We start from the raw sequence: 121,896 nt of genomic DNA, 5'->3' as shown, positions 1-121,896 counted from the left end.
AATATTAGTTATTATGTCTGGTAATGGAACCTTATATAAAAATTATTCTCTCTTTTATTGATAAAAGTTATTTTATCTCTACTCAACTGGCATGTACTCTTACGGTATGTATATACAATTTTAAATGAAAGCGAAATAATTGAGGCGAAATGTCAAAATTAATCTAAATTGCCGCTTATATAAAATCACTGTCAAAATAATTTTCTTCACAATTGCTTTGCAGACGTTTTTCAGTGAGGTTATAAATTTAAATTGTAATTTTCTATAAGAAAAGAAATTTTCTATTGATTTTCAATCCGCCATTTTGATATTTGTAAAAGTTCAATTTTTGTAATATTTTCAACAAAAAAACGACTGTAACTTCTTAAAACGTAAGTAAAAATACAATATTTGCATATTAGATTTGTTTTTATAATAATTTGTGTAGGAAAATCATAAAATAAGAAATGTACATTTTAATTTTCATGGCGGCGGATATGCATTAAGAAAATTATGGGAAGCGTGGTTTAATTAATTTCGGTATTTGGCTTATATTGTATAATAATATTGTTTAAATATAAAATATAAAGTTTTTCTGGGATTATTTAAAGCTAATTAACATTAATGTTTTGTATTTTAATGTATTTCATGTGCAATTTTAAAATAGTTTTGAATGTAAATTTGAAATAGCATTGACTGCATTGATTTTTTAAATTAAGATATGTATATAAGTATGTACTAACTAAATACATGCAAACATACATTTTATAACATTTTTAATTCAAAATTTTAAAAATAAAAGTCGTGTTGTTCGGATATTTAGATAATTGGGTTTACCAACGCCCTAGATTTTTTTTTTTACACGAGGGTGACGGAAAATCTAAGACGCGCCATTTTGTTAAATTCCGAGAAGATAACCAATATGACGATTGACGCTTTTTCTTTTTTTGTTTTGTTTTTGTGCTTTTTATTTTATGTAGAACGGCTGTGTTTGTAAAGACAAAGGTTGTTTGTATGTACATATACCTGTATGTATATATAAAGGCAAGTATCACGCAATATACATACATACACATATATATATATATTGCGAAAAAGAGAAAGGAAATGCCGGGATTTTTTTTTCTTTATTTTTTTTTTGTCTCTATACTTACATTTTTTTTCGTCCTTAATGTTGATGACCTTAAAACTTTCATACGCTTAGAGGCCTATGATTGATATAATGTTTAATGATGTTTGATTGTATCTCAACAATACAACTTGCCTACTGATATTGTATCTGTGTAAATCTTTAAAAAACAAAAATCATTTTCAAGAATAACTTTCTCTTTGCCGGCCAACACTTCTTGTAGGCATCTACGTTCCTAATCATATTTTAAGATATTGTAAGACACATAAATCTTTTGTTAATACTTAATAACTATGTATGTATATATATAGTTTATAGTGATACACAGAAGAAAATTTTTGTAATTATCCAGCGAACTATACATTTCTTGAGGGGTGCAAGCGAATATTAAGTTTTTGAATTTAAAATAGAGAATAACAGAAATTGTCTTCTGTATATCACTGTAAACTATATATGTATATACATAGCTTGTATGTACATATATTAACACAAAATGTTTAAAACGTAAATATGTATGCATATGTCTGTATTGATATAAAATATGCTGCTTATATTAAAGTATGTACCTACTTATGTAATTATGTTATACTTTCACGATGTCAGATTTTTTCAATTTTGGTTAAATTAATTTTTAATGTAACTAACAAAATATTGAGTAGGTATCTATAAATAACTGTTACGTAAGTAGGTAGGTATCTACCTACCTATGTAAATTCTAAAAAAAATATTTATGTATGTTTCCATACCCAACGCTAGTTCGATGTTAAAAAAAAACCAACTAAATAGAAAAAAATAAATAATAATGCCAATCTAGGAGTCACTAAAAAAAACTAATTAATATCAAATTAATCAACACTCAAGTATGCTTGACTGCAAAATTGCAATAATGAGGTATTTACAACAGAATTGGTGTATCTACCTTACTGCAATTTTGAAGTGAAGCAATTTTAGCCAATTAGTTCTATTGAATATAGATACCTACTCCAAAAATTAAAATATGAATCGAAACTTTTAAAAATCTGTAGCTGTGGATATTGCTGCCTAATCGTTTCCCAATATTATTTATGTATTTTTTTACACATAGTATAACATATGTATGTTTCGTAATCAATATTAAATCTTACATTAGCATTAAGTTTTTGATTATGATTTCATTAAAAGGAAGTAGACGTGTTGTACATACCTTCAAAAATGCCTTCTACATATATAAATTGTTTATATTTAGACATAACTTTATAGTTACAATTAAATATAAAATTTTTGTTAATACTTTTGGGATCTTAGACCTATTAAAATTTTTTTTAATTTTCTATTTTTTTTTATTATTATTTTATTTTTGGTTCTTAATATTTTTTAATTACATTTTCAGGACACAATTAATTAATTAATTTATTAAATATTTGGTTTAAATTCCAAAAAAAAAAAAAAAAAAGAAAAGTCTCAAAATTTTTTTAAATAAGAAAAATAAAAAAATTTCAATAAACTCATTCCATTACTTTCTATAAAACGATGGTCCAAGACACAAGGTAAAAATTAACAAAAAAAAAAAAACATGCTATTCTCATTTTAAAAAAATCAAGTAGGATTTGTATTTATATTTTTTTTTTTTTTGTTTTATTGTTAAAATCAATAATTATAATAAAATAACAAATAAGATATTTTCAAAATGAACTTAAATTGTCAAATTTAATAAAACTTATTTTAATTTTTCAGTACAAATATGGCATTCCGTAGTGGTGGAAATAACCGCCGAAGTGGTGGTAATTTTGGTGGCGGTTTCGGTGGCCGCAATATGAATCCTTGGGATCAAGGAGGTTTTGGTGGTGGTATGCGTCAAGGAGGTGGTCCAATGAATGCTGATGCATTAAGCTTAGCAAATAATTTGCTTAATAATTTATTAAGAAATCAAAATCCACCATCCCTTTTAGATTTACCACGTGGTGGTGGTTCTATGAGTGGAAATAGAAATCGTGGACAGGTATGTACAAATTTCATTTGTTTTAAATATTTTTTATAAGATAATACCTAAAGCAAAAATAATAGTATTATTATTGAAATTAAAAACAAACGAAAAGAAGAAAAAAACTGAATATTAACTACATATACTGTATATGAAATAAATTCTAAAATTTTCTCTGTTGTCAACTTTCAAAGCTAAAAAAAATTTCAGTAAATGTTAAAACTGCATTGTAATTTTATGTATTTTATATAAAACTAAACATTTGCTGTAAAATTTTTTATCTTTATAAAGTTGAAAAATTTAATTTAGATTAATATAGTATTATAAATATGCATAAGAAGAATTCTATTTTATATTTTATATATTAGCGATAAATTCTAAAGTATATAGGTAGTACAATTTTAAATCTATATGACAATTTTTAATGAGCCTTATGGAATTCTAAATTGAAAAAAGAACCCCAATTATTCAATTTAAATAGAAAAATCAAAAAATATAGTATTGTATTATTATATATTATATAATATTATTAATTAAATAAAAAATTTGTTGCAAATACATATTTATTTTACATGCAAAGCCTTATTCTTTATAGATAATGTCTTAAAATCGGCCGACAACAATTGAATCTGACGGTCACCAACCTGCAATCAGCAATTTATATTAAAAAAATAAACTTTCATATCAACTTTTCCATTGATTTGAATGTTTTTAAACGAAATTTCATTAATTTTTTTTTTTGCACTATCAATTGCAAGTAAGTTGCAATATCGATTAAGATGTAAAAGAATTAAATGCAGATTTTACAATATCGATAACACCTAAATTTTCAATATCACTTGAGAATTTTAGAGATCGTTTTTTTTTATTATATTGTTATCAATATACAAAAATTATGTTAAAACAATTCATTTTGTAGGTTTATTTTTATTTTTACGCTCATTGGGGAAAATGTGCTTCTCATGTTTTTTAAGAAAGTTTCAATTTTCCAATCAGTTTCAATATAAAAAAGTATTAATTTCTAGTTTTGAAATTACTATAAAAGTTCTATCAAATTTTTCTTGAAATGAATTTCGCTAATATGTAAAATTTAAAATCATTAAGATTGAATTAGAAAATAAATAGGAGAAAATTCTTTATCTTATTTTAGTTTCTTCTCATGAATTAGTATGCTTTTTTTTTGTTTCAATTCTTCATTTCATTATAATAAGAGACTCTTAATAAATTTTTTTATTCTTATTTTATAAAACTTTCGGTTTTTTTTCTGTTCCCTAAAAAACACATCGTTTTTTTTTTTTTTTAATTTTTTTTATTACTATTAACATTAGTTTCAAACATTTTTGTATCTTAAATTAAGATTAGGTGTGTAATATTATTATAATTATTTTATATTATTATTATTAATATAATACCTTAGTAAATAGAATAAATAAAATGGCTTTTTGGCGCGTTGATGAGATTTCACATTCACAACAACAAAAAAATTCAAAAAGAGCGGTTCGATAAAAATCCTATTTAGTTTCATAGTGGAATTAACACAACTCCACAAATGTTTTTTTTTATAAAAACAATAAAATTATATTTTTTATATTTAAAAAAAAAAAATAAAAAATACTTAAATGAACATGAAAAGGATTTATCGTCTGCCATTTGAAATCAAAAATTCCACAATGCACAAAAGAAAAGCCAAAAATGCTTTTAGTTATAATTTTTATTAATTAAAAAATTATAAGAAAAATATTAATTTAAACATAAAAAACCTACATTTTTATAATTTTTTTTAATTAATTCTTACTATTTTTATTAATTTGAAAATATTTTTTCTTAACTTTTTTTCTCGATGTTGTGTTAAACCAAAAATCATAAACAATTGAAAATGTTTCTTGTTCAAAAAAAAAAACATTTTTTTAAAACAAAAACAAAATTTCTGCAAACTATCAAATAAAACAAATGTGTTTGAAAATTTGATTTCAAAAATATAAAAACAAAATGAAAAAAACAAACAAACAACAAATATTGCATATATGAAAATAACAATTGAAATTTCTTCTGCCTGTTCCTGTCCAATGTGTTGCTTCGACATAATTTATAAATGTATATATATTTTAAAATACAATACAAAAATGTGTATAAAATTTTTCGACCAACGTTCACCAAATCACACACCAAATATATATGATTTGCATATATAAATATATATATAAATACATATATATATAAAACCTGTGTTTAATATATATATATAAAATATTATAAATGATTCTGATTTAAAATAAAAAAAAACTTGACTTACGCCACATTACATTCATTTAACACCACAAAAATAAAATACTTGTCAAATTATTTTGTAATTTTACCACAAAATTTTCATGATGAATTTTTATGTTCACGATTTGCCACCTGGATTTGCCCATACGAAAAAAAAAAACTTAAACGAAAAATAAAAAAATATTTGAATTAAAATAAAAAAAATTTATTCTTCATCTTTTATTTATCAAATTTTTTTATACAATATAATTGTTGAAATTAAATCACAAACATTTTTAAAATGTTTGTTAAATTCTGAAAATTGTTAAATACTACAAAAAAATATTGTTTTTTTTTTTTTTTAAATTAAAATTAATTTAAATTGTTCAATTAATTTTGAATATTTTTGTGCATTTGAAAAATAAATATAATTATAAAAATTTCTTTTTTGTGTGAAATATTTTTTTTATGATAAAAAAAAATTAAAAAATATTAAAATGAATTTAAAAAAAAATAAATAAATATAATTGAAAAATGCTGTGCCCAATATTCGAAAATATTATTCAAATATTGAATTATTATATTATAAAAATGTCATATCGACACATAATATACAAATATATATATTGTATATATATAAAATACATAATTGTATTAAATTATATATATATACATACAATTGAACATTACAAATATTCTGGAAATATAAAAATTTCTATCATCATATTTGAAATTGAAATAAAATGAAATTCTTGCCATCGTCAACAAAATTTTGGATTAAATTACATTAAAAACAAAAAAAAAAAAACTATTCAACGAAACGATATATAAACAAAAATGTAAATTTAAATATATATGTAAAATATTGCATATATAAAACGGATATGTGTAAATCAACTAAAATAAAAACAAAAAAACAAACCAAACAAAATACAAAAACTGTTGGAAATTTTTTTTTTTATAAAAATGTATTCATTTTGCAAAATAACAAAAACTTAAAAATAAAAACAAAATGTTAGATGGGCAATCGTGCCGGTGGCAATCGTAGTGGTAATCGTCGTCAAGGAAGTGGTTTCGGTGGTGGTGGTGGTGGTGGTAATCGTGGCAATCAAAAGTCTGGCGGTAATAATAAAGGCGGTATCCGTAAACAAAATGCCTTCGATCGTGCCAAGAAACTTCTGGCTAAAAATTCTAATAAAAAGAAGGATTCAGCAGACAAATCCGAAAACAAGTCTTTGAGGTAAGAGAAGAATTAAGTCTTATTTTGGGTACAAATAATTGATTTTTGTTTTACAACAATTTTGTTGGGGCAAAAATTTCCAAAATAAGCAAAAAAAAAACTAATAAAAAGATAATAATTTTTTTTTTTTAATAAAAAAAAAAATATTTTATATACAAAAATTATTTTTCAAAATACAAATATTCTTCCTTTTTATATATATATATATATACTTCTTTTATTATATAATAATAATGAAATATACTTACATAAAAATATAAAAATACTTATAATCTCATATATTACATTTTTTTTAGTAACGAAAAAAATAAAATTCAAATGAAATTAAAAATATTTTTCTCATATATTTCAATATATTTAATATACCTATAAAAAATAATAACAAAATAGTATTTTATTTAATTTAGTTTTTGAATTCTATTTATATATTTTTATCAACAATATAAAATAGCTCGATTATGTTTTTTTTTTTTTTACAAATATTGCAGTTGATGAAGAATCAATCATAATAATATACATAAATAATATAGAATATACATATTTAAATATATTTTAATTAAAAAACTTTTTATCTTATTTGAATACCAATTATTTTTTTTTTATTATTTTTAGTTTTCTTGAATTTTTCTTGTCTGATAATGATATGTAAAATGAGTAAAAATACAGCAAAAGATGTTTAGTCCAATATTTCTATTAAAATTTTCTTAAAATTATTTTAATTATTGCTAAAAATTATTAGAATAATGGTGATATTTATGTTTAATTAAAAAATTTTCGTTACCGTCCCATTCCAAGTTTAATCTTTTCAATGTCTTAATTTAGTCAATTCTTTAAACGTCAAGAGATATTTCTAATACATACTAGTGTTATAAAGCCGTTTATTTTTTATGTTAAATTTACTGTTATTCATAATTAGTTCTCATATTTTGTGAGCAATTTTTCTACATGCAAATCTGATCTATCAAATTTCAATAAAATATGATGTCAATAAAAATTTTATATTATTAAAATAGAAATCTTGCTGCCCCCTCTTATAAGTAATTTTGCAACTTAGTAAAATGTTTTACTCCAAATTAAATAAAATGTCAATTTTCGATTGAAGTGTTCTACAAAAGCAAAAATGAACAGTGTACCTCCTCTTACTTAAAAGGGTAACTATTTTGGCTTAATTTAATGAGCAATAACAATATTCATGCCAACATAAAAATATAAACTTTTTAAAAAATTTTATACTGAGATTTCTCAAAAATTTAGGCCAAATTATATGACAATAGAGAAAAATATTTTAATAAACAGTTTTCATTAGTCAGACTTAAAGCTATACATACATACTTTACAAGTACATGCTCTACATATAAGTTGTCAATAGAGAAATGTGCCTTTTTATAAAACATTTATTTACTGTATTAAAAAAATAGTCACCCTTTCAACAAAAAAAAAATCATTTGGCGATAATTACACACAGAACCTTTTAATCCTAATGATGAAATGGCAATACAGGAAAAATAATTCTTAAAATTGTGCCAACCTTAATTTGTGTGTATATAAAGGTTTAATTAATGTGATTAATGTGACTAAATTTAAGATTCTTAACTGTTAAAATTTAATGAAATGAAACGAAACCCTAATAAAAATTGAGTTCGAATTCAATTTTGACTTCAACAAATGTTCAATTGAAATTTTCAAAGTCTCATTCTTTCAAAATAATTTCAAAAATTTTTATTGAAAAAATATACCTTAATTGGATTTGGACATTTGGTTCTATGGCTCACAAATATATAGAAAATTTTAATAGAAATAGATGATAACACTTTCAAGAAATGCCAAAATTTTAAAATTTATTAAAACTCTGTATACTTCACATTAAAATTTTTAACATGATCATTTCTTTCATTCCCAACAATTCATTAATAAAAAAAAACAGAAGATATTTATTAAAATAAAATCTATTTTCTAAAATCAAAAACTTAAATTTTTATTTAAAAAGAAAATAGTTTCCAAAATTCATAACTATTTATAAAAAAATTCATTTTTTTATGCATGAGACAAATATTTAATAACATAATGTTGCTTTATGTACATTTCAAATAATTTTGATTGTTTTCAGTATTCCAAAAATGTTAATTTAGACAAATTTAAAGTCTAATATTCTCGGCATTTTTTGAAAGTGTATAAATTAAATATTTAAACGGATTTGAAAATTCTTAATCATCACGAAATTTTAAGATTTTTACTCTCCAATTTTTTCTTTTATATTTTTTTGTTTTCATTTTAAATATAATAAATTAAGATAACTAATTTTTATTTTTCCTTTTTTTCATTTTCTATCTTTTTGTTTTCTAATTCTGGAATTTAATGAATATCAATGATGGAATACAGCAAGGAATCTATATATGCTGATGTACCCAATGATATGTTTTACTGTCATTTATGCAAGAAGCATATGTGGGATTCAAATTCATTTGAAAATCATATTAAGGGACGAACACATTTAATGATGCGTGAAGGTATTGAAGAAAGTTATCGTCTTAAAGCAAATATGATACGCCAGGAAGCTAAAATTGCCGAACAATTAAAAGCTATTGAATTGGATCGTTTAAAACGTATTGGTAAATCAGGTAAAGCAATGGCACGAGATTATTGTACAATGTGCGACTTGAACTTCCACGGTCATATGACATCTCATCGTAAAACTGAGGGACATTTGGCATTGAAGAAATTCTTGCACCCTAAATGTATTGAATGTAATAAAGAATTTTCTACGCGTATTGAATTCGATACACATTTATTAACACCGGACCATTTGAAAAAAGCAGCTGAAAAGAATACTAAAGTTGGTGAACGTAAAAAAGCCAACTTAATAATTTTGACTGAGGAAGAAGAAAGTAAAGATGTTCGTCCACCAGCTAAGAAGAAGAAGAAGTCTGAAACAAAAAAAGCTGAAGGTGAAAAAACTGATGAGGAAAAGAAAGAAAATGGTGAAGAGAATGCTGAAGGTGGTGAAGGTGATGAAGAAAAAAAAGAGCATGTAGAAGGTGAAGAAAATAAAGACGCTGATATGAATGAGACAAAGGAAGAAGAGGAAGAGGAAGAAGTTACATTAGCTGAAGATCCAGCTGACTGTATATTAGATTATCATGATGGAGATGAAGTACCAGTTGAAATTGAAGCCAGATTACCAAAGTATAATTGGTTGCGCCCAGTTGGTACAAGCTTAATACATAAATTGGAATGTTTTGAATGTCAATTGTGTGCCAAATTCTTTGACACCGAAAAAACTGCTGAAATTCATACTAGAACTGTGTCACATCATAGACAATTTACAAAATTCTTGAATGAAAAATCAAGTGACACAAAAATTGCACAAAAACGTGCCGCAGCCGCTATCGAAGAAAGCGAACGTAAAAAGCGTCGTATTGAAGAAGCTGCAGCTGCAGCTCAAAAAGAAGATGAAAATGGTGAAAAAGAAGAAGATGAAAATGCCGAAGGTGGTGATGGCGATTTATATGATCCATCTGAGGCAACTGGTGATGAAGATGTTGATATGAATAATGACGCAAATGGTGATGCATCTGAAGGTAAAAATGAGCAAAATGGTCAAATCGAAGAAGATAAACAAGAAGAAATGGAAACAGAAGAACCAGAAGTTAAGGAACCCGAACCAGAACCAGAGCCAGAACAACAGGAACCAGAACCAGAAATTGCTGAACCAGAAAAAACTAAATCACCAGCTAAAGGTGCTGCTGCAAAAACACCAGCAGCAAAAACACCTGCCAAATCAACTCCACGTGGTAAACAACGTGGACGTGGTCGTTACAATTATTAAATTCACCATTTAACAAATATACACATAAATGCATAAATATGATAAACAAAACACAATATTCACCATTAAGAAAAAAAAAAAACCATTTTTAAAATATTGTATTTAAAAACAAAAAAAAAAACATAAACAAAAGCAAAAAAAACCTAACAAATATAATTAAAGTTAGGAAAAATCAATTTTTTGTATTAGTAAATGTTTTTTCAAATTTTTATATTTTTATTTAAATTAAATCCTATATATATATACATATATTTATGCATATGTGTTGATATAGATATATATATTATATATAATTATAGTTCGCATATAATTTAAGATAAATTTTCATAATTATGGAAAAAAAAATTCTTCCTGCAACTTAATTAATAGGACCCTTAGTTTGTAATCAACATTATAAAATTAAAATGATAATTGTATGATTTATTTTATTTTTTTTTTTTTTATTTTGATTTTTTAGTTATTGAAGTTTCAATAACTGTGTGTATAATTAATTTTAGAACAAAAAATTAATAACTTAGTAATTATTATGATCGTAGAAAAAACAAAACAAATAAACATGCATTATTCAGACAAGACAAATGTTGTCACTTGTAAAACTAAAAAATTTAAATAATAATTAAGAAATAAATTCAATATCTTTAATATATTATTAAATTATGTCATGAAACATCCGCGTATAACAAGATCGAAACAAAGTATAAGATTAAAATCCTTTAATAAAATATTAAGTACACATTGGATTGTACGACCAAAACCAAAATAATTTGTTTTTTATTTTAATTTTCATTTGTTTCTATTAAAGGAAATCCTCTTGAACTCTGTGTTATTGTTATATATAAAAAAAATTTTAAAGTGGTGTATAGCGTTAAAAAAATATTTAGAAATGATGTCTCCATTGCATATGTGTACAGTATCCATTACATGGTGTAAGTATATGTAACCATTTTGTTTTTAAAAGATGATAGGATCAGTTGATAATTTGAGAAAAATTTCAGTAAATCTATTTGAAATAATGAGTAATCTTATGGGAAAATTGAAATATGCATTAGCAAAAAGAAGAATTTACATTGGAAAGTGAATAATACAATTTTACATTATGAGCTATAATTACTAGATATGTAAGTATGTATGTATAGTACTTTAACATCAATTTTGAAGGCAAAGATTTATTCTGGAAATTTTGAAAGGCACGTAGGAAAGTGATTGCGTTTGCTTGAACATATTCACACCTATACATTGATATTATATTCGTGGATTTTATATAAATTGTAAATACATATGTATGTGAAAAATATTTTTATGTAGATTGCATAAATTATTAATTCAATTGCATATATGTAATTTATTAATTATCTGGCCTTTTGAAATTAGAAATAATTGAATTATAACTTTATGTTTATGATCTTGAATTATTTCTTTATGTTTATGGAACGTATTAACAACGAACATCCGAATTACAGAAATCCTTGATTTATTTGTGTTGTATGATATCAAAACATTAAAATCTTTTATTAAGATATTTAATTTTCATGTATGTATGCAATAAATATTATGTTTTTGCACATATGATTAAGAATCGATTGACTGACCAAAATAAAAACTGATCAAAAAAAAAATGTGCAATATTATATAAATTGTATAACAAAATTGGGGGGTGCCGTTCCAATTTGTAATTTTTTTTTTTTTTAAATAAATTCAGCATTTTTATGAAAACATTCAAAAGTTCAATATATTTATATGTATATACATGTATACATATATTTTTTCTTTATCCCTGGAAATTTCTAAATATATACATAATATTACATTAAAAATATCAAAAAAAAAAAATTTAATTTTACGAGACAAAGTACATGAGTCAATATGGCACTTAATTAACTATATAATAATTAATAGAATATCCCAAAAATAAGAAAAATATTAAGTTGGAAGAATGCTAATTAAAAATTAAGGTTAATAATCTTATAGCAAAACAAAATTATATATATATATTATATATATATAATTATCATCATCATGTAATAAAGCCCAGCTATTTAATTTACTTATTTTTAATATACAAAATAGTACAATTTTTATTTTACAATTATTTTTTATATATCGCTTGTTTGCTAAACAAAAGTGGCATAACTCAATTTGTAGATTTTTAGAAAAATTAATTTTAAAATTATTTTAGAGTTAATATGTAGATATATTTTTTTCTCGTTATAACATTGTATATATTTTATATTTTAATGAAAGCAACAATTTTTAAGCTGAAAAAAAAATGGTGTTTTTAAATAAAAAAGAGAAAATCTCTGTTAAGTACAAATAATTCAGAGATTGTATTTTTTGGAGTTATATCATTATTGCAGTAAATGAACAATAATTGTTTGTATGTATATATTGAAAAATTTTTGAATTTTTCATATTATACGGAGAATACGTTGACTTTTCAAAATTTTTATGTTTATTGTAGGCGTTCAACAAAATCTACACCACCATGATCACCTACTCATTTATATATAAATGTACATATTATATTATGTTATATACATATATGCACGTATGTATGTACGCTAATGTATTTTAATAACGTGAACAGAAAAAATCAACAATAAAATTTATTTTCTTTTAACAACGGATGAAATCTTCTTGTTGTTACTATTGCTGTTGTTGTTTTTATAACCGCTATTATTAAAATTAGACGTGATTTTCGAAATACAAAAAAAAAAAAAATAAAACATTTTTATTTTTTTGTTTTTTGTTAATTTTCTTTTTCACTCTTAAATTTTAAAGTAAATCTATATCAATAGCTACTTATACTCATTCACTCACTCATCACAAGCTATCTAGAAAAGTTCAATGAAAATTGAAAATTCTTGAAATAAATACAACGAAAATCAAAAAAAAAAAAAATAAAATGAAAATGATTAAATGAAATCAGCAACAATAACAACAAAATCAACAACAATAATAAAAATTTAAAAAAAAAGAGGTCGTTTCTTTTTCTTTTGGCAACTGCAACTTTTGATTGCGATTCGTGTAAAAACAACAAATTTTTCTTTTGCAAATCACAGTCTCTTTTAGAATTTCAATGGAATCGCAATTAAAAATTAAAAATCATATAATAAAATTTTATTAAATTAATTTAGAACAAAAAAAAAAACAAAATAAAAGAAATTTAGAAATTTGTGCGTAAAAAACAAAAAAATATTGAAATTTATTGAATTATTGAAAAAAAAATAAATAAATTTATTTTGTAAATTAAAAACAATTTTTGTGCTATTTAATTAATTAATTAAAATAATTTAAAAAAGAATTATTTAATTATTTTTTTTTATATTGTTGCATTTAAATTTTATATTATTCTTATATCATTCTCTGTGATCATTTTACAATTTTATAATTTTAAACGAAAATGTTTCAATTTTTTGATTTTTATTATTTAATTATTTTAATTAACAATTTGCGTTAAGTTTTGTTAATATTATGTGTTGTACATGCATTATCATTGTGACGTAATCTTTACGTATACAATTTGGTTGCAATTAAATGTTACTTTTGTTAAAAATTAAAAAAAAAAATAATTTAAAAAAAAATTAAACTTATTGTGGCATAATTTAAAAATTAAATTTTATTTATGAATGTAAAGTGATTGTAATATAACACTTTCTGTATTTAATTAATTAATTTATGTTTATACAATGTTATTAAATTAAAATATATGTGCGTTTAAATAAAATTTTTTAATAATTTTGTTTTATGAAAAAATAATATTGTTTTTATTTTTTTTAAATATTATTATAAAAATAATGAATAAAATAAATTATTATTGTTATTGTGATTATATTTTTAAAATGATTATATTTTTAAATTTAAATAAAATATTTAAAAAAATTTTGTATTATTAATATTACATTTTTTTTTCTTACATATTAATAATAAATAAAAATTAAAATTATTATTGAAAAAATTGACTAAAATAAAATAAAAACCAATAAATATAAAAATTTTGAAAGCTATAATAATAAAAAATTGAAATAAAGCCGAAAAAAAAAATTTAAATTAAATTTTAAAGTATAGAAAAAAAAAAATTTTCTTCAATATTCTAATTGTTGAAGAGAAAAATAAAATTCAAATCGATTACAAATAAAATTTATTTAAAATAAAATAAAAAAAAAAAATACAAAACAATACAAAATATACGAAAATTACCTTTGTCAGGTTCAAGGTACCGGGTGTCGTTCCGACCTTATTATATTTTTTTTTTTTGAATTTTTCGTTTCGGGAATATAAATTTGCGCGTATATTAAATATTTTTTGTTTTTGTTATGCTATAAAATATAATATATATATATAACTGTATATCATATTTATATTACACAAATACATACATACATATATATGTATATAAAGTGAGATAAAAACAAGAATAATAAAAAGAGAGTATAAAATTAAACAATAAAAACAACAACAACTTAATATCAAAAATATTTACAGTTAAAAAGAAAATATTCATCATATTATTTTTATTTTTCCGGCCAACAATTAATAATAATACTCGTATTATTTGAAAAAACAGCAAACAAACAACAACAACAACAAACAAAAAAAATGGAGAATATTGAGAGCGGAGAACTATTTTCAGATACGAAAATTATTGAAAATAGTCGTAAAGAAGAGAATGAATATAGAAAAATTGGAAAGGTAAGTAAAAAAAAAGTTTTGTTTTTTTTATGAATGAATGAAAAAAAAAAAGAAATTTAAAGTAAAAACAAAAAACATTTACAATAAAATAACATGTGACGTCACACTCTACTCATAAATAGTACAAAATAAACTCACATTTAACATGCATACAAACATGTACAAACAAAAATAATATAAAAAAAAAAGAAAAAAAATAAATTAATATTTTTTTTTGTAAAATTAAGAATAAAAAAAAAATTATTATTGTAATTATTTTGTTTTTTTTTTTTTATTATTATTATTAATTAAATGTGTAAACAAAAAAATTATTTACATATTTATTTACTTATTTTACTTGTTTAATAGATATAAAGGCTATTTAAAATATTTTAATAATTAATTATTTTAAAAATTAAATTAAACAAAGAAAATTAAATTTAATCGAGAACTTTGAATTTAATAATTATTATTTTTTTTAAATTTATTTTACGTTTTATTTAGTTTAAGAAAATAAAATTCCTTATGGCACAAGATTACGTACATATTATATTAGAAGGACTGTTTGTTTACATGGAATTTTAGGTGAAATTTTACAAACGGAGATAATACGAAGTTTGATTTGAAGGAAATTTCTAATACCGAATATATTACATAAAGAGCCCCCTAGGCTAAATTGAAATTAATTTCCGAAGTATTTTAAAGTAGTAAAATTTATATAGAAACAATCCCAATGTATTCCAGCTGAAAGTTAGTTTTTTATTGTTCAATTTTTGAGAATTCTAAATATATTAAAGGGGTGATTTTTATTTCAAAAGTAAGTGGCCTAAGTCCATTTAAATTAAAATTAAAATAATGTTCCATTTGAATTGAAAGTACCTAGAAAATTCGGCAAATTGGTTAATTGCTTTATATTTTTTAATCCTACTTTGCTCCTGGGAACATAGTAGAGCTGGTGCATGATATTATAAAAAATAAATGAACCAGTTTCTTGTGTCATTGAGTTTTACTCATACCATATAGGTGACCAGTCTACCGTAATTTTCTCATTATATTAAATTACGATTATATTTATTGTTCTGTTTTGCAGATATTGGATATTATCGAAATTTTGCAATTAGTTAATATTAATTTTTTAGTTTATATATGTATATTATGCTTTATAATATTGAATATAATTTTATAATGCTTTATAATATTGAATATAATTTTTATAGTGACCTGACCAGTTTTTGAACCTGAGACCACTGTATCATTGGTTATATTTGCTTTATATAAAATATTAATTTTTCTGTTATCTTATCGAAAACATTAGTTTCTTATCGAAAACATTAGTTACCGATTCCGTATCTATTGAAATTATTATTGGTTTGGAAATAAAAGAGTTTTAAAATTGTAAATAGACTTAAGTGGTTCACTTTCAAAATAAACCATTCAAATAACTTTGGCATTTGAAATTTCCAAACAGAAAAACAAAATCGAAAATATGTGGGAGTGGTTTTTTCAAAATTTTTCGAAATAAAATTTATATTTTGTGAAAATTTATTTAGAAAACTTTATGGTTTTTATTATTATTGTTTTGTTTTTTTTTTGCTGAAATTGGAATAATTTTTCAAACATTTCTTTAAAAATTGTGTAAATGACAAATAAATTTTTTTAAAATTTATGTCACTTTTTGTAATGTCACAAATACGAGTAGCTTTCTCGTATATCCTTTCAAATGCAAACTGAAATGAATTTCGTTCGTAGTTTCGGAAATTCGGAAAATTACGAATATCTTATTGTCAATTATGAATTACTAAAATTTTGCTTCGAATATTCGTAATAGAGTAACCATAAATTACGTTCGTAGTAAAAATTACCCACAAATTTCTACGAAAGAAATAATTTAAAGAGAATAGTCGTATTAAATTTTCGAATTTTGAATTTTTTAGTTTGAGTTACTTTAGCACAGCTAAAGATGATACTGCCATTGGTGGTTCATAATCTCTACGAAAGGAATTTGTGATCATTCAAAAGCGTACATCGTAGTTATGTTCGTAATTCGTAGGATTTCTACGAGTGGAATTCATGATAGACCTGTAGTTTTTCTTCTCTTATTCTCTTGAATTTGAACAAAATAGGTAATTGTTAAAATTTCATATTTCAAATTTTTATAATATAATTGAAAATACTTAATTAATAATTTCTTTATCCCGAAAATAAAAAACCAAAAAAAAAATATATATATGCCATATTCCTCCCACATAATAATTAATTTTTTTTTTTTTTTTTTAGAAAATAATGCAATAATAAAAGATCTACGTATACGAATATAAAGAAAAGTGGAGTGAACTCATTATTCTAGCTATCCTTATAATATAAAAATCAAAATATTTTTTATTTGCAATTTTTGCAATGATTAATTTTGAAAAAATATTTAAATTTAATTTAAATTTCTTTTATTTATGAATAATAATAAATTTAAAATTTTCTTTTATTTTTAGTTTTGTGATTTTACGTTGAAATTGAAAAGTACTGGCGCTTCTATAAAAGTTCATAAAGGTAAGATCATTGTACGTATAAGATTTTTGAGTATATAAAATAGAGATGTAATCATTATTAATGAGACGCACACACAATTTAATATATAATATATGTATTTTGCTCAAAATTAAATTCTATAGTGAGTAATATTTAATTTTAACAATTCTTTGTCATTCTATAATTCTAAAAACTCATACAATAATTTATTTGGTAAATAAATAAATCTCATATATATATCATTTATAATTTATATAAAATCTATTATATATATAGATGATATATATATCATCTAATAAATTATCACAATATTATTAGAGCTGAGATCTTCCTCAAAGTCTATAGCAAACAAAATTTAAAAATTAAAGTGTGAAAATGAGTAATTATTGAATGTAAATAATAGTTATTTATAAAATATACAAATGATGAATAAAATTTTCTTAAAATCGAGACAAGTTCAATATTCTATATAACTGTTCAAATATTTTTTAATTTTCACACAATTTTTAAGTAGAAAATTTTATGTTGATAAAATTGTCACATTTTAATTTTTCATTTTTATTGAGTCTACATACTATACGGTAATTTTGTATTACAATACAATTTGGCAACACCTTATATATAGCACTTATAAGCTGAACTTAGTAGTAATACAGAATTACTGCACTTAAGATGTCATTGCTAGTGTATTAGAGTATTTTAATAATTAAATTGTATATGCATAGAATACGAAAATGTATATTTGCATATATACATGTTTTTTCGCAACGTCGAATTCTAAATCGATTTAACCATGTCTGTTCCTAAGTCAGTTCCTTTAAGCGATAACTGAAAAAATTATTGAACTAAGTATAATTAGTTTTCACACATAATTTATAATAATAAATTCCAGAGGCCTATTTAAACTATTTTATTTTAAATTAACGTTATCAAAGCCGTTGTTCGAGTATAGCTGCCATACAACTTAAAAATTTATTTAGAAAAAAATTTAAAACTATTGAAGTCACAGTATTGAAATTAAAGCACGTAAAAAAATAGTTAAATGTACTTATTGCAACTGTTATGCAACTTCAAAAGTTTTAAACTACTATTTGGGCTGATGTATTAAAATTGAGCTAGAAATACATGTACGTATAAATAATAGAGCTATTATATAAATAAACAAAAGGTTGCAGTATGCATTAGGCGGACAAATATTAAATAGTTTAGGCTGACAAACATTATATATGACACACTTATATGAATTTTTCGTACGGTTATCAGTTTTTTTTTTTCAAATTAATGACATTGTTTTTTTCTTTAAGCAGTAAATTAAGCAGAGGTCCCTGATATTTTAATAGCTTCTAAAAATATTAATAATTGCGGTTCATATTGTTAAAATAAATTGTCAAAACTTTCATTTTCAATAACTTATTTCTTTCTTAAAACTTTAAACCATTCCAAATTTCTATATAATTAGTAAAAGCAAATAATTTACCGTAATTGTTTTCTAGTCAAAAAATATTAACTAGAATTCGAATGCGAAACTCGACCATTATGTAAACGGTTTCCTTTAATTTTCATCATCATCACGGCTAACAGAAATACAGGCCTGGACCCTAAGAGAGAGTAATAGTTCACAGCTGACGAATTTACACGTATTCTTGTGGGATTTATAGAGGGCCCTTTTTAACATCATAAATCTCCCACAAGATCAACTTTTTTCAAATTTTGGATTAGAAAATGTTAAAATTCAATTGATTTAAAAAAAAACCTTCGATGTTCTGTCAATTTCTTAAAAATGACGTTTTATGACATTAGGAGATATTACATTTTACAAAAAATACTTTCAAAGCAAGTAGAGTTTAATTATTGAATTGCTACTTTATACAAAACCCAATTACGATTCCATCCGAATTTATTTAAAAATTTCATGTTTATCCGATTTTTTTTTCTAATTTCAGTTGTATTAGCGTCATCTTGCCCATATTTTAGAGCGATGTTTGATTGTAAGTGCAAATACCTAAATTATATTAATTATAAAAAATGCATTAATTAAATTTAAAAATTTTTTAGCTGAAATGATTGAATGTGTTAAAGGATATTTAGAATTCAAGGATTTTATATCAGAAGCGCAATTAGAAAATATTATTGAATATTTATATACTGGAAGAATAAATATACCATTTTCAGCAGCAAAAATATATTATGAGCATGCAATATATTTTCGTTTAAAATGTTTAGCTAATTTTTGTACAATACTATTAATTAAAAATATTCAAACGGAAACTTGTTTAGATCTATGGAGGTTTGGAGGTAAGAATATTTTTGAAGGTAAGAGAGCTGACATTATAAAAAACAATAATTAAAAATTTTACAAATTATGCTTAAAGCTTATAATATATTATAGTATATCGAAATTTTTTAACAAAACGTGTATAGCAAATAGTGTTATTTACAAGAATTACAGGAATTAACGAATTAAGTAGTAGGCTAATTTGAGTAATTATTATCTATAATTTAAAATAGTGAATATAGACGACGATTTAAATGGATGACACCTATAGAATCAATCCATGCCATTAATAAAATATTTTTCTTAAAATTTATTTAGAAAACTAGATTATTGCTCAGCTAATAATAAATTATTTTTTGAATTTCATTTACAAATTTTTTCAATTTAATTGTAAAAAATTTCTTTAATGTAAACCATTTTTTTTTATTTGTTTTATTTTCTGTAGTAAAATTTTGTAATGAACATTTGAAAAACAATGCTTTAGATTATATTTTACTGAATGCTGACAAATTATTCGATCATTCAGATTTCTTAGATTTAACAGCCGAGGAAGTAAGTATATAATGCCGAATGCGATTCATTTTAATCTTAAATTAAGACAATTTCATTTATACCATTACATTATTTTAAATTAGTATAAAAATCGAAAATCTCTTAAAATAATTCATAGAATCATGGATGCAAATATAGAGCTGAACTTGACTTATTCAGCAATAAAATTTTCATTGCTGAATAAAGTTGATTTCAAATTATAGTATGCATTTAGAAAAAATAATTTTACTAATGATGGTTGTTATAGTTTTTATGAATTTTCAATAACATTGTAACTAAAGTGAACAATTCAGCTTAAAAGCTCTAATTGCTGAATTGTGTTAAAATTCTGTATGGTTGCAAATTTGAAATAATGATTACTCTAGACTAGAATTATAACATTAAAATTAATATTTGTCGTATTTTGTTGATAATTATGGCTATGAATATTTTATTTTCATTTCATATACCTTAAGCTTCTAATACATTAGTAGCTTATATTATTAATTTTATTTAATATTATTATTTTTTCTTTTATTGCAGATAAAAACTTTAATATCCGATGATAAAATGTCTTGTTCTGAAGAGAAAATCTATTCATTTGTAATGAAATGGTTAAATCATGATTTTGAAAATCGAACATATTTTATAAATAATTTAATTGAAGAAATACGTTTTCCCTTAATGAGTGATAGATTTATGACATCGGAAGTTTTAACAAATGATTTTCTATTAGAGAATAAAGACTTTTTAATAATTGCAACAAAAATTTTAAAATCAAAATTAGATACATCAGAAATATCATGTTTGAAATTTAATAAAATCAATTCACCACGTGTTGGATTTAGACAAAAAAATTTAGTTGCAGTTTTAGATAAAACAATTTATCATTTTGGACCAGAAGAAGATGATGTATTACCGATGACATCATTAACTGGTGGAACACATATTGGTGCTAGAATAACAACATTTGCTAAAAATTATTTATTATTAACTGGTGGAGAAAATTCAAAAAATTGTGAATATTATTGTCCAGTAACATATAATGTTAAACCATTTCCAGCTATGAGTAAGGGTCGTTTTAGACATGGTGTTGCAACATTACAAGATAAAATATATTGTTGTGGTGGTGTTAATAATCATGGTTCAGTTGAAGTTTTTGATATTGGAGCTGGAATTTGGAGTGAAGGAACTAGTTTAAGTTGTGAACTTTATGATTTTGGTATTACAACTTGGGGTAAGAATAATTTTTTTTTTTTTGATAATTATATGTTACATGTAATATTTTTCATTGCTTTTTATGATCTTAGATAATTGTATATACGTAATGGGAGGTTCCAATGAAAGTATTGCCGAAAGATATGATCCTAGAGAAGATAAATGGTCTTTATTACCACCAATGCCAGCTAATTTAAATGCATCATTTACAAGATCATTTGCTTTCAATAATTCTGTATACGCTTTTTCATTATCAACTGGTTTTATATTTGATGTTAGAGCTGAAAAATGGATTGAAGATAATGTCTGTTCACCACCTTATAATTGGTAAGAGGATTGTTAATTAATATGTTTTTGAATAAACTGTTTTTAAAATGTTAAAATTTTTTTATTCAAGGAACTTTTTTGATTTAACCGAAATTGATGGAAAAGTTTATGCAATGGGTGAATATTATAGCTGTTATAAGTATTATTATTGTTATACATATGATATTATTACGAATACATGGTTGGATATGGCACAAAAATTACCATCACATGAAGATGTATCGGTTATTACAATGCTAACATAAAATTGCATTTAATATATAATTGTAATACATTTTCTTTCGACATCGTTTAGCAAATTATAATTCATATAACGTATTATTGTGTAATATAGTAACCCTTATTTATTTATACATATATATATATTTTTTTTTTTTTGTTAAAATAAAAATTAATATTTTATTTTTATCAAATTATTTTTGAAAATTTGCATTATGTTCTTGGAATTGTAAATATTAAACTTTTAGATTTTAAGCAGTATAACAATAATAGCATAAGTAAGTATTTTATACATGTTCAAGTTTTTCTAAATGGATATACCTAAAATTTTGTTATATTGAATATGATAAGACATTATAATATGACGACACTTTGCTGAATTTCTACCCTTCTGCCAACTCATGATATTCACGTGATCTCGGAATTAAATCAATCGAGTTACAATTATGTTTTAGCAAACTCACTAAAATTTTAATCACAATTAAAATAAAAATTAATTTTGAATTTATTCAATCAATTGAATTTATTAAAAGCCTTTCAAAATGTTTTGCAATTTCATTATTCATTCTCTAATGAAACATCCATTTTGATTGTCCAAGCATATTTTAAACCATATTTATCCATAAAATTTTTTGGTGGTAATTTAAATAACACTGATGAATCCAGAACGTCCCACTACAATTAAAACGAATAATTACATACATACATGTATAAGATTAATTATATGATTTTATAAAATAAAACTTTTTAAATAACCTTTATTGGAATATTTTCTGGTAAACCCAAAATTGTTACTTCACTTTTTATATCCATATATTTATATACAGATTCTAAATCAATTGTATTTGTATCATATGGATAATTTAAAATCATTGCATATAATATAATTCTATTTTTAATATCTGGATGTGGTTTCATTGTGTACCAGACACCTTCAGTTTTGGTATCATTCTGATATATCCAATATTTTGTAGAATAAATAGCTTCACCATTAATTTTTAACCAAGAACCCATATCACGTAAACGTTCTTCAAAAATTGGTTGAATTGTACCAGATTTTGTTGGACCAACATTAACAAGAACATTTCCATTACAACTAACTGTTGTTACAATTTCTATTACAATTTAAAATAAATTTATAAAGTTAAATATTGATTAAATTTACATAACAAAGTTTTAACCACAAAATGATCACCTTTTATTAATTGTTCAGATGTCATATAATCACTTAATTTTGTATCAAATCTCTGTCCCCAACTAGTTTTATCTAAGGTGAATGCATTTTCCCATTTATGTTCCTTTAAAATTCCTATATACATATGTATTATAAGTAAATAAAAATTTTCAATTAAAGATGTTAAAAATTTTATATCAAAAAAATATATAAATATTACCAGGATTATAACGATCTTGACATGTAAAGAAATCTCCATGTTTACAAAGTACTCCACTACCCCATCTATCATTAGTTACAACTGTATTCCTTACTGGACTTTCATTATATAACCTAAAATTTGGTGACCAGGTAAAATATATATACATGTTTAACAAACTTATGTAGCAATATAAAATTTGAAATGATACCAAGCTAAAAATTCTAATGATTTCCAATAATCAGGTGTTGTTTCCCAATCACCATCCGACCATAAAACATCTGGATGATAACGTTCAATAATTTCTTTCATTTCAGGCCATACTTTATCTTCAACATAAACATTACTTTTAAAACCATTATCCCTATCCATTAAATACATTCTATTAAACCATTCAAAAAGAGAATAATATAATCCAAATGTTAAATTTGTATTTTGTCTTATACTTGATGATAATTCACCTTAAACAAAATAAATTCAATTAATTTTGAAATTTAATAAATCGAAATAATGGACGAACCTATAATATCACGTTTTGGTCCAATATCAATTGAATTCCAACTAAATGATTTTGTTGAAGGCCATAAAGCAAAACCATCATGATGTTTACTTGTTAACACCACATATCTTAAATTTATGGAATGAAAAAATTTTTACTTTTAAAATTGAATTTTCGTTTTACAAAATTTACTTAGCTCCACTATCTTGAAATAATAATGACCATTGTGTTGCATTAAATAATTCAGCAGTAAAATCTTTAGCAAAATCTTGATAAGTAAAATTTGGTTTATAATTTTTTTTCATAAAATCAATGTAGGTTGATACATTTTGTCCTAAAAACAAAAAATGAAATATGAAAATTATTTTGAAATCTAATTTTTGAAAATTAATACCTTTCCAATTTATCCAGAACCATTCGGTACCAAAACTCGGTACCGAATAAACACCCCAATGAATAAAAATGCCTACTTTTGCATTATCATACCAATCTGGTAATGGTCTACTATCTAAACTTTCCCACGTTGGATTATATTTCTTAACTGCATTACAAACATCACATTTTAAAACTATAGATTTCAAATTAAATAGATAATTGAAATATTATTAATAATTAATAAAATTTTAAAAAATAAATTCATTTAAATTAAAATTAAATAATTTTATTCTAAATGTATTTTATATTTCGGAAATTATTGTGTACACAAATTCCAATGTCAAGCAGCTCAATTTTTCATACAAAATAATTGGAACAAAAAAAAAAATTCAATAATTCCCAGTGGGTCTTTTAGTGCAAATTTTGTATATTTAAAGTATGTAGTATATTTACTACAAAACATGTACACAAAATATTTACAAATATACTGCATACAATTAAATAAAAAGAAAATAATAAAAAAATATTTTTACATACTCGTTAATAAAAGAACTATCGCCGTTAATAATTTAAACATTGTGTATTCTAAGGCAATAAGTAAACGACTGAATTTGAATTTAGAAATGAATTTTTAATTAAATGAAAGAAGAGCAACAAGCACTTAGAACAGGAATCATTCAAGTAGTTTTTCACTTCTGATATTTTTAATTTTTAATTTTTATCTTCCTTTTTTTTTCATTCCTTGCTAAATTAATCAAAACATTTACAATTTGTGAACCTCTATATTTATATGTATATATTCAATGGATATGCCAATCTAGTGTACAGGGTGTCCTATATTTGGTGGTGCAAATTTATATCTAGCATTGTCTCTAGTTCTTTTGTCTGGTGTAAAATACCAATTTTCTAAAATTTTATATTCAATTCTATCATTTGTTAGAGATTCATTTCAAATCAGATTTTCTGAATCTTTTGTAAATTTTGGATACCTGCCATATTACATCACCGAAAAAGTACTGTTATTGCTGGAATTCGTTTTTTAAATGGTTTCATGGTATCTGTACTAAAAGTACTACAAATTCTGTTGTGTGGTCATTAAATACCCTACTGTGCCATTTTTTTTAACGCATGTCTAAAAGTACCGTTATACCTAATACAGTAAAAGTTATATACAGAGAGCTTATCTGTTAGACTGGTTGTGATACATGCCTATTGTGGAACAATTGTTACAAAAGAAGATCTACACGGTGGTTCATGTTAATGCACCACTATAGTGTCAACACCCTGTACATGTTTAATTTTACTCTTATATATATGAATATATGCACAATATTATTGTATTTATAATAAAAAATAATGTAATTAATACCATATGATTCTTAATATTGGCAAGCGTATCATGCCGTGTTTAAAAGGCAAATATACATTAATACATACAATATGCGGTTTATCTATAGGTATATACATACATTCAAATTAAAAATGACCAAACGACGTCTTATCTCTTACGTTATCTAAAATTTTAAATTGTTTCTTGTTTATATTATTATATCATATAAACCTCAATATAAATATATATAAATTTATATGTATATATGTATATCATGTTATTAAGTAAAATAACTTTAAACAAAATTCGTAAACACGTAAAAATTGAATTGTTTTTAGAATATTAATACTTGGGGCGTTCTATATTCTCACATTAAAAAATAAAGTTTGTATATTTTTACATTTTCTTTTCACTATATATAGGATCAAGTACAGTTATACTTTTCTGGTTTAAAGATAAATAAACAAAATGCATATCGCCGGTTAAGAAGCAGAAAGCATTAAGTCAGGAAACTGTGTTTTGAGTAAATTCAATTTGAAAAAATCGTAAAATTGGAAAACTAATCAATTAGTGCAATGGGCTTGGGCTCTTTAATTTCTGGATTTATAAACTATATTCTGGATTTGCATGATTTTTTGCCACAACAAAGATTATATTATTCTGATTTAATTCATTTATGAAATCCGAATTTTCAAAAAATGCACTTAGTGCTTTCTGCCTTTTAACCGACGATATAATAAATCTTATATTATATAATTATGCTATTATTAAGCGTAGTATGCCATTTACATTCAAACAATCTTCATTAATTATTATTGACCAGCATAATTTTTGAAATACATACATATGGAGAGTTTGTAAAATTGTAAGAATAATAGTATTAAATAAAGGGGAATTTGAGTATGAGCAATAATATTATGACGAATTTAAAATTACATGCCTACTGCAGTAAATTATGTTAGTACATTACATTTTTCTATACTGGCAGAAAATATAAATTTCATAACATTTATTTTTATATATGTACCCTATTGGTATTACTGCATTATCAACATAATTCAGCAGTCATTAACAACTCATAAACTGAATTGTGTACAAATTTTAAAATTGAGATATTTTAAAAATATTATTCACAATTATTTTTATATATAAAAAATCTTAGCAAACGACTCCAGCATATTTAATATTCATAATATTATATAAATTATTTAATTTTTTGTTTAAAACCAAATTTATAATTTAGCATTATTTAAAACTTCATTAAATGAAATGAAAGGTTCGGTATATGAATGGGCATATCTCAAGTTATTCACTCCTAGGAGGAGCATAGGGCTAATGCATGATATCATGACATAGTTTCATTGCGTCATAGAATTAACTAGGTAGGTGACAAGCCTGCCGTAATTTTTGGTAGTTGAGTATTATAATATTTTAGTTCTGCAACATTTTATATCTTAAATATCAAACTTCTATAATTATAATTAGACTATATCTAAATTTTAAAGATATTAATGTGTAAGAAACACATTAATATATTCAAGTAAACATAAAAATAATTTTAAGTTCAATGAACATTGAATTCTTTTCTATTATTTCGTTAATTATTATATATAAAAATTCTATAGTCAAAATTTTATTTTAAAAAATTTTTAAATTAATAATGGCAATATATATATTTTAAAGTGATATTAATTGAGGTTATTTTATAAAATTAGAATGAAGTCTTTTAGAGTAGTTTGTTTACACTGATAAAAATTTTTTGCAAAATTTGATTATAAGTACCATACTAATAAAAATTTCAATGTATAGAATTTTAAATACAAGTGGTTAAGCATACAAGAATTCAAATTCAAGTGGTATAAGTTCTAAGACAAATTATCTATCTCAATGATTAGGTGGTAAAGAGTAAATTAATCAATATTTTTATACAGTCTTTGAATATATAAGATTTATCCTAATCATTTAATATTCATAGATTATTTTAATTTTCTTAATTTTTGTTCTTAAATTATTCTAATTTAAAATTCTCACTATTTACGTACATAAGAGCAAACATTTGAATAAAAATCTGATTTCAATTTTATTTATTCAGCAATTTCATTTATGTTGCTGAATATGTCATGTTGACTTTAAATTTCAAATAAGGTACATTCATGCATTTTACTGATAAAAATTATGCTTAATTCTTAATATTGAATTTAATATTTGTTATAGTGTAATTAAACCTATAATCAAGATGTGAAATTTGTGGGTGGTATTTAATTAAGAGTACTCGTATTTTATATATCATAATATTGCTTTTGAATTTATTCCTATTTATTTATTTATGAATAGAATTATAGGAAAGAAATTTAATATCTTTAATAAATAGTGACTTTAGCTATTTTTAGCACTTTTCCAAAAATTTTTTGAAAAAAAGTGCTTATTAGTTTCACTCTGTCCGTCCGTCCGTCCGTCCGTCCGTCCGTCCGTCCGTCCGTCCGTCCGTCCGTCCGTCCGTCCGTCTGTCCGTGTGTCTGTTTACAAAACTTCTACATTCTTAAAGATAGAAAGCTGAAATTTAATACGTACATAGATCTTTACTAGAAACTTATTTTCGTAGAACAAAATTTTTACCTATCTCCCCCCCTCTAGAAGTTATACCCCCCCAAAGCACTAAAAATGGCCTATTTTAACTATTTGTTGCAATGAAACCATAAGCATTTTTGAAATTTTGCAAACGCAGAAGGGCAGTGACTTGCTTCCCCTACCGCGGTATACTATAGTTAAACTTTAGAAAAACAAAATGGCCGTTCAAATTTACCGTTATCTAAAGTCCTTTTTTTCCAAATTTTTCATGTCGTTTTTCTTCTAGACCCCAGCCTGTAGAAGCTTGAAATTTTAGGAGCTTTTAGACATTAACAAGTAGTTCATTTCGTTAGAAGAAAATTTTTTTCCATCTCCACCCCCTCTCATGTTATGGCCTCTTGAAATTTGTGAAATATGCATTTTTGACACCTTATATTTCTGAAACCGCAAGTTTTTTCAAATTTCTATAAACGCAAAAAGTTAACAGTAAATTCCATGAAATTAAAAAATATAATTATTTTTCTTAACTCACACAATTAACCCTTAAAATCGAGCATTATGTTAACCCCTGTTTATATTAAATTTTGCTTTATTTCAAAGACTGCATAAATGGTTCATCCTAAATATATGCAATCCTAGAAATAGTTTCGTTTATAAATGAAAATAATTTTAATAGTGTGGTGGATATACATAGACTGTTTTTAAAAGCAATATTTTCACTTGTTTAAGGGAAAAGTGCTACAATACAAACCATTGGTTTGACCCAACTTTATTTAAATAATAATTTCACTATATCCTTTCAGTTAAATTAATAAATTAATCTTTATATTAAAAAAGCAGATTATGTTATACGTATTTAATATATAACCGTTAATATACGAGTATATATATATATATATATAAGTAATATACAGTTGAGGACTCCTTTTTTTTTTGGAAATATTTTTTGTGGGCATATATCAGTATGGCGCAATAATTTATTTCCTATATTTGCAAAATTAAATTTTTAGATCAGCTTCGTAAAACTTCGTATTATAAAATTAAATATTACTCTATGTTTTCTATATCTTGAGCCTGATACCTCATCAGATTTTATCTTTTATCATTCATGATTGTCAAAAAAATTCTGTATTTATAAGTGAAAATCTTCCCATGTAGATAAATATAAATTTGTGTTTTTTTTTGTATAAAGCAGTGATAAGGCTCACAAAAATAAATATTTCGGGTTAAATACATGTTGCACTTAAGCATTATAGACGTTAGGGAGGACAGGAGAAATTACATATGGGTAAAAACTGCTATGAATATAAAAGAGTTTTGTTTAAACATGCGTGTTACAATTAAACGTGTTCGACTGTATGTACGTGAATTATAAATTCAAGTATGACGGTAATTAATTACGATTTTCTAAAAAAAAAAAATGTCTTATTTTAATTTAATTACATTTATCTTTAATTATAGATATACATATGTATGTCAGTACATATCCAAATATATAACTAATATATTTTACATATTCGCAGAATTATATTCTAAAAGTATACAAACTACAGAGCATATATAATACGTTACTCGTGAGCATGAATTCTCTAATATGGTTTAGTCTTAAAGCGAGCGCCGTTTATTAAATATGTCATTAAATAGCGTTTCAATTTTAATTTTATTTTTTATTTATATTAATGTAATATTTAGAAAAAATGTTAATTGTATTAAGGACAACGAAATTCATATAAAATATCAACCAAAATGGGAAAGTTTAGATAAACGTCCATTACCACATTGGTATAGTGATGCAAAAATTGGTATAATTATACATTGGGGAATATATTCGGTACCAAGTCTTGGCGGAGAATGGTTTTGGATTTATTTAAGTAAGTTTAAAAAAACAAAAATTTCTTTAACTTTATTAGAATTTTTTGCATTCACATACACAAATAGAAAAGCGGAATCTGTTAGAAAAGAAAAATTAAAATTTAATTAAATATTTTAAAACTTGAAAAGAAATTTTTCCATTTTTAGAAGAAAATCGAACAGATCATATTGAATTCATGGAAAAAAATTATAAACCAAATTTTAGTTATCAAGATTTTGCTAAAGATTTTACTGCTGAATCATTTAATGCTACCGAATGGTCTTTACTTTTTCAACAAAGTGGTGCTAAGTATTATTATTATTTGAATTTAATTATTATTATATTAATTCTTTTTATTAATTAATATCTTAATTTTATTCAAGATATGTTGTTTTAACAAGTAAACATCATGATGGTTATACTTTGTGGCCGTCTAGCAGGGCTTTTAATTGGAATTCAGTTGATATTGGTCCAAATTTGGATATAATAGGTAAATTAAAATATTATTTTAATGATATTTAGTTAGTATTATTAAATTTAAGGTGAACTTTCTGCGGCAATAAGAAAAAATACAAAATTAAAATTTGGTGTTTATTATTCACTTTTTGAATGGTTTAATCGTATGTACATTAATGATAAAATTCTTTTATTTGGACAAAAAAATTATGTTAAAACAAAAGTTCTACCAGAATTACATGAATTAATAGATCATTATAAACCAGAAATTTTATGGTCAGATGGTGACTGGGAGGCATTCCCAGATTACTGGAATTCAGAAGAATTTTTAGCATGGTGAAAATTGTATCCAAAATAAAATTTTAATTTACCTTAATTTTTTACTACGTTATAGGCTCTATAATGATAGTCCTGTAAAAGATACTGTTGTAACAAATGATAGATGGGGAATAGGTACTCATTGTAAACATGGTGATTTTTATACTTGTGAAGATCGTTATAATCCAGGTTATAAACTTTTAGAAATTTTATGTAAACTTAAAACAAAAAAAAAAAAAATATTTTTGATCATGTACATATAGGTATACTTCAAACACATAAATGGGAAAATGCATTTACATTAGATAAAAATAGTTGGGGTGAAAGAACTGTATCAAATCTAGATGATTATATGACTTCTGAAGAAATTATTAAAGGTAATGAAATTTTTCTATTTAAACTTTATTAAATTAAATTATATGATTTTATTATTAATTTGAAGAAATTGTTACTACTATAAGTTGCAATGGAAATGTTCTTATTAATGTTGGTCCTACAAAATATGGAACAATTAAACCAATTTTTCAAGAGAGATTACGTGATATGGGTTCATGGCTTAAAATAAATGGTGAAGCTATTTATTCTAGTAAATTTTGGATATATCAAAATGACACATTATCTTCAAATGTTTGGTATACAATGAAACAATATCCAAAATCAGATAACAGAACAATTATTTATGCAATGATATTAAATTATCCTTTTGATACAAATTCAATAGAATTAGGTGCATTGCATAATAAAATAGATGATAATACAATGATTAAAGTTCTTGGATTACCTGATGATTTTGAGTTAGAGGTATTTTATTTTATATACGTAATTGAAATTGCTGTACATAACTCGATATTAATATACAATACAAGTCATAAATTGTTTTAGTTATTAAAACTCATGAACTTAATTGTGTATTAATGAAGAATTACAGCAATTTTGGAATTATACATTTACTGAAATAAGATAGTATTAACATTGATTTTAAAAAAATTCTTTGCAGTGGGAAATTCTGGAAAAATCTTTACTGGTAAAATTTCCTCCAAAATCATTTTTAGATAAAAATCAATTAAAATATGCTTATACATTAAAAATTGATATTCCTAAATATTAAGATGGCACTTTTAATAAAATTGAATTTGAATTTAAAAAAGCAAATAAATACATACATAATATGTAAATTTAGTAGATTTCAAAATTATAGTTCCATAGTTCCAATAGATTTTTTTCTACAATAAATGGTTTATTATTATAAATCATCTAAGTAATATTAAATATAAATAGTTATAATGTTAAATAAATAATTAAGATTAATCATTTAAATATATGCACATATAAAATTAAAAAATATATAAACTTCAAAATTTACATAGAAAAACAAGTTAGTGTTTAAAAATTTTTCATATATTTCCTTGAAATAATAATTTATAATATTATGTACTATAATTTAAAAAAATTTTATATAAACTTAAAAATTAAATTGTATTTTTTCTCGAATTCATTTAATTTAACTTTTTTCTTAATATATTAAATACATAACTAAAATTTTATGGTATATTAATAATTTATATTACGAAAAAAAAAAAAAAAATTAATTAATGAAAATTCTGTTGTTTTACAAAATATTTGGTAATATAAAATGGCTTATTTTCAACTTATATTATATTAATAAAATATGGCTGTAGCATAATTATTTATTTTAAAAATTTACTAAAATATAAAATGTTTATTTTTTCTCTAATAATTATAACATTATTATGGCCGGATTTAATATATTGGGTTTAAATGTTAAAATATAATGTATGTATTATGATTTAATAGGATTCAGAGCTATTGAGTTATGAGTAGTTGTGTCCAGTCTATTGCTTTTTATTAGTTTATATGAGTAATTTTACTATTTCCTTAGGCAAAATGTATGTCTGTATTGTATAGTATCAGAGTTAGGTATAGCAGCTTATTAATATATATATAAAAAAAAGATATCATTAAAATTATGTAAAGAGAGCATTCAAAATCTAATAATTATTCAATATTATTATGTTTTTAAATTATTTTCATATATGAATGATCTTCATCTGCTGTTCGAAATTGTTGTAAATAATCTGATATTCTTAATTTCATATTTTCAGTTTTCGATAAAATTAAATTACGATATTTAATTGGAATGTACTCTACGACTTTTTCAACAATTTCAAGATTTTTTGCTGTTATTACATATATGGCAAATATATTCAATGCCAATAAAAAGAAAAATACGAAAATTGTTTTTAAAGCTGTATTCGAATTTCTTTTCGACTTATTGTAATGCTTCTCATGTACATAATTGTTTTTGGTATTCTTCTTTGTATTATTTGAATTATCCTTTAATAATTCATTATCAGATAATTTTGATTTTTTTGATTTACCCTTTTTCTTTTTTTTCTTCGATAATTCACTTTTACTTTTTTGATCTTCAATTGATTCTATTTTAGCCTCATTTTCTTGTTGTAATTTTTGTTTAGCATTTTCAAATTCAATTTGCATACGTTTCAAGAATTTAACCTAGAAATAGAAAATTTAGGTTCAAATATATATAACAGTACAAAACTAATGTTGTATATTAAAATTTACAGTGTTTTTGGCAGCTTCATTACAGTCTTTGGTTGTTAAGCATGGTCCAACAATTTTCCCCAAAGCGGGATTTAAAGGATTAGCTTTTAAGTCCAAGTATCTAAAAAAACAAATTAATTCATTAATCAAAATATTTAATATAACTATATTTTATTTGAACCTTAAATTATTTAAATTTCCGAAACTAAGAGGTAAATGCTCTAAACGGTTATTGTACAAGTCTAAATGCCGAAGATTTCTAAAACTGCCAAAATCATCAGGTAAAAATTTTATTAAATTTTTACTCAAATCCAGTTTAACAATATGCGAAAGTAATCCAATGTTTTTCTAAAATATAAATCTTATTTATAAATTAATTAAACTTATTTCAAAAAATTCTTTATTACCCCAAGGGACACTATTTTATTATTCGATAGATCTACATTTGTAACCCTTTTAAATGACGCCTGAAATAATGAAATCAATTATCCGGAAATTCTATTATTTTTATATATATGTAAAAATATTGAAATAAAAGTTAAAAATCAAAAATTGTGGTTAATTCTTTGTAATTTAAAATTTAGTTTTGCTAAATAAAATAAAATCAGATCAAACAATCTTTTGAAGTATTTCTTTCTTCTTCACAATTCACTTACAATATCTTTAGCTGGTACTTCCGTCAGTTCTGATAAACTTAAATCAATGGTGTTATCTTCAACCCGATCTTTTATATTTATTTTGTGCTTCGGCATTTTTTTATAATTAATATTAAAATTAAATAAAATTTACTAATAATTACATTGTTTTAGTAAATAAGTTCTTTTATCTTATTTTGCGGCCTTTTTTGAAGGATAGTGGCGTCAAGTTTAAGGTCAAGGCCGGGAATTTATTATTGCCATATATAAGAAAAATATTTTAGCTGAATTAAATTATTTGATATTAACAATAAAATTCTTATAGAACATATTGAATTTTTAATTATATTGATAAGAAAAGAATTATATATATTGGGAAAATATTTAAATAAAGGAAATTGGTAATAAAAAGTTGTCAAGTAATTAAAAATTCAGTTATTATCTAAAATAAAAAAGCCAAATTAAAATTTACTAATTTTAAATTAAAAAGGTATGTTGGCAATACTATAGTGTTTGACAAAAATCAAATTCGCTTTCATTTGAACTAATAGGCCAGTTTACATATTTGACATCATCCCTTTTTTATTTGAACATATGGTATTGTTTACTAGAAATTCACAATAGTCAATTAAGAAACATGAAAAATATTTTCTCTTTTAAAGCAATTTTCAAATAATTATTTAATTTAAGTATTTATTAAGTAACGTTATCAAACTAGTCTAAAAATATATATCAATATACATAGATGAATACCACATATTACGTGAATTTTATTATTATTTTTATCTTATGCACGTATTTTTATGCCATATGTTCTTTATGAGGCTATGATTTAAATTGTATATGTAGCTTCATAATTTTTCACCTTATTTCTATGTTCTTTATAAGTTGCTTAATTATTGTTGGTAAAGCAAGTAAGTCAAGGAATTAGAAACAGTAACTTTTTACAAGATCATAGGATACAAGCCCCAATAAATGTATGTACATTAGAGTAATAATAATAAAAATATACATACATATTTTTTCTCGTACTCAATATAAATTATTTGAAATGATAGTTTTAATTAATTTGTGTGTTTACAGGACAATTCTCAATCATTAGAATGAAACAATGAATTTTCATACGAACTTTCAAATATTTCAAAAACAGATTTATTTGGAGTTATTGCATTAGAGTTCTTCATTTACATTTACAAGAAAAAAAGTAAAACAAGAATAAAAAATGGAAGAGCATGTTATTTTGCTGTCAAAATAAAAAAAACTTAACCTAATTTCATTATTTACATGTTTTGAAAGTTTACTTCATGGAATAAAAAATTGTTCGCAATTGAAATTCTAAAATTTAAAGAAATTAATTTTTTGATTTAAATTAAAAAATAAAATATGGCTTTGAAAAGACTAAAAGGTAAAATCAAGATTATTTTAAACTATTATAGTTGATGAAACAAAAATTTTGTTTTTAGGTAAAGCTTCTAAACGAATGACATGTCGACAAAAATATAAAATTTTAAAAAAGATTAGAGAACATAAAAGAAAAGTAAGACGAGAAGAAAAAAAACATCCGAAAAAAAGCAAGAAGCAAAAATTAGTGCAAATACCTAACGAATGTCCATTTAAAGAGTCTATTTTAAAAGAAGTGGAAGCTATTAAAGAAAGGGAAAGAGAAGTTCGTATTCAACAAAAGATAATGAGGACGAAAGCAAATGCTGCATCAAAAGAAACAAATGAACCAATTGAAGTTGATCAAAATGTAGAAGAAATCGAAGACTTTTTTGAGAGTAATCAAGAAAGTTCTACCGTAAGTTTTTATACAGTATTTTGATTTAATTTATAAAGTAAAATGTGCAAGTTCTTCTGAAGATGTAAAAACAAAATATCTTTATTCCATTCTGCTAAACGCAGTATGCAATAAAATAACTGAAGCGGATTACGAATATTTTTGTATCAGATATAAAGATTTATCGCAAAATATTTAGAGAAAATTAAATTGCAAATATTTTTTTTAGGCGAAGAAGACGCAGAATCAAAAAGGTAAAAAGTTCAAAAAGAAAAAGCCTAAAAACACTGAAATCGAAAAGGCCGGTAGCAGAACTAAAAAGAATAAAGTAACATCTGAATCTGTTAGTTCATTATTAAAAGCTTTATGAGAATTATAGTTTTAATTTTGACTTGTGTTTCATATAAAATTTAAAAATAAGGTAAACCTCTAATATGTTTATTTTAACAAAAATATAAGAGATATGTGAAATTATTCAATTAATGAATTCTTTACTTCATAACTAATAAATATGGAATTGTTTTCAATAAATATAGTATGTACCTAACTAATTACTTATTTACTTTATTAATTTAAACAAATCAAACAAAACCCTAGATCTAGTCAAATATTTTAAAATTCCTGTATTTAAGACCTGAATAAAAAATTAATCAGACCTGAATTAGAGATTGTAAAAGTCTAAATCCTTACTATATTATTTTGGTACGAGAGGTGATTAATCTTTTATTATTTGTATACGTTAGCCTCTTATTCAAAACAAAATTATTACATATTTATATACAAAAGGAGGCAATTGCAATAGCAATTTCTAAACTAAGAAATATTTTAAGAGAAAACAATATGTACATATTTCCTACAATAGTGTTTTCAAAAAACACATAAATTGTTTCAGCAAATTACAATCTGTTGTTTTATGAAGAATGAAATATCTTTTTAAAGCAGATTTAATCCAGATGCGGGACCAGCGAGCTATTACATGCAGAGACCACAAATAAAAATCACAATTTCAACAAAGTTAAGTACCTGTTTACTTAACATGAAATTAAAACTTTTTAATCTTACACAAAATGTCCTGCCTTGATTTGATGCAACATCTGAGCCAGAATTAGAAGTTTCCATCTTTAATATTAAGCAACAAAATTAGAATAGAAAACTACCAAAAGAGCTATTTTCAAGTAACAGAAATATGAGCTCTGGGGTCTGGAGTCATACAAAAACTTGTTTTTTTTTAATGGGAAATTCTAAAAACTTAATGCGTGTAATGTTTCTTTATTTTTAAAAGAAAACTGGAAATAACTTTGTTCATCTGTTCAAAATTTGGAATGTATAATTGTCCAAAAATATGTTTGCTGTTTATAGAGAAATTTAAATGAAATTTAAATCTGTTTCATCTCATTCACACATTTTTGAATTACATACGTCAATAGGCAATGTCAAATTCAATATAGGAAGTGAAAAGCTAGCCTAATGACAATAATGACATCAACATCATATTTGTTTAGATTTACATGTGTATATTTTGTTTATAAACAGTAAACACATTTTCTAAAAAAATATAAATAATTATGGCGAAAACACAAAATCGAACACAAAATAATAATAAAAAAAGTTTTAAAGATAAAAAATGGACAACAAAAAAAAACAGTTTTAAATCTGATAATAAAAAGCAAAACCAGGTGGTAGTTTGATAAAAGAAAATAATAGAATTGCCTTTATTAGCCAAAAACTTTTCTATTACAGAAAAACAAAGAGAAGATTAATTATCAAGAAAAAAGGAAATTTGAGTTGGAAGAAATTAAAAAAGCTAAAGAAGAAAGAATTAAACTTCAAAAAGCAAAGAAATTAGAAAGAAATAAAATGATTAGCAAAAAAACTAAAAGAGGACAACCTGTAATGAAAGACCGAATTGAATATTTACTGAAAAAAATTGAAGCATCTAGATCCTAATAAAAAATTTGCTAATGCTAAAGTTAATTATTAAGTATTAATAAGAAATATAGAAAATTTGTTAATAAAATTGGAAGCTTTTAAGATACGTAAATATTTCAACGATTAAAATCAGTTGTTAACCGTAAAGTTAAGGTCAGTTATTGGACAAAAGTGAGTAGAATTAACAAGTGCTTTTTTGGTTAGGTCAATGTATTTTTAGGAGTTTTATGTATTTATTAAACGATAACCAATAGAAAACTTAAACTAAAGAAAAATCCAAAAAAAAATGTTTGTGCTTACAAAGTGGAAAAACTGAAAAATTTACATTTTTGTATAAAAGTTTTAGTAATAGAGAACAGTTTGGGATATTCATAACTGAGTAATTTTTTAAAAGTTGAGCATAAAACATGATTAATTGAACAGATTCCACAATAGAATTTTTTTGATAGATTACAATATCCTAATATTTTTCAGGACTTATGACAAGAGAAACTAAATTTTGAAAATTAATAATTAAGCATTTAAATATCTTATTATATTTAAATTAGATTCCATCCATGAACTCTGAACTTTTACCAATATTGTTTATAACAAGTCACACATACATTTTTATAAAAACTTTATAGAAATTGAGTTTAATTATGCTTGAATATATGACCACGAATTGGCGAATTACACAAGCGTTACACTAAATGTGCCTTAAGTTGAAAAGAGAACAAGAACGATACTCCAAGGCGACATGTCAAAATTCATATAAAATATTATATACATAATCAAAAGGACTGCAAAAATTAAGGGAATTTAACCGACGGCGGTAAAATAGCCTAAACTCTTATACTACCGTAAGCAAGTTTTTTTTGACATCGATTTCATCTACGTATGACTTTTACATATAAAATATTGTATAGTTGATTTTACCGTTCCACTGTTGGAAAATGGAATTCATTTTCCGTTGCCGTTCACCGTTTTGATCCTGTTTTTACACTTAATATGAAACTTTTGACAGTATTGTTTTAAATATTTTAAAACAACAACTTTGATGATAATCAGATAGATTCCTATTTTTCCCATCAGATACAATACGATGTCAGATTCCAATTGCACATTAAATTTTGAATTAAAAATTTCAAATTTAAACTGATATATAAAATATTTTCATAGATTATTTCGTGTGTACAGTACACTTTTTTGTTTTGCAGATTTGTTGTTTTGAACTGAATAAATTTAATCTTGAATTTAAGAGGGTAATTTGTGATATCTAAGGCTGATAAACAGGAAAATCGTTGTGAATTTTGGTATTGGCAATCAAGTCACTCCATATAATAATTCTTTTTCAAGTACATGGTAGGTACCCAGTTGCTGTGCTATTAAATTGCCACTCGAGTTTGGTAGCAAGTGTTGATTTACATTTGTTGCAATTGATTTCGTAATTTTGCTCCTGCGATTACTGCCAAAACAGACAACATAGTTGCCTGAACTTTTGGGGGAATTGATTTGGGGTAAAAATTTAATAATAAATTGCTATAATTAATTATTTGAAGTGATTTGCGAAAATCGTGCCAATATAAACATTGCAGAATTCAAACTGTCATTTTGGGTTGACAAGAGTAGTGGTCGAAAGTTAGTTACCTATCTGTTTGATACTTTTTGATACATAATAGAGTTAGCAATTTCATATTTAATATTGTAGTGCTACCGGTAAAATAAGTAGATGTATCATGAGTAACAAAATTGATATTGAAGATATAGCTAAATTATTCAAGAGCGAATTCAATACTTTTAAACAAGAACTAAAGATTTAATTAAACAAATCTATTGAAGAACGCTTGCAAAAAAATAAGGAAGAAATTGTAAAGGAGGTTAGCAAAAGTCTTGAGCAAGCCAACAATAAAATAGAAGAATTGAAGCTGGAAGTTGCCACTTTGAAAGCAAACCTGGAAGAAACAGTAAAAGAGAAAGAAACGGAGAAAGAACTAAACGAGATCAAATCACGCAGAAACAATATAATCATTGGGAATATAAAGGAGCAAGTAGGAGAAAACGTGCCGGAGGTAGTAATTTCATTTTTTAAAGACACGCTTAAAGTTCCTACAACGGTTGCTGACTTGAATTACGCCAAACGTTTAGGACGTCAAAGCAATAGTGCTGAGAAAAGCAGACCTATTCTCGCCAGTTTCGTATCATTGTTGCAAAAACAGAAAATACTTGACAACAAGAAACTGATAGAAGGAAGTCTGTATTACATCAAAGGCGATTAACACATACAAACAAAGAACCAAACGTGCTGAACTGATAAAAGTTAAAAAGAACTTAGAGCAAGAAGGTAAAAAGGTGGATTTGAGACAAGGCAAACTCATTGTAGAAGCATTATCTGGAGCTGGTTCTAGAACAACACAAAACGTAGATATACAAAAGAGAAACAGGTCTTCTAACGATTCTGAATTCCCGGAAGCTGAGCTTAAAAAACAAAAAAACAAAAAAGACAAATTATTAAGGTCGAATAAAACAGATAAAGTAATAAATCTAAGCGAAGTTTTTAAGGATACATAGTTGATTGTATATATTATATTATTACCGTACCGCAAATAACTCGGCCTGACCTTGGATTTTGATTTTGATTAAATAATAATAGGAGATGAGGAAGGCAACGGGAAACCACCTCATCAGTTCTTTCCCTAGTATAATATCATCGAAAAATAGTAACAACATCGAGCAACACGCAAACGCCGTTAATTTGAATAACAACACAAACAGCAAGTCATTGAACAATGAAGCAGCAATCTACAAAAATAATGAAATTAGAATAGCTACCTGGAATGTTAGGGGTTTGTTACAAGCTGGAAAAGTTGAAAACCTTGAACAAGAGAAGAAGAGAATGGAGATAGACGTCCTTGGAATAAGTGAAACTCACTGGATTGATTGTAGTGAATTTAACACCTCAGAAAATTTTGTTATATATTCTGGTTCTACACATAGTAACAATCACAGAAATGGAGTAGGTTTTTTTGTCTCATCAAAACTGAAAGCAATGATAACTACATCGATTCAAACATCAGACAGAATTATGCTCATTCAACTTAAGGCCAAAAATAACATGTTGAATCTTATTCAGGTTTACGCACCAACTTCTGATAGCACCATCGATGAGTGTAATGAATTTTATAACGAGTTAGAAGCTACGCTTAGTATTTTGAAAAAAGAAGATACAACAATCATTATGGGGGACTTTAATGCAAAAGTTGGAAGCGGTGAAGTTGAAAATACTGTTGGAAAATTTGGTCTTGGTAAGAGAAACGAACGTGGCGACAAGTTGGTAGAATTCAGTATTGATAATGATTTTGTAATAACCAATACCTGGTTCAAATTACCACCCAGAAGATTATACACATGGACATCACCTAAAAGTTCTTCAAAGTCAATAATAAAAAACCAAATAGACTATATTTTGGTCAACAGACGATTTAGAAACGCCATCAAAAATGCTAAAACCTACCCTGGAGCAGATGTTAATTCGGATCACAATCCAGTGGTTGCCAATCTGAAAATAGTATTCAAAAAATGTCCCAAAAAAAGTGACAATGTCAAGCTGAATCTCCATCGTCTAAATAATCCGGATGTGAGAAAAACCTATGCCGAAAAGCTCAACAGTGACTTGTATTCAAATAGGTTTACTATCAATAGCCAAGTGAATGTGGATGATCAGTGGAGCCAATTCAAAAGACCTTTTAATAGTGTATTATCCGATTTATCAAAAAGAGAAACATATAAAGCCAGGAAAGCTTGGATGTCTGAAGAAATTCTCCGGTTAATGGAGAAAAGAAGAAAATATAAGGCAATTGATGAGTATAAATTTAAATTAATAAATAAAGATATAAAGTATAAAATAAGATTAGCGAAACAAAAATATTGGGAGATGCAATGTACTGAGATAGAAAACTTAGACAAGCAGCACAACCTCTTGCAACTTCACAAAAAAATAAAACAGGTCACACGGATTAGTAAGAAGAATAATTGTGGAAATCTAAAAGATAAAAATGGATCTATAATATTTGACCCCGAAGACAGGCTCAAAAGATGGGAAGAGTATGTGGAGGATCTATTTGATGACGTTAGAGTTTGTACACCAGATCCATTGGAAGCAAGTGGTCCAGTTATAATTAAGTCTGAAGTCCAGGCAGCAATCAACCAGTCAAAAAATAGATTAGCAAATGGCCCAGACAACATTCCAAACGAACTGTATAAGCTGTTAGATGATAATAGAATAGAACAAATGACTGCACTATTCAACAGAATATACAATGAAGGAAAAATTCCTCAAGAATGGTTGAACTCTATTTTTACTACATTGCCGAAGAAAAGTAGAGCTTCAAAATGCAGTGACTATCGCACTATCAGCCTTATGAACCACTCAATCAAGCTATTCCTTAAAATCATTCTCAAAAGGATATTCAGCAAACTGGAAATAGACATTAAGGAAACTCAGTTTGGTTTTAGAAACGGGCTTGGCACCAGAGATGCTCTTTTTGTGGTGAATACACTGATCCAGAGATGCAGAGACTCTAATGTGGAGGTACATGCATGTTTCATTGACTTTGAAAAAGCTTTCGATAAGGTAAAGCATGACAAACTCTTCGAAATTCTAGAAAGTAAAAACATAGATAGCAAAGACATCAGAATAATTAAAAATCTGTATTGGAATCAAACTGCACAAATAAGAACAAATGATGGGATCTCACAAAAAGTTGAGATAAAAAGAGGAGTACGTCAGGGATGTATCTTGTCACCTTTGCTATTTAATGCATACCCTGAGGCAATATTTGATGAGGCGTTGGAAGAAATGGAATTTGGAATAAAAGTCAATGGCGAAATAATCAATAACGTGAGATACGCAGATGATGCTATTATTGTTGCAGACAACGCAGAGGACTTGCAGCTTATGATGATGTCGTTGAGTGATTGCGCAGAAAAATATGGGTTAAAAATGAATTTAGACAAAACCAAATACATGGTGCTGGGTAAAAATCCGTCAGCAAGGCATAGTCTTAGGATTCACGGTCGAGTGATCGAAAGGATAAATAGAACCAAGTACCTGGGATCGACCATAGTAGCTGATGTCACCAATTTCGCAGAAATTTCGAGCAGAATTGAAATTGCAAGGGCAACTTTCAACAAAATGAGAAATCTTTTCTGTAGGGGTGAAATTGGTCTTGACATAAGAAAGAGGATGTTGAAATGCTACGTGTGGCCAGTCCTACTATATGGAGCCGAAACGTGGACAATCAATAAGGCAATCCAGAAAAAAATCGACGCATTCGAGATGTGGACCTACAGGCGTATGCTGCGAATCAAATGGACAGACCGGATCAGTAACGTTGAAGTTCTGAGACGTATGAAGGTGAAGAAACAGTTACTTAACACCATTAAAATTAAGAAATTGAGTTACTTGGGACATATCATGCGCAACAACAAATACAGACTTCTCCAACTTGTACTGCAGGGCAAAATAATCGGCACAAAGACCAGAGGGAGAAAACGAAAATCATGGTTAAAAAATCTTGAAGAGTGGTTTGACTGTTCCAGCACTACATTGTTTAGAGATGTTTGTTCAAGATCTACCGTCAAAACGATGATAGCCAACCTCCATAATGGCGAGGCACTCTAAGAAGAAGAATATAAAATATACCTAATAGGCATCTCAATAAAATCAGGCTGACTCATTTTACCAATCTAGCTTGACATAATAAAAAAACGTCAAAATAACATTTAAATCGCTACTTACATCAAATATTTTTTAATTTTGAAAGTATAGTTTATGGTAACACTCTCAATAAAAATGTCAAAATACAATTGAGTTCAATTCAATTTCAATTGCTTTCAATTAATTTTGTATGTATGTGATAATGTAATATGATTTTTTGCTAGACATTTTGACAACAAAATACAAAATACGAGTATGATACATATTTAATTTCAATTTCAATATTCATTCAAATTGAAATGCTAATATGCTGCGCTGGTACTCGTTTTCTTGCTAGTTGCTTTAGATTGCTTTAGTATATTTTCAATTCTCTGTTTCATTTTACAATTAGTTGAGTCGAGAAAAGGAAAGGTATTTGTTACGGTCGGAGATATAAAGCGATTTTTTTTTTTTTTTATAAAAAAAATATTTTGAAATTAAATATTGCAAAATATCTACTTATAGTTATGCACATATAAAAAATTATTTTCGCTATATAAACAAAGAAATATATTGCGTATTTTGTTTATGTATAAAATATAAAAAAGGAAAATTAAAGTTTCAATCAATAATATTGTTATGAGAATAATGGAAAAAGCCTAATGATTACTGCAAACATACACACAATTATATACATACATACATACATATATGAAGTGTTTATCCAAAAATAAAAAGTGATTTTTTATCTAAAATAGCTCTTATTTATATTGAATTCAAATAATTAATTTATTAAAATATTAAAATAAATTATGAAGAGTGTTTAAAAATATTTAAAAAGATTGTGTAACGCAATTGTGAATGAACAAAGAGTTATTAGTGATTACATTTAATTTTATTATTTAGTGGGAAAGAAATAAAAAATTTGATTTTAAAATCAGAAAAATTTCCAAACATAATTGTATAGTGATTTTTTTTTTCAAGAAGCAAGCAGAATTACTATTAATTTATTTGCTCATAATTAATAATATATATGTACATATATTAAAATTAAAAAATAATATTTATAATCTCCAAAAATAAATAAATTGTGAAATTTAATAACAGTTTGGATAAAAAAATATTCATAATATTCTTAACGCAAAATGTAAGTAAATTTTAAAGAATTTCAATACTTATTTCTTTGAAAAAGCTATACTTTATAATTTTATTATTTATATGAATCTATGTGTATATATATTCTACATCTCCCTCTCATTCACATTATATGAATTTGTGGTACACATATACATATATATAAAAAAATATAGATATGTTTGTATAATTAATAAATAAAATATAAATTTATGTAGGTACATCTGATCTTATGTCAGGTGTAGGAAACCTGCAACTTCATTGTTATATAAATATTGTTATATATAGAGAAATGTTAAAAAATTAATGAAAATTACAAAAGAAAAATACTTGAAGCAAGATAAGAAGAAACTTAATAAAATTTTTTTTTTTTTTCTAAATTATCCTTAAATTTGGATTCTCGTATTGATATAATGTTACAACAATTTTGATGTTATAACAGTATGTACACTGTATTGCATGTACTTGTTTAGGTATATACATGTAAGTATATAGTAAACTAACTAATGTAAGTAAAATAATTTTTATGAGTAATTTCAATTTAGATAGGATATTAATGTTGATACGATCCACGATAAGATTTATAAAAAAAAAAAATGGAGCTATTTCCTTTCCTAATAAGTATTTAGGTAAGTGTAACGTAGGTATCTATACCTACTTTGTTCGTTTGAAAGAAGTTATAATCCTACCGCGTCGCTAGTTAAAATCCGCATTTTTATAATATTCTTATGATTAGTTAGAATACTTAACTAGCATAACTTAGTTAGCATTCTTACTGTCCACTTATAATAAGCGACAAGCTTGCATTGTACGTAAGTACGAGTACCACTATAACGAAAGTTATTGACAAGCAAATTAAGTAACAATTATGTAGGAAGGGTGGGTCTCGAGGGTGGTGTTGTAGTGTTTCGTCCAACACCTGGTTGGGGGGCACAATAGATCTAAATTTTGTAGTCGTGGTGCCCTGTTACCCTTCTTTGCAATCTGCAAAGAATATCGTCCTCATATTTTGAGGGCAAGTATAATACCCTTTTATTTTAATTTCTACGGTATAATTGGTTTTACAGTAATATTAGTATAGCAATTTGGATTTCAAGTGTTCGACAATGATTTTTTAAAGCTACAAGTATTCATTTTATATTTTCATGCATGAGATAAGTAAATCAAAGTATGTACTTCTCGTTTTTCAAATATTTAACTAATTCAAAAAAATTGCTCATCTGTAAGTAAATTTTTGTTTTTGGTCTAGTGCTAGCGGATTGTCATGACCTGAATATTTATTTTGTAAGTTATTTTAAAAATATTTTTCTCAAATACCGGTTCTATTGTCTTATATAGAAAACATTTAAGTAAAATGTTAAATTTCATTAGAATGGTTTGTAAGAAAAATTTGCAAATATTTTTATTTTTATATTTATTATCTATATATAATTATTTATTATTTTAACAATATTAATATTTATTTGTATAAAGTGTCTATCGTAAAAATACGTATTTAATATACTTACATTTAAGATAGATGTAAAATTGCTTATTTAAGTGTATATAAGTAAGTATACCGTATTGAACAAAAATTCAAGGTGTAAATGATTGAATATTCAATTAAGGTGTGAATATATTTATAAGGGTAAGAATATATATAAAATTCATAGGTAGGTATGTAAATATGTAGATGATTGAGTAAATATTAATTTTTATGTTATTTATGTATACGTCTACGATTTTTATTTAATAGATACCTGTTGATAAAAAATAAGTAATAAATAATAATTTTTGGGTGTAAAACGTATACGTCTGCATTTGTATATTGAATTCGTCTGGGTATCTACTTCAAAAAAGTATTGTATATTAGAATGAAGTTAATTTAATTTGGTATACATATATGTGAATGGATATTAAACTACATAAGTAGTATGCCCTAATTGTAAATATACATACATACATTGGCATATCTTCTTTTTATTGAATATTTTAAAAACATATGAGGTGTAGAATTTTTTCAATAATTTGTTCTTATATCTGGAGACTATTATTTTGTTGATTTAAAAAATTTATCGCAAATATTAACACATTAATCCAGATTCTGGTATTCGTATCGCATATAAATATCACATGAAGCGATACCATCGCGTCTAAATCTAATTCTACTGGTCATAAACTTGATAGTTGAAATGTCATAAGTTTTGATCGCAAATGTCAAATTCACCATTCATTTCTATAAAACTTTTCATGCGACGTAATGATAATTTTTTATCACCTTTAAGGTCTTTTAGTTTTAATGTATAAAGAAAATGAAAAATTCGGCAAAGTTAGTAGGTTTCTTAAGTAAAATTTTGAAATCGTTTTCTTGAAATCCTGGAATAGATTGTAAATATATATAGTGTTATGCATTTAAATATTAAAGTTATATAACACATTAAGTAATTAATCAGCAATGCAAGTATACTAAATCATCAAATTATTAAATACTTAATTCTCGTTTTATAACACAAATAATACATAATTTCGCTCAATTTATATATATAAGTAGGTAGTATCTAAATAAATAAGTAATTCAAGAAATTTTTTTAAATTTAATAAGTATTTAAATTCTGTTTTGGCACGCAAAATACTCTCCATTTTAAAATAGAACCCAAAAAAGTGAATTATTTAGTAAGACTCAAATTTATATTTATTGAGATTTATAATAGAATCCCACATATTTGAACAATATTTTCGCTAAATTAGTAAGTACTTAAGAATAAATTTAAGTATTCTAGAGTTTTTATATGTTATTAAGAAAATACTCAATGCCGTCGGGAATACTCAAAATTCTGATCGAATCCCGTTTTTTTTTTCGATGTTAAATAGAAATATTATAGTCTATGCAATTAATATTATACTCATTTTTTCAATTAAAATAAAAATAGTTTAATAGAATTTAAGAGTGTTACTCTCTTAAAATTTAATAATTACTCTTACTTTAACTATACTTATTTAAAATGGTGATTTATTATACTTACTTACCATATTCTTTACTTCCACTCAAAGACAATTTTATAAAATCTCATTTACTTACTTGTATTTCTATTATTTTTTTTTTTTAGATTACAGATTTGTCATGTAATTGTAACTGTAACTGTTTCCTATTTAACCATTATTCTCCATACTTGTGTATAGTTTTTTTCACTTACATAATGTAAGTCTGTTATTTTGTATTGTTTTCTAAGTTGTCAAAGTTGTTTTTATCAATTGAATATTCAGAGTTGAATTCAACTTTTACTCAACTCTTATGGTACTCGTAAATATATATTACATGTGTGTATAACTGCTAAAAGGGTTTAAATATAATTTTAAAAAGAGTTCTTATCATTCAAATCCCCCTTACCTGTCCTTATTTTATAATCTTTATTTCTCTTTTTTTTTTTTTGAAATATGGAAATTTCATTATACTGCAACTCTCTTACCATTTTTCTTGTTTTTCTTTTTGGAATTATATAATTTGCTGTTTTAGCTATTTGACCTACTAAGAATGCTTAAGGAATTATTATTTAAAGGATAAGTATATAAGAAATAAAAAATGCTAAAAGGTAAAAATAATAAAATAATATAAAAAAAAATTGTATTTCCTAAGCGCCATCATATGTGAAAGTAAAAAAATTTGTTGTAGCTATTTTTGCTGTTTTTTTTTTTTTATTTTTTATGAAGTTAAGCATAATATGCAATTATTTAAGATTTTGTTTAACAACTTTATATAACTAACATATTATACTTATTTAATCTAAAAAAAAAAAAAAGTTGAGAAAGGTGTCAAAAAATTAGGTTAATGACATCGTGTATACCATTAGTGAATATGTATAACAAAAATTATATTTAGTATACGTACAGTACATTTATGTTACTCATGATCACATATGAAGATTTTTTTCTATACATCTACTTACTTATTTTAAATAAAAATTTTAATAATTTATATATTATTTGCATGTAAGTATATATAATGTTGGTGTTTGTAGTCAGTCACTCGAAATTAGTACAATATGTACATTTGTCTTAAATATTCATACTTACATATTTTCATTTAAGTTTTATTCTAAATACATAAATGCATATACTTTCAAATTCCATTACATTTAACCCATACAGAATCATTCAAATGTGATTTGCTTACTCAAAGATTTAGATATTCTAATTTTTTTTAAACATTTCTTAAGAATTATATTAAAGAAATGAAAGAAAATTAATTAATTAAGTTGTCAAAGAAAATATTCATTTGCTTTCTTTTGAAGTACTTAAAATGTACTTGCAAAGAATCTAAATTTCTTTTATATAATTAATACGAACATTACGTAAGTAATAAGTATGTTAAAGTATTTGTACGAACATATTCTGGTGGGACTTTGATGTAACTTATTTTTGTTTTTATCTACAGAATTTTTGATAGTTATTTCTGGTGTTTACACACGGTCGTAATTTATATGTTGCGACTTCTTTGCTGAACTGTTATACATTCCAAAAAACTGTTACACATCTTTCTCAATGATAAAAGAAAAATCTGTTTACGGAACTGTGATTTACAAGTTTAAATAAAATTGAAATTTTAATTTTCAAAAAGATTTTGTTTTGTGTCAAAATGGTTGTATGCGACAAAATATTTTCAAATGAATTTTTACATACACACACATAAGTATACTTATAAAGTTGCAACTGTAAGTATATTATATAGCACAATTTAAATGCCATGAAAATTTTTACAATACACATTATTCAATTTCAATTGCAACATTGTGTAAACATAGCCCTATACATAATTTTTAAATTGTCAAATTTTTTGAAATATTAAAAATTTTTAAATAATTTTTAATTTAAATCAATTGATTGTTTTTTTTTCGAAAATTTTTTATATTTTGATTTTCATATGTTTATGACAACCAGGCCTTTATCTCTGCATGAGGGAGCTCATATGTTAAACAGATCTGTGTCAGAGTTAATGCTTACTTACCTGTATATTTATTTCTTACCTCTATTTATGAGGGATTACATGTGTTTTGCAGATGTTTACTAAAGGTTTAATTTTTTATTTTGGAAAATTTAAGTTTTACAAATAATAATCCTTCAAATATATTTGGTACTAATAATAAGTAGCTATTATAAAGAAGTTATAAACTGTTATACTGCCTTAAAAAATGAATATAAAAATCAATGCAATGCATATTTTTAGAATTTGCACAAAAGTACACAATTAAGTATGCTCAAATTTAACTCTCGACAATTTGTTAACTATTAATTCAGTGTTATATTACTTAGTATATAACTTATGTGCACCTATGTAAGTATTCTTAATATTTCACATCGAATAGGTTTGAGTAAAAATCACATTAAATACTCTTAAGTATGCCTTATTATAAAGTTCTTCTAATTAACTATATTTTATATTTACATATATACATATATTGTACATATATATTTATATTACATCCTATCGATTAAATGACAAAATCTCTTTTTAATAGCTTATGATGACCAAAAATTTTTAAAATATAAAAATAAAATAAATGAGTAAATATAATTAATGATAATTAAAAATTTCGGACAGATAATTTAATTAATTTCATTAATCTTCTTTTGAAGAAGTGTTGCCAGTATTTTATAAATAAAAATTGAGTAATCAATGTATTTTTTAATTCGCAATATCACATTTATTTTAAGAATAAGAAGCTTGTAGCCGAAGTAATTGTTTAATGCAATGCGAATATAAAAAATAACATTATTAGAACAATCAGAGTTGTAGAACTTTACAATACGAGACGAAGCAATGAAAACTTAAATGCTTTACAAAAAACGGAAAATGTGGATAAGTTAGAAGATTTTTGACATTTTAGCAAGCAATTTTCAAAATTTCAACATTAACTAGGTATTAGTCAATATAGAATCAAAGAATGTCGAAATTATTGTTCAATAATTCTATGAATCGTACAAGAATCTATGTGTCATTAACATTTTAAATCACAATGTTTACCTAATAAATTTATATATAATACATACGTACTTATGAATAATTAATAAAAATTTATATTACATGTCATTGTGTTTATTTTTCGTACTTATTTCTTAACAATTATTTCTTGGAAGGCACGCGTCTTTTTGTTTTCATCTTCACAATGCTTGCTCTAAAAAAAAATAATTTTAAAATTTTATTTTTTTTTTTTATTTAATTATAATTTTTGATAAACTTAAAATTATTGGGTTCAAGAAATATTTCAGACAAGTATAGAATCATTAAGAGTGACTAAATAAAATAAAATTAAAAAAATTATCAATATTATAAAATTTATGAATAATTTTATAAACATAGTACAGAGTGTAACATTTCATATATACTAATTATGTACATTAAATATGGACATAATACAAGTGTATGTGAATAAAATTGAAGTGGAAATCGGAGTATAAACAAAAAAATGGGCTTCTCTACATTTATCATGGCTCATTAGAAACCAGGGGGATTTTAATCTAAATTAAAAATTTCAAAAATTAAGAAACAATATTTGGAGAAATTTGTATGATTTTCTAATTAAAATTGTATAACAGTTTCTTATACAATTAAGGAATTTTTTCTTGGAAGGTTTTAATTTCCAACTAATTAAAATTATTTGATGAAAATGTAGAACGGTTGGAATAGGACTCAACACTTGAACACAACTTTTTTTTAAACAATTTTTATTCTGTTTTTCTTCTTTTCGAAGGACAAGTGGAAACAAAATTCAGGCCTACTTTGGTAATATTCTTAATAAATATTGGATTTTTGTGAGAATAATTACTATTTTGTAAATGATTTTCATTAATTTGTAATAAAATTAGATATACTAATAGAAAATATATATTTTTGATCGAATAATTAAGTTGACATCTGTCAGATTGACAGATATGCTGTTTTGAATTTAGGTAAATGATTTTGATTAATTCGTATTAAAATTTGGTGTACTTATAAGAAATACACATTTTCGATCGAATAAATAAACCTACATTTAACAGATTGACAGTTTCACAGATATGTCATTTGTAATTTGTGATAAAAATGCGATATTACCGAAAAATTTTATTGTAAATATTCTGTTACACTTAAAACTCTAAAAACTAACAGTTTAATAACAATTGCTATTTAAGTTTCTCTGAGAGGAGCATCTTGTAACATAACATAAACATTGTTGGTGTGATGAATCTCGTGTGTACGTCATATACTCGTATGCGTTTAATTTTGTTGCTTTTATGTACTTATTTCTGTTTTTTTTTTTGATTTCTTGTTTTGAAACAAATTTATGCTTTTAGCAAAACTTCTTATTCTATTTACGAATTAGTAGTCCTTTAATCTAGTAAAATGAATCACGTTCAAAAACAAATTGCTGTTTTCTGCCGTTTTTAAATTAGAGACGGACTATTTTATTTTTGTTTCATCCAGAGACTGGGTTCTTATTTTTTTTGCAAAAAATTTTTGTTTTTCTCTTTTCCTACATTTATTTCTTTTGTAGCAATTTTTTCCATTATGATCCAATTTCATTCTTAGAATTAAGCAGGAACAAACATTTTGCTGTTTTTTTTGTTTTCTATATATTTTAGTCTCGTTTTTGTTAGAATGACAAAAATGTAAGCATTCTGTAACAAAAAAAAAATCTATTTTAATTTTAAACATTAGTGCTTCATATTTTTTTTAAATTATGCTTTTAGAGATGGTTGTAGTAGCTTGTATGTATATTATGTTGTCATAATTGAAGGAATATAATGATAAAATCATGTTTATTGTTTGCACTTAATTGAAGTCTATAATTTTGAATTTATACTTATGCGTACTTAATTGTACGCATGCGAAAATATTAAATAGATGCACACATTTCTTACGAAAAACTATATTTACAAGGTGTTTGGATTAGGAATTTTTACAAAGCGATTACAAGTTGCTCACAATTTAATTGTATTAAGAACCGAGTGTTTAGTAATGTTAATAACATTATTTTTACTTATTTCAGTTAATTTTAAAATGATTTCAGAAGAATATTCTTGAAATATAAATTAATTGAGTACGACATTACTTAATAATACTTGGAAATTATTTAAAATTAAAATTTAATCAAAAAAATTCAAAGAAAATTGTAATTTTTTTTGCAAAAAAAAATTATTAATTTAGTAGCACATTTAAATATTTATGTATATATGTATATGTATGACATAACTTACAAGTTATATTTATTATATTGTTAGAGTCATCCAATTCATATTTAGTTCAATATTATTTTAAAGTACTTATTTATAAATATTTATTTAAAAATTAAAAAAAAAATTAATAAGTAAGAGTATAGAAAATGTGTGGTGCCAGATCGAATTTCAAATTATGACAGAATTTAAAATGAAAAATACTTAAATATATACATATGAATGTATATATATATTTATAGTTACAAATGTACAGTAAAATCTTTAAATTATAGAACATTTATGATCATTAATTTTCTTTTTTCTTCGTAACAAGAGAGATTTTACGATACTTATACACTTATGTACTTAATTAAAGAATTGTGGGGATCAAAAATAAAATTCTACAGCAAAACAATTTGTTCTCATTAAGAGAAGTTTTCGTTATATAGAGATTGTACTGTATTTTAAAATTTATAAACTTATGATAAGTAAATGCATTTAATTACATTTTACATCTACTTGTGAACAATGATGTACCCCGTTCATTGGATTTTTGCACATAATACGCGTGGGTTATTGTACTAAAAGAAAGCAAATATTTATGATGTAAAAGAGTTTAAAAATACTTTAATGAAAATAAGTGTTTTTTTTTTCTAAAAATTTTAACAAAAAATGTTTTAAGATAAAATATATTAAAAAAGTTCTAATGTAAAAACCATTTGAATTCAATGGTCAAGAATTAAAATAATTTTCTTTTTTGATAATTCTTCTATCTAAGGATTTCAGTAAAATTAAACATAGGACCATAAAGCTAGCTCTTTGCTCTTTAAATACAGCTATTTTATAAAACTGTTATATAATAAATCTAAATCGGTTATTTTTCTGGGTATTCAAGTTTTTAAGCAAAGATATTATAAAACCATAAAATTTTATTGTATTTAAGATTTTTGTGTTGAAATCCTGTGTTGATTATTAACATCACATTGTATATATACCGAGGTATGTCTGTACATTTTGAGGTTTAGTTAAATATAAATAATATTTTTAATTATTATTCTTAATAACTTCTTATATAATGTAGTTATGCGTGTATACATTGTGTACATACGTATACATATAATTATAATTATTAATGAATGTATACGTTTGTCAAGTTTATGGTTTTCTTTAAAACCACAAAATTTATACATATACTTATGTATGTACATAATTCATACATATATGAGAATGAGATCTACTTATGTATATATATAAGTAATACATATACATATTTATATTTTAAAACTGAACTTATTTGCCTATATACATATGTACTTAATTATAAAACATTTTGAAATTAATATTATATAAATTACGTTCTTATTCAGTTTTTTCCATCGCTATTCTAAAATATAAAATATAAAATTATTTTATTGATTGATATATGTACTTATATTATTTATTATTTTAAAAAAATATTCAATTCAACTGAAAAATAATGAAATAATTTTAAGTATTAATAATGACATTAATATTCTTGTTTAATTCAAGTATGATGTGATTTGGCGTATTTTCGATTAATGACAAAATTTTGGATAATAAAAAATTTTTTTGCCATCATTGGAATAAGTAATTTATATTTACATAAGTAAATACAATAACAGGCAGAGTAAACTCTCTTATAAATAATAAGAGAACATTAATAAAAATACGGGACCATTTTTTCTCTTTTGTTATACTTATTATTCTCTTTTGTTATACTTTGTATTATTGCATTAGTTAATGACATGTGATCATGTGAATTGAATTTTGAGTTACTCGTACTTAAATTCAAATAACACAAGAGGGATTCAAATGAAAATTATGCATCTAAGAAATTCTAAATACTTCTTGTAAACTTTTAATAATAAATGTTACTAGTACAGTGTTAGGTATAATGTTTTAATTCTCATGGCACTAATTTTAGAATTTTTGCGTTGACTCTGGTCTCTTAACAAATATTTTATGTTTTACATATATGTACATACATAAAATATTATTCTTTAAAGAGTTAAATCCCGTAATACTTAAAATTTCTTACTTAATTTTTAATGAAATATGAATTATTAAATGATAAAACGAAGACAACATGTCAACAATAACCCAATAGTTCTTTGTTTCAGTTTTTTTTAATTTGTACGGCAAGTCTTCAATAGAAATTATTTGTGATAATTAACTAAGTCAATATACTCAGCAAATTTTAATGCAATAATTATTTTTACTACTTAAATAGATAATTAAAATCGGCAAGTATAATTCTATCGTATACAATTTCTAATTGTAAGTATACAATTTAAATAATAAAATAATTTAAAAGTGTTATGAATGCAATAAAAATTTTGAATATTTTCTTAATTTTCCGTTGAAAGTTCAATAATCTATTCGAAAACAATAAATTATAAAGGGTATTTCGCATAAGGTGGGAAATAATTTTTAGAGATGATTCTTTGATTATTTTCCATCAAAAAAATTGTGCGTTTGGGGGAGGGGCATGCAAATATACTCCTTTTTGAGCTTCAACATCCTGTTGAACAAAAGCTACCAGATTTTTCTTGCATATAAATAAATGGTTATTACTTCGGAGCCAGGCAACATAGAGTAACCATCGGTGGCTTGTTTTGCAGGTAATTGATTGCTCTTTATTTTCAATCTTACAATTAATTTGATTTGGCCCATAGTTCGCTCCGCCTATACTATTTTTTGCTGGAAATTGATCAAAGGGTCATCGCTGAAATTATTTGCCATCTTATGAGAAACACTCTGTATATATGTATATATTTATGTGTATGCTTGCACATACCTTACTTATACATGTACTTTACCATTATAATTTTTTTTTCCCACATTGTAAATTCAAAATTAAAGAAATTACGAAAATTGAGAAAATAAAATAGTAAGTGAAAATAAAAAATTTTCATTGAAATGACCTGAAATATTTTTACTTGGAATATTTTTACAAGTGAAATTAATTTGATATTCAATTAGGTAATAGAATTTTATTTTAAATAAAAATTTTTCATTTTTATTGCATTGCTCTACCCTATTGCTCTACTATGAATTTTATGAAAGCAAAAATTACTAAACAAAAATTTTAATGTTAATGAGAGAGGAGAGAAATCAAACGTTTTTAAAAACATGGCCTGGAAAATTGTATGTACTTGCATATATATGCATAAATATACATACATATACATATTTAGTTATTTAAAATGCGAAATATTACGTAAATAATTTAAAGGAAAAATGGGTTATGCAAATAATTTCTTAAAAACAAAAGGATATGTAGGATGAAGAGAAAAAAAAAACTAAATAAATTTGACCCCCTTATTTTCGCAATTTGGGAGAATAACAAAAAAAAAGTGATTTGGAAATTGTTCTCTTCTATTTAGTTGCTTTGTAACTTTTTTTGGGGGAACTTAAAATTTCGTTTAAAAACTTTAATAATAAAAAAACAAACATTTTCTGTATTCAATTCCAGAGGGAAAAATTTCGAACTTATTACCTACTTAATAAAGTTCTTGAAAGTGTATGCTGCTTACAAATCTGATAGAACGTTTAAAAAATTAAAAAAAAAAATTTTTGATTGAAAAATCAATGCATGGTAACAACCTTTAAAAATAATTTTGGGTATGTGGCAAACCGAACTCTTTTTGATGTTTTAGATAGAGCACTATTAACCGTATGTCACGAATGGACAATATTGTTCTCTTAAGATGTCAAATACTTTTGGAAACAAACTAATAATGGTCAAATTTTGCTTTCAATAAGTTGATAATTTGGTTCGCCGTTTACAAAGTCACGTCATCTTTTTTAGCACACAACTCGTTTAGATCTCTGTCATACCAAATAATAAAATCAATTATCAATTATCATTAATGCTAAATTACTTAATTTTCATTGATGACTGTCGCAAAATATTTTTCTATAGAATCTTTGGGGTGCATTATAACACACTATAAGGCAATGATGGATTATTACACGATAAGGCAATATTGCTCGATAAAACAACGGCCAAGTTTTCAATTAACTTTCAAACTAAATTTTTGTTAAACAATTTGATAGTGTTGTTCAACTGTTAACATTGAAACCGGTTATTTTGAGCATATGGTTTTTTGTAAAAGAATAGTGAGCACAATATGGTAGCTATTCAATTGATAATTAATTTTTTCGTATCACCCTTTACTTTTTGTTGTACTTATACTCTTTAAATTCCTTGTAATTTTATAAAATTAATTTTCATTTAATATTTTACAAAGTAATTAACCAAACCTATTTAATTTTAAATATTATATAAGTATAAGGACATACTTAATTGAGGCATCTACGACAATAATATAACAATAATTATTAAAATTTTTAACAATTATAAAATCTAAACTATTTCTTTATTCTATACTTTCTGCGTTTCAATATAATAAAAAACCTTGTTAAAGGTATGCGTCTTTCTTCAAAAAAAAAAAATCATAAAATATGCAAAAACAAGTGACCTATTCCTTAAATTTCACTATACTTACACATAATATTCTAGATATACTTATATTTTTGTTTGTAAGAAAAGTAGTTAAGTATGGCATAAATAATTTGACCGAATTAATATTAGTAATTATTTGGCTTTTTTTTTAAAATATAATAACTATTCTACATTAATTTCAGTTAAGAAAACAATTTTCTTATTCAAATTACAATAATTGGAATATTATAAAAAATTATTTAATGTTATATAGGATTTAAAAGTATACAACAAAAATATTTAAAATATTAATAAAAAATAAGGAAAAAAAAACCACAAAGAACTAAATTTTAATAAATTAAATGTAGCCTTGAAAATGATATGACAAACTAAATACTAAAAAAAAAAATAATAATTTGATTCTTTAGGAACAAAAGGCAAAAAATATTTAGGATTTTGGGGTATGAAAAGTAAAATTCATTTATAATGTGTAATTATAGAATAAAAAATGACAATAACAAACAACTAGGTTAAAATTACATATATAAGTATTACAAATTTTTCTAGAACAAATTGTAACATTATACACGTCAATATAATATAATTATATTTCTAAGTATAAGCATTTAAAATCAAATTAGATATAATCAGAGAAAAAGAATTAATATAAAACGAATTTCATCAGTTTTTGGTCGACAATATAAGGAATTTTCTTTACAAAACTCTTTTTGCACTTTTGTGATTTTTAATATTGTGAAAATTGAAATTATATTAAAAGCTTAATAATGGTTAACTTAACTAGAGGCTACCAGATAACAAACGGCTGTGATTGAATTGGCTGTGGTTTACTACAAGTAAGCAAAATTTAAGTCAAAATCTATGAATCTATTACCGTAATAGGGTTTGAAATACTCGATAAAAGTAAAAAATTTCTAAACAAGTGTTAAAAATTATTCGAAACACAAAGATATGCGGCAAAATTTTCGTCAGACCTATCAATAGCGGGGGACTTTAACCAATAATTTAAAACGGATTTGATTAGGTCATAAATTCTTAAAATTTATCAAACTATGATTAAACATTAATTTTACTTTATTGTATTTTTTTAATTATATTCCGTGAAGAAAGGCGCGGAAGTGCCAAATCAGCACTTCAAGCTAAATTGAGAGGTCTCGTTCACTTCAAATTTTCTGTCTTAATCCTCTCCTGTATACTTAAGTCAGGAATTTTTAATATACACATGCTGCCCTAAACTTACCCTATACTTTATAAAACTGTCTCTTATTTCTTCACTTACATCGGGAACAACCAAATTCTTATGTATGTCACAATTGTGTACATATCAGAGAGCACCCACAATATTACCCACAGGCCGTCATTATTTTTGATTATGTATCAACACTTTGTTGTATGTAGCCAATTTGAGCCAACGACATGACATAGGAGTCAATAGATTTCTCTATATTTGTTTTTCAATTCAATTTTTTTTCTTTTTGACATCTTCTTTCTATCTAAGCTTAAAATCTAAATTTATTCCTATAAATATTTTGATGTGTTTTGAATTGCAATTATTCTTGCATTTGAAAGATTTCGCTTGTATGCTGAATTATTTTACCTTATCAAATTTAATATTGTTAATTTATTATCCAAGTAAAATTAGACATAGCTTTTCAGTATTCTCTGAAATCGAATAAATGGTAAAATTCATATAAATTTTTAAATACAAAATCAAGAAGAATTTGCTACGTTATTAAGGCGAAAATTAATTAAATAAAATATTTTTAAGTGATGCAATTTTACTGGTTCCTCATCCATTCAGATGAAAAGTCAGCATATATATTTAATACAAATATAGCATTATATATTTAAGTTTAAACTGCAAATATTAGAAATTATCTTAACATTGTAATTGAAATTATTTCATTACCTTTCAATAATCACAACCCCTTTGGGATTTAAGAAAAATTTCAATTTTTATTCTAATATACAATATTACATTATGTACATGTATATAATACTTACTTTGTTACTGTATAACACATTTCATATTCTTTACAATATAAGGGCATTTTTATAACCGCACATTCGTGTGTTCGACCAGTATTATAAATTTGTCACATCCTTTTTAATGCTAACAAATAACGGTCTGAGATATAGACCTAAGTATATATTATATGTTTTTGATCAGCATCGAATTCTGAGTCAATTTAACCATGCCGATCTGCCCAGTGATAGCTGTGAAAGATTTCACTAATTAATTATATTAGTAAATACTAGAACCCTGCTTGAATTGGATGTGATCCGTACCTAATTGGATCTGGTCCGAATAGATGTTATATAACTTCAAAAATTATGTGGCCATATATTATGGAAAATATTGAAAACAGTGTTAAACTTTGCACAAACAAATTTAGTATAGTATGGCTATTATTTTCGACAAGTCTTTGAGATGCCGTTGGTTTAGACGTAAACTGCCATATATGTAGAAAATAACACTGTTTATTTAAAAAAACAATAGATCGCTGGAGAGAAACGGTGTGACAATTATTTATAATTCAATTTTTAAAATTTTGACATGCTCAACTTTATCACAAATTTGACATGCTCAACTTTATATCTATTCTCCTTGTATAAATATAAAAATTATTCTGTTTTATGTATTTTTACTGCCATCTAGGTAAATAATTTGAAAATTTAGATTAGCACGTTAACCATTATTCATTATTCATTATTTCATTAAATATTGATCCCCGTGACGTATATACATATGCATGTTTTTATGCCTACATCTAACTTTATTCGCGTGTAAGTAAAAGTATATACGTATATAAATTTCATGTGACATAAAAAGTATATTATATCAAAAATAGCATATTATATTAAATAGCAATTTCAATGTAAGTAGATCTATTCGATTGAATTTATACGTGACCTAGTTTAAATTATAGGGTATAAGTATACAAAGTAAATTAAAAATAGTAAAACAAGTAAGGTAAAAGTAAATAATATGATATAATTTAGGATTACTTATATGTATACTTAGGTATTTTCCAATAAAATAAACAAAGAACTAATATTAATAATTAAAGAGGTTCCCTTTTGTTGAATATAAAATAATTTTTTAATTGGAGCAAAATAAATATTTTTCTATTGTATAATTTTAATTATAAGGTTTCGAACAGTTTCACGCAATATTATATAATATGTATAGGTACATTTGCATTCACAAAAGAAAGTGAATATACAAAAAATTGAATTTATTTTAGTTTTACATTAAAAAATTAATTAATAATTTTAATTCATATACTTATGGTGTATTTTTCGAATTGTCATGTTAAGTATGTGAAATTTAAAATTAAATTAAAAAAAATATAATTATTTTTTAAAAGAATTTTATAATTAAATATAATTATTATTGTCATTTATGGATGAATTTTGGTTTTTCCTAAAAAAGTAATTACTTAGAAAAATGATGTAAGTTTTAATTGATGAAAATGATGTAATTCTATATAAGTATAATGAGGGACTCAGAAGTAGAGTGGCCTAACACCATCATGTCCAAAATTTTTGTTGCTTTTTTTTTGATAGAAATGTATATATACATATATAAAAAAATTAGGTCCCAAATTTAATTTTATCGACAAAAAAAATCAAATATTTCTTATATTGTGTTATTTTTTTTGGTCTAAACCCAAAATTTCATTTGTTCTATAGTGCAAAACTGGCTTAACCCACATATTTTGGCAAAAATTTTGGTAGTGAGTTTTAGGCCAATTTGCTTCTGAGCCCCTCATATACATAATTATTAAAATGTTTATTCAAATATTTAAATCGTATTTATACCATGGAAATTAACTATGTTATGACATAGTTACCTTTATTCTGGTGTACCTATCAATATGAAATTGAAGAATTTATTCTAAAATCGTAACAGTGTCATATATTTATGGGTTTTGTATATTTATTTGTCTTTGCCAGTAAGTTCCTTCTTATAATGAAATCATGAAATTTCGAAAATATTAAATTTTATATTAAAATTATAGTAATTATACTATATAATTATTGCATATTTTCTCTAATAAACTGAAGAACGAAATGTGCTATTTTTAATAACTAAATTTAAAGTATTTAAAATTGCTAAACCATATGCCTTTCAATTTGCTCATCTTTGCCTTCAAAAACTATACGTATGTAAGTATAATATGCACATTTAAAAATGACTAAAATAATTTAAAAAGAAAAATTTTCAATTTTAAATTCAATTGCATTTAAACTTAAAAATTTATAGTATAAACGCTGCTGTTATATAGGAAATAATTTTTAAATTTTACGTATATATATCCAGAATTTTAAGGGTTACCAGTTTCTCACTATATTAAAGTTTATTTTAATATGTTTATGGAATTCTTTGTTGAATTTTTTTCAAAAACAGTAATCCTTCGCATAAAGTCTCGCCCATATAACAATATTTCATATATATGTCAATAAAATTTTTAATACCATTTCGTCATTTTCAGTCTCTTAGATCTCGTTAAAAGTCGAAGAATTTTCGGTCTCCGAGAAACATTTTTAACCGAGATTACTGTATTTTAAGTTTAGGACAATTAATTGGGACAACTATATAATTGTCATTAAGGAAACTTAAATTTTAATTGAACTTCATATTTATAAAAGCCGATTCTAATATATACTTGGATTTGTGCCGCGCAATTCATTAAACATATAAATTCAATATTGAAAAAATTCAGGGATAAGTTGATTTTCAACGAGAAATCTAATGCAGAAAAAATTATCTCTACAAAATAATGTAGATATCTACAGCTCAGTAATCATCAACTTCCTAGTCAAAAGTCAATAATGATACCACAAACTCGAATCATAGACTTTTATTAGAACGTACAAGAGCTGAATTTTCTTATAATAATGCATTCGTAATACTCGTAATTTCTCGTAATGCTTAATTTTTTCATATATTTAAGGTTTGGTAACCCTTGAAAATTGTATGCATTTATTGACATCATAGAAAACTTTTTCATCTTTACGAAAATTTATGTACATATATGTGGAATCCTCAAATGCATCACTTTTGAATGGGATTTTAAATATTCAAGCGTTTCATTTTCAGTGCTTTGTTGGTAAATGCACATGCACATATGTACGTAAATTTTATATGTAATTTTATGATTTGCACATTTTATTTTATAATTTTATGAAATTTTATAAAAAATTTATTCATGTTTTTTTTTTTAAAACAATTGAAATTATCATTTAAGTGTATAAATGTAATAAATTTCTGTTGAAGAATATTTCAATTTGCACTTAAACGTTTACATATGTTTGTGCGTATGTATGCAAAATACTTACAATAACGATTGGTTGTATATGTTCATAAATAACACAATATTTTTGATACAAGTATTCATACTAAATTTAGTGAGTGTGTTTTTCATTCTTTCATAGTTCATATAAACATGTACATATAATAATACGCTTGTGTATGCTCACATAGGGAAATATCAATTTAAATTAAATAACATTATAGAAACGCGTTAATAAACTTATTTCCCAATGAGAAAAAATCTGTAACAAGTTGTGTTAATAGGCATATAGTTATTTTGGATTGAACCCCATTACTTATAATAATCGCATAATCGCAATTTACAATTACAATACAAAATTTTCCCAAAAAGATGATATGGGATAGTATAAATCTCACTGGGTGTAGAAATCACGTACTTGTAAGTAAGATCACATTTTTATGAACATTAACATATGTGTGTCATATCTGAACTGCACAAGATAATCTAAAATTATTACACATGAATTATTATTAAAAGATATGATGAATTTAAGATTATGAATAACAAATGGTTAAAACTATCGGTTTGTATGTGGATTAGATAGTTTTCATAGTTTCTTCTAATATACAGATACACTTAATTGGTATACTTGACATTTTAATCTGAAGAATGGCATTTTGATTCTCACGGCCAATATCAGAGAAAATGATCTTTTAATAAGAAAATTTGATTTTTTTTTTCTTCTTAATAGATTAATTGAATTTATTCATTTTTTTATGATAACGTCGTAGCCAATTTATTAAATGATCTCGTATAAAATCAAGAAAATCTAATAATCTTAAAATATGAATATGAACATTGCACTATCGCATTTGAAATATACTTACAGGATATCATAGACTCGGCAGTGTAGCCTCGAAATAAGGTGATGCTTCCATACGAAAAAAAAACACCAAAAGGAATTTCTGTTTCTTACACCGCTTGACATTCTGCTTTCTTCTTTCTTGAGTTATAAGAGTTGGTTTTTCTGAAAATCATCACATTTTCATATTTTAACAGATTTTGTTTAAGATTCAGAGTTGGAATTAAAAATTTAAATATAAATATCGAATTCGCCGTGGAAAACGTACATAGCTGTAATTCGAATAGCAATTATTGAAAAACTGCGCATCTTAGTCTGAATCTGAGACTCAGATCTGTATGTGTGTAAATTATATCGAAAACATAAAAACGAAATTAATTCAGCTTACTAAGTCTTGAAAGTTTTGAAATAGTAAGTAAATTCTAGGATTATATTACAAGTACTAACTGTGTTCAAAAATTAACACACGTCTTCATGGTAAACTAAAGATTTTTAGCAAGTCTTCTATGAAGATATTGTCATTATAATGTTGAAAAAGTTAGATTTTAATAATATACTCGTATAATTTATTATTGTGTGGTTACTTACAGAAGCGAATTTTATTTTGCAGAGGGTACCAAAAAAATGCGCTTATTATTGTCAATGATTGTTTTATTTGTATTAAAAGTATATTAATTAGTTTCTTTTCTTCCAAATCAAGGGAATTCGATTTGTATCAATTACATTTCCTCAATTTATTGTTCATTTAGTGTTAGAAACGATTCTAATAATTTTATATACTTAAATAATTTATGTGTTTGCCATTAATAAAATTTCTAACCCGCATTTCGATTATCAAAACAAATCAACTGTGGAACCCAATATTATTTAACAAAATAAAATGTATTGTAACTATTATTAAGAGTGTTAAGAGTTCATCATGCTGGTTTCCTAAACAGTATGCACCTATATAGATTTTATGAAATATTTTTTTTTTTATTTTCTTTAGTATAATATGCACAATTAAATCTATTGTATTTTGATTTCATAGAATTTTATAATAATTTACGTCAGTGTTTTTTTTTACATTTTCTATTATAAATTGTAAATAACAAATATTTTTTCTACTCGGTAACATTTGAGCAATTTATGTAATTATTTCCAAATGTTCGGCAAAATATTTTTGATATTTTAAACTTGCTAATTTTTAAATCAATTGTAGTATATGAAATGTATTTTTACTTATATACTGTTCGAAATATTAAAATACATATTTATTAATTTAGTTGTGTATGCACACTTACACAAAGTTTAAAATATAAATGCTCTCATAAAACACAGCTATGTCGAAAAATTTCTAAAGTGCTTAGCTACTTATAAGGTATAAGTGCGTTTGTATTACTATGTTCAATAATAATTTCGTAGTTCAGTGATCTAGTTTATGCTAACCAACATTTAAATTTCTGATTTTATAAGTGTTTAATTAAATTTTTAATTTTCCGCATTATAAATTGAAGCTGTTACTCAACTACCAGTGTTTTTAGTCAAATTGAGTTTCGACTCTCAAAATTGAAATATATTTAAGTAGTTCTGCGATTTAAGATAATTTAGTTTAATAAATTGTTAATTAATACTTAGCAGAATATATAAGTGAGTCAGTTGTTGGTTTAGCTTGTACGTAACTCATCTAAAATATAAAATTTCGAATAATATTTTCATTGACAAATATAGGAATCAGAGTTAAAATATGAAGATACTAAAATATTCTCATATTATAAAATTTTCCGAACCTTATATATTTCAATAGGAAAGAAATTTTGACTGACAGCCAAGCTTTGAAGACATTTTTCCATCTTAGAAATATAAACGAAATGTGGTTTTGAAGGCTTCTCTGTTTGTTTGTCCGTTCCTGTTTATTTCTGCTGTTTAGATTTTATTGAAATTTTATGACTTTAATTCGAATATTATGATGAAGTGATTAAATGAGTATGGTAATAAAATTTTTATCTTTGAAATTTTTATCTTTAAAGCGTTCTTTATTTGGAAAATATGCAATATGGTCGGCTATGTGTTTGTCACATTTTTTTATGTTTTATCCAGAATAAATGAATGTAAAATATTTATTTCTTTAACATTCTCGCATAATTCAATACATAATCATAGACATTATGAATAAATAATAATCAGCTTTTCCAAGTATGTATATATTTGCATTAAATTTATAAAAAAATTTACATCAAAAAGTGCAATTGCATTTTTATGGCACATAATGTTATGTAAAAACAAGTGAGATTTTAATTCAAAATATAGAATGTTAGAAAATCTTGATTTAAATGACCATTTTACAGATTTCTTTAATTTAGTCTTTTATCTTAATTTTCATTTAATACATTTTATATACTCAAATAAGTACCTATGTTTATGTTTGTGTTTCTATTAGATAAATTAATAGCCGCCTTTTATACGCGTTGTGAATCATAAATAAAGCAAAAAAAAAATTATAATTCTTTTATGTTTATATTATAAGATTTTCTTTTGAAAATTCAAAATCAAAAAAAAAAAATACTTCAAACTCGTGATGAAAATTTTTATTTTAAATTTTACATACATATTTTAGTTGTACGCATAAACGTGTACATTTTTAATTATATATTATTAGTAATGAAAACTTTTTCACATATAAACAATGTAAAAAACGCCGAATTATTTTAAAAAACTAAATTTTTCATATTGACTACCTCACTTGGTTTATAATATTGGCGTCTAGTTAGTAAATTATGCAAAGTGTTTGAGCATTTCTGTTACTGTGTGAAAAATTCTATTTCGGTAGCGCAAAACGTAAGTTGTGTGTCTGCATAAAATCAAAAAATCTATTTTGAATTTTCTATTTTTATTCATTTTAAAAATTCAATTGTGAATCAAGTGATCTGGAGGAAAAGTAAAAGTGATTATATATTTACTTATTATTTTCGAAAAATCTAAGAATGAGCAAATCAAATCAAATTTAGTTAATTTAAAAATTTTCTTTTATTCCATTTTATTTATTTTTGTATAACAAAATTTAAGTGGTTTTTCTTAAATACTTTGAACATGCATACAAACGCAAACATATTTTTAGGCGCATACAGTTTATATTGAATAGTTTATAAACAAATTTTGGTAATTCAAACATTGTTCATACATTTTGCATGATTATATTTAAGTTTTATGAAAGTTTTATAAAACTGTTATATTGTCGTAATTTTTGTTAGGAAAACAATACAATTAAATTTATTTTCATTAAACTTAACAAAATCCAAGAATATTGTTTGATGTTTGTATTTTTTCTTACTAATTGATTTTAGTTATGGTTTACGCATTCAAACATTACGCTCATACAATTATTTTAATTTGATTAAAGTTTGATATTGTAAAATGTTTGATATGAGTTGAGGTTTAAGCTTTCAAACAGTGTTAATACATTTATATTGATTTGAGCAAAAGTTTGATGTTGTAGGTTTTTGTATTTTGTTTAATCGAAAAACAAAGTTATACAATTCTCGTAAAGTAAAATATTTGAGTAATGTTTGATCTTTAAACTTACAATTTTGTAATGTTATTGATAAATTGACCATTTTTTTTTTGATTAAGCTTAAATGGAATAATATAAAATATGGGACAACTTGTATAACAAACGTTTTGTGAGTTTAAAGTGTTTTTTGTTATTTATAAAATATAAAAGAGAAACTATTAATTCAATTTATTACAAATAGTTTAAAAAATGAATTGAATACAAGATATAAGTACCTATTCATTTTTTGCTGAATTACAATAAACAATTGTCAGGTGATTCATGTTATAAGATATTTGTATAATTGTAAGTCATACTCATACTTTGTATGTACGTACTTTAATACATTTTGTTTAAACGAACATAATAGTCATCACATTTTCTTGGAATTTTAAAATTGACTTACGATTATATGATTTACTTAAACTTTGCTAAAAAAAAAAAATACTTAAGTAAGTATGTTAATTGAATTTCAAGTTATTTAGAGCTTTACTTTTTCATTCATAAAAATTTTTATAGGTAAAAAGAAAAAAACACAAAGAAAATAAACAAAAAAAAAATTGTTGATATGAGGTAGTCAGAAATAATTACTTACAGGTCTATATGAAATTTTAATACACTCACCTATTCTTGATATATAAATACTTATATTTATATGTAATGTACAACACTAAAACGTATTTGTTTACGTATAGGTATGTACGAATATCACAATTTGATTAGTATTGACAGATGCGGAAATTTATACATAAATTATTGGTATATTGAACAAATGTGAGCATAAAGTTGAATATTAAATGAAAAATTCGCTGTTTTATTAGAGAGAGGAAGAGAGAGAGACAGAGAGAGAGAGAGAGAGAGAGAGAGAGAGTTTTGGTGCAAAATTGTTGTTGTGGAAAATTGTGGTTGTGGAAAAATAAATTTAATGAAAAATTTTCTCTATTTATGCGGATGAGTAATGAATGATTAAATTGTATGATAAATTTTCTTAATTAATATTTTTTAATGTTGCATTTAAATTGATTTATTTCGGAAATCAAAGGACAATTGTTTATTTTAATGATTGTCTTTGGTATGTTTGTACTTATAGAGAATAATTTACATAAAGAAATTATGTATTTAAACTGTTTAAATTTGTATATTCAATTATTGTTAGTCACCGTGAATGATAGAATAAAGGAGAAAGAATTTAGTATACTTAGTGTTTAAAATAAGTTTGTAGGTGAATAAAATAATTAAATATATAATTAAGATTATCCAGTCTTATGTTCTTGAGAGTAGATACCTTCTTAATAATATTCATACAATACCGGCAAATTACCGGGTATGGTATGGGTATGGCAAAGAAAAGTTTAACTTATATGACGTAAGTATATCGGAAGGTGTTCGACGGGGATCATCACTAAAGTTGAAGTATGTAAGTTATTAACATGTAATATGTTAATGAATGAAAATAATGTCAGCAATAATCGACGCTACCTCAAGTTCAATTCTAGAAATTTATTTTGCTGAATTTTTGAGGAGGGAAACGAACAATGCGCTTTCTAAACTGGGTAAATGTGAAATATATTTTCTGTAAGAATATGCAACAGAATCTAACATTTACGCTCCAAAATGGAAAGAACGCAATAACCTCAGTATGAGGCCAAATAATAAGACCGAATTTTCGTCAAATTAAGTAATTGAATGGTCGTGACAAATTTTTAATATTTTTTATTGTAAAAGTAATCGAAGTCAATAAACGGAGTCTTATTTCACTTTAAAAATCAGCTGTCCGTCAATTAATTTTTAATTTTTATGTGACAATAAAATAATTTAGTGCTCGTATATTTGCTCAATACGTTCTTCTGATACATATACCTGCTAATTACCATATACTTAATGAATTTCAGATATAGTTACTTAGCAAGTACATAGTATAACAGAAATTTAAATACATAAATAAGTTTAAAATTTAAAATAATAAAAAATATTACCAAATAAGCAATAATTTTAGATTTTTATATATTTTAAATTTGCATTAACAATTAGTCAAAGTTCATTCTATTCTTGCTCATACTTCTAATACAATAAAGGCTTATATTGTAAAAAATTTTTTTTCTAAGGTATTTCCGTTTTTTTTTTTCGCAAATATTTTATTTTTTTTCAAATTCGTAAACATATGGTGTTTTAATAATAATGTGTTAAAGATTATATTATTTTTTTGAAAATTATAGTCGTCTTTTGTTTATTGATTGTGTAGGAAAATGTATGGCGTATGGCAAAATTTCGTTGAAAAATGTGGGATTCAAATAAATTTTGGATAATGCGTGGTTTTAATTTACAAACTTGATTTTTATAAATTTTTTTACACAAATTTATTTTTACGTTATGGAATAATCAAAAATTTAAAAAATTCTGAATACAGTTTTATTTTTATAATTTGTAATGCTACTCCTGTTTTAAAAGGTGTGTTCTCTTTAAAGAAAGGAAAAGAAAGAAAGAAAAATGATTTAAAATATATTTTGGGTTCATTTATTTTACATAATTGAATTTTGATATCAATTTATCAAATTAATTTTTAAAGTAGGGGGGAGTGATGGAAAATTTTAAGTGAACAATGAGTTATCGATAGGTTTTTGAATTATGCACGTATTGGATGATTATACCATGCCTTCGTTGGATGATTGTTCTTTATGTTCATTAATAATGTTATTGTCGTAGTAGAATTTAATGTAGAAAAAATTTTGTGATTACTTACACCTTTTAATTTAGAAATAATGATCGATTTCCAGAAAATGCTTTTTTTTTAAATTTATTCAAAAGATTATTATATTTAAAATTAATATATTTGAAGATTATTGAAATCAAAACTGACTTACAGAACTACATATATCAATGAAAACCCCAATATGCTATTCTTCGGTCCATTAATTCTTACAAATTTGATGGAAACTCGGTTGTTAAGTTGAACGACTGTTGTACATTTTTCTAAATCATTGAAGAAAAAAATTTGGTATAAAGTAAGATTTTCAGTACTGTATTTTTCCAAATAAATCCTAAAACAGAACAGGTACGAAGATGATCCGTATATATACCAAATTAAAGTTTAGTAGACAAGGTTTCTAGATGTGCTAAAATTGTAGAAAGCTTCCATGTTACGTCATCAAAAAAAATTAACTTTTATTAAAATGTAAAGTTAAAATTTCAAATTTGTTGACCTTTAAAGTCATGTGATTCCGATAGTTGAACAGATTATTTTTAATATATATGTATATTCCATAAGAAGGCCCTTATTCTGAAGTTCCCAAATCATATGCGCATATCTTACACAAGAATGGGCTTATACTTAAAATTTCAAAAAGTAAAAAAACTCAGTCGAATTGACACCCTGTAACTCAGAACGTGTTGAGCTGTGAACATGGACTTCATACAAAAGTCTTATCTACTTATGAGGGCCTATACAATAATATATAGCAGTACACTTTGATACGAGATATCCTGTATTATTACACGAGTCAGGGTTTTAAATGTAAAAAAGAGTTGAAATAGATTTTTTGACTTAATTTTTTTACATTAAATTTTTTTTTTGGAAAATTCATTGTTAGAATTTTAAATTCTAAATACGAGTATTCTTTAGAATTTCCATTGCATTTTGCTTTTTGTATCTGGGTACAGTGGCGAATGAATCCGAACAATTACCGAAACTCCTCGTAAGTTATTGACAAATTTCTAAAGTGTCATCGCAGTTTTATTCAATTTTACGTGGTTTTTCTTTTATAATATTAATAAAAGAAATTAATTATGTTGTTATATTGAAATCATTACTTATGTTTTTAAAAATTTTCACGTAATTTTAATTAACAACTGCATTTTATTATTTAATTTTCTTTTATAAATTATTTCGTAAACAAAATCCATATTAAATACAGCATAAAAACTTAAACAATAGTCCGCCAAATTGGAATTACCGTTTTCAAATGGCACATTTCCAAAAAATCAAAAAATTTGTGCGTAAGTATCTATTAATTTAACTTTGTCCGTTCATTCCACCTTCCTTATTTATAAAAATAACCCGCTCAAGATACAAGAATTTTATTTTTTTGTTGCACAAATAGATAGTATCTCCCCTCTTTCGAGTTAAAGGAATTGTTTTTGCAACTAAACCAAAAAAAAATTTGTAAATTCTGATACTAAACGCAAAAAGATTAGTATGTGTTTTTAGGCTCTCTCTCTCTGCTAAATCTTAGTTAATTTTCGGAGTAATTTTTCTCTTAGACGGCAACTTGTACCAGTTTCAAATCTTTAGTTTTAATATTTTTCTGGAGCAAAATCGAGCAACCTCTAAATTAAGAATTTATTGTTAAAGAGAAATGCGTTATTTTATAAACCAAGCAATAACAAAAGAATAAGGTAAAATAAATAAAATTGGAACGAAAATAATAAGCTTATAAAACTACAATTTATGTGATTCTCCGTACTTTAATCAAATAAGTATATATATATGTATATTATTTTTCTCTTCCTGAATAACAATAATATTATTTTATTCATTTCTCGTGCTTATAATTTTTATTTTGAATGATTTATAGAGCTATTATGTGTCGTCATTTAAGTCTACTTACACGGAATATTTTATTGTGAGTTTTAGTATTAATTAAATTATTAATTATACAATTTTTTTTTTATTTAATTTATAATTAACCAGGTTAAATTGCAATATTTAAAAATAAAATTACAATTGAATGATTCATTTACAAAAAAAAAAAGAAATTCAGGAAAATTTTATTAAAAGACAAAAAAAATTATTAATAATTTTGTATTTTAAAAAAAAAACTGCCTTTAAACGTAAAAAAAAAAAAAAAATTTTCACCTAAGTTAATATTTGAACTTTACCCTTTATTTTATTATAACAAAGCTTATAAGTAGCTACAAGTAAAGTATAAGTTTTTATATCAAAAAATTGTTTCAGACTGTGATATTTAATTGTGCATATACAGGGTATTCGAGACTCAACGGTACTCCCGCAGTAAGGTGATTAAATGACTCCAGGTGAACAAGAAACAATTACTGATATTTTGATTTTGGGGTCTCCTTCTCGAGTTATAAAGCCTCAAAATTGGAATTTCTGAAAACCGCCTAATTTTTACTCGGGACATATATGGCAACTGCAGGATATATGACAGGAAAAGCTATCTTTGTATATATACATATATTCATTTTGAAGCTCATGCAATTTGTCTTTTAACGGTTTATCAGTGGTGTCGAAGAATATTTTAGTTTCAAATAATATATTCAAATGCAAATTCAGTGTTTCTAAAAATAATTTTCATTAAATTTTCGAAATTTAAATCTGTCATCCTAATGTGGAAGAACTGTTGAGTTTCTGACACCCTGTATTTGTATATGTAAATGGTTTTTTGTCAGTATATATTCTTATTTATAAAATTTTATATACTTATTTTAATAAAAAAAAAACTATATGTTTTGTTTTGCCAGGTTTTAAAATAATATACACGAATATTCTTTATTAAAAATATTAAAAGAATAAAATTGGCATACTGATAAAATTCGTACCAGTTACTAGTTAGAGTCATGTTTTTAAGTATATACAATAAATACTTAAGTAAATTTTTGCTGTGAACAGTTTTTTTTTTTTATATATAAACGTTTTGAATCATAAAGCTGTTATTGCTCGTTTGTATGCACGTAACTAGTAATTATTATTATTCATTCATATATTCAATTGTTTGTTTGCTTATTTTTTTCTTAAAAACTTTATTTATTTTCACTGAAATAATTAGTATGTATATAAAATATAAAATATTAATTAGTAAGTATTGAAAATTTATTAAAAATTCATTGTTTATTTAAGATTTAATCATTAGAATTCCGGAACTTTTATACTAATTAATTAATTAAGTAGTATAAATTTTTATTTTTTTTCAATTTCATTCATTTATTATTCAGTGTTTGTATTGGTATTTAAGTATTATATACAATTGTATACTAGTATATAAGAAATCGAACGAATAGTTTCGTACTAAGTCAGGAATTAATTTTTAATTCTACTACCTTAGAACAAATAATTTAGGTTTGTTTTACATTTTACCAACAACACTTTAGGAGGGAGTTTTGTTAACTGATAAGAAGTGAAAATAGTTATAAAAGGCATGAGCAATATTAGAATTACATTTGTTTTTCATTATTATTTCAAATAAGTAGATATTATTTGTATTCAATCAATAATTATTCAAATTTCAAAGTTAACCTCCAGGAAAAAGTCCCTAACTCGGAACGTCTTGATTGAAATATGTATTAACTTCATTAAATTTTCGGCAAGGTGGTCTATAAGTTGCAAATGATTTCAAGTGTCAATTAAATAGGTGTTGTATAATGAAAGTTGAAATTCTAGCTGTTTGACATAACAGACACGAAATATCATTAGCTTTCCGTATACTTCTTTCAATAATGTAATCGGAGACGGAATTGATTTATATACTAATGCAAGTACTTTTAGAAATTTCTAATAATTTGTCATATTGTCTTACTTGAAACAACCTAGTTCAGTAATTATAGTGTGGTATAGGTAATATCAATCTAAAAAAACTTAGTAATTTTTTTTAATAATATGTTACTTGTGTCATTTTATCTTACCTAAGTTTAGTTGAGATTTCATTGCCAGTATAAAAATTAAAATATTTGTAGTACAATTTAAAGATCATTTTACAAAATTTTGTGATTTTAAACAATATTTAGTTGTATGATAAGAACATATGAAATTGATTACGATTATGCATGTGTATGCTTTGTATATCAATAAATATATTGTATATTACATACATATGTAATTTATAAAAACTACATTCATACTTATAAATGGGGATGTAATACGGTATGTGTACATGGATTTTCAAAATCGTCTCTGAAATTTACGCAAAGACTGAAGAACAATGATATCAGGGTAACAAAGAGATTTACATACAATAAATTTACATATTCATTTACATACTCCCATTATTATCAATTGTGAACTTCCGTAGTCTAAAAATGCAAACAAACAATAATAATATTAAGTAAAAGAAAACCAATAACAGAAATAAAATATTCACATACAAATTATATTAAGAGTAAATATATATGTACATACTTGTATATGCAGACATATGAACAATATAAAATGGTACAAAGCGGTGGTACAAAATAAGTAAAATGAAAATAAAACTATTTGACACTTGTGTCAATTAGAGTCGAAATAAAAATAGTCAATAGTTATGATAATTTTAAATTTTAATTTGTAATACCGATTCTGGGTATAATCGGAAAAACCCAGAAAAACTCAAAATTTGGCCATAAACGTCCGATGTCAAATAAATTATTAATTATGTTTTATATGTAGTAATGCCATATTACTGTACAATTCAGCTTATAACTATTAATTGCTGAATATTGTAGTAATACAATTTTTAGTGAAATTTCAATGTCAGGATTTTTCGTAATTGGCGTCATTCGATAAATTTGTGTAATCTCTATTGAATCAGTTATCGTGTATAATCAAAAAATAAAAATCAGTAGTAAAATAAATGTATGTATAAGTAAATATTTAATCAAAATTTTGACAGAAATTTAGTTTGAAAACGATACCATCTTTATCATGTGCAGCTATTGTAATAGGTAGAAAAATGTTTTTTTTTTTTTTTAAATGCATAAGTAACAAAAGTAGCTGCTACTACAAATAACTGTACAATATCGAAATAATAAAAGATTTAATGGTATTTGTATACTTTTTATCATATATTTTATTTATATGTATATGTATGTGCGTAATATGGGTTTGTCCCTTTATAGTTTATATTATTATACATACTTTATCTCAAATGCCATGAAATGACCATATTCTTTTTAAAAAATATCTGATTTAATTTTACAAGTGAATTTACAGGATGTAAAGAAAATATCATTTAATAAATTTTAATAATTTTAGGGATACTGAATTATGAATAAACCATTTCATACTTTCGATAGAAAATATCTTACCAAAATTTTTAGTAAATTCAACTAGAAATGCATTTAAATCTGATTTCTTTTAGGGGAACAGAGGTTAAATCTTAATTAGGTTTTAAATATGGGGTCAACAGAAACACTGTAGTTCCTTAAAGACGGATTCTGACATTGATTTAGAAAATAGAGTTATACAGCGTTAAAATATTATTGCTGAACAATTCAGCTGAAAACTTCTATTTGCTGAATTATATAAAAGTACACCAATATTGCATTTTTAGTTTCAGTTTCAATTTTATCATCTGAATTAGGGTTTTTCCAGACATGCAATTTTTAATTGCAATTAATTGTGATTGCATGAGATCATACAGTTTCATCTGTAATCTATGGAATACAAATAAGCAATCAAACAGTTGCATAGCTAAAAATTTCATGTCTTTCTGTGTCTTTATACTTACTGTATGAAATATTTCTGTTCGCTTCAACATACATATATAAGTATAAGCAATATGTGTGGTATTTTTTAACAAACACTGTAATACAAATAAAAATTAATTTTTCAAATATAAATTTAACCAATCAGCATTTTTAAAACGATTTAATAGTTATATACTTGTATATTCAGAAAAATCAACATAATTTAAATGATATTATGTACAGTGAACTTCCAACTCAGACATTATTAAATATTTATGTGTACACATACGTATGTACGTAACCTATAAATGTGTACATATTGTATATGACTGTAATAAATAATTTGCTTAGTTTACTTGCATTTTCCAAGAATTTCGAGCTATTGTAATTTATAAATCTGTATATTTATTTGTTTAGTTTAAGTTTATAGCATATGTATTGTATATTTATTAATATACAAATATAAAAGTATAATCATAAAAAATGATCTACTTACTTATTTGAATATGATAAATTTATGAATGAAATTAAATTTAAAATTGTTAGAATTTTTTATGAATTCTTTACTTTTTCTATTTGGTAATTCAATTTTTTGCGTTCGTTTTACATGAGTAAAATATTCCAAACAAATCCGCGTTTCATAGTTGATATGGTTAGTAGTTTGTATATGAAACGTTGCTTTGTATAGAAATCCAGTTGCTATAGGAGTAAGAACTAACCCTTAAAAGGCTTTGATGTAAAAAGAGCGTAAATTTTATTGCAATACAATACCCGTAAAACGTAACGTTTCATATTGTTTAAAAACCTTCATAAATATGCAAGAAAAAGCAGAGAACATCACATAAAAACATCTCAATTCTCTTTATAAAGTTTCAGAATGCTGTGCTATGAAGCTTCTAATTTGAAACTTAAAGTTTAAAGACTGTTTAAAGGCTAATTAATATTGATTTAATTTTTTCACCATCTGGTACTCCGGCAGCCCATATGTCAAAATATTGCAAAATTGAAGTGCGTATGTGTGTATATCGGAAAGAATGTATAACTATTTTTTCCTTATATGTATGTAAGCAAATGGAGTTGAATGGGAGTGTTATACGGCTATGACTATCACTATATGCCTTTAAAAAGAACTTTATAATTATGTATAATAATTGCATTCCTATATACATATATGCACTTATATAGAATAATATTAAATAAGAATGTATTATGTGCATTGTGCATATATGAGTTTTAATTATACAAAACAAATGAGTAAAAAATTCTGATATTTTGATAAAATATTGCTTTCAAAATTAATATTTGTAAAAGCAAATACGAAATTATTTAAAGAATTACAAATATACACACTTAAGTTTGTTCTCCTATAATCTATATTATTCTTATATAAAATATATAGAAATTTAATTTTAGTAATTTGTTTCCCGTTTCTGCTTACTGAAGTACAATTACATGTGTAATGCAAGTAAGCAAACACTTTAAAAATCAAAACAAAAAATTCAAAAGAATTTCTTTTTCTTGCTTTATTTTTAATAAAAATACTATAAGATTTACAAAGATAGTAAATTTTAACAAAAAAGCTATATAGAGCTATAAAATATTAACAACACAAAACTGATGAATAACAAAAAAATTAAAATCTGATGAGATCAGCACATAACCGAACACAAAGTTCGTTTTAAGTTTAAAAAAAAGCTAGTAACGTACTTTGAAAAATGGATATTTTGCTCTTAGTAGAGGTTCTCTTTATGCCATCCGAATACCTTGAAAAATTTACCAGTAAGTTTCGATAGTAAACAGAACAGAAATATTTAATTTCAAGAAAATCTGTCAATTAGGTCATTAGAATATGGTAAAAAATGTAAAATCGGCGCCTAATAAAACCCACAGACTGGTGGTTTGTTTGACTTTTATTTTAAAATTAGTTTATTTACGGTTTCTTACTATGGACAGAAGTATTCGACATTACACTACTAAAAGCTCGACATTTGGTGCTATCACATAACATCTCATATTGTATGCAGTGGAGTCGGTAAAAATAAATGAAGAAAATTCATATACATATATACCATCTTGACTTTTAAACTCGTATGAAAAAATGAAAATGCACTTGAATTTTTGCGATCTAAAAAGGAAAGAAAAAAATAAGAAAAGGATAAAAACTATATAGAGAGTAGAGATAAATAATACATACTTCTCTTTTTAGCCTTTTTATGTTTTTGCTCTTGTATTTGTTGTAATGCTTGTTATTATATTCTAGAATAGAATATTAAAAAAAAATGATCTATAATAGAATTGGTATGGTCGGTGGATGCTGCTATTTTATTATATACTTACATAAACTTAAATGTATCATTTGAAGATAAAGTAAATAAACTGGATGATGTATATGTACATGTATAGATATGCTTTTTCTAAGTATAGATACACTTGATAAGTACTTATATAATATATGTATGCATTGTATGTGTATTTGTTTAGTATAGAATAAAAATATTCTTGAATATTATAAGTACACTGTCGAGGTCAATGCACACTTTGCTTTTGCAATTCATTTCGAGATTATTATCATCAGAAATGATGATTAAAGGTTGAAATAATGGTGTTGTCACATAAAATTAAATTTGATTTGTTTTTCGGTTTTTTTTTTTGTGTTAATTTGAAGTTGATTTTTTTTTTTGGAAAGTGATATAGTGTTTTGACGTTTTGTAAAATTTATGAAAAAAAAATAATTTAATTAATTTTTTATTACTATAGTTATCTGTGTCATCAAATTTGCAGTAATTCGATTTTAATTCACAATTCAGCTTATGAGTATAGTAGTTGCTGTATTCCGCAGTATTATCATAATTTGGAACTTTCGGTATATAAGGAAATAATTGGCACAATTTGAATGAAAATTTGCATGTAGCTTTAGTTTTAGGCGGCTGACTTTAATTTTAGGCTTCCTTTTTCTTAAATCTCATTTAGATTTGTAAAAATGTGCTTAATAAAGTATGCTTAATAAAATTTATGAGTAATTCATTCGTAATTAGCGTGTTAAACATTCAATTTTGGTGAAAATCAAAATTTCATAATTGCTTCCAAATTTCTGAAAAATTTCACAGAAAATTTCAAGTACAAATTTGATTTAATTGTGTTAAATTATTTTTTTGAAAGAAGAAACTATGAAAGACAAATTGTATTACTCAAATTTGAAATAAGCTTTTAATTGTATTGATTGTGTTCTAAAACAGATTCCATTAATTATATATTTTTATAGCATTTTGTGATGGAATAGTTCAGTAAGTAATACAATATAAGATGAGAATTGTTAAAAAATTTATGGTGTAAAATATTTGTCAGAAGCCTTTCCTGTAATATTTTTAAATATTCTCATGATTTTTTCATTTATTAAACTGAAATTGAACTTACACTGAAATTGAAGTTGCAGGCAGCTGAAAATGATTTAGTAGATATTTAACGAACATGTTTATAGTTTCAATATGAATGTGAGAAGATCAAATTATTTTCAAATTGTAAGCATTGCTAAAACTTTTCTGCTAAAACAAATGGTAAAAGTTTTGTTTTTCTGAATAAAATATTAAGGTCTTACAATTAAAAAATTTTATGAGCGAAAATTATTTGTAATATGTAAATTTATTATAAAAAAAATATAAGAATAAATTAGCTTTGCTCTTATGTCATAGGGTCTAATTTACAGATACATTATTATTGTTTATAATTTTACATTTTTGTCTACTTACATACATATATAAATATGCTGAGCTGTTCAATTCAATATTATTGTTATTGTCATTGTTATACATTGCATCTATGTATGTGCAGCGCATGTTTTCTTATTTTCCTTTTAATCATACCATTTTTAGATGCATAGACTTTTAATAAACCCAACTATTTACGTATATAACTTTACTGTCGTAACACAAAAAAAAAAAATTTCATGCTTAATATATGAGTATAAAAGTTTGTGTTGAAATCAACAAAAACATTTCTTTATACAATATTTGTTTTCTGTGCACCTATACTATATTACGGATGGAGGCATTTTAAAGCCTACGTTTATAGTGTTATTTTGCTTACCAAGGACAAAAAGAAAAAAAATCGAAAAAAAAATATTGCGGTTAAGATTTTCTTCTGCAAAAAAAAATATTTTTTTATTTTTCCAATACGAAAATAAATTTTAGTGGTAAAAGTTTAAGAATAAATAAAGTAATGAATGATTAAAATGAAATTTTTGTAAATAAGCTGTGAATAGTTTTGGAGTTTACATTTCAAAATACTTGTGGTATAAATGTAATTTCATTAAAACCGATAATAATTCTTAAAAAAGCAATAACTTTTACACTTTATTGATTTTGTCATTCTTTTAATATTGAAATCAGTGAGAGAAAGCAACAATTATTATAAAATTTAAATTTTAAATATCAAAGTGCAGGGAAACAGAATGCATTTCATTGATTTTTTTTTTCAATAATTTTAAATATTAAAATATTGTTTAAGTACTTTTTTAAATAATGAAAATCAGCAATAAATTATGCAAGGTAAGTGATTTTGTAATTGTTTTGTAGTTCTTTTTTTTTTTTATAAAAGAAACTTTGTTTGTGAAAGTAAAACGAGTGTTTCGAAATCGTTATTTTACAATAAATTAAGTTATTATGTGCTCAGGGTACACTCAGAAAAAAATCCCTATATGTAATGGTTTTAATTAGTTATTTTCTGTCATACTTAAGGGTAAAAATGCCCAATATTATATTTTAAGAGTAAGTATACACGGTTCAGATTTTTATTATTCAAATAAAAGATATTTTAAAGTTACAATTTAAAAATTATGAATTTCCAGTAAAATTATTCGACATTTATCACTAAGAGCACAGAGTGTTTTACACCTAAATGAAAATGATTTTACATATACTTTCCAGCATAATTAGGCAGTTGAACATCTTCCACTTTTACATTTCCCAGTGATTTTACATACATGAAATTTCACCATAATTTACATATACACGAAAGTAATTTTAAATATACATAAATATTTTATTATTTGGTCAAGCATAAAACAAACATACAAGAAAACAACGACATTTAGAAGCATATACCTCATAATGAATTGATCTCAGGTTGTGTTCTAATTTTCCATACAAAAAACCTAATATAACAAGAAGGATCGATGGCGAGGGGAGGCGAGAGGGGCGATGATATTTTCAGCAATTGGTGATGCACAAGAATAAAGCATTATTTCAGATTTTTTTTTTATGAAAATAAGCGGATAGGCTAACTCAAACTGCGTGGGTTAAAGGGCAAATTTGTTCAAACTAGATTTTTAATTATTGAAATAATAATAACAAAACAGTTCAGTACGCTACCCATATTTAAAATGGGCAAAATGTGGCACATTCCAATAAAGTTATAATATACGATAAATAACGGGAATCGAGAGCGTTCCAATTCGGGGTTTACATTTAATATTGCTTTTACTTTAAAGCCTTTGTTGTAAAATTTGCGGAAAATGTTATCAGTTAGGGAACAAAATTTATGGATTAAGAATACGTTGTACAACAATAATTGTTAAAATTTAAGACTAAGGTACATTTGCTTAACTTAAATGTAGTCTGATAACTCTTTAAAGTTAATTTTAAGTGTTAAATTGTAGTAAGTATATAAATAATGAAAGTATTCAATATTATGTTGTTATTATTTTCGTACTTCGTGTACGTACGTTGTACGTTAATTTCGAGATTCTAATTGAAATAACAATTAAATTTCCTGTGAATGTGTATGTATAGCTAATAAGCATCTTCTATATAAGTATAAAGAAACGATTTTAATAATCAAAACTTTTGTAGTAAATGATTTTCTACTCAAATAAAGGAAGAAACTGTACACGTATGTACATAATGTTGCTTATTGTTATTCAAACAATATTTTTAAAATTATTTTACATTCAATATTTTGCTTTTATTAATGTACATATACGCTTTAGTAGTATATACATGCATACAAATACTTATACGAGTCTTTAATCAGACATTATTCTTAAAACCCTTTTCCCTCTGTTCCTTTTTTACGTACGTTCGTACAACTGTTTACATAATATTAAAAAGTTGCAAATAAGTATGTATGATATTTGCTTTTGCCTTTGTGTAAATTAAATACCTTTGAAAAAGTGAATGTACGTAGAAATGTTCTAAGAAAAATCTGTTAATGCTGCTACCTAGATTTCTGGGTATAGCATAGCAATCAAATTTTTTTTTTCTTAATTTCTTTTCACATACTTTGAATTCGTATTTGAATCTAGTATTTTAATTTGCACAAATATAAATTTTTAATCATGTATTTTTTATTCCACACTTTTCAAATATTTTCATACATTACGGGTATGTGAACATTTGATTACTAAAAAAAAAAAATAAAATTTATAAGTGCAATGAACTTTTTCGTCCTCATTTACACTAAGAAAACAAATTCCATTTTCTGTTATCCTTTATGTTTTGGTTTTTTTTTATTTCCGCATTGAAATTTTTTTTTATTCCTTGTAATTTTTGTGTGACATCATAAAATTTACTGTTGGGGGCCACAATGTTACCAATTTACCATAGCAGAAACAAAAAGAAAAAAATGTAATTAAGAGTACAAAGAAAATTTATGCAGTTTTAATAAGAAAAAGGTTTTTTTTTCATCACAAAATATTAAAAGAATTTGTGGTTTTTGATAAATTATAATTTTGTTTAAGAAAAAGTAAACCTGATTATGAATGAAATTTGTGTCACGTTTATAGCTATATTAATTTTATTTAATATTAAAAAAAAAATAGCTTTTATTAATTTATCTTGTGTTCTAATTACTTTTGAAAGGATATGACACAAAATATTTAGAACGCAGTATTAATAAAGAATTTTCTGTTCAGTAAGTAGGGAAAAGGTCAGAATGAAAAACTCTTATACTTGTTCATTTAATTTTAAAATTTAATTATGCTAATAATTTGTGATGTTTTCATAAAAGAACTTGTTCGAAAATAATATTAATAATTCTGTGGTAACAAGCAAAAACGGTGTAAGTTAAATTTGTCTTTTCTTAATATTTTGCGTCAAATTCATAATTTTATGTACGTATTCTGTCAAAATTTGACAGCTAAAATTTTATACAGAATTATGATTTACTTTTTATTATATCGCTGTTAAAAAAAAGGGAGTGCTTTTCTTATGTCATCGAATTGTCAAATCATTTTCTTTGACAGGTGATATTTTTTGTTACATGAGTTTTTATTAGTGAAAAAACGTCTGATATACCTAGTACTTAAATTTTATTAATTATAAGTCGAAATGAATTCGCAGGCTAATGACATTACAAAAACCACTATACAAATGACATGAGAAATGCAATATATAAAATAAATCATCCATTATGTAGTTGTAGTGTACTGAAAAGAAAAAAATACAACCAGTCAAACCAATTTTTTCAACACTGTTCGATAAACAGGATCATTCAGTGTCTTTCTTGCAAGATTTATTGGTAATTTGTACTTGTATTTTTAATGTAAAAAATATTAATTATGTGTGCAATGGCACGTCATTTTCCTTTCATGTCACACCATATCCATTTGATATTTAAAGTTTAAGTGTTATTTCTGATTATTTTTTTTTAAATAATTGAGTTTGAGGCTGATTTGTTGCCTTTTAGAGAAAATTATTTAATTTTTTTTCCCAATTAGTCTGTAAGGAAACAATTTTTCAAAATTTATCAAACTCACAATTTTTCAAAGCTTAGAATTTTAATATTCTCTCACCATATTTATTATGAATTTATTTTTTTATTTTAATTTTGAAATCAAAAAATTGTTTCGTAGATAAGCGAACGATTAAGAATTCAATAACAAAATCATTTATGATAATTTATTTGTATTGGAATGGCATATCATGGCAAGCCTGATAATATAAGTATACATGTGTTTGTAAAAGTGTAGAAGGCTTTAATTATTATATTTTTTCTTGTTTTTATTATATCACGATGATTATATATACAATATGTACGTATTTTTAATTATTTTGATTTTATTAACTCATGCAATTCAATGTTATCAAAATAACATTCATTTTAATGATTAATTATTAAATTTATTTATGAATATAGTAGCAATTAAATTTAAATATTGCATTTTTATTATATACTTAAGTAATTATAATTGATAAGTTTTTGCTAATTGTTTTTCATAATTCAAAATAAAAAATTCCTACTAATTTTCCATATTACTTTGGGAATTTCATGTGAATTTCTTTTCCCATAAATTTAGTTTTGATTTTATAGGTCAAAAGAAAATTTCAAAATTAGAAAATATTACACAAAAAAAAAATATTTTTAAGTTAATTTTTTTTTGGAATAAATTTTGTTAATGATTTTTTTTTGTCTTTTCTATTTTTTCAGATTTGTAATTCGAGTAGATTGGAGTATATTCGAGTTTGCAATTTGAATTTGGTAAGAATTAAGAAATTTCTTAAATTTATTTATTTATGTATATGTATAAGAGTTTATTATTTTTTTTTCTAATATTAATAAAAATACGGCAGTATAAAGTTAATTTCTTAAATTTAAAAAATGATTATTTTACTGTTTACTTTCGTGTATTGGCCATTAACACGTGATTTAGTACAGTTGTTAACGTCAAATTAACAGAATTTTGTCAATTTGACGTTAACAACTGTACTTTTGCTCTTACGCAATAGTGAGGCTAACGAATGAACAATCCTTCAAAATTATTCATTTTTGAATAATTCAATATTAATTAAGCATGTCTGTTGGTTGCTATCTCGCGGTTATTTCAACCATCCGTAATTGACCGGCATTAAAAAAAAATTTTGATTATCAGGTATAAAATTTCCCATATTCAAAACATCTTACATATATAGTTTTTATACATTTCATTCTTTCACTATTTATCTCTGCAGAACTATCTAAATCCCTGCAGAACTATGCTGCAGAACAGTGTAAAAACTATCTCTTTTTCCAGATATCTTTCCTTTTTTTTTTATATAAAAGAATTAGGTAATGAGATTTTCTATTTAAATATTTTAATATTATAAGTTTTTTCTGTAATAAATTTATGTTTATCTATAAATACAGAAAGTACTCCATTAATTAAAATTTTTAAAAATATTCTTAAGGGATATACAGTCATCCCAAGAATTATTTGTACAAATGTAGGCAAATTTCAATATGTATTCCTTTGATGATTAGCAAGATATGTAATTTAGTAAAAAATAAAAAATGTAATCAAATTTTAAATACATAATAAAATTAGTAGAAAAAACAGGAATCACATTAAAAATAACAAGATAATTCATTTGTAGTATACATAAAACAAGCAAAAAGAAAATTTCGAAAATTATTTGTGCAATTAATTAGTTTATGTCTATAAATAGTTGCTGGAGATAACTTAAGCCATCCTGATTTTATACTACAGAATGATACTGGCCCTATACATGATGTTTACAGAATTGGAATATTTTTAACTAGTGAAGCCCAAAAAGTTTTAGACTGGAGTCCTCAGACCCCAACGTTAATGCTATAAGTAAAAAATTTTCGGCTTTATGCAAAAAAAAACCCAATATGACTGTATAGTTAGTTGTATATTTTCTTTGTTTTTATAAAATTACGACTGACTATTCGAAGCAATATCTAAAAAATTTGTCTATGCACAAATAATTTTTCGTATTCGATTGTGTATTTCATTTTTCCTTCAATGGTTTTCCTGTATAAGAAATGGTTTTCAATAAAAATATTTCAATGCATTAAAAAAAACAATGAGTAACCTATATACTAATATAATAAATTTAATAATTATATTAATCCTGATTTTTATTAGGTTGATTTAATATTCACAAAGACAATGTTTTTTCAAATATTACTTCAGTAGTACGTCTGAGGAGGTTCTAATTTATTTATGTGATTATTTTATATGCATTATTGATTTTCTAATTTAATCATAAGAAAATCACACACTGCATTCCGAATTTGCTTTATAATTCTAATGTTTATACAATTTACGCTTAAAAAAATTAAAATCTATTTAAATGACATTAAGATTTAAGGACATAATTTAAGGAAATAATTTAGTTCATTTCCTTGAATCTTATTGCCAAATTCAAATTCTTATTCTAAATCAGAATGTTTTGACAAATGCTTAAAAAAAATATTTATCTGATTTGGTCACCAAATATTGAACTGCTTATCGAACTGCTTACCGAAATATTTGATTAACAACAAAAGTGAATTTGCACGTGACAAAGATTCTAAAAATTACTTCTAAAAATTCATCAATTCATTACGAGTTTGCATTTAATCAAAACTTAGATCTTAGATATTTCGAAAAAAATGCATCCTTTCACCATGGAGGAAAACAATTCTATTTAAAGTACAATATGCACATACATATGTATGTATATCAAATCTTTGCATGCATTAAGCAATACCTTCTTTATGTCATACAATGCTAAATGAAAAGAAAAGCTGCATTAATTTCATCACAATATTTTAATACTATAAAAATTGTAAATTAAATTTTATTTTAATTTTAAAATTTATTTACTTATATCGAATTATTTTCATTTTAATATCTTCTACTTGCTCTAATTCTTGGCATAAATAAATTTGACTAAATGAATAGTAGTTATAGGAAGAATAAATGAAGCATATCATTTAGAAATTACTGGAAAACGATCATGTCATTGATATTTTAATGGTATAAAAAGTTAATTACAGTTTGTAATGCTCTCTTAAATATGGTGGTCTTATTTTAATCGGTTCAAACTTTCTTTAAAATGACAGAACAGATACACACATTCATGTGCATTTAATATTTAGAATTCCTAGTATTTTATACAATCTTTCTTATTCTTTACGTATTAGGTCAAAATCTTAATTCATTTACATTAAAAAATATATGTTTATAAATTGAAGTATCTATACTTATTTTAAATATGTGATAAAATGAAACTTTAAAGTAAAAAACTAATAAAAATTTCCTTCAAATTTTAGAAATTTTAAATTTTTTTTGTTTATCGAACTTTCACCTTCTTTTTTTTCCCCACACTATACCATAATATTGTCAAAAGTTTTAAGTTGCATCGAACAATTTCAAACAAATGTAAGTTGTATCGAACAATAATTCTTCAAAAATCATTTTCAAAACACTTTTGTTCGATGCAACTTCTGTTAAGTATCTGTTGCCATATTTTTACATTGCGGAAAAGTAATAAAGGGAAGTATACGTATACGTAATATTATAAAATGAATTTCAATTCTGTATTCCATTCAATGGTTCAATGCAGTCGGATTTAGTAAAATTGTGCTCCTTTTAAAATAAGGTTTTTTTTATCTAAAACATAATTAATATTTACGATATAAGAAAAGTCGAAATTTTGTTGTAATAGTTGAAATATTTTTATGTTTTCCGTTCCGATCGAATATTTTTTTTGCGACACACTTGAGATATTATAAAATATGGATGGGTTAGTTATAAAGCATTGAAATTAAAAAATATTAACGGTAGAAATTTTCATAATTTCATTACTTTTATAATTGACATAAAATTTTCTATAAAAATTTTAGTATTAAATATTATTTTTTTTCATACTGGAATGATTTTTTTGCTGTTTGAATTTGAAAATTTTGAAAACGTTTCCCTCTCTTTGTTTTATATTTACATACGTACAAATAGGAAGTAATTTATGCGAAAAGTTATTTTATTAAGTAAATTTACTATTTTTCTTCTTCCTTTTTTTTTTTTGAATTTCATATCCAATCTGTTTATTTATGTGGGCTATAACAAAAAATTTATTAAGAAAAACAGCAAAAGTTATTCGTAATGAAAGTGAAATTTTTCCATTTTGCGTATTACGAGTAATGCTAACGTCAAAATACATGGTACACCAAAAATATATACCCATAAGCCTATAAGCCAGTACCATATAAATATAAACTTGGGTTGGTTTAAAACGCTTAATAATGCAAATTATAAAATAAAATAAAATATAATATAAAGAAATGTGATAAAATTATTTGCAATTTGCAAAAAAAAAAAGAAACAAAAAAATAAAAACATGTCATCGTCAAATAAGTTAGAGTTACACTATCATAAAAAAAAAATTTTGTATTTTTTATAGCATGTGGAAATGCAAACTGAAATTTTATTTTATATTTTTTATTTTGTTTATTTTCTTTATTTACTTTTAATTTTTAGGTCAACTTGTTGAGGTCTATAGTCTGCATTAACAAGTTTAATGATATTTTTTTTTTCCTATTTTGTTTTATTGTAGGGTAAAAAACTAGTTTATTAATACATATAATGATTAATGTTAAAATTAATATAAGCATTACCAAAATGCTGCGATTTTCTTTATTTCATTTAAAATTATAACCGACTACATAAATAATAATTATAATTAAATACGTGAAATTTCAGTAAGAAGAGCTGAAGTGTCATTTTTGAATTGTTTTCTGTTTTTTTTCCCAGGATTTCTAAATGCCACAATAATATTTTATTAAACTGATGAGCATTAGAGAGAATTAAGCTGAAATGAAACGAAAACAAAAATAAAACGGTAATTGTAATTTTAATTTTGTAATTTATCAACATTACCGTACTATATCGTACCATATCAGTGTGTAGCTGGACCTTATTAATGAAATGACAAAACATTTTCGAATTGATTTAATCTTAATTTTTTAACCCGTCCACAACAAGCAAATTAATATGTCAGAACAGAAAAATAGCGATTTTCCGCCGCGAAATGTCAAAATTCATGTGGAATGTACATACATAATTACACAAATGAGACTATTTCAGAATGAAGTTAAACTCGAATCGCATAGGTATTTGACCGACAACGGTAAAATAGCATGAAATCCTATTATTCCACTTGCGTTTTGTTTTTGACATTATTTGTTTCGGCGTGTGTGACATTACATATATGCAGAATACTGAACAGTTGATTTTGCCGTTCCGTTAAATATGCCGTTATTAAAATATTTATTTTTTGAAATTTTCAATCGCCCAATTTAAAAGATTTCTTTAATTTATTAATAAAATTCCATTAAATACAATAAATAGAACTAAATTTTTCAAATTCATTAATTTCTCCATTTAATTATACATATGTATGTATGTAAGTGAAGAATCCGACAAAAATAATCTTAAAACTGAAATCTTTCTTAAGTTTTCAATTTATTCCTGAACTCTGATCATTGAGTTAATGGTAATTATTTTCAAATTAAACCATATTATATAAATAAGCTATTATTATTATCAAATAATAATTTTAATAGCACAATTATTTATTTATTTATTCTGTAGTAATTTGAATAAAATATTTTCGAGAAATATGCTGAGTAAACTATGAAATTTAATGAATAATAATCAAAAAATTATATTGAATTCATTTGTACGAGGGTCACTATTTATATTTCGGGTCCTGGCAATACTAGTGCTGCCAGGTGCAATCTGACACTTCCATTGGAAAGTTTGACATTTTTTAGGACAACTTCACTCAGAACGTTTTATCATTCGAGCGCGAATTGTTTTGTTTACAGTGACTTGAAAAATTCATCTCTGTCAAAAAATGGAATTGTCCCGTGAAAATTTTCGTGCGATGATTTTTTACGATTTTCGGCGCGGATTATCGAGACAAGAGTGTCTCGATCAACTTGTTTCAACTTTTGGTGATGAAGCACCATCAAAAACCACTGTAAATCGCTGGTACCAAGAGTTTGGTTTCGGACGCCGTTCGCTCCAGGATGAATTTCGTGAAGGTCGGCCAATTTCGGTCGTTTTGCCGGAAACCATCGATGCTGTGCGCGAAATGATAATGATGGACCGGCATGTGACATACTGTGAGATTGAGGCATCCTTGGGCATTAGTTCCACCAGCGTACATAAGATATTGCATGAACATCTTGCCGTGAAAAAGGTGTGTTGTCGATGGATCCCAAAAAATTTGACGATTGCACAAAAGAAGGCTCGTGTCGATTGGAGCAAAGAAATGTTGAAAAAATTCAATCACGGTGCGTCAAAAGACGTTTATAAGATAGTCACAGGTGATGAATCATGGATCTATGCATATGAGCCCGAAACGAAATAGCAATCGACCGTATGGGTGTTCCAAGACGAGCCAAATCTAACAAAAGTTGTTCGTGGAAGAAGCACATCGAAGCAAATGATCGCGTTTTTTTTGGTATAACCGGTCATGTGGCCACAGTACCTTTAGTGGAACGTAGGACGGTCAATTCTGAATGGTACACCACCATCTGTTTGCCGAAAGTTTTCGAAGAAATAAGGAAAACAAACAAGCGCCGGCGAATCATTCTTCATCATGACAATGCAAACTCTCACAAATCAGCTGAAACAATGGACTATTTGAGCACTCAAAATGTCGAATTGATGGGAAATGACGTTATAATAAATAAAAAAAATTATGAACGATAAAAGTTACTGCCACGCTACAAAGTATTTGTATTTAATATTTATATTGTAGGTGCCTAAAAGTGTCATGTAGGTACATTTTAAAACGGAAATGATTTGTTTATTTTTGGTCTCGCTTTTTTCTTTCTTTTTATTATTTTGATTTAATCGCAAATTTGATTTCGTTATCTTTGTGAATTGTGACACTTTAAATTTGTATGATAAAATTTACAATATTTGCACATTTATAATTGACATTTTCTGTTGATTTTTTTTTTGAGAATTTAACAGGTTGAAAAAATTTACTTTATTATATTTAAATTTATATCATACAATTAGGACAATACTCGTATAAAGCGCTCTTTTAAATTTAATTTGGTTTATACATGTACCAAATTAATTGTGTTTATTTAAGTTTATATTTTATATGTGTATAAGTAATCACCATCAAAAGAAGAGAATGGAAGTGAATAGCACACACTGCAGTGCGAAGGGTGTCGTCGGCAATAGCGCGAAGTGTGATGGAATGGAATTCGCAATATAGGTGAACGCAAGAAAAAAATGGGTAGAAAAAAAAATATTGCCGTAAAAATTAATACAATGGAGAAGCTTTGTGGAAGCCCTGTAAGTACTTCCAAAGGGAGTTGATTAAAATTATATACTAAGTATGAATTGAAACTATTGCCTTAAGAAAAAATTTTTTTAAAATTTATTGAATTAATTCTAAATGCATTAATTTCGAAATAATTGTTTAAAATATTTTTCAAACAGAAGAAACAACACTCCCTTTTACATAATATGAAAGGAAAATATTAAGAAATTCGAATTTGCACAGATTTCTTCTTTTAATGTCGGAATTCAGGGATATTGGTTAGAGATTTTCCCTAAATTAAGGCTAATATCCAGGACTTTTAAGTTGCTTTGCCAATTGTTTAATTAATCATTTGCGTTATCAAGCAGTTTAAAAAGAATTCTGTGCCTTTATATTTACCACTATTATATAAGGAGTCGAGACACGAGACGGTCTCGTGTAATGGTTTTTTTTTAATTCAATCAATTTTATATTGTATTACTTTTGAATTAAAAATTCGTGGTTACTAGTTTTCTACTTTTTATTACAAATTTTATGAAATTACGATATCTTGTTAATTTATTAAAAAAAAAAAACACAAAAATTAATCATGTATTGCAATTTTTTTTATTAATTATTTAATCGTTATTGTATTGTTTGTGGTAACAATAATTGCTAACACCTATTTGTACAATATTGTAATATTTATGATGAATTATAATTATTATTTTGTTGTAAACACAAATTATTATCCATACATAGTGGAAAATTAATTAATTAATAATATTTTTAACGTATGAATATACATATATGTATACTCGTACATGTAATGAAATATCTACAAGTGTACGCTTTGCTTTAGGTTTTTAGTGAAAATTTGCTTAACGTTCTTAGGCAGACAGAGGAGAGGGTTGTATAGGAAGGATACCGGTTGATAATAAAGCGTTATATGCCATAAAAAATGTCTGTTCTACAAGTGATCACTAAAATTACGAAGAGGGGACTTTTGAAATTAAAATTTTAGTAAGTCAAGTAGGTAATTTAAAAGGAGTGAGAAGTCAAAAATTAAAATTTAGACATTTGTGTTCTAAATGAGCATTTCTGTAGTAATTTTAAAAAAAAAATGTGTTACTTCTGAAAATATTGGTATTTACTAAAGCTTGGCATATTTATTCATAATTTGGTATGTCATGTCATATGTAAGAAGAAGAAAAACAACATTGAATATGTAAGTAATGATAATCTATATAATAGGACCAAAGGGCAATCTAAAATGAGCAGGAAATTCAAATTTAAAATTTAGACATTTGTGTTCTAAATGAGCTATTATGTGATATTATTTGCTGTTATAATGTACCTATCATATTTTCCAGCTTCAGTGTAATTTTACCATACTCTTTGGAGGTAATTGATTAACAGACCTCATAGTTTGGCATGTTTATTTTCCCATAACTACTTTAATAAAGATTTTATTCAAAACTTTTACTTTACATTGAAAATAAGTGTTAATACTGTTGTAGTATCACTTTCTCTGCCCTATATAACCCTATACACACATACGTTAATATGTATATATAAGAATCATTGTATTATTTTTTGTTTTAAAAGTAAAATTCTTAATTCATTTTCACTTTTCTTTTGGTTAATTTTATAAATTTTACGCTCAAATTATTTCAAGCGTTTAAAATTAAATTATGTGTACGGTGAAGAGAAAAAATACTAAAAATTTTTTAAAACTTTTTCAAATGTACTTAACAAATTGATGGGTTATGACCTCATTTTATTTTAATAAACACAATAGCATAGCATAAACCATTCTAAATGAGAGCTTACTTTTCAAGTTTTAGGAATGAGAGAAAAAAAAAACAAAATTTAAAGCAAAAGAAGAAGAAGAAGAAATTATTTACTCTGTCAGACAGACAGAAATAAAAATAAATTAATTTATTGTGTTTTCATTTTTTGGGGGTTTGAGCGAGATAGAAGATTGTTTTTGCTTTTTTTTTTAATGGCAAAAAAATATACGATATACTTTATTTTTTTTTGGTAAAATGTGGTCTAAAATTTTAAAATATTGCAAGCAAGTTTTTAATATCAATATTTTTTACCTTTTTTGGGAATAAATTTTGTTTTCTTAATTTATTTTAAATATTTTTAAAATTATTATGCAAGGAAAAACCGATGCTTATATAGATAAATCCCATCATACCTCCCAAGTATGGCAGGTCCTTTTTTTTGTTAAATTATGTATTGTATGTACATACATACAAAGAAAGTCATTACAATCTATTAATGGATAAATTATATAATAGCGAAATACAATAATTTATTAGTGTAATATTGTAAGGGAAATAAACAAAATTAAAAACAATTTGGGTAAAATCCAAAATGACCAGTTACCTATAAAGTAAAATTTATAGTTTGTTATTTTCCAAAACATACAATTTGTATAACAAGTGAAGAACATGTACTGAAGTGGTAATAATAAACACTACATTTTACACACATGTCACAAAAAAACTTGCCAAAATTTCATTAATCAATTAATTCAATAATCAAGTTATCACAGCATTTTTTTGACAAAAAAACCAAATTTTGATTAACGAATTTTGATCGTGAAATTAATATTGCAAAGTAAATTTTTGTTGTTGTCAAACTACATAGAGTATAATTTAAATTGTGAGGTTTTAAAAAATAAAATTAATTTTGACAGAACTTTCTGAAATTAGTACTGAATTTTAGAAAAATTCTGGTAATAAAATATAAGAATATAAAAGTCTATACAAAAAATAATGCCCTATTATTAATTAATTTATTTCCTGGTTATTTTAATTATCTACTTACATTCTACATACATATGTACATAAAAAATAATTTTAGAACACTCTGTTGTTTTCATTTTTGAATATTTAAATAAGGTGTTTGTCTTCTCATTAAATTTCGCGAATTTATTTTTACGTGGGTTGAAAATATAAACATTTTATATCATCATATTTATTTTAAATAGTTCAATGCTTTCATTTTTTGAGTTTTTTGCACGTTTATAATAAGTTTGGTCTTTTAAAACAGTAAAGTGTTATATTTTCCTTAAAATATCATTTAAATTTTAGTGATATTATTTATAATTAAATAATAAAAAATGAAATATTGTTTATGTACATATATATATTTATTTTATAAGATTTTCAATTTCACTAAATTTGTTGACCAATTTCTCTAGTTTTATTTAATATTCGAATATATAAACAAATACATATGTATATATATCTTTGTTTAATATATATTGGTTAAAAAGAGAAAACTACTTTACTTTCTATAATAAAAGAAAAAAACCAAATATGATAATTCAATAAAAATCTCTTTAATAATGACAAATTGATAGTAAAAATAATATTTGATCATGTCTAAAGTTAAATATTATTTATGAAATTAAATTTGTTTATTTCTAACACTATTGTAAAATTATAAATTTTATTATTGTGTATTTAAATGTATTGGGGTAAGTATATATATAAGAAGATCATTATTTATTTTTTGGTATACAGACGGTGCATTAATTATTTACAAAACTGTTATAAAAAAAACCTGTTTTAGCGCCAATATATGTATATTCAATTTCAATTTCAAGAAATCGAAATAGATTTTTCAAAAAATTGATAAAACTAAATTATGTATAGGAATTACATATATTCTATTAAATTTGGGAATAAAAACCTTCTTTGGCCTACCTTCTGTAAGTTGCTGTTGAAGCTGTAACAGTAAATTGTAACAGTAATCATCTTCTTGCCCAAAGAAAAACTGTTATATTTTAATTAAAATTACTTATAATTATATATTATGTACCTACTTTTTTAAAAAAACTATTAAGATTTCTCCTAAATATATGCAATATTACATAATATTATTAAATTTTTTAATCTCTCAAATGCTGCACTTAATATCTCAAATTCTGCTTGAAGTACATTGTAACATTTAAATTTTATAGATATAGAAAGAAACTTGGTTGAAATTTTAGAAAATTCTGAAATAATGTCATACAATTTTCAAAGTAATTTGATCAAATATTTTATCTCAAAATCGTTCCTACATTTTTTTCAAATTCAACATGAATTTTTAACAAAATAAGTACACTATATATTTACAAAAAATATATAAAATAGTTGAAAATGTATATGAGTCTTTTTGTTAGTTCTAATACGAGTTCTAAAATTATTTACTCATATACATCTCAGGGTTAAGAAGCGTAGTCTTACTTAACTTCATTTCAAATATTTTTATTATTAAAATCAATATTTTTATTAAACACGGATTCGTGTTATACGAGTATATTTATAGATTTTTAGTATTTTGTAGCTAAAATATAATAATATATAACCAAATTCCGAAAATTATTCTGAACTATTATACTTATGAGATCTAATGGCTTTATATAATTAAAAATTCCTGTATGAACAAATTTTAATCATTTATTTTAAAAATTATCACTTTTGAGGCTATAATGTTGAAAGTGAACAGTCTCACTTTAAAAATTAGACATTCTAATGTCATCTAAAAGTTTAAAGCAGCATTTATTTCAACTTTATTTTTTATTAGCATGAAACTTTCATTAATCATCGTAATTTTTGAATTTAATGAAAATAATTCGTTTAAAATAATATGCCAGTATACCACTATGCCAAACTAAATGTGTTATTACTTCCCTATATCATAATTAATTTTATCCAATAATTATTATTATTTTTTTACAAGATTTTTTCTTTTAATCACGGAACTCTCATTAAATTAACTATTCTAGAGAATAAATGTTGATTTATTCACTAAAAAAAATTAAATGATTGAAACCAACTTATAAAAACTAAATTTAAACTTTAAACAGAGACAAAGAAACAAAGATTCACTGTCATACATGCATAGTATTTAATGAATAACATTCAACGTCAATTAAATAAAAATAAAAACTGAATTATACAAAATGAAAGCATAAGAAAAACAAATTGGAAAAAAAAATCTGGGCTTTAAGTAATTTGAATTTATCATGAACAATAAACTTTTATATTTATGTATAAGTATATCTCAATTTAAATTGTACTAGTATGTATACACGTAGTATTAAAATTAACTTGCATATATACAAACAAGACTATACAATAAAAAGTAAGTACTGAAAATATTTACTTTTATAAAGTACATACTAAGTCTACTTAGCACATTACTAAATTTTTTATTTTTATTATATTTACAAAGACAAGATTATTATTTGCTTTTGTTTCAAGAAATTCTGATTAATTTAGTCAGAAAATAATTAAAATAAAATTACTAATTTGATAATAAATGGCATTTCTTTTTTTTTTGTTAAAATTTCAACATTCTTGGTCGTTTTTCATATATAATCAAAATGCGTTTAATTAATGATTTACAAATATACATTAAAGTAAATCAGCGTAAATAATAAACAAATAAAAATATTTATAAATTATTACAAATTGACAGATTGTAATTCATTATAAATTGCAACAGAATTTTGGCAAATTTGACAATGACATGTAAATTTTTTAATGGCAAAGTACTTTTGCTCTCAAAATAAAAACTTGTTTTGGATAAGAAAAATTCAAATAGGAATATTTCAGAATTAATTACGAATTTTTGGAATATCGAATTTTATTTTTTTTTTCAAATTCTTTCCAAGCTTACTTGAGGGTTAAATTGACGTGTTCATTGTTAATGTCACTTTGAATTCGATTAATAATAATTGTGGGTCAATTCTAAAATGATATTTATAAATTTCAATATGGTTCGAATTTCGAATTGTAATAAATGCAACTCAATTTATTTATAGAATTACAATAAAATAGGGTTAATCAATCTTATAAAGTGATTTGCCACAATTTAATTTAAGAAGTGATTATTTATAAATTTATTTATTATGCCTCTTCAAAATACTTACGCATACATAACGTCTGTGTAATATTTTAACAAAACTGAACTTTCTCTATAAATCTTTCTGCAATAAATTGCGTATATTGCTATAATATTGAGTATTTTCCTAAGCTTGACAATTAAAACTTTAAGAAAAGTGGACTAATTATGTTATGTTAAAATATTACTTCCAGGAGGATGATACTGCCGGATATCGAAAAATTGGATTATTGAAATATTAAAATTTTGCTATTGTACATACTTTTTATTATATAATATTCGAATTTTGTAACAGTGTTGTTCTACCAGGTAAAATTTAACACAAATGTAATAATAATACTTTATATTGTATTAGAATATGAAAATTTTATTTGATTTTATAAACAATATCCCATGTAAGAGTACATAATATGTATTTACAATAGTGTTCGAAAAATCTTGACACCTAAAAATTCAAGAATAAAAAAATTTTGGCAGCTAATTAAGGAGAGGTAGACAGTGTAATTACACAAAATTGGGAAAAGAATAGAAAAGGGCAAGTCTGCTATTACAAATTTAACAAAAAAATATAAAGCTATACGGACAGTACAGAACTAGCTGTAAGTTCTGGAATACAGAAAAAAATATCAGTTGTAGAGGATAAAGTTTTGGCTTTACGTACTATGAAAGAGATTCAATTACTTCAACAAAACTAAGATCCTAGGAGAATGCAGAAGGAACTAAAATATCTGTTGTTATAGTACGTAGACGACTCATAGAGCAAGAACTTATATCACGTCGCGTCGCTCTGTTCAAAAATTCTTTTTGAAGCCTCCTATTTTAATTATAGCGTAAGATTAGAATGGACAAAAAAAACATTCAAATTCGTCCAATTATATATGGAATAATGTAATCTTTTCAAATGAATCAAAATTTAAGAGTAAACTGCATTCAAGAAATACGTAATAAAGTTGAGATTATATAATGGTTAGTAGTTTTTCAGAGAGGAGATTTTAATGAGACACCGCTTTTTTATTTTCAGAAACAAATTCAAGACTAATATTGCAAAACGAGTCAATACCATTTCTCTTGTGGTTTAATATAACAATAATAATTTTTCCAAGTATCCCAATTTTTATGGAAACTACTGTATATGTAATACATCCAAATGTTTATATGTATGTATGTATATAAAGAAGCACATATTAAAATTCAATTTTGCTAAAAAAATAAAATGAGCTTTTGCTATTTATTATTTTTTTTATTTTCACCATTTTAATCAGATTCTTTGTTGTTTTTTTATAAACTTTAACTTTATTTAAATGGACGTTGATCACTACAGTTAAAAATTTTATTTTAAATAATAAAAAATTCATACATCAATAAATTTGTAAACCACATTGTATGACGCCAATTCTTATGGTGAACTTTTGATGTTAAAATGTTAGTTGTGAAAATATAATTGGCGTCAAAATATTAAAATTTATTAAAAAAAAAAACAAAAGTGGAAAAGCTACCATAAACAGAAAAATGTGGTTTAAGCATTGCGGTTTTACGGTAAGGAGGGTACGGTGTCCTCTTATCATAATTATTGAGCTGATGTTTAAGGGTTTGCGTTTGAATCAATATACGATAGAATTGTACAGCGAAACGGTTTTTGTTTATTCTATGTCTAAATAGAACTTGTGATAGAATAGAAATTGTGATTTTAACTGTGGAGAGAAGATGTCTTTATAGCTCATCAAAATTACCATTACCTTAGTCTTTTAAAAAATGCCACTTTCAAAAGAACCGGCTATTTTTATTGAAAATAGTTTTTTGCTAGTTAATTATCACGTTTCACTTTTGCTTATTGTTAAGACAAACCCCATAATATCTTTAAACCCTTTGGGAATTACGCAAATATTATAAAAATACCCGTATATTATAAAAATTCATTTGATAACAATTAAATGTATTTGTAGCTTTGTAGGATCTAAGATTTAAAAACCGAAAACAATTTTACAATTGAAATTTTTTTTTTTTAATAAGTGCAATAGAAACATTTCAAATTACCCGTGAGCAAACAAAGAAGAACTTTACCCGTGTAGCATAAATAATTTCTAAAATATAATAATTAAAAGATAGTGTTTTGGAACTTTTTTTATTGAAGCTTTATCAAGAACCTATACAGAAAAATAATTTTACGAGTACGTGCAGATCATTATTTTTCAGTATTATAAACTACATAGGTATAGCTCGCACGAGTATAATAAATTAACATCTAACTATGAATTTTTGCAATACCAAAGTCTGTGTTTTTTTTATTCTGAATTTTACTACATGTATTAACATTTGCGTGAAGCTCTGCCAACTTCACACAAATATTCTGTTCTGTTTCTAGAATTTTCTAGATATTAAAACACTTTCCAAACTAATTTCCGTATGAAAATATTAATGAATCACCTTACTTTGAAAGATAATCGTAATAAAATTTAACTACATGCTTTCTTACATATATTCACAACGTTTCGTTTCTCTATAATTTATATGTAGTACTATTATACACACATTAAACTTATGTTAGCCAGTAAGTGTAACATGTAACATTTACTGTAAAGTTTTTGAACTAAGATAATAAATTTCTACTCTGAATATCTACCTTCATTTATCTTAATGCACCAGTAATAGAGTCAACAGCTTTTATATGAAAAATAAAAAAGAAAAATTAGGTAAGCCAAAAAAAGAAAACATTTAAAAGCCGACTACTACATATTAATAACAAATTTTCTAAGTGACCTTTCTTCTGCCCTCATTATTAACCTAAACAAAATATTAAAATTCTTTTATATTGCTGGTTTTTTACTGTATGGTCTTTTTTGTATTTTTATTAACTTTGTTTTTTTTATATGATAAACTTGAACTTTTTTTTTATGCTTTTTAATGCTTTTTAACCGAATATTATTTTTTAGGGCATCACTTTACCAATTGTTTATAATTTTATTAAAAAAAAAAAAAACAAAACCAAGTATAACAAAAATTAGAATATTTTGTTTGTTTAATTTCTCATTTAATAGACTTTTCGGCCTTTTGAACTTTAATTATGCGGTTTGTTTCCCCTTTTATAGTGTGTGTGTGTAAGGTGCATTAATTTTCATGTTTACATTCTTATGTTAATATATTTCTTATATGTATGTAAAAATAATTACAAATAGCACGTGTGTTGCATGTAAATTTAATTGAAGAATTATTTTTAACCTGAAAGGTTATAAAGAACAAACATTAGCTCTCTTTTTTTAAATTTTACAGATCTACATTAAAAAAAAAATTGTTGATTAGCTTAATTTTTCTTCTGAGCTGCTCTTAGAAATTACATAATAAAGATTTTCAATTATGAGTTAATATTGACATTACATAGGGTGACCAGCTTTATCAACCAGGGTAACCAAAATAAGATGATTATGTATTTTAAAATATGATGGACAAAGAGTGGCATTTGCAAAACCACTTAACATTTTATTAAAATTACTCAACTTCAATTTTAACTCAATATATTTATGTACGTATATGTATATGAAGGTATATGTAGCCATATAAACCAGTAGACATAGAATTTACCGATTCATACATAATTGAAATTCAATTTCAGTCAATTATGAATCTACTGCGTAATCTTGTTAAGAAAAACGTAAATATATTATGTGAGAAAAAATTTTATTGATTTTTCAACGTTTCGAAACTTGAATTATGAAGAGTTTGAAGTTATGTATTTCATTGGAAAAAAAAAAACTTAGTACGTACAAGAAATGAAAAGACAAATTTGAAAAATAAAATATAGAAAAATAAAGAAAAGGACAAATGGTCACCTTAATTAAATATTTCATGTTAATTAATCACAATAAATTATAAAAATCAATAATTGGATTGCAGGAAATGGAGGATACAAAATTTCTTATCACTTTGATATTGTTAAATTAAATTTATATTATTTGAAAAAAGCTGAATTACTTCATTTAATAGAGTAGTGTTGCCATATGTATAGGAAATTCAAATTGTTATGCTTTAATAATTAATTGAATTTAATAGATTTTAAAATATTTACATACATATGTACATGTAAATACGTAGGAACATACAAACGTGTGTTCCTATTTTAATCGCTTAACAAAATTTTTTTTCTGTCTCTACTTGTCATGTTACATATTAGGTATGAAAAATACAAGCCTACAAAAATATATTTATTGAATAGCGGTTTGTAGGTAAAGCTTATAAAACAAACATACATACGTGTATCATTCTCTTAATTAAAAAGGAAAATAAAAAAATATCAAAAAGAAATTGGAAGGCGTGACGTAAAATTTAAGCTTAAAAATTAACAACTAAAACGAATTGGAATATTTCGTAAACGCACGTTTTGTATTTAAAATAAATTAAAAAATTTGTAATATTGTGTGTGTGCGAGTTGTTTTGTGTATGTCAAATAGAAAACTGAAAACAAGTTTAAAATTCACGCCACATAAACAAAAAAAAAAGTTTGTCTTTATTTTTTGTTTTTAATAATTTTAAATGCATTTTGAAGTTCAAAGAACTTTTATTAAGCGTTTAATTATGAATTCATGTTTTTTAACGAAAGCTTAGCGGAACTATAAGCTTAATAAATTATTACAGGAATAGTTCTTGAATCATATGATAAAATAAAGTACCGTTCCCTTTATTGATTTTTATTGGAGGGAATTTTATTAAATAGGCAATTAGAGAAAATAGGAGCGATATTGGTATGGTATAGAAACCGGTAAGAGATTTGGATCCCTGTGTTTAATAGAAATTATCAATTCCCTTAAAGTTGGATTCAATACTGCGATATAATTACCTACTTGCATAAAGTTAAATTCAAGATTTTACATTGAAAAATAATAAATTATGAAATATTAAAATTTAAAAGTGAAATTTTTTTCGTCTCTCTCTCTCCCTCTCTCAACCTAGCTTAAAATTCGTTAAAATTTTGGGTAAGCTTATGAGTAAGCTTTTAAATTTGAAATATTTTTTAGGAACACATTAAGTATGTACACGAAACGTTAAAATTTTTCACAAATCAATTTTTCTATTCTATTTCCGAAGAAGTAATGAAGTTTTGCGGAAAATATTAATTCTTTTTAAAGCAGTTCGGCTTAAATACGAAAATTCAGTTCAAGTGTTGTAACAAAGCTTATCTTACACTGGTTTGTTTTACGATTTTACAATATGTTCAAGCTTATTTTAAAAAAATTTATTGCATCTCATTTCATTTTGTTAATATGTATACTTTAAAGTTCCCATAGTTATGCAATTATTTTTTTGTTTTAAATAAACACGAATGTATGTATGTACTTATGTATATTTTATAAAAATTAATTATATTTTTATATCTCATTCAAAAATAAGAAATTTATTAAAATAAACTTTCTCATATCAAAGTTTATTGTACATACGATTTTATCTGATGAGGATGTTAAAAATTTTTTTAAAACGAATGTCAAAAACCTTTTTATTACAAAATTTTATGTCAAAAATAAGTATTGCATTATTGCACATGTTATGTATGTATGTATGTTTTCCCATTTGAATATCACTTAATTCAGCTTCTATCAGATAAAATCACATATATATGAATGAACTAAGTATGTATACCTATAGGTATTTATGATTGAAATTAAAATAAAAAGCTAAAGGTAATTTTATTAATATGCAAGTTTCATAATTTTTTTAATATTGTTCCTACTCGATAATTGTGATGTCAAGAGAAAAGTCAGTCATTTTCTTTTTAAAAAATCTCACGCATCTATATAGTGTATGTATGTAAATGAGATATTTTCTTTGAAATATTTGTATATGTATATGTACAAATAGTTGGTGTTCATACAAATGTACATACAATATTATTTAATGTATTCATAATTTTATTGTTTCAAAATTTTTTTATATTGAATTTATTACATTGTGTTGTGTAAAATTTTAATACAAAACAAAAAATTTAGCAGTATAATAGCGATTTAATCAATTATTTTTAAGCTTTTTTTTTTCTTTAAATATGCAGGCGGTTCCAGAAGTTTCGTATACACACTCGATAGAAATGCAAATATTTTTTTGATAAAGATGTAAATATCTTTTGTAAAAATGTAAATAAGGACATAACTACATTACTTTGACTTTTATTGGTTTGACGTTAATTTGCTATAATTCTATAAATTTCTTCATTGCTGTTTCTTTATTTGCTTTCGTTCTATGACGTTCATTTGTTGTAAAGAAACTTTTTTTCGCAAATTATTTTATTGAAATTTTGCATTTTTTGTAAAAAAAAAAAGCAATCGCATACCGAAAAAAGTTTGTTTTTATCTTAAATTCTCTAAAATTTGAAGTCTAATACCTTTTTTTTTTAACCTTTGGAAAGAAAAATAAAATAACGGACGTGTATTGGAACCAGCGCCGCCAAATAAATTAGCCCAAATATCTTCATTTTTTTAATTTCGAACATTTGATGAAAAAAGTTCATCAAATGTTCATTTGAGCCTCACTAACTCATCGAGGCTTTCAGTTTCAATTGATATTTAATCAGAAAAACTGGAAAACAAAATATTACTATTTCAATTTCAACGAAGTCAATAAAACGAAACACTAATGACACATGCACAATCACATATGATGTATGTAATTAATATAGGATTAATTGCAGCGGAGAATATTAGAAATTTTCTGTCATTTGGTATATAATCTGACTGTAACCTAAATTTCAGAGTATAGATTAATATTTTAAATGAAAACTTTTGGAATTGACTAAGTATAGTCTGGCAATATTTCTGCAAGTAATAAAAAAAATTATTAATTAAAAAAAATTTGAATGTTTTTAATAATGTGCTAATTAAGCAATATTCAAAAAAAATTCACAAAAAAAAAATTAAATTTTACATTGTACGTTCACTCACCTATGTGAGCATTCATTAAGAGTGTGATTAAATTAAGCATATTTTTATTGTTGTTTTTGAATTAAAAATAATTATTTTTGAATTTTCAAAAAAAAAAAAGCTGATTAAATAAAAACAAAAATTTTATTTTGAACATCAAAAGGAAGTAAAGTGTTATACAATTATGAAAATAATATTATTTTTCTCCGTTTCTTTAGCAAATCTTTGAAATTATTTATAACAATTTTTAACCATTTTTATTCTTCAATTTCATTTTTATTCCTTAAATGCTCAACTATTTACTTGGATCAATTTGATTCGCAAACAATTCGAATTCGAATTTGATATTTTTCAATAAGTAGAATTTTATAAAATATAGAATTTATTATAGTCAAGAATTCGTATATGTACGCAAAATTTTAAGTTCAAAAATTTAATTATTTCGTATTTAAAAATTAATCGAAATTATAATATAAATTACGATAAACAATAAATGGTAAAAACTTCGTACATTATATTATTAAATTACAGGTCAGTATATTTGATAAACATATTAATTTTCCATTATTTCTGATAAACACATTTAATTTCGAAAATGGGAAATCCCAAAATAATACACATTTGAACTTAAAATAGCTTATATTTTTTATTATAAATTTTCTTTATACAATGTGCCAATATGTCTAGATTATACAAAGGCATTAAAAATTTAAAAAAAAAAAGTTTGAATTTTATTTAGTGTAAAATAAAAACACATTTTTGTTATCTTGTTTATAGTGGAAAAAAGTTTATTTATACTAATTTTATTAAATATTTAATATAAACAGTTTAATTTATTTCTTGCCAATCAAAGGATAAATAATTATAAAAATATCACGTTTACCAAATATCTTACCAAAAATATCAATATTATCAATATAGTTATTTACCTACATATTTATTCTTGGAAAATTTAATTTGGATACTTTACTATTTATAGTAAAGAACATTTGGCATTTATTATGTCAAAATTCTAAATGATTTGAGTTGAAAATATTAAAATCATCATATTGAAAAATTGCAATTTCGGGAATTTACCCTTTTTTTTTGTCAAACTTAAACAGAATTTTAAGTAATTTTTTAAATAGCTAAGTAATTATGGCCGAAGTATGAAAATTGGAATTAGTTTTACACCAATTTTGCTTGTTTTGTCATATTTTTATATTCTAATTACATGGGATTTATATTCTAATTACATGATTTCATTAATGTAAATATGTAAATATGGCTCAACTTTTTCGAAATAGATGTCGCTGTTATTATTGTTGATATATATCAATGATTCTTAAAATGGTATACATATATATACCCGCAGGGGTCTATGAAGATCTGCTAGGGGTCTACGAAAAAATATGAATTTAATTGAATAAGTTTTTTTTATTTAACTTTCTCACATCATAGATGTACCTTGCTACTGTTAGAAATTTAAATCTATCAAAGAGGGGTTCTGTATGGGAACCTGTGATATATAATATCATAAAATGCGAAGCGAATGATATTTTTGTCGAATATGAATTTTCAATATTATAATCGGCGAATTCGCCAAAAATTTTAAATAAATGAGCTTTTCAAACTCTCGAATGTTATGGTTTTTTTTTAGTTTATGATAATACCATATTTTAATAAGTTGAGCTAGCAACATTTTGAACCTCGCGAACAAAATCATTTGCCAATTCGCTTAGTTTATCCGATTCGCTAAGCCATTCGCTTTGCCAATCTTAATAGGGGTATAATAATATTGTATTTAATAATAAGTTTAGAGATAATTTAGCTTAGAGATTTTAACTAAACATAATAGTTGTTTTAAACATAATCTCAAAACAAAATCTATTAAAATGTCATTATGACATGTAGCTCTTCTCACATACACATATTTGTATTATTGTAATCATTTCAATATGGCTGATCAAAAACGTGATTTCTTAATATTTTACCAATATTATTTAAAGTTATTTAAATATTATCTAATTTTTGTATTAAAACTAAAATTCTATATTTGCATTCAATTTCTGTTTCCCTTATTTATGTTATTTACAAAACAGTACATACTTTTATATTATCACAATTGTATTTACTGAATGTTTAACAAAATTTTTTTATTTATTTATTTGTAAGTAATAATTATTATTATTATTTATTAAAATAATTTTGAAATTTCATGTGCAAGTACTTAAAATAAAATGTGAGCTCTGCAAAAAGAATGAAATTAAAAAAAAATTTCAAATGACCCTTTTCAATTTTATTTTATGTATGTACGTGCTACGTTATTTCTACAATTTTTAGACTTTATCAGCATAAGAATTGTATTTAAAATGTTAAATTTTATATTTTAAAAATTAATTTTTTTATCTTATCGCAAATATAAATATCAAAATATCAAATGTTTTTACAAGACTTTGAAGAAAAAATAAAAATATAAACAGTTTGATAAAGTGCATGGGATAACTAAAATCGTTTTAAAAGTAAATTTTTAAACAATAACATTTCTAAGTCAAAATGAATAATAAAAAAACAAAAGTAGATAAGATTTTTAAAGGCCATTACTTAGTTCAAAATAGTTTAATAGAAGTAAATTGGGATTTTGAATAAAATTAAGAGTTACGAAATTGAACTCGGTTTCAAGTTTAAATTTCTCATAATCTTATTAACTTTCGTTAAGTTTTTTTCCGAAAAATGAAATGCAAAGTAATTACAGTAAACCTGTGTAAAGCCAGATTCTGTAAGACCCCAAAACCTGGAAGAAAACGTGAAGTTAAAATTCCCGAAAAAAGTATTTAATTATGAAAAGACGAAAAAAAAGTGGTAAAGCAAGAAAGTCGTAAAAATTTTTTTTCGACAATTTGGAACATTTCTGATCTTTCTGAATTTGGCAATGCCTCATTTGATAATAGGTTTTTTGGTTTAAAGTTTTATGTATCTAGTTTTGCTTAAGCAAATGGAAAAATTTATTTATTTTGAAATTGAAAGAAGTTGTCATTATTAGAAATCTTTTAATTAATGGAAAATGATAAGAAAAATGTGAAAATTACTTGTAATTTCGCCTCTCAAAGATTGTGCTATTCTTAATTAATTTCGTTTGAACTGTACAAAGAAGTGTCAAATATTTTAAGCTATGAAAATCAAAATTATTGTAAACAAGAAATAAATGACAAATTCAGTTATCATTCAAAATAAGTAAATGACACAGATTTGCGCTATTTTACATACTTATGTGGAAGTACTTTACACCAAAATAATTTAAAAGAAATTTTTATGATTATTTTAATACTTTTATGAATATTATTAATTTTTTAATTTTTTTTAAGATTAAATAGAAAAAAGGTCAAGATTTTTACATAGAAAATTATTTATAATAAAAAAAGAAAATTAAAATTTATTTTTTTAATCTGTTAAAATTAAATACTGTCGTATAAAAAAAATTTAAATTATTTGTAAAAATTACGATTATAATTTATGTTTTTTTCTTCTTAATTTCTATTTCAGATCTTTCATCATTGATTAAATAATTTGATGAATCATTAGAGAAGAGGGGGTCAAAAATAATCAAATAAAACAAAATGTATTGAAAAAATATTGGAAAAAAATATTACTGATAATATAAAAATTCGAAAAATTACTTATTGCCAGATTAATAAATTATAATCTTATCTTGTTAATAAAATAATTTATACATTCATACATACATATATTCAACAGTACCTTGTTAAATAAGTTTTTGGACCAGTATTTTGTTCTTATTATTTGGTTTTAATCCCAATTGCTATCTAACATATATGAGAAAACAAAAGAATATTGCCAAAACTGCTTGATTTCGTATTTAGAAGTTATAAACAGTAATGGATACAAAACGAATAATTTAAAGCCAAAATTTTTATATACTTTACAATTGAATAATTCAATTTGAAAATAAATAATATAAATAAATAAAAAAATTTAAAATAATTTTAAAATGAGAGAAATAAAAATGGAGCAAAATATTCTAGTAAATTTAATTTATATATTTTGTATTTTCACTGTGATATCAACAACATTTGTTGCCAGCCAAACAGTTGAATATGAAGATTTAGATGGTCCGCATGTTTGTAAAAAAGTTGAAAAGTAAGTTAAATGTATTTAACTATAATTTATAAGCCAGTAAAAATTATTATAATCTCATTTATCATAACATTAATAAATATATTTTTCTTAAATTTTAGGTACAATGTAGAAGTAATTACGACCGAAAAACAATCATATCAAGAAAGAGTAAACGTTTGGTGTTTTAGTTTTCCACCAAGATGTTCTAGTTATAAATTAAAACAGAGAACAGTTAATAAAACGCAAATATTAGAGAAAACGCGTGTAGTGAAAGTTTGTTGTGGTAAATTTTTTTTTGTTCCTTTAATTAAAATTAATGTAGATTAAAATAATAAAATTAAATGTTATCGTTACATTCGTTTTGGTTCAAGTTTTTGGATCTTTACGTCAAATTTATCATAAAAATCCGACAAACTTCAAAGTCAAATGAATAGACAAACGTCTACGTTAGAGATTAAACATTCACAATACAGAAATTTGACATTTCAAAAATAAACTCAATTTAACTTTTATTTAAAGATAATCATTTAATTATTGCTATTACTCAAATTGAATAAGACTTCCTAAAATTGTAATAAATGATTACTTGACATAACAAAATTAATAAAATTATTAAATGTTCAAATATTATTGTACAAGATTTTGATTTAATTTTGACAATTTAATGCATATTTAATTTTAAAATAATATTTAAGTGCAATTAGAGAGGACTTATTGGCATAATTCTCTTTCTTTCAAAAATCAAATCGAAAATATTTAAAATTAATTAAAAATATTCAAAATCAATTAATACTTAAAATATATTATTTATTTTAGATGGCTATATTAAAGAGAAAAGTCAATGTGTACCATATTGTTCTGTTAAATGTCAATTTGGAAAATGTGTTGCACCAGAAGTATGTAAATGTGAACATGGATATGGTGGACCAGCTTGTGATATAAGTAAGTCTTACAATTTGGTTTTTTGTGTTATTTCACGCGGGGTTAAATGTTTTTTTGTTTTAATTTTTTTATATTTTTAGTTTTAAGATTTTTTTGTTTTTACTTTTTAAAGAGTGTTTATACTAATTATATGTAAATGGATTTAGAAAAGCAGTAGTACATTTCTTTTTTTTTAATTTAAATGAGTTTTCAATTAAAATATTTAATTTTGTAAAGTTAATTTTTTATTGAATGCCTTAAACATAATAAATGCAAATGTATATTTGAAATAATTATATTCCTAATATAATATCAATATTCCTGATTAATTTTAAAGTTTCCGATATGTTATAATCAGAAAATTTATAATATATTTCTAGATTTTAAGATTTAGAAGAGGCTTTTGGAATTTTAAATTTTAAAATAGGAAATTTTCAATTACTAAATTTGATTTGAAATCTAAGATTTCAACTATTTAAAATGGATTCAATAATGTAGTTAATACAATGGCATGTTTTTATAATGCAAATTATTTCCTACATCGATCATGTCAAAATTCACGTTCCGATTGTCATTTTTATTTCCTATTCCTACATAATCATATTTTTTGTAGAATTTACGTAAAATAATCTATTTTATCATTATGTTTATGGCGATTTATGTATTTTTAAATTTTAAAATTATTTGTTTGATATAACATTTCTGTTAATATTTCCTATTATCATTTTATTATATCAAAAGAGAAATATACAGTGAATTTCACTAATATTGCTTATAAAAAACAAATAATTCACAATAGCTAGTTATAAAAATTAGAATTAGTTTATGCACTTAAAAATCTTGTTAAACACAGTAGTACAGTTTATTATTAATTGTTATACCAAAATTTGTCTAGTCACAACTCAATTAATTGTAAGTATAACAATAGTTACTAACATAATTTTTAATATGTAGTTCACATTGTTTTAGAAATTTTTATTTTTAATTATTAATTAATATTTAAACAAAATCAATTTATGAGAAAATATGTACATAAGTGTAATAATTTTGTGTGTAAGTAAATTTACCTATATGGAAACAAAAAGTCTTTTGGGGGTTTATCTGCTGTTTTTTTGTAACTGCTGTTTTTTTTGAAACTATATTTTAAAAAAAAAAAAAAATGTCCAATGTGTGTGTGGCTTGTTGGGAATTGAAATTCACTTTTAATAATAATTAAAAAATTAATAGCTCGTAATTAAATCATATTTAATAAAATTGATATTATAGACTGTCCAGCTGGTAGATGGGGTAGAAATTGTGAAGAACAATGTGATTGTAAAAATGATGGAACATGTGAAGCTTATACTGGACAATGTATATGTAAAAAAGGTTATATTGGTGATAAATGTGAAAATAAATGCCCACCAAACAAATATGGTCAAGATTGTAATGAGGATTGTCGTTGTGAAAATGATGGAATATGTCATCATGTATCTGGAGAATGTCGTTGTGCTCCTGGCTATACAGGACCACTGTAAGTTAAATTATAACAAATTATAAGGGGAAAATATGATTCTTAAAATTGATAGTGTATTTTGATAAATTATTTAATTTTAATATAAGACCGGTCTTAAAAATCAATTAAAGTTCATTTAATAATCATAATAATAATAAAATGACTAAAGCATTTTGTACATTTTCACTCTTAACTAAAAACTCATTGATAATTATATTATAAATTTGTGAATGAAAATTATTATCTATATATAAAAATATTTAGATGCCATGATAAATGCCCGGAAGGTACACATGGTGCTGAATGCAGTCAAGAATGTCGATGTCAAAATGATGGAAAATGTGAACCATCAACTGGTAAATGTGAATGTACTGCTGGTTGGATTGGTGAAGTATGTGCAAATAGATGCCCACCAGGACAATATGGAATTAATTGTGAACAACAATGTGAATGTTATAATGGTGCTCATTGTCATCATATTACTGGAAAATGTGAATGTGCACCTGGTTTCATTGGTGAAAAATGCCTTGATATGTGCCCAACAAATTATTTTGGATTAAATTGTAGTGAAGAATGTCGATGTGAAAATGGTGCTAAGTGTGATCATTCAACAGGAGAATGTGAATGCTCTTTGGGATGGGAAGGTGTTATTTGTTCTGACAGAATATGTCCTGACGATAAATTTGGTGAAAATTGTACAAAATCATGTATTTGTGAAATGGATCATACAGAATCATGTCATCCATATACTGGAAAATGTACATGTAAACCTGGTTGGACCAGTGAAGAATGTAATCGACCATGTCCATTCCTTAAATATGGCAAAAATTGTGAATTATCATGTGAGTGTAAAAATAATGCTAAATGTTCTGCTGTTAATGGTACATGTTTCTGTGCGCCTGGATGGCGTGGTTCTCAGTGTGAAGAACCATGTCCCCAGGGTACATTTGGTCAAAATTGTGCTGAAAAATGTAATTGTGCTAATGATGCTACTTGTTCATCCGAAACTGGACAATGTTTTTGTAGTCCAGGCTGGAAGAATACAAAATGTGATCGTCCTTGTGATGAAAATCACTACGGAAAGGATTGTAATCAACTATGTGATTGTAAAAATGATGCTTCTTGCAATCCACAAAATGGTATTATAATTAGAATTTTTTTTTTAAGTTGCTAAAACAGAAAGTTAAATGCCTTCATTCTTTTTTGTTTACCTTTTATTTTGCTTCATTCTAAATTGATATTGGTATAAAATAAATATATACAATAGGGTCATGTACATGTAGACCCGGCTGGACCGGTGAAAAATGTGAGAAAAAATGTGAACCGAATACATTTGGACAAAATTGTACTCAAAAATGTGAATGCATTGAAAGTAATACTGTTGCATGTGATGCTGTTGATGGGCATTGTACATGCAAAAACGATTGGGGAGGTAAAACTTTAGTTTTAGTATTTTAATTTAATTTTTCACATATATTCATCTCATTACAATTCTCAAGCAACAATAGATATTTTTATGCATATTTCTTGTATACTTGTTAGTATTGCATGTTTCCGCATTCAATTACGCTATTATTTTTAGAAAAGTAGCTTTTACGGTTACGCTTTTTGTGTAGCCAAACTTTCATTTTTTATTCCTAATAGATTCCAATATATTTCGTCCAATATCTTTGATTGTTTAGTCTATAATTAATATTTTTGTATACTAAAATCTCAAATATCTTGCAAAACTTCATTTTAATAATCGCTTAAGTATTCTAGTTGAAAATTTATATAAAATATAACTAAAACTTGCATGTTTTTTTTTAGTTGAAATAATTTGAGCGTAGTTGAAATTTAAAGTAGAAAACAAATTTTAATAGCATGATTTTAGCTTTCGCAAAAAGGAACACGGTCTACATAATTTTTTCCGGTTTTATTAGTTAATACGAAATTTTGAAAAAATTTTCTAAATTATTCTAAAATTTTACATTTATAATTTTTATTATTCCATCAGACGTATCCATTATTTCACTGTATTGTTCTCTAGAATCCTTTTATCAATTTAAATTATATTTTTCTTTTTAATTTCATTATTTTCCAATATTTAACATTATATCCAGTGGATTTGGGTAACTCTTATAGAAACTTCCTCAATTTTTTAAATATTTAAAGAATATTTTTTTTTAATAATTATTGAAATTTTTTAGGTGTCAATTGTGAAACACAATGTGCTCCCGGATATTATGGCAATAAATGTGAACTTGAGTGCAATTGTTTGAATAATTCATCATGTGATTCTGTAACTGGAGATTGTGTATGTGCAAGAGGTTGGACTGGTATCAATTGTTCAGAACCTTGTCCAAAAGGTTTCTTTGGAACTGGTTGTAGAGAAGTTTGTCAACCAATTGGACATGGAGGTATATAATTTAAGATAATTGATTTTTTTTATATATATACATAAATAATATGTGATTAATATATTAATATTATATTTTGCGTTTTTATTGTAGAAGAAAATAAAACATGTGATCATATTACCGGAAAATATGTTTGCTTGCCAGGATATATTGGTATGACATGTGAACATCCATGTCCAGAAGGAAGATATGGTCAAGATTGTTCGAAAAAATGTAATTGTGAACATGGAGGTGAATGTAATCATATAACAGGAGATTGTCAGTGCCGTCCCGGATGGTCTGGCCGAAATTGTAATGAATCATGTCCTGACGATATGTATGGACCAAATTGTGCTCAACGTTGTAGATGTCAACATTCTAAACAATGTAGAAAGAATGATGGTCATTGTATCTGTTTACCAGGTTGGATGGGAACAACATGTGATGAAGGTAAACTAAAAATAAAAAATGACAGAAGTCCCAAACAAGAAATTTAACTTAACGTGTGTTAATTAAAAAGTATGACGAAAAAATTATTGAATACGATTATATTCATTTATTAAATTTAAAATTGCAAATGAATTACGAAAACTACTTAATTAAAATGTAAAAGACTTGCAATCCGATTCCCCGCAAATTTTATCGAATACATGGAACGCCATCCAGTTTTTTAATATAAATTAATATTTTCATAATTTCATTTCTATACTCATTTTCATCTAAAGCTTCAACAATTGGATTACCGGCAAAAACAAAATCTTCAATTTTTTGTGCATTATTGATTTTTGATAGCTCATTCCAATCTTTTACCATATTGTGTCCAATATAAAATACTTTGAGAGCTTTCATTTGTTCGATTAAGCTTAGTTTCTCAATCAAATTATAACTTATCCATAATTCTTCTAATGTTTCTCCCAATACTTCCTTTCAATGAAAACAAAAATTTTAGCTGCTTAAATAAAATTTTTAAATTTCATTACATACAATTCCATTTAAATTTTTGATGTTATTACGTGCCAAAGATAATATTTTTAAATTTTTTAATGGTGCAATTCCAGATATCTTTTCAATCATATTAGTCGATAAACTTAATTTTCTATAAAAATTAAATATTACTTAATATTGTAATATTGTAAATTAATTTATTTAGCGAAACTTACTTGCAATTTATTAAAGTTCCCAAAGTTGAGTCCATTTTTTCGATTGGCGGAAATTGAAATTGCAATTCAATAATATCGGATTCAGTTGGATTTTTTTTATTAATCTCTTCCCATTTTTTTAAAGCTTCTTTTATTGTTGTTCCTTTTGACATTTTCAAAAGCAATGAGACAAAATTTAAAATTATTTTAGAAAATTAGAATTTTTTTTGATATACTACATACATACGTATAGGTATTTTAAAAAAAAAAAATTGAAAATTTTGACAAAAAAAAACTAACTTTTTAAATTTTGAATTTTTAGTATGCCCTGAAGGATTTTATGGTTTACATTGTATGGAATTATGCAATTGTCCAAATGAAAATTTCGTATGTCATGCTGCCCAAGGATGTGTTTGCCGTCAAGGATATACTGGCTCAAATTGTGATGTTTTAATATCATTACACAGAATTGAAGAAAGCTCTGACTGTAAGTATAAATCATTGTCGCCAGACTTAATTTTAAGTAACTGAATATACATATGTACATATGTACATATGTATATGCATTTATGATTCTAAATATCTAAGTACAAAATATGGAAAAATATTAAAAATATTCCCAAATTTGATTTCAAATCGAAAAGATTTTTGATATGTTAAGGTTTTCATTTGCATTAAAACTACATTTAGAAACTATATAGTTTACATATACCTGATACATTTTCTCCTTTTAATATCCAATTTCATAACTTAATTTTATTTTAAGATCCAAAAAATTTATTCACAAATATTGAAATTTAAAGTAGTTTTTACAAAAGAAACCACATCACATTTTCATTTACATGTTTTATTTATTTATCATGAGATGTAAAAATACTCTCCATTTTTCATTGCAAATGAATTGTTAGAATAAAATTATGCTGCCACTGAAATTTTATTTTTATAAAAAATAATTTTAAATTATACAAGAAAATCATTTAATTTTAGTAATTCGTGTTTTGAATTATTCATTGTCATAATGCTGTTTTGGATATACTTGTAGTTTGTAGAAAAAAATATTACAAGTATTTTATTGTAAATAATCTGAACTTCATCTTATCAACTCCGAGTATTATATTAATTCATTTCTCATCAACTACCATTATAATCATTACAATATTATATTCATTGGCATGTCTACTTCTTTGCTTTGATTTATTGTCCAAAATTGTATAAATTTAGAAAATCTTATGTAAAATAAGAATTAATAAAATATTTTTCAGAATATTTGTTTTAGTTTGTTTTATATTAAAATGTTTACAAGCTTTTGTCAATAATGTATTAGAAGCTTATCGAATTTTGTATACAAATAAAATCTTATTACATTAATTTTTATATAGTGTGACAATAATTTAAAAGTTTTGATTAGGTTTTTGAATTGTAAAGTTTTGAATAGGCGATTATTTTAAAGTCAAAAATATTTAAGTAAAGTACAAGAATTTTAGTTAGATAATTGTGTATTTCAAAAATGACCAGGCATTAACTATTCACTTTTCAATAAATTTTCGATCAAATATACATTTTGCATACCACATTTTCTACAATATTAAGTTAACAAATAAATTTTCATTGTTACCGAAGCAAGAAATTTATAGAAGTCAATTGTATGCACAAAATGTTCTAATTTTTACTCTTTTATAATATTTTAATTAATAAAAATATTAAAAATAAAATCAATTAGATTGTAATAATTCTATTCTCTAATTTTTGAAATATAATTTGTAATATTCGATTAATTATCATTAGCTTCTGTAATAAAATAGATGAAATTTAAGTTAATTTATTTTCTTAGTCATGCTACCATCAGCAGCATCAATTAATCGAAATAATTTAGAATCAAATGGAAAAGGTAAAATCGATATTAAAGTTTAAATACTGTAAAATGTTTAAATCTTTTAGTTTTTTCAATTTTTTGATTATATAATAAAAGTTGCACTTTATAAAATTTGATTTTTTTATAATATGTAATTTATACTTATAATTTTCTATAACTCTGTTTTCTTAAGTTAATCGAAATTTGTGTTCTTTTCAAAGTTGGTTCTTTTCGATATTCTGATCGTTATCGGAAACTTTAATTTCTTTTTTAATATTATTGTAAATTTTGTTTAGATATTGTGTATTTGTAAATATTTTATTATATTAGGTTCTTATTTTTTAATGTACAAGTTTTGTTTCAATGTTCATATAAAATGTATAAAATGTGTAAGCTAAAAATTTATATTTTAATTAATTTATTATTTTCTCCATTTCTTTTTATAAATTTATTTCTTATATTAAAATAAATTTTCAAAAGAATTTATTAATATATTTTGGTTTCATTTTAGCAACAAAAGCTGGTTTAGCATGGGGTGTAGCAATTGTCATATTATTAATTGCAGTAATTTTAGCAGTTCTTTTATATTATCGTCGAAGAGTATCAAATTTAAAAACAGAAATTGCTCATGTACAATATATAACAGAAGCTCAATTATATCCAGAAAGAAATCATAATTTTGATAATCCTGTTTATGGATTCCAGGGTCAAGATAATACTCGATTATTAAATAATCTTAAACAAAATGGTAAAATGAATAATTTAAATGTTACTGATCCAGAATATAATGGTGATAATTCAAATGCTAATGGAAAAGGTAAAGTTGAAATTATATATGAAAAAAAAAAAGAAAAATATAATATGAAAATTTTTAATAATATTTTAGCTGGAAGTTATTCTTTAAATTATAATAGTGAGACATGCATGAAAAATTTACATGCTGATATGACTAATCCAAATGTATATCATTGTATAGATAAAGAGGAACATGTTTATGATGAAATAAAACATAAAGAGGGATATAAAGATCCAGGTAATTTAGTTTGGTTATTGATAATTCGAAATATAGTTTTGGTTTTGGGGACGGAATTTTGAAATTGGTTTAATTTATTTATTTTTTTTTTAAATTGGAATAGTTAAGGATTTCCAAAAAAATATTTTTCCAAACAATGGTAAGATATATGTTAGAGAGTGTTGATTAAATGTTTATTTTGTTATCTATTTCATAAAGTTATATTCATTAATCATTATATTTCGCTTATTTTAGTTTAATTTTTATTAAAAAGAATTTACAATAGTTCTTAAAAAATACCTTGAACAACTTCTTAAGAAATACCTTGCTTTGTTTTTATTACCTGCCAGTATTATTGCTTTCGAAGCACTTATTTCAAAAATAAATAATTTCTAAATGAATAATTTGGTACTCGTATTTGAAGAAATTCAAAATATTCCAACGATACATCAGACTATAAAATTTAATGAAATGTTTAAAACCATTTCTATTTATTTTGAGTTGAGAAAAACATCAAGTATTGTAAAATTCATTAATAATAAATTTTATTTGTAAATTTTTTAACAATATTGTGAAAAATAAACCTTTACTTGTGTATTGAATTAGCTTAAACATTTTGTTTTTAAACATTACAATATTATATTATTTTATTTTTGTGTTAAACGTATTTGTAGTTGTTTATTTAATTTTTGATTATTAAAATTCTATTTCAAATATTCAATAAAATAAATATTTTCATTTGTATTTTATAAATTTTAGATGAATATGACCATCTAGATTATTCAAGGCCAAGTAGTTCATTTAAACCACACTATCATCAAATGAATGATACAATTTTAAATTTGAATACTACAACTGAAGAAAAACCAAGTAATCTTGCTCAAAAACCATTAAATGTTCTTTTAGCTACAACTGAAGAGGACGATGATTTGGATTCGAACTCTAATTTAAAACCATCATTAAATAATGCTGTCACTGATTCTGATAATAGCTCAACCAGTGAAACAACTCGAATTAATAAATAAAAAAAAAAATCTAAACATTGATTATAAATATTTAAAAGAAATTTACTATTAAAAGAAAATTATGAGCAGGATTTCTCTTTTTGCTAATATTCAATAATTGATAATTTATGTGTAATAATAAAAATAAATATTTGCAAAAAGGTAAAAATTATAGAACTGATAATAAAAATTTAAGTAAAATTTAGTTTTTTTTTTGTAATATCTAATTAAAATTAAAAAAAAAAAAAATATTTTATTTACTAAGTCAGTTTTAGTTTTCATTTTATTAATTAAATAATTAATCGAATGTTGTGATTTTCTTTAGTTAAGAATAAATATGTTTTTGTAATTCTATTATGATAAATTGTAATTTATAAGTATAAAAAACGTATTGACATTTATGTATTTGATAGTAAAAATAAAAAAAAAAAAATGAAAAAAAAATATTTGTAATTTAGGTTGATTGTAAATTTTAATTATAGTCATAATTTTCTTTTTTTAGATTAAAATATATTAATTTTTTTTGATATTCTTATAAATAAGACTAGTGCAAGTATTGTGTGGTATTGAGAATAATTTTTGAAAAAAAAAATATTAAAATATAAAAGTTGTTAAGAAATTTTGAGAAAATATTGTTTAATTATTATTTAATTAGGAAAAAAAATTCTCAAGAAAAATATTAACTTTATTTATATTTAAAATATTTTCGGAATATATTACCTATATAGACATTAAATTTTTATATATTACACAAATTCAGGTTTATTTTATAAAATTAATTTTGTTTTTAAATAGTTATTTAATTTTCAATTTACTTTTGGCCCAAAAATAAATTTTTTATACTAAACTCCTTCAAGAATAATACACACATATCTAAACTTAAAATATGTATCTTATAACTAAATATTTCTAGTTATTATGAAAACTTATTTTAATATTTGTTTTTTGTTTTTTTCCTGCAAAATATAATTTGTGTATATATGGGTAACCGATCTTATTAATAAATAAAAATTAAGTTATATCACCACTTGGCTTTAATAATAAGTATCTTCCAAGCATTTTATTTTGCGATATATAATTGATGTGTAATATTTATTATGTGTTTTTATGTAAATAATTTTTGGTTTCATAAAAGAAATGTGCCAAATTTCAATTAAAAATTATATATATTTTTGTTTTGTGTTTTGTAAAATATTTTTGTTTTTCATTATAAATTCTAAATTGATGCAATTATTATAGATAAATTAAAATACAATCATTTAAACAATCTTGTTTGAAAATTATATTTTTTTGTTTCAAATTTAATTAAATTAATAAAAACTGTATAGTTTAATGTAAAATTTGTTTTTTATAATATTAATTGGGCTTTAATTAAATTACATATAAAATTTTTTATATTTTGTTTTAAAACTTTTTTTTCCCTATAAAAATATTTTTGTTTCTTTATTTTTTATTTTACTTTTGTAATAATTCGTTTATAATAAAATTGAAATTCTCGTCCTATTTATTTGTGGCAAAAAAAAAAAAACCTTTGAGTGATAATTAACCTATAATATTATTAGTGGTCTCATTATAGAGTTATTTTTTCAATTAGATTTTTTAATTTATTATAAAATATTTAATATACAAATAATAGTATGTTGCACTAAATTCTGTATTCCAGTTTTTATAAACTGAAATTCAATAATTATATTTCATTGATGATATTCACTTTCATTTCACAAAAAATTCTATATAGAATAGTGTAAATTATGTTGATTTGAAATACATATTAAAAATAATATAAATTAAATACAATAAGAAATTAAAATACAAAAAAAAAAAATTTAATCAATGAAAATAAAGCATTATATTTATACACATTTTGGTATTTGTAAATTTTCAAATTGTAATATATTTTATGATAAATTTTAAAATTGTTATCTTTCTTATATATATATATAGGAAAACTATTAGAATTATAAAATAAGATTAGAATTAAGTTTTAACACGTATACAAATCTCGCCACATTTTATATATTTTTGTTTAATCTTTCTAATTAACTTGATATAATTTTTTGTTAACTAAACAAATTTTATCAAAAATTAAATTTATTTATGTATGTAGTTTTAGATTAAAAACAAAATAAAATGTAAATTCTTTGTTTTAATTAGTTTTTCAAAAAAATTTATACTTTAATATGAAAATTTTTAAGAGTTTTACTTACTTACAACCCTTAATTTCTAATTTGCTCAAGTAAAATTTTATCTACATTGGTTGTAATTTTAGGAAATGAAAGTTTTAATAATGACATTGCTCAATTTTAATTAATTAATAATCATATTTTTGGCGAGAAAATTATTTTAAAATTAAAATTACAAGCAAATATTCCTGTTTTGGAAATATCACTCATAGAATGAGACAGTAATTATGAACATAATATTGTTATATTCGAATAAAATTAATTAAAATAAATTAATTGAAGTGATATTTTAAAAGGAAAATAAATAAAAGCAATTACATAAACATACATACATATAAACCATATCATATTAAACATAATTAATTAATTTACCCATAAAAAGAAAATAAAAAAAGTTTAAAGAAATTTTATATCAAATTACATATTGCAAATTTTTTCTAATAAAATATAAGTTTATTAAATTTAATAAAACAAAAAATTAACCTCATATATAATATATGACTTTAAATAAAAAAAAAAAAACAAAATGTTATATACAATTAATTTGGTTTAATCATTGACAATAAAATTGAGGTTTTTAAATTTTAAATAACAGTCAAATGAAATTTTTAAAATGTAGTATTAATTGTGCAAATAATATGGAACATCAAATGATATGCGTTTGTAATCTTGTGTTAAGAGAGTGGAAATTTAAAAATACTATTAAAAATATTATTCATGCAACTTTATATTATTCTTTAAAGATTTCTTTTATATGAAAATTTTAAGGCATTTATCTATACAAATATTTTTATATTAAAATTTAAATCCTGCAAAATGCTGCAATATAAAATTCAAATTTTGTGTATTTTCAGTAAAGAAAATTCTAGTTCATAGTTCATACAATTTTTATTGAAATATATATACACGTATATTAACCCAGTTATGTCTAATATTCAGAATATTGTCACAGATTTTACGGTTACATCGAACACAGTTGCTTCGAAAAATTATTTAAAATACATTTTTTATGGGGTAACGTGGAAAATATTGACAAACTGAACAAAAATGAATTTATATTTTGATTTTTTATTGAACATTGAGAATTATACAAGTTAGAGCCAAAAACTAATTCATTTATGCGAATAAAATTAATTAAAATAAATTAATTGAAGTGACATTTTAAAAGGAAAATAAATAAAAGCAATTACATAAACATACATATATATAAACCATATCATATTAAACATAATTAATTAATTTACCCATAAAAAGAAAATAAAAAAAGTTTAAAGTTTTTACAAAAATTATTACATTTAAAGTTATGAATGTTTTTTCTTGCATCTCAAAATTTACTTATAAATGCATTTAAATTTTTTTTTTGTTTTAAATATTACAACCGTATGCATGAGGTTCCATTTTGTCTGTTACTTAAGTAATTAAAAAAGAAAAGTTGTTATTTAAGGTTTTTATATCTAGACTTTTAAAAACTTATATTTAAAAAATTAAATGTAGTACAATTAAAATTCTTTTTTAATATAAAATATTAATTGAAATATTTTAATTAATATCAATCAAAAAAAAATTATTACATAAATATTTTTATTGTAAAATATTCATACATATAATATAATATAAAAAATAATACAAAAATATAAAATATGGCATTAAAAAATATTTAATTTGAGTGCGTTTGGAATATGTTACATATTAAAATTAAATTATATTTTTAAAAATAAATAAAACTGAATTTATACAGTAAAATTTAAAAATAGATTTTTTTTATTTCTTAAAACAGAATAGCATTTATTTTTAAGGAGAAAAAAGATACGAGTCTAAAAGTTAGTCTATTTTCATATTTTAATTAACTTGAAAACTAGGTTAAATTTCATAAATATTCAAAAGACAAAAAATGCAAAAGTAAGACACAAGAATTCTTCTTCTTTGTAAATCTAAACCATTTGCTTATTATATTGTATATTTCAATTATTAACATTTTATAATTATAAGGCGATAATTATGAGACTTCATACGATTAATGTTATTAAAAAATAACCTAATAAATATTTTTAACTTAAAAATATGAAATTGATTTGTCAAAAATTGTATATAAAAATTTACTTACTACTCCCATTTTTTACAACTCTAAAAGTTATTATTCATTTTTATTTTAAAGAAAATCGTGCCAATAAGTTTTAAATCATTTTTATCACATATAGTTTTGAGCAATACTAAATGTTTATTATTAATATTTGATTCATAATATGACAAGGTCCTACTTCCGATTCAGTTATTTTAATTTTAGAAGAGATTCAGTGAATATTTTAAAATCTTATGTTGATATGTCTATAAAAATCTGGGAAAATCCGATCGAAAAAAATTATTGAAAAAAAAAAATAAAAAAAAGGTAGAAAAAATTGCATGAATTTTGTCAGAACTATCCATGCAATATTTTCATGTGTTAGGGGATTTTGCATTGAGTTTTGAGAGTTGAGTTTTAACTTTGTCTTTTTTTTTCTGCGTGATTATAGATCTACAAGAACTAACTAGATTTACTTTTGCAAATTTTTAATATCTTACATTGTTCTATATGAATTTTTCTTTTCAGATTT

The 121,896-nt window shown here is 24.0% G+C and overlaps 8 protein-coding genes and 1 long non-coding RNA gene across 19 annotated transcripts; 6 read left to right on the top strand and 3 right to left on the bottom strand.

Annotated features, from left to right (window-relative positions):
* Positions 1-224: 224 nt before the first annotated feature.
* LOC129608988 (zinc finger protein on ecdysone puffs) lies at positions 225-11,144 on the top strand. 2 transcript variants are annotated; one of them, XM_055520801.1, is made up of 4 exons: positions 225-371; positions 2,822-3,086; positions 6,335-6,555; positions 8,935-11,144. In XM_055520801.1, the coding sequence occupies exons 2-4, from the start codon at positions 2,829-2,831 to the stop codon at positions 10,379-10,381; spliced, it is 1,926 nt and encodes a 641-aa protein (XP_055376776.1). In that variant the 5' UTR covers positions 225-371; positions 2,822-2,828; the 3' UTR covers positions 10,382-11,144. The 2 variants fall into 2 exon arrangements, with proteins under 2 accessions (XP_055376776.1, XP_055376775.1); XM_055520800.1 differs by lacking the exon at positions 225-371 and adding an exon at positions 2,484-2,634.
* A 2,105-nt stretch (positions 11,145-13,249) lies between these two features.
* LOC129608978 (kelch-like protein 5) lies at positions 13,250-22,336 on the top strand. Of its 3 annotated transcripts, none has more exons than XM_055520784.1 (9): positions 13,250-13,554; positions 14,383-15,070; positions 17,536-17,593; positions 19,516-19,560; positions 19,628-19,885; positions 20,293-20,399; positions 20,922-21,615; positions 21,689-21,923; positions 21,994-22,336. In XM_055520784.1, the coding sequence occupies exons 2-9, from the start codon at positions 14,978-14,980 to the stop codon at positions 22,166-22,168; spliced, it is 1,665 nt and encodes a 554-aa protein (XP_055376759.1). In that variant the 5' UTR covers positions 13,250-13,554; positions 14,383-14,977; the 3' UTR covers positions 22,169-22,336. The 3 variants fall into 3 exon arrangements, with proteins under 3 accessions (XP_055376759.1, XP_055376758.1, XP_055376760.1); XM_055520783.1 differs by having other exon boundaries at positions 13,250-13,622; XM_055520785.1 differs by having other exon boundaries at positions 13,253-13,622; positions 19,628-19,867.
* A 299-nt stretch (positions 22,337-22,635) lies between these two features.
* LOC129608979 (putative alpha-L-fucosidase) lies at positions 22,636-25,054 on the bottom strand. Its single transcript, XM_055520787.1, has 9 exons — positions 24,927-25,054; positions 24,409-24,582; positions 24,207-24,348; positions 24,036-24,142; positions 23,727-23,976; positions 23,537-23,649; positions 23,338-23,451; positions 22,899-23,257; positions 22,636-22,817 (listed from the first exon to the last, which is right to left on the bottom strand). Exons 1-9 carry the CDS (start codon positions 24,964-24,966, stop codon positions 22,701-22,703), a joined length of 1,416 nt encoding a protein of 471 aa, XP_055376762.1. The 5' UTR covers positions 24,967-25,054; the 3' UTR covers positions 22,636-22,700.
* Positions 25,055-29,903: 4,849 nt separating this feature from the next.
* Positions 29,904-32,051, top strand: LOC129609159 (putative alpha-L-fucosidase). Its single transcript, XM_055521063.1, has 8 exons — positions 29,904-30,158; positions 30,307-30,448; positions 30,523-30,629; positions 30,682-30,931; positions 30,990-31,102; positions 31,177-31,290; positions 31,356-31,714; positions 31,911-32,051. The coding sequence occupies exons 1-8, from the start codon at positions 29,918-29,920 to the stop codon at positions 32,019-32,021; spliced, it is 1,437 nt and encodes a 478-aa protein (XP_055377038.1). The 5' UTR covers positions 29,904-29,917; the 3' UTR covers positions 32,022-32,051.
* A 489-nt stretch (positions 32,052-32,540) lies between these two features.
* Positions 32,541-34,347, bottom strand: LOC129609169 (leucine-rich repeat-containing protein 59). The gene is made up of 5 exons (XM_055521082.1): positions 34,153-34,347; positions 33,904-33,963; positions 33,678-33,844; positions 33,518-33,617; positions 32,541-33,448 (listed from the first exon to the last, which is right to left on the bottom strand). Exons 1-5 carry the CDS (start codon positions 34,246-34,248, stop codon positions 32,951-32,953), a joined length of 921 nt encoding a protein of 306 aa, XP_055377057.1. The 5' UTR covers positions 34,249-34,347; the 3' UTR covers positions 32,541-32,950.
* Positions 34,348-35,398: 1,051 nt separating this feature from the next.
* Positions 35,399-36,459, top strand: LOC129609231 (guanine nucleotide-binding protein-like 3 homolog). Its single transcript, XM_055521163.1, has 3 exons — positions 35,399-35,536; positions 35,595-35,929; positions 36,138-36,459. The coding sequence occupies exons 1-3, from the start codon at positions 35,515-35,517 to the stop codon at positions 36,276-36,278; spliced, it is 498 nt and encodes a 165-aa protein (XP_055377138.1). The 5' UTR covers positions 35,399-35,514; the 3' UTR covers positions 36,279-36,459.
* A 979-nt stretch (positions 36,460-37,438) lies between these two features.
* LOC129609292 (uncharacterized) lies at positions 37,439-37,943 on the top strand. Its single transcript, XR_008696940.1, has 2 exons — positions 37,439-37,584; positions 37,649-37,943. It is a non-coding gene; the product is annotated as an uncharacterized LOC129609292 (long non-coding RNA).
* Positions 37,944-43,899: 5,956 nt separating this feature from the next.
* Positions 43,900-117,346, top strand: LOC129609103 (protein draper). 8 transcript variants are annotated; one of them, XM_055520973.1, is made up of 16 exons: positions 43,900-44,661; positions 83,795-83,845; positions 106,728-107,342; positions 107,441-107,604; positions 108,138-108,263; positions 109,509-109,755; positions 110,002-110,876; positions 111,005-111,169; positions 111,927-112,136; positions 112,230-112,565; positions 113,577-113,741; positions 115,086-115,142; positions 115,618-115,923; positions 115,993-116,139; positions 116,243-116,278; positions 116,878-117,346. In XM_055520973.1, the coding sequence occupies exons 3-16, from the start codon at positions 107,194-107,196 to the stop codon at positions 117,141-117,143; spliced, it is 3,249 nt and encodes a 1,082-aa protein (XP_055376948.1). In that variant the 5' UTR covers positions 43,900-44,661; positions 83,795-83,845; positions 106,728-107,193; the 3' UTR covers positions 117,144-117,346. The 8 variants fall into 8 exon arrangements, with proteins under 8 accessions (XP_055376948.1, XP_055376955.1, XP_055376951.1 ...); XM_055520974.1 differs by lacking the exon at positions 43,900-44,661 and adding an exon at positions 79,832-79,917; XM_055520980.1 differs by lacking the exon at positions 111,005-111,169 and having other exon boundaries at positions 43,901-44,661; positions 110,002-110,579; positions 116,878-117,345.
* Positions 112,755-113,427, bottom strand: LOC129609104 (dynein axonemal light chain 1-like). The gene is made up of 3 exons (XM_055520982.1): positions 113,276-113,427; positions 113,100-113,211; positions 112,755-113,039 (listed from the first exon to the last, which is right to left on the bottom strand). The coding sequence occupies exons 1-3, from the start codon at positions 113,425-113,427 to the stop codon at positions 112,755-112,757; spliced, it is 549 nt and encodes a 182-aa protein (XP_055376957.1).
* Positions 117,347-121,896: the final 4,550 nt, after the last annotated feature.

This window comes from Condylostylus longicornis, unplaced genomic scaffold (genome assembly GCF_029603195.1).
Source record: "Condylostylus longicornis isolate FDR11 unplaced genomic scaffold, ASM2960319v2 ptg000038l, whole genome shotgun sequence".
NCBI lineage: Eukaryota > Metazoa > Arthropoda > Insecta > Diptera > Dolichopodidae > Condylostylus > Condylostylus longicornis.
The sequence above is the reverse complement of the archived record's forward strand: the minus strand, read 5'-3'. Positions and strand labels throughout refer to the sequence as shown.

Bases quoted from the DNA above. Each gene is read 5' to 3' on its own strand.
- LOC129608988 (XM_055520800.1), top strand. The intron at 3,087-6,334 runs GTATGTACAAAT...ACAAAATGTTAG, and splicing joins GAAATAGAAATCGTGGACAG to ATGGGCAATCGTGCCGGTGG. The intron at 6,556-8,934 runs GTAAGAGAAGAA...GATGGAATACAG, and splicing joins TCCGAAAACAAGTCTTTGAG to CAAGGAATCTATATATGCTG.
- LOC129608978 (XM_055520784.1), top strand. From the start codon at position 14,978: ATGGAGAATATTGAGAGCGGAGAACTATTTTCAGATACGAAAATTATT. The intron at 17,594-19,515 runs GTAAGATCATTG...TTCTAATTTCAG, and splicing joins TTCTATAAAAGTTCATAAAG to TTGTATTAGCGTCATCTTGC. The intron at 21,924-21,993 runs GTAAGAGGATTG...TTTTTATTCAAG, and splicing joins TGTTCACCACCTTATAATTG to GAACTTTTTTGATTTAACCG.
- LOC129608979 (XM_055520787.1), bottom strand. From the start codon at position 24,966: ATGTTTAAATTATTAACGGCGATAGTTCTTTTATTAACGA. The intron at 24,583-24,926 runs GTATGTAAAAAT...TGAAATCTATAG, and splicing joins GATAGTTCTTTTATTAACGA to TTTTAAAATGTGATGTTTGT. The intron at 23,977-24,035 runs GTTCGTCCATTA...ATTTTGTTTAAG, and splicing joins ACCAAAACGTGATATTATAG to GTGAATTATCATCAAGTATA.
- LOC129609159 (XM_055521063.1), top strand. From the start codon at position 29,918: ATGTCATTAAATAGCGTTTCAATTTTAATTTTATTTTTTATTTATATT. The intron at 30,159-30,306 runs GTAAGTTTAAAA...TTCCATTTTTAG, and splicing joins ATGGTTTTGGATTTATTTAA to AAGAAAATCGAACAGATCAT. The intron at 31,715-31,910 runs GTATTTTATTTT...AATTCTTTGCAG, and splicing joins CTGATGATTTTGAGTTAGAG to TGGGAAATTCTGGAAAAATC.
- LOC129609169 (XM_055521082.1), bottom strand. From the start codon at position 34,248: ATGCCGAAGCACAAAATAAATATAAAAGATCGGGTTGAAGATAACACC. The intron at 33,618-33,677 runs GTTCAAATAAAA...TTGTTTTTTTAG, and splicing joins GGAAATTTAAATAATTTAAG to ATACTTGGACTTAAAAGCTA. The intron at 33,449-33,517 runs GTAAATTTTAAT...TTCTATTTCTAG, and splicing joins ATGAAGCTGCCAAAAACACT to GTTAAATTCTTGAAACGTAT.
- LOC129609231 (XM_055521163.1), top strand. From the start codon at position 35,515: ATGGCTTTGAAAAGACTAAAAG. The intron at 35,537-35,594 runs GTAAAATCAAGA...TTTTGTTTTTAG, and splicing joins GGCTTTGAAAAGACTAAAAG to GTAAAGCTTCTAAACGAATG. The intron at 35,930-36,137 runs GTAAGTTTTTAT...TATTTTTTTTAG, and splicing joins GTAATCAAGAAAGTTCTACC to GCGAAGAAGACGCAGAATCA.
- LOC129609103 (XM_055520973.1), top strand. From the start codon at position 107,194: ATGAGAGAAATAAAAATGGAGCAAAATATTCTAGTAAATTTAATTTAT. The intron at 111,170-111,926 runs GTAAAACTTTAG...GAAATTTTTTAG, and splicing joins ATGCAAAAACGATTGGGGAG to GTGTCAATTGTGAAACACAA. The intron at 116,279-116,877 runs GTAAGATATATG...TATAAATTTTAG, and splicing joins AAATATTTTTCCAAACAATG to ATGAATATGACCATCTAGAT.
- LOC129609104 (XM_055520982.1), bottom strand. From the start codon at position 113,427: ATGTCAAAAGGAACAACAATAAAAGAAGCTTTAAAAAAATGGGAAGAG. The intron at 113,212-113,275 runs GTAAGTTTCGCT...TAATTTTTATAG, and splicing joins GGAACTTTAATAAATTGCAA to AAAATTAAGTTTATCGACTA. The intron at 113,040-113,099 runs GTATGTAATGAA...TTTCATTGAAAG, and splicing joins TCAAAAATTTAAATGGAATT to GAAGTATTGGGAGAAACATT.